This window comes from Pleurodeles waltl, chromosome 1_1, assembly GCF_031143425.1.
Source record: "Pleurodeles waltl isolate 20211129_DDA chromosome 1_1, aPleWal1.hap1.20221129, whole genome shotgun sequence".
Taxonomy (NCBI): Eukaryota; Metazoa; Chordata; class Amphibia; order Caudata; family Salamandridae; genus Pleurodeles; species Pleurodeles waltl.
In genome coordinates this window covers 5,346,694-5,490,872 of record NC_090436.1, presented here as the reverse complement: position 1 = coordinate 5,490,872, position 144,179 = coordinate 5,346,694, and the positions used below count along the sequence as shown (strand labels likewise).

The window sequence follows — 144,179 nt, the reverse complement described above, 5'->3', positions numbered from 1 at the left end:
GGAGAGGTCAGATCCGAGTCCACTAGGTATTGGTGCAACAAGTCAGACACACAGTTATTCAGAATTTTCTCTCTCAGAATAAGATTATACAGGCTTTCATAGTCAGAAACTTCACTGCCATGTAACCACCCCTCCAAGGCCTTCACTGAACAGTCCAAAGTCTGTCCAGTCTTGAGAGGACTCTTTTCTGGTTTCTCTGAACTTAATCCTGTATTGTTCAGTGGGTAAGCCAAATCCATCCAAGAGTGCATCCTTCAAAACTGTAAAATTGTTAGCTTCACTTTCTCTAACAGTAAACAGCCTATCCCTACCCTTTCCAGTGAAAGATAGCCACAAAATAGCAGCCCACTGCTTTGAGGGACCCCCTGTACCATACAGGCCCTCTTAAGTGCAGCAAACCACTTGTTGATGTCATCCCCCTCCTTGTAAGAGGAGACTATCTTGTGCAGATTCCTGGAATCATGCTCTCTGACAGGATTACTGTCAGGAATACTGCTGCTGCCACCATGGGGTCCTAACCCCATCCTCTGTCTTTCCTTCTCAATGTCTAGGGATTCCCTATCTAAGGCCAGCTGTTCCTTTTTAAGCTTTAGTCTGGTCTCTTTAACCCTCAACTTTTTGAGTTCCCTTTCTAACAAGTTATCCTCAGGGTGGGTGGGTTGGGAATGCTTTGACACAGAAGACAAGTTGGAAACTACAGAGGGGGATCTGTCCCTATTTGTCTGGACCCTGGTAACTTGGCCTCTAGGAATGAAGGATGCCCTACTGTGATGGGAACCTCCATTACTACCAACATTTCTGGGTTTCCTGCTAGGGGGCAGACCCTGTTCAGAACCCTCCCCACCTTCCTCAAGGTGTTCCTCTGAGTCGGACTGGGAAGCCTCTATTAACCTCTCATCTGATGGGCCTGCTTGGGACTCATCATTTACAATAAGCATGTTAAACAGAAACTCTTTTGTAGGGTTCTTGCCTATAACTAAACCTCTCTCTAAGCAGAGACTCCTTAGGCTTTTGTAATTCAAATTGTCATAAGTTGTATTGACAGGTTTAAGAGCTGAATCTACCACAGACATGATAGCAAAAGGTTTAGAGATAGTGAGAAGGAAGAACAAGTTTCAGAACTTTAGAAAGCACAGAGAAAAAAAACTTTTTCTAACTTTTTGAAAACTTTTAGAAGTTTTAAGAAACTTTTCAGAACTTTGTGAAAAGCTTTAGAGAAGAAAAGCAAAATGTTTTGGTTAAGTGTACATACACTGAACTGTTTTGTATATGATTCTCTTATGAAAAGTACACAATGACAAAGTGGTAAGTAGTTACAAGTACTTATCCCACCGCTGCACAACCAATCTAGGAGGCTGGCCTGGATTGTAGTGGGTACCAGAGGTACTTACATCTTGTGCCAGGTACAGTTATCCCTTATTAGTGTAGAAGAGGTGTTTCTAGCAGCATAGGCTGATAGAAGGTAGCTATGGAAAAGCAGCTTAGGCTGAACTAGGAGACATGCAAAGCTCCTACTATACCACTTATATCATATGCCCAAAATCATAAGAAAACACAATACACAGAGTTACTAAAAATAAAGGTACTTTATTTTTATGAAAATATGCCAAAAGTATCTCAGTGAGTATCCTCAGTAAGAAGATAAGTTATATACACAAGTTATATGTACACAAACCAAAATTAGGTAAGTAATAGCAAGAAAAGTAATGCAAACAGTGTAGAATTACAATAGGTTGCAATAGGAGCACATAGGTATAGGGGCAACACAAACCATATACTCCAAAAGTGGAATGCGAACCACAAATGGACCCCAGACCTATGTGAGCTTGTAGAGGGTCGCTGGGACTGTAAGAAAACAGTGAGTGTTAGAAAAATACCCCACCTCAAGACCCTGAAAAGTAGGAGTAAAGTACACCTACTACCCCCAGAGAGCACAGAAGTCGTGATAGGGAGATTCTGCAAGAAGAACAAACACCAGCAATGCAATGACAACGGATTTCCGGACCTGAGTACCTGTAAGACAAGGGGACCAAGTCCAATAGTCGCGACAGTGTTGAGAGTGGGCAGAAGCCCAGGAAATGCCAGCTGAAGGTGCAAGGAAGCTGCCACCGGTTGGAAGAAGCTTGGAGTTCTGCAAGAAAGAAGAGGACTAGGGACTTCTCCTTTGGAAGACGGATGTCCCACGTTGCGTTGAAGCTTGCAGAGGTGTTCCCACGCAGAAAGACCGCAAACAAGCCTTGCTAGCTGCAAGGGTCACAGTAGAGGTTTTTGGGTGCTGCTGTGTCCCAGGAGGGACCAGGATGTCGCCACTTGGAGGAGGAGACAGAGGGGGCGCTCAGCAACTCAGAGAGCCCTCACAGAAGCAGGCAGCACCCACAGAAGTACCCCAACAGGCACTTAGAAGAAAAGTGAACTGGAGTCCACGCAAAGTCACAAAACGGAGTCCCACGACGCCGGAGGACAACTCAGAAGGTTGTGCACTGCAGGGTGGAGTGCCGGGGACCCAGGCTTGGCTGTGCACGAAGGAAATCCTGGAAGAGTGCACAGGAGCCGGAGCAGCTGCAAATCATGCGGTACACAGCTGTGCAGTCTAGCGTGGGGAGGCAAGGACTTACCTCCACCAAACTTGGACTGAAGAGTCACTGGACTGTGGGAGTTACTTGGACAGAGTTGCTGCATTCCAGGGACCACGCTTGTCAGGATGAGAGGGGACCCAGAGGACCAGTGTTGCAGCCTTTTGATGCCTGCGTTAGCAGGGGGAAGATTCCGTCGACCCACAGGAGATTTCTTTAGAACTTCTGGTGCAGGGTGAAGGCAGGCTACCCCCAGAGCATGCACCACCTAGAAACAGTCGAGAAAGCCAGCAGGATTAGGCACTACAATGTTGCTGGTAGTCGTCTTGCTACTTTGTTGTGCTTTTGCAGGCATCCTGGAGCAGTCGGCAGTCGATTCTTTGGTAGAAGGTGAAGAGGGAGATGCAGAGGAACTCTGGTGAGCTCTTGCATTCATTATCTGAAGAATTCCCCAAAGCAGAGACCCTAAATAGACAGAAAAGGAGGTTTGGCTACCAGGTTAGGAGGATTGGCTACCAAGAGAGGTAAGAGCCTATCAGAAGGAGCCTCTGACGTCACCTGCTGGCACTGGCCACTCAGAGCAGTCCAGTGTGCCCCCAACACCTCTGTTTCCAAGATGGCAGAGGTTTGGGACACACTGGAGGAGCTCTGGGCACCTCCCCTGGGATGTACTGGTCAGGGGAGTGGTCATTCCCTTTTTCTTTGTCCAGTTTCGTGCCAGAGCAGGGCTGGGGGATCCCTGAACCGCTGTAGACTGGCTTATGCAGAGATGGGCACCATCTGTGCCCATCAAAGCATTTCCAGAGGCTGGGGGAGGCTACTCCTCCCCAGCCCTTCACACCTATTTCCAAAGGGAAAGGGTGTAACACCCTCTCTCAGAGGAAATCCTTTGTTCTGCCTTCCTGGGCCAGGGCTGCCTGGACCCAGGAGGGCAGAAACCTGTCTGAGGGGTTGGCAGCAGCAGCAGCTGCAGTGGAGACCCCGGAAAGGCGGTTTTGCAGTACCCAGGTTCTGTGCTAGAGACCCGGGGGATCATGGAGTTGTCCCCCCGATGGCATTGGGGTGACAATTCCATGATCTTAGACATGTTACATGGCCATGTTCGGATTTATCATTGGGACGCTATACATAGGTAGTGACCTATGTATAGTGCACGCGTGTAATGGTGTCCCCGCACTCACAAAGTCCGGGTAATTTGCCCTGGACGATGTGGGGGCACCTTGGCTAGTGCCAGGGTGCCCACACACTAAGTAACTTTGCACCCAACCTTCACCAGGTGAAGGTTAGACATATAGGTGACTTATAAGTTACTTATGTGCAGTAGTAAATGGCTGTGAAATAACGTGGACGTTATTTCACACAGGCTGCAGTGGCAGGCCTGTGTAAGAATTGTCAGAGCTCCCTCTGGGTGGCAAAAGAAATGCTGCAGCCCATAGGGATCTCCTGGAACCCCAATACCCTGGGTACGTCAGTACCATATACAAGGGAATTATATGGGTGTACCAGTATGCCAATGTGGATTGGTAAATTTAGTCACTAGCCTGTTAGTGACAAATTTGGAAAGCAGAGAGAGCATAACCACTGAGGTTCTGGTTAGCAGAGCCTCAGTGAGACAGTTAGGCATCACACAGGGAACACATACAGGGCACATACTCAAGAGCACTGGGGCCCTGCCTGGCAGGGTCCCAGTGACACATAGACTAAAACAACATATATACAGTGAAATATGGGGGTAACATGCCAGGCAAGATGGTACTTTCCTACACTGGCTCACCTCCTTCTCGCTGAAAGAACCCAAAGAATTTGCCTCCCTCCTTCCTCCCTCCAGATCATCTGTGGGGTCCCCCAAGGATCCTCCCTCAGCCCCACCCTCTTCAACATCTACATGGCTCCTCTCACCAACATCCTCCACCCCCATGGCATCACCATCATCTCATACGCAGATGACACCCAGCTCATCATCTCCCTCGCCAGGAACCCAGCCACCGCCAAGATTAACCTGCACGCGGACTCCTCGACATCGCCAAATGGATGACAGCAAGCCACCACAAATTAAACTCAAACAAAACAGAGATCATCATCTTCGGCCCCAACAAGACAGCATGGAACAACTCCTGGTGGCCCACCACCTTCGGACCACCCACAATACCCACCACCCATGCACGCAACCTTGGCATCGTTCTAGACTCATATCTCTCCATGACTGAGCAAATCAGCGCCATATCATCCTTCTGCTTCAACACCCTTCGCATGCTACGCAAGACTTTCAAATGGATTCCTTTAGAAACAAGAAGAACAGTAACTGCGCCTTTATCAGCAGCAGACTGGACTACGGCAACACCCTCTACGCAGGGACCAAAGCCAAGCTTCAAAGAAAACTCCAGCAAATCCAGAATGCAGCCGCACGCCTCATCCTCAACCTCCTTCGCCACAAACACATCTCCACCCACCTCAGATCCCTACACTGGCTGCCCATCAACAAAAGGATCACCTTCAAAATCCTAATCCACGCTCACAAAGCCTTCCACGACACCGGACCGGCCTACCTCAACGAACGAGTAAACTTCCACATACCAACTTGACAGCTCCGCTCCGCCGACCTCGCCCTGGCTACAGTCTCCCGCATCCAGCACAGCACCTCCGGCGGCAGGTCCTTCTCCCACCTCGCCACCAAGACCTGGAACTCCCTCCCCACCAACCTATGCAAGACCCAGGACCTCCTAACCTTCAGAAAGCACCTTAAAACATTACTTTTTGAGCAGTAACCGGCAATCCCCCCACCCCCCGCACCTTGAGACCCTAACGGGTGAGTAGTGCACTTAAGAAATTATTTGATTTGATATTGGCCTGTATGCTATACTACATCTTCAGTATGTAGCCTGACAACATGTATCTCATGGGAACAACTTCTGACACTGAATGCCTCCTGAGTTTAAGATCAATGGTCAAATTACTAAGCCTATAAGCTGTTCGCACATTAGATGCCCATCACGGCAATAATGGTGCCCCCTCTCCATGTCCTTCCTCTGCAACTTCAGGCACCGGCTCAGTTATCCTTTCATGATGCTCTGTATTGTAGACTACGCTTTGCCACTGAGACTTCTGCTGACGAGGAGTAACTGGAGGAGGCATGGTCTGTGGTGATCTGGGTGCCTGGCACTGAGACTTCTGCTGACAAGGAGTAACTGTAGGAGTCATGGTCTCTGGTGATCTGGGTGCCTGGCACTGAGACTTCTGCCGACAAGGAGTACCTGGAGGAGTCATGGTCTGTGGTGATCTGGGTGCCTGGCGCTGAGACTTCTGCTGACGAGGAGTAACTGGAGGAGTCATGGTCTGTGGTGATCTGGGTGCCTGGAGCTTCTGCCTCAGAGCTTCTTGTCTATGGCAGCCATGTGGGCCCCATCATGCTTGAAAGCAAAGCACAGTGGTCATTCTGTACCATCTGTCTGAGCTCTCTCAGTGGGTTTTCCCCCACATTTAATTCTATACTTCATGACATAGCAGGACAATCAATTTGTGTGCGGTCCAGCTACGATTAGCCACATTTAGGGCAGACTCTCAGTATGCTTGACTATAAGCAGTTTTTCATGTCGTGGCCCTGCTCGTGCATTTCCAAATACACCTTCAGAAATTGTGCATACAAAAACATGTGTCAGTACTCACATCTCAGAGGTGCACAACAGTGACAAAACTACTTGCATATCTACATAATTAAATCATTTCTAATCAGGAACAGACAACAAAAAGATTCCCTTGGAATGGCTTACAAACCCGAGAACCACTAACATAAACCAAGAAACATAGGCCCATATTTATACTTTTATAGTGCTGCATTTGCGTCATTTTTTGACGCAAAATCGGTGCAAACTTACAAAATACAATTGTAAGTTTGTGCTGCTTTGGAGTCAAAAAATGACGCAAATGCGGCACTACAAAGGTATAAATGTGGGCCATAGAGCGGTAACTCAGCTCGGATGTGTCCTCACTACAAATTTCTGCAACAGTCAAACCTACAACTACGAAACCAGAGTTTTCCATTCTGAGAAAAACACTCCAATTACTGAAAACCAATCACAAATTAATGCCTGAGGATACTCATCCAGAAAGCCAGATGAGGCCACACTGGATACCCCCTATATCAGACTCAAACTAGCCTGTGTTACACAGCACAGCAGGAGTGCTCACCTTTTTCCCACCACTTTGTGGTGCCTGTCAGGCAGCATTTGGCACCAAATAAAATTCCCAAATAAAGTGAATACGTGATATGAAAGGGTTACTTACCTTCAGTATCCATCTTTCCCAGTGGATCCTCTATCTACTTGCAGATTCCTCATTTCTTCAATATCTCAAGTCCTAGACTAGATCCGGAAACTTAGCGTTCCTACATCCTGGATCCATCGCTACGCCGTAAGCAGCGTAATGGTGATGTCATTAGAGCCGTATTGTGCAACACAAGCACTGTGATGTCATTTCTTCTCTGTTTTCAACCAAGCCTTTTGAGGCGGAGAGAAAGAGACATCAGCAGTCATACCACTGCAGTACGGCAGTCTACTCTGGAACCTTATTAAAGGCCTATAGCCTTGCCTCTGGTAGGGATGAGGGTTGGATTGCTGGAGAATCTGCAGTACAGTACTTACCGGAGCAATTGATACCGAAGGTAAAACATGTGTTCTGCTGATAGATGTGTCTATCTGCAGATTCCTCACCTTGTGAATAGATTCCAAAGCATCACCCACACCCAGTGACGGGTCTGAAGGGCAGATGAGGAAATCATGGAGGACTAACCATCCCTTCTCACCTCTGAGGGCAGAAAAAGTATGAAGGGAAGACCATGTTGCTGCTCTTATGATCTAAACCAAAGGAACACTTCTGTCCAGTGCTCCAGCGGAAGATTTATCTCTGGTGGAAAGTGCTTGAACCGCTCCCTCTTCGCAAGGGCATAGCTCATCCTAATACGTAACAGTGTCCCTTAGGATGGCGCTCTCTTCTGGATCAACATGCCCTTCCTCCTGCAAGTGTGCCTGACGAAGAGACGGCCATCAGACGTGATCTCCTTGGTGTGTTCCAGTTAATAACTGCTAGACCTGACAGCCTTAGAGTGGTCACCCCAAACTTTCTGCCTGCCTCCCTCCACTTTTTTGATTCAGTTTTTGCTGGTTTTTAGACTCTGCGCACTTTAGCACTGCTAACCTGTGCTAAAGTGCATATGCTCTCTCCCTTTAAACATGATGACATTGGATCATACCCAATTGGATTATTTAATTTACTTATAAGTCCATAGTAAAGTGCACTATATGTGCCCAGGGCCTGTAGATTAAATGGTACTAGTGGGCCTGCAGCACTGATTGTGCCACCCACTTAAGTAGCCCCTTAACCATGTCTCGGGCCTGCCATTGCAAGGCCTGTGTGTGCAGTTTCACTACTGTATGGAAATGCCTCCTTGGCATGGTTACCCCCAAACGTTTTGCCTTTTGTTGATGCTAGTTATGATTGAAAGTGTGCTGGCATCCTGCTAACCAGGCCCCAGCACCAGTGTTCTTTCCCTAAACTGTACATTTGTTCCCACAATTGGCACAGCCCTGGCACACAGATAAGTCCCTTGTAACTGGTACCCCTGGTACCAAGGGCCCTGTGGCCAGGGAAAGTCTCTAAGGGCTGCAGCATGTATTATGCCACCTTGGGGACCCCTCACTCAGCACATGCACACTGCCTCACAGCTTGTGTATACTGGTGGGGAGAAAATAACTAAGTCGACATGGCACTCCCCTCAGAGTGCCATGCCCTCAACCCACTGCCTGTGGCATAGGTGAGTCACCCTTCTAGCAGGCCTTACAGCCCTAAGGTAGAGTGCACTATACCACAGGTCAGGGCATAGTTGCATGAGCACTATGGCCCTACAGTGTCTAAGCCAAACCTTAGACATTGTAAGTGCAGGGTAGTCATAAGAGTATATGGTCTGGGAGTTTGTCAAACACGAACTCCACAGTTCCATAATGGCTACACTGAAATCTGGGAAGTTTGCTATCAAACTTTCTCAGCCCAATAAATGCACACTGATGCCAGTGTGGGATTTATTGAAAAATGCACCCAGAGGACATCTTAGAGATGCACCCTGTATACCAGTCCAATTCCTAGTTTTAGGCTGACCAGTTCCTGCCAGCCTGCCACAACCAGATGAGTTTCTGGCCACATGGGGAGAGTGCCTTTGTCACTGTGGCCAGGAAAAAATCCTGCAATGGGTGGAGGGGCTTCTCATCTCCCCCTGCAAGAAGTGTAACACCTGGCGGTGAGACTCAAAGGCTCATGCCTGCTTTTACAGCTCCCCAGGGCATTCCAGCTAGTGGAGATGCCTGCCCCTCCAGACACAGTCCCCACTTTTGGCAGCACGTCCGGAGAGGATAATGAGAAAAACTAGGAGGAGTCACCCACCAGTCAGACCAGTCCCTAAGGTGTCCTGAGCTGAGGTGGCCCCTGTCTTAAGAAATCCTCCATCTTGGTTTTGGAGGATTCCCCCAATAGGAATAGGGATGTGCCCCTCCCGCCTCAGGGAGGAGGCACAAAGAGGGAGTAGCCACCCTCCAGGACAGTAGCCATTGACTACTGCCCCCCAGACCTAAACACCCCCCTAAATTGAGTGTTTAGGTGCGACCCTGAACCCAGGAAATCAGATTCCTGCAACCTACAACAAGAAGGACTGCTGACCTGAAAGCCCCAAAGAGACGACGGAGACGACAACTGACTTGGCCCCAGCCCTACCGGACTGTCTCCAGACTCAAAGAACCTGCACAGCAACGCATCCAGCGGGACCAGCGACCTCTGAGGACTCAGAGGACTGACCTGCACCTAAAGGACCAAGAACCTCCTGAGGACAGCAGCTCTGTACAGAAACAACTACAAAACAAGCAGCTTTAAAGAGACTCCAACTTCCCGCCAGAAGCGTGAGTCTTCACACTCTGCACCCGACGCCCCCAGCTCTAGTATGGAGAAACCAACTCTGCAGAGAGGACTCCCAGGCGACTCCAACGACGTGGATACCCTGAGTCGACCTCCCTGCACCCCCACAGCGACGCCTACAGAGAGGATCCAGAGGCTCCCCTGACCGCAACTACCTGGTAACAAAGGAACCCGACGCCTGGACCAAGCACTGCACCCGCAGCCCCCAGGACCGAGAGGAACCACCTACCAGTGCAGGAGTGACCAGCAGGCAGCCCTCATCCTAGCCCAATCGGTGGCTGGCTCGAGAAGCCCCCCTGTGCCCTGCCTGCATCTCCAGAGTAACCCCCGGTGTAGGAAAGTACTATCTTTCTTGGCATGTTACTCCCAATTTTACCTGTATGTCAGTATGTTTTTGCCTGTCTCACTGGGATCCTGCTGGCCAGGACCCCAGTGCTCATAGTTTATGGCCTAATGTGTGTGTCTGTATAGTGCTTGATGTGTCACTGAGGCTCTGCTAATCAGAATCTCAGTGCTTATGCTCTCTCTGCTTTTCAATTTATCACTGTAGGCTTGTGACTTCATTTACCAATTTCAATTGGCCCACTGGACCCCCTTATAAGTCCCTAGTATATGTACCAAGGTACCAAGGGCATTGGGGGTCCAGGAGATCCTTATGGGCTGCAGCATTTCTTTTGCCACCCATAAGGAGCTCAGATAAACCTTTTCACAGGACTGCCACTGCAGCCTTCGTGAAATAGTGCACACACTATTTCACAGCCATTTTACACTGCACATAAGTAACTTATAAGTCACCTATATGTCTAACCCTCACTTGGTGAAGGTTAGGTGCAAAGTTACTTAGTGTGTGGGCACCCTGGCACTAGTCAAGGTGCCCCCACATTGTTCAGGGCAAATTCCCAGGACTTTGTGAGTGCGGGGACACCATTACATGTGTGCACTACATATAGGTCAATACCTATATGTGGCGTCCTAATGGTAACTCCGAACATGGCCATGTAACATGTCTAGGATCATGGAACTGTCACCCCAATACCATTCTGGTATTGGGGGGACAATTCCATGCATCCCCTGGTCTCCAGCACAGAGCCCGGGTTCTGCCAAACTAACTTTCCGGGGTCTCCACTGAAGCTACTGCTGCTGCCAACCCCTCAGACAGGTTTCTGCCCCCCTGGGGCCTGGGCAGCCTGATCCCAGGAAGGCAGAACAAAGGATTTCCTCTGAGAGAGGGCGTTACACCCTCTCCCTTTGGAAATAGGTGTGAAGGGCCTGGAAGGACTAGCCTCTCCTGGCCTCTGGAAATGCTTTGAAGGCCACAGATGGTGCCCTCCTTCCATAAGCCATTCTACACCGGTTCAGGGATCCCCCCCAGCCCTGCTCTGGCGCAAAACTGGACAAAGGAAAGGGGAGTGACCACTCCCCTGACTGGCACCTCCCAGGGGAGGTGCCCAGAGCTCCTCCAGTGTGTCCCAGACCTCTGCCATCTTGGATACAGAGATGTGAGGGCACAATGGACAGCTCTAAGTAGCCAGTGCCAGCAGGTGATGTCAGAGACCCCTCCTGATAGGTGCTTACCTTTCTCAGTAGCCAATCCTCCTCTGTGGGCTATTTAGGGTCTCTCCTGTGGGTATCTCACCAGATAACGAATGCAAGAGCTCACCAGAGTTCCTCTGCACTTCCCTCTTCGACTTCTGCCAAGGATCGACCGCTGGCTGCATAACCGCAACAGTGTAGCAAGAAGACTACCAGCAACATTGTAGCGCCTCATCCTGCCGGCTTTCTAGTCTGTTTCCTGGTGATGCATGCTCTGAGGGCTGTCTGCCTTCACCCTGCACTGGAAGCCAAGAAGAAATCTCCCGTGGGTCGACGGAATCTTCCCCCTGCTAACGCAGGCACCAAACTTCTGCATCACCGGTCCTCTGGGTCCCCTCTCATTCCTGACGAGCGTGGTCCCTGGAACACAGGAGCTGGGTCAAAGTGTTTTCGACAGTCCAGTGGCCCGTCTAATCAAATTTGGTGGAGGTAAGTCTTTGCCTCCCCACGCCAGACAGTTATCCTGTGTACTGCGTGAACTGCAGCTGCTCGGGCCTCTGTGCACTTTTGCAAGGCTTCCTTTGTGCACAGCCTAGCCCAGGTCCCCAGCACTCCATCCTGCATTGCCCAACTCACTGAGTTGGACTCCGACGTCGTGGGACCCTCTTTTGTGACTCTGAGTCGACCGCTGTCCTCAGATCTTTTAAGTGCCTGCGGGTGCTGCCTGCTTCTGCATGGGCTCTCTGTGTTGCTGAGCGCCCCCTCTGTCTCCTCCTCCAAGGGGCGACCTCCTGGTCCTTCCTGGGCCCTAGCAGCACCCAAAATCCTCAACCGCAACTCTTGCAGCTAGCAAGGCTTGTTTGCGGTCTTTCTGCATGGAAACAACTCTGCATCCTCCAGTACATCGTGGGACATCTGCTGACCAAAGGAGAAGTTCCTGGCACCTTCCACTGTTGCAGAATCTTCGGCTTCTTCCACCCGGTGTAGCCCTTTTGCACCTTCATCCGGGGTTTAGTGGGCTCCTTCCCCCCCTGGACACTTGTGTGACTCTTGGACTTGGTCCCCTTCCTTTACAGGTCCTCAGGTCCAGGAATCCGTCTTCAGTGTTTTGCAGTCAGTTGTTGTCCTTGCAGAACCCCCATCTTGACTTTACTGTCTTTCTGGGGTAGTAGGGTAACTTTACTCCTACTTCTCAGAGTCTTGGGGTGGGGTATCTTGGACACCCTTAGTGTTTTCTTACACTCCCAGTGACCCTCTACACACTACTCTAGGCCTGGGGTCCATTCGCGGTTCGCATTCCACTTTTGGAGTATATGGTTTGAGTTGCCCCTAGGCCTATTTCTCCCTATTGCATTCTATTGTGATTCTACATTGTTTGCACTACTTTTCTAACTGTTACTTACCTGATTTTGGTTTGTGTGTATATATTTTGTGTATATTACTTACCTCCTAAGGGAGTATATCATCTGAGATACTTTTGGCATATTGTCACTAAAATAAAGTACCTTTATTTTTTAGTAACTCTGAGTATTGTGTTTTCTTATGATATAGTACAATATGATATAAATGGTATAGTAGGAGCTTTGCATGTCTCCTAGACCAGCCTAAGCTGCTCTGCTATAGCTACCTCTATCAGCCTAAGCTGCTAGAACACCTCTAATCTACTAATAAGGGATAACTGGACCTGGCACAAGGTGTAAGTACCCCAAGATACCCACTATAAGCCAGGCCAGTCTTCTACATATATATATGTATATATAGTTATTTATGGTTTCATTAGTTGAGGTAACGCTTTCCTCTTGACTGTCTTTTAATTACTGTTGTTATCAAAAAAATAACTTGTGTGCCTTGTTAATAAACAATACGTGTTGAATTTCCAGTTGTAGTTTTCTTAAGTTAGTTATTGTATATTGGTGACTAGATTATTCGTTTGTTGTTAAAATACCTTTATATTCTTTGAATGTTCTTAATAGTCCATTCCAGCCGAAAACTCTCTAGAGAACTCAAACAACTTTCTGTATCTGTAAATGCTTTTTCTCCATCAATTATTATCTGCAGTTAACTCGTTATCTGAAAAAATACATGCAACGTCTAGTTTTCCTCACAAAAACGTATACCTCAAAAGGTGCACTCTCTCTGCACATCTGGATTCCTGTCATATCACAGTTGAAGTGCAAACCTTCTTCCAACTAGGACGTCGCTGTCTCCAGTGTGGATACTTCTTTGCCTGCATTCTTATTGCTTTTCTTAGACTTTTCACCGTTTCTGCATGGCAGGATTGAGGGGTCGTGACAGTACTTCCCCTCAAGGAACAGTTCTCCAATTTAGGTTTGTTTGGATAGGTTCTGAGAAAATTATTCATTAATTTTGAGGCATGTACGTAATCATGAGGTTCCCAAGATCGTTCTTCTGGACCATAACCTTTCCAATCAATTAGATAGTATAACTTGCCTTTTCATATTTTGGAATCTACAATTTGATTTTATATACAAAATATACTCTTCTGCAGAGCTAATCTGAATAGGACTCCGAGGAGTGTTTAGACGCAAATTTGGAGGACTGGTCTTTAGCAAGGAAACATAAAAAAAATGATTTTTATATGTGATGGGAACTGTAATTTAACTGCCACTGGATTGATCATCTTGTCTACTTTAAATGGACCTATGAATCGTGGCTGAAATGTTTGGTTTCCTTTGAGATGTAAATGACGAGTAGATAACCAAACTTTGTCTCCTCTTGCAAAAATTGGACTTTCTCTTCTTTTCTTATCTGCCTGAGCCTTATATGAGTTTTTTGCTTAGGCGATGTTTCTTTCTGGTGCTAACTAATGTGGTGTGCAATCTATTTGTCATTTCTTCTACTGCAGGCACTGAGTCATCTTCTGTACCTAAAATTACATTAGGATGCCTACCTTGATTTAGATAAAAGGGGTGGAATGAACAGCATTATTATAAGCAAATTCAGCTGCCCAAACCAACTCTGGCCATTCCTTCTCTTGATCAAACAGATAGAGTCTTAAATATTGTTTTAATTCTTGATTCACTCTCTCTGTTTGCCCATCTGTTTCGGGGTGATAACTGGTAGTAAAATGTGACTCAATTCCCAATCGCTTAGTAAAAGCCTTCCAAAAGCGAGACACTAATTGGGACCCACTGTCAGAAACAAGAATTTTTGAAATCCCATGTATGCGTACTATATGTTGTGTAAACAAGTAGGCAACTTGTGGGGCTTGAGGAATTTCTTTTAAAGGAATGAAATGTGCCATTTTAGTGAAAGTGTCCACAAAAACTAAGATAGTGTTAAAACCTTGACTACTAGGGAGATCTACAATGAGATCCATAGTAACAGTATGCCAGGGATGGGGTGCTGTGGGTAATGGTCTTAAAAGACCTTGTGGAGCTGTTCTGTTGGATTTCCCTCTTTGACATTTTTCACAAGTTGTCACATATTGTCTTATCTGAGTTTTCATTTGTGGCCACCAAAGATTTTGCTGTATCAAATTCTGAGTCTTTTGAATTCATTTATGTCCAGCCAACTGGTCATCACGACAGGCCTGAAGAACCTTTTCTTGTAATTCCAAAGTCGGAATATACAATGCACCTTTATATTTTGGCAAGCCGTCCTTGAAAGGTGATGACAAAATCAAAGTCTGCAAAATAAAGGGACCAACACAGTTGTCTTGCTGTTAATGTACGAGCTGATTTTAAAAACTGTAGATTTTGGTGGTCTGTGTAAACAGTCACTTTATGCTTAGCTCCCAAAATGTAATGTCTCCATTCACGAAAGGTTTCCTTGGCTGCCAAAAGCTCCTTATCAGCAATTGAATAGTTTATCTCTGGAGGAGTTAATTTTTGAGAGAAAAAGGCAACAGGATGCAATTGACCTGTATCTTTATGACGCTGGGAAAGATTATCTGCTATACCGACGTTTGAAGCATCTGCTTCCACATAATAAGGCTCACCTGGATTGGGGTGGAGCAATATTGGAGCTGTAGTGAAGGAGTTTTTCAAAAAATTAAAAGCATCATCTGCTTCTTTTGTCCACTCAAACTCCACTCCTTTTTTTAACAAACGAGTGATGGGAGTGACTGTTCGAGAAAAGTTGGATATGACTCTTCGATAAAAATTGGCAAATTCCAAGAAACTCTGGATTCCTTTAACATTACAAGGAGAAGGGCGATTTTGAACTGTCTTTATCTTAGCTGGGTCCATGCTAACTCCTTCCGGTGATAAAATGAATCCTAGGAACTCTACTCGTTCTACATGGAATGCACACTTCTCCAATTTCACATAAAGATTGTGCTCTTGCAGTCTCGTGCGGATGGATCGAACATGTGAAACATGTTCTTGCAGATTGTCGGCAAAAATCTAAATATCATCTATATATACCACAGCAAATCTGTTGAGAAATTCTTGTAATGTGTCATTGATAAAATGCTGAAAAGCTGCAGGAACGTTGCATAATCCATATGGCATCACTGGATATTCAAATAATCCATATAGAGTTTAAAAGACTGTTTTCTATTCATCTGCAGGTGGCACTCGTATCAAATGATATGCCCCTCGCAGATCTAATTTGGTGTAAAGTTTTGCATTTTTTACTAGATCTAGAAGAACTGACACCAAAGGCAGCAGGTATCGATTCTTGATGGTAACCTGATTGAGGGCTCGGTAATCAATTCAAGCAGGAAGTCCCCCATCCTTCTTGCGTATGAAAAACAGTGGGGAGGAAACCAGAGATTGAGAGGGGCGAATAAACCCATTAGCGAGATATTGGTCTAAATACTCCTTCAAATGTTGGTTCTCCACTTCGGTCAATGCAAATATTCGACTACATGGTAATGTTGCTCCCGGCTCCAATTCAATCTTGCAGTCATATGGTCGATGTGGCGGCAATTTCTCAGCCTCCTTCTTGTCAAAGACTGTAACTAAATCTTCATATTCCTTCAGGATTTCTGTTGTTTCAAGTGCACAAATCATTGGAGAATGTGATGCTAAACAGGCCGCTTGGGACTTTGTGAACATTCCTACTTCACCATGAAAGCAATTCTCCCTACAATCGGAGGAACACATTTCTATTGTTCTCTTACTCCACTCAATTTGAGGATTATGCTCAGTAAGCAAGGCAGACCCAGAATTAATTGAAATTGTGGAGCATCGATTAAATTAAAAATGATCTGTTCCTGATGTCCACCAAAGCCTTACAACTGAATGGGTTGGTCTCATGAGTAATTGGACCTGAAGAGAGACTGGTACCATCTACTGCTCTTACTACTTCCAGAGTTGATTTCTTGACAAATCGAATTCTCATCTTATAAGTGTATTTGTTGTCACAAAAATTGCCTGTAGCTCCAGAATCAATCATAACTGATATTCCCTGAATTTCCTTCTCAGGAGTCTTGACTGACATGGTTTGTACCAAATGTGGCGCTGCTGTCTATAAAGTATTTGCCACTTGCTGCTCTGAGGGAGTTGTCTTGGGTTCAGCTTTCATCAGGGCAACTCCCCCCACTGATGAAGCTGGCCTTTTGCCGACTGAACAGTCTTTGGTTTCTTGGGGCAGTTTTTAACAAAATGTCTAGATGCACCACAGTGTAAACACAGTTAATTAATTCTTCGTTTTTCCTTCTCTTCCTTAGATAACAGCCCTCAAATGGAACTAATTAGCATTGGTTCTTCCACTGTTATCCCTTCTCCTACTCTCGTATGATCATTTTTTTACTCGATCAAATCTCGGTGGGAGGGGCCGATAATCTCTCCTTTTTTTCTGCTCTTCATTCAGTTAACCGATGGTCAATTTGCAATACAAGATCAATTAATTCTGAAATTTCAGTGGGTCTATTTGGAACTTGCGCCAAAGCATCTTTTAATTAATCCTTCAACACACAATAAAATATGGCGGCTCTCTTTGACTCTGGCCAATCGGTTTCTACTATGAGTTTATTGAAATGAGCCAGATCAGCTACTAGATCTTCTTTACCTTGCTTAATTTCCAACAGCTCGTTGTCAGTGGCTTGAGCCGCAGTTTGGCGATCAAATATTCTAAGAACTCGTCTTTGAAATTTTTAAAATTATATAAAACTGGATCATTTCTGGAAACAATAGGCATGGACCTTGCAGCTGCATCACCTGTCAGACAAGACAATGTAAATGCCACCTTGGATTGGTCTTTGGAAAAAATGATGGGTCTACATAGAAAATGCAATGAGCATTGAGTTAGAAAAATGTGCGCCTTATTTGGATCTCCACCAAAACGCTCAGGTTGGACCTGGGGAGTAATAGGGGAAAAAGTATGAATACTTGAGTGGAAATACCTGTGGACTGTGAAGTACTAGGGGTCTGTGAAACGCTGAGTCACTAGACTTGGAAGTGTTTCCTAGCTCATTTGGTCGTTGTTTTATTTAGACGGTTTCTTCTATGGTATTATTTAATTGCTTCTGTACTCCTTCTAAAATAGTGGCTAATGCCTTTACATCAATTCCTTCTGTCATTCTGCTCTGGAGGAAATCTGACTTCCCCGTAAATTAGGAGTGGCACTTCAATCTGTCAGAGTACCTTGATTTGATTCCCTCAGGAGCGGAAGATAAATCCTCAGCCCAGCCCAGACTACTTGCAACAAGTTAGAATCTCCGTATTGAGCACCTAGGAACGGGTGAAGGGGAACGGGATTTAGAGAGACTGCCTCAGAGATGATGTTTCGTCAGATACTCAGTCTGCCACCTCACGTCTTGTTTGACTGGATAACGGCACCTGAAAAATCAAATTTGCAATTACTAGGGACACACTATTATCTGTTACTATACTTTCTTATTAATTAACAATTAATTCTCTCTGACATTCAATGTTATACTCACTCACCCTTAGCTCCCTGAGGTTTTGCTTCTCTCTTGCTGTGTAAATGTTTATTATGGATATGATAATGAACTACGTAGAATACTTCTCAAATTAACACGAAGAGTTGTCTGCTTCTTGACTCATGTGATGAGATTTTCAGTTCTGAATACGCTTCTTTACACGTTCTTAATTATTCCGTTGGGTTGATAAATATATGTATATATATATATATATATATATATATATATAGGTAATAGTTATTTATGGTTGCATTAGTTGAGGTAACGATTTCCTCTTGACTGTCTTTTAATTACTGTTGTTATCAGAAAAATAACTTGTGTGCCTCGTTAATAAGCAATGTGTGTTGAACTTCCAGTTGTAGTTTTCTTAAGTTCGTTATTGTATATTGGTGACTAGATTATTTGGTTTGTTGTTAAAATATCTTTATATTATTTGAATGTTCTTGATAGTTCATTCCAGCCGAAAACTCTTTAGAGCACTCAAAAAACTTTCTGTAAATGCTTTTTATCCATGAATTATTATTATCTGCAGTTAACTCGTTATCTGGAAAAATACATGCAATGTCTAGATCTCCTCACAAAAACGTTTACCTCAAAAGGCGCACTCTCTCTGCACATCTGGATTTCTGTCAGGTCACAGTTGAAGTGCAAAGCACTCAAGCGGTGCGCGCGTATCCGAGCAACTAAACTGAATGCAACACTAGAACTACAACTTAACCTTCCGTCTTCTCGTTGGCCATCTTGGATTCCTTTCTTTGGCCTTTTCTTTGTAACAAACGCAACACGACATGGCAAACCTTCTTCCACTGTGGATACTTCTTTGTCTGCATTCTTATTGCTTTTCTTGGACTTTACTGTTACAGCATGGCAGGTTTAAGGGGTCGTGACACTGGTGTACCCATGATGTGGACACAAGTTACAGCTTGTCAAGAACAATATTTATAGACATTTAGACCATGTCAGAGAGAGTATGGAGGAAGAAGTTAAAAATATGCTGGATTTGGGTGTCATAGAACCCTCTGAGAGTCCCTCGGCTACTTTTCTAATTTGCACACTGCCAAGTGATACTCATCAATGTTCTCAACCTCCTCAATGGGTTCGTAAGGTGCTAAGTGTTCAGAAATAGACTGACCCTCAAATCCGAAATTATGCTCAATAAGATATCTTTCCTTTTCGGGCAGTACCTGTGACCTCCAATTGCCTTGAGATATTTTATGAATGCCCTAAACCAATTTTTCCAGGAAATAAGGGGTTCACCTGGAGTTTGGAGAAAAGGTGGTGGTGCATTTACACTTTGCATACTGACTGAGACAACTATTACATAATCACCAAAATCTAAAACAAACTATACAGAAACATTGGCAAGCAATTGATAGAGCAACATGGTAAATGTCCCTAAATGTCTGCAACATGTGGTTAATCCTGAGAGGGAAAACAAACGTTTGTTACCCAAAAGTACAAACCATTACTAAATTGTTGTTCCGCAGGATCAGTTTTAAGAGCAAGGTAATTATTGTCACAATAAATCTTGTAGCAAGAATATAAGTACATTTGTATGGTGAAGTATGTGTATCACAGTGTCTTTAATCAGTTGTGAAATGAAACACACTGAAACTGAAATGTGTGTGCATTACAGTCCTCTCTATACACTTGTTGCTCAACAAATGTATCCTTATATGGTTGAAAATGTCTGCGTATCACTGATGTGTCTAGATGATGGCACATGTCCACTGGATTGAAACTTCCACATGCCTGAGTTGGCTTTGCTCACAAATACTCCAGATTGAGATGCAAGTTTGAGCATACAGGTTTATTGGCCACAGTAGGTGCAGCTCCTGGTCAGCAGCTGGCTCATTCAGACCCTTTGCAATGCAGATCCCCGAGGCTGCATTCTACATGCCATCTTCTAATGGAAAGGAATGCAGAGTACACAATACATCAGCACATATGCGACCCGAACCACCAGTCCCCAGTACTCCCCCTCCCTCCCACCCACTCAGGTCACCGGCTAAATTACTCTAAACATCGCTCATCCATCCTTTTCAAACCTTGCCAATTTTTTTGGGGCATCTCCTTAATCCTTCATTAATCACCTTTTCCTGTGCACAGCTAATGTTAATTTCTGTTTCCTATCTCTGACCTTAGGAGCCACTAGGGATCCCCACTTACATGCTACTTCTCTCCTGGATAAGGGAAAACCCAGGTTCCATCAAATGCACTGACAGGAAGATGCAGCAGATCCACTCCATATCCCCAGCATCATCCATGGGGCTTCCCGAGTTATCTGAGCATCAGTCGCGCCTTCCAATCTATGAGACACCCTTTCCCAAAAGTCACGCAAGATCGGGCAATCAGAGAGTGTATGTAGGAACGCACTCCTCTGTTCACACCCTTGCAAACAATTCTCATCCGACACTTTCCCAAATTTATGGAGGAGGACCCTGGAGAGGATCTTGAGCTGTATTAATCCATAATAGACCTTAATCGCTCCTTGCCTGGGGAATTGCAACGCCTCTTCCCAGTTCTCATCCTCTAAGTCTCTGCCTTCCTTCTGCCATCTCGCCCTCACGGGGTCTAGATCTCCTTGGATATTTCTCATCAGGGGCTGGTAGGGGAGTGTGATCGCTTTGGTAAGCATTGGTTCACCTAGCAATCTCTTCTCCAGAGGCAAGTCCCCCAAAATGTCCTCATCTGGTGCGATCCTTGTCCGCAAGGCAAGTCTGAATTGGAGGTAAATAAATACTTAGAGTATCACCCCATTACCATCCCACAGATCCGCCAGTCTACCAAGCCCTATCATATCCCACTGACTGAAGCCTTGAAGGCCAGATACTTCTCTCATTCATGTGCCTATTCACAATGGGGTCCTCGGCATGAGGCGCCCACGCCATCCCATCTCGCTATGAAGTTAATACCATATAGTCATGACTGAGTTCGTCAGACATCTTCCCACTGTAAAGAGTGTCCAAGTAGCCTTTGTCTCCAACATTTCTCCGTCTCATCAACACACCGGGTCTCTGTCCCTGCATACGACCAACCATTGACCACACTTAGCTGTGCCTCCTTGTAGTATCGCTTAACATTAGGTAGCGCTATACCTCCCTCATAGGTGGAGCACTGCTATTCTGGGCGCCTCCCCCACCATAACATATTTCTCAGTAAAGTATGAAGGTCTTTAAAAAATCTTTTGGAACTCAGTGGGGGCTATTCTGTAGTATAGAGGTAAATGAGGGGAGAGCCACCTTTTCGAACAGCGCTACTCTACCCATTAAAGAGAGAGGCAGCGCACCCCAGTGCCCAACACCTGCCTCCAGATTACCCACTGGAAATCCACATCCCTAAATTTAAAGTGCTCTCTTACAATCCGGAGTGGCATATGGAAGCTAAATCTTGCCTTCCACCTACCCACCAGGAAATTCAGGGATTTTCCCCAGTCGATGTGAAACCTAGAATATTTCCCATAAAGTGCAGATATTTCACCCACCCTTTCAAGTTCCTACTGGAGGTTAGCCAGGTATAATAGCACATCATTTGTTTAGAGTGAGATGATCTTCCCAAGGGGGACCCCCATCTCCAACCCTCAATCTGCGCATCCACTCTCATCCACTGAGCTAGTGGTTCCAGCTCCAATGCAAATAGAATCTAAGATAGGAGCCAACCCTGCTGCGAACCCTCCCAAGCGGGAAGTCCATGAGAGGACCCCGTTTATCTTCAGACGTGCTTTAGGCTTTGTGTAGAGCAAAGAGACACAGGCCAAAAATTTCGGCCCAAACCCCATTTTCTTTAAGACTGAGACATATAAGGTCACTCCACGGAGTTGAACGCTTTGTGGGCGTCAAGAGAGGCTACTGTGAGTGGTACAGCTGCCCCTCTAGCAGTGGCCTGATTACTCTGTAGTCCCCTAAGATTAAGGTGGTCGTTACAACCCTGGCGGTTGGAGTTAAAGTGGAGGTAAGACTGCCAACAGGCCGGCGGAAAAACAAATGGAATTACGACTGTGGCGGATACCGCCAGCATAGTCAGCCACTTTAACACTCCGACCACCACGGCGGTACAAACAAACACAGCGGCAGTCACCGCCAACAGACAGGCAGAGGACAATGTACCGCCCACAGAATTACAACTCACCAATCCACTACCTTTTCCGGGGCGGATTCACTGCGAACAAAAACACGGCGGAAATAGGACTTTGAAGGGAAAACGCTCACCTCTACACACTCCACAAGGAATCAGGATGCCTTGGAATCCGAGCTCCAGATTCTGCCAGCCTTTATCTTCCTGCTCCTCTACCAGGAGCACGAACGCGGCGAAGACCACAGTGAGTACTGCACCTACGACACAGGGGAGGGAAAAAACAGTGACATGCAACACACAACACCCCTGCCCCCACCCTCACCCACTACAACACACACGCTAATACATCATGATACATCACAGTTACACCCCCTAACCCCCCCTGGAAGAATGCAAGGACAAAAGGAAATGAGTCGAAAAATTGTGATATATTCAATTACATACATCCAAAATATTTACAAATATATACATGTATACTATATACAATTAAATACACCAAGAACACAAGTCCAAGGGAGTCCACCATCATAGTCCATGGATCACTGGGCCCAAAAGACATGGGCGAGGCCCACACAAGATACCTGAACAAGACAGAGAGAACACTGCAGGGGCATAAGATAGAAATAAAACAGGCACCTCAGGGGGAAGGGAAAGGGTGGGCATCTCAGCCGGTTGAGTGCACGACGCCAAATCCACGAGGGGGCCCCATGCCCACTGTTCAATCCTGGGGAGTTCAAAGCCACAGTCACTCAAGCCTCTACAGTGGGTGGTTTGCCCACTGCTATATCCTGGGGAGTGCAAAGCCACAGTCTCTCAAGTCTCTACAGTGGGTGGTTTGCCCACTGCTATATCCTGGGGAGTGCAAAGCCACAGTCTCTCAAGTGGATGTCAATCTCCACAGGTTCTGGAGGGAGCCTTGTGCCCAGAGTGCTTCATCCTGCCAAGGACTGAGTGGATGTCAATCTCCACTGGTTCTGGAGGGGGCTTTGTGACCAGAGTGCTTCATCCTGCCAAGGACTGAGGTAGTGGATGTGAATCTCCACTGGTTCTGGAGGGGCCTGGTGCCCAGAGTGCTTCATCCTGCCAAGGACTGAGGTAGTGGATGTCAATCTCCACTGGTTCTGGAGGGGGCTTTGTGCCCAGAGTGCTTCATCCTGCCAAGGACTTAGCTAGTGGATGTGAATCTCCACTGGTTCTGGAGGGGGCTTTGTGCCCAGAGTGCTTCATCCTGCCAAGGACTTAGCTAGTGGATGTGAATCTCCACTGGTTCTGGAGGTGGCTTTGTGCCCAGAGTACTTCATCCTGCCAAGGACTGAGGTAGTGGATGTCTTTCTCCACTGGTTCTGGAGGGGGCTTGGTGCCCAGAGTGCTTCATCCTGCCAAGGACTGAGGTAGTGGATAACAGTCTCCACTGGTTCTGGAGGGGGTTTGGTGCCCAGAGTGCTTCATCCTGCCAAGGACTGAGGTAGTGGATGTGAATCTCCACTGGTTCTGGAGGGGCCTGGTGCCCAGAGTGCTTCATCCTGCCAAGGACTGAGGTAGTGGATGTCAATCTCCACTGGTTCTGGAGGGGGCTTTGTGCCCAGAGTGCTTTATCCTGCCAAGGACTTAGCTAGTGGATGTGAATCTCCACTGGTTCTGGAGGGGGCTTTGTGCCCAGAGTGCTTCATCCTGCCAAGGACTGAGGTAGTGGATGTCTTTCTCCACTGGTTCTGGAGGGGGCTTGGTGCCCAGAGTGCTTCATCCTGCCAAGGACTGAGGTAGTGGATAACAGTCTCCACTGGTTCTGGAGGGGGTTTGGTGCCCAGAGTGCTTCATCCTGCCAAGGACTGAGGTAGTGGATGTCAATCTCCACAGGTTCTGCAGGGGGCTTTGTGCCCAGAGTGCTTCATCCTGCTTGTGGCGGCCTCAGTAGCGTCAGAGCTTTTGGCGCTCATGGGCCTGCGGTGCTTGTGGCGGCGGTGTCTTTGGCAGCGGTGCTTGTGGCGGCGGTGTCCTTGGCAGCGGTTCAGCTGCTGGCGGTCCTGTCTGGGGCAGTGTGGCTGCTGGTGGTCGCCTCCTGGGCAGCGGAGCTGCTGCTGACGGTCCAGTCTGGGGCAGTGGGGCTGCTGGCGGTCGCCTCCTGGGCAGCGGAGCTGCTGCTGGCGGTCCTGTCTGGGCAGTGTGGCTGCTGGTGGTCACCTCCTGGGCAGCGGGGCTGATGGTGGTCTTCTCCGCCGTGCTGATCTTCCCAGACTTGCCGGTTTTCTTGTGCCCCTTCCGCACCTTGGAAGGTGTCGCAGCTGACTCCACAATTCCAACTGTACCCCTGGGCAGTCCCCCTCTCTCGCCAGGCATTGGCCAACTTTTGATGCTTGACAGGTGGGGGACTGTCCGTGCTCTGGCTCCTTGTCACACTGGCTGTCCTGCTGCCTGGTGCACTCCAGAATCCGGTGACTACTGGCACCACTGGTCCCGCAGATGTTGTGGCTGAGGTGCTGGGTTGGGACCTGGAGAGTCGGGCCCTAGGAGACTGAAGGGGTGGGGGAGGTGAGGGAAAGAGGTCAAGGTTGGACAGGAAAAGTTTCTTAGGAACACTGGGACGGGTAGATGGAGGGGTTTGGGAGTGGAGGAAGAGGTGGTGTCAGTAGGAGGTGTACGTTTGGTGAATTTGGGTGAAGGTGCACACGCTGGAGGCTGTTGTGAGGTGGATGGCTTTTGGGTGGGTGTGTGGCTGCGTTTGTGTATCTTGGGAGGTGGCGTCACAGACACACTGGGAGAGGACACAGGGGATGTGTGAATGGTAGTGGGGGTGGTGACTGCACGTGAGCGGGGTGTGGTGGTAGGTGTGCTGGTGACTGACATAGTGGCTGAAGATGTAGTGCATGCAGGTATGAGTGGAGATGAGACAGGGAGGGATGAGGGAGACGAGGAGGAGGGGGACACAGTGGAGGCAGTGGATGTTGGTATGTCTGCATGTGTCTGATGCTTGCGTGAGTGCCTGCGGGATGTGTGGTGCTTATGTTTGCCTGAGCTTCCTTTGTGTGTTGAGGTGTGTGCATGCTGGTCTGATGGTGTGTCTGGGATAGGCAGAGGTACAGGTGATAGGGTCTGGGTGGAGGAAGTTGGAGGGGGGAGGCTAGACACAGGGACAATGGCTGCCATCAGTGCTGAGGCCAGAGTCTGAAAAGCTCGCTGAAGGGCTGCCTGACCAGAATGAATGCCCTCCAGGAATGCATTGTTTTGTTGCAACTGCCTCTCTACACCCTGGATGGCATTCAAAATGGCAGACTGCCCAACAGTGAGGGACCTGAGGAGGTCAATGGCCTCCTCACTGAGGGCAGCAGGAGTTACAGGGGCAAGGGCTGAGGTGCCTGGGGCAAAGGTGATGCCAACCCTCCTGGGTGAGCGGGCACGGGGCAAAGGCTGAGGGGCTGCTGGGAGGGCGGTGCTGGTAGAGGGGGTGGCGGCTGTACCTGTAGATGCGGTGGGCACAGAGGGGGCCACCACCGCAAGGAAGCTCCCATCAGAGGAGGAGTCCGTATCGTTGGTGTAAGCTCCTGTCCCCGCCGTGGAGCTCCCCTCGCCACTGGTGAATTTGGAGTCCGTAGTCTTGCCCTCCAGGGCCATGTGGGATGCAGCTCCCTCCTACTCCGGTGCCACTGCTCCTCCGCCTGAGGATGCTAATGCACACAAGTAAAGGGAGACCACAAAAGGGGGGGGAGACAGAAGAGAGACATGTTGAGTGCATGGATTACCGCTACCGATGGCGGATACGACAAACACAGAAGCCCCCTGCACTACGCTGCGCACTTGTGGTCCACTATTCAATCCCTGGGACATGGCTTACAAGGCTATGGCTGATTTCTGCACACATGGATGTCACAGGAGCCAGACTAGGTGTAGTTGGCACTGTACCCAGGTGGGGTGGGGTGGGGTGCCACAGGGTCTGCCTGAAAAAGGGGACTTAACTAGCAAACTCGCCCTGGCCTAGGGGAACCCACATCCCACCTCCCCCACCCAGACACCTCCAATGCGCGCTGAATCAGCTGAATGAGAGTGTACTCACCCCCTTGTTGCTGCTGTGATGCCCTCAAGCACCTATCCAACTCCGGGTACGCCACCGCCAGGATCCGGAAGATCAGGGGGGTCATGGTGCGACGGGCACCCCTCCCATGTTGGGAGGCCATCCCCAGCTGGGCCTCCGCCATCTTCTTGCTCCAGCGGCGAATGTCCTCCCATCTTTTCCGGCAGTGGGAGCTCCGTCTGTGGTAGACCCCCAGGGTCCGGACATCCTTGGCGATGGCACGCCAAATATCTTTCTTCTGGTGGGCGCTGACCTGCAGGAATTGTACAGGGGAAAAAGAGAAGTTATTAACAACTGCACCGTCACAGTCATTGGCCCGCATCCCTACCCTTGCCATGTGGCACTTGCACTCACCGTCGTTTCATGCACGCCTCATTCTCCCCCCCTATTTTTCATCCACACCACTCCACACAGGCATTGCCCACACAGCATGCTCCGAGTGTACTTACCTTTTTGTCTGGAGGACCGTAGAGTAGCGTGTACTGGGGGAGGACCTTATCCACGAGTTTCTCCAACTCCTCTGTGCTGAAGGCAGGGGCCCTTTCCCCAGACACACGAGCCATTGTCTCTTCCAGACTGAGGTCACAGCAGCACTTGCAGTATAGGTCCTCTCCTGTCAAAGATCAGGTATTGAGTCATTGAACAGATAGAAAATGGCAGGGGGGTGCGTACCGTCACCACCGGCGTACATCGTCATTGGCTCCTGGGACCCATAGGGTCCAATGTTAACCAATGCAGAATTGCGGCGCGGTCTTCGACCGCCTACCGCGACAGTGTACAACGCCAGCGCAGTTACCTCATATCCCACTGTACCACTTTACAGGTCAGGCAGCCGCCATTTCAGGGGCCCACATGGCTTTATTTTTAACTGCGTCACACATACCTAGGCCTTGGCTCAACACTCATACAGGCAAATTTCGGTTTATGAATAGTTTTCTGAGTAAGCTGTGTTTACGTACCTCAGAGTTGGTTAACTCTGTGCTCGCTGTTCTCCTCCATAGGCACCATCCGCTGGGGCATGTGAGGAGATGGCGGCATCCTCCGGTGTACAGACCGCTGGTGGACCTGTCGGAAATGGAGGAAAGACATGTGATCATCACCTACAAGGCTTGATCGTGCCACAATCCTGGAACTGTGTGCCCAGTTGGACCCAGACCTTATGTCAGCTATCCGCCATCCCACAGGAATCCCCCCTCAAGTGCAGGTGCTGTCAGTACTCCATTTCCTTACATGTGGGTCATTTCAAACAACAGTGGCCATAGCATAAGGGATGTCCTAGCCTATGTTTTCCAACATGTTGTCCAGAGTGTTGTCTGCCCTGCTGAAACACATGCAGAGCTACATCGTTTTCCCTCAGGTGGAGGATTTGCTTACAGTGAAAGGTGACTTCTATGCCCTGGGACATATCCCCAACATCTAGGTGCCACTGATGGGACACATGTGGCCTTGGTCCCCCCACAGGAGTGAACAGGTGTACAGAAACCGGAAGAGTTACCATTCGATGAATGTGAAGATGGTGTGTTTGGCAGACCAGTACATCTCCCATGTTAATGCCAAATTCCCTGGCTCTTGACGCTTACATCCTGCGGAATAGCAGCATCCCTTATGTGATGGGGCAACTCCAGAGGCACAGTGTGTGGCTATTAGGTAAGCACCTGGAACCAAATCAGTGGTAATAGTTGTCTGGGTATGTCCCTAAGACTTAGGCCCTGATTCTGATGTTGGCGGGCGGCAGGAGCCGCCCGCCAAGCGGGAACCGCCAGAAGACCGTACCGCGGTCGTAAGACCGCGGCGGTCATTCTGGGTTTCCCACTGGGCTGGCGGGCGACCGCCAAAAGGCCGCCCGCCAGCCCAGTGGGAAACAGCCTTCCCACGAGGACGCCGGCTCTGAATGGAGCCGGCGGAGTGGGAAGGTGCGACGGGTGCAGTGGCACCCGTCGCGTATTTCAGTGTCTGCATAGCAGACACTGAAATACATAGTGGGGCCCTCTTACGGGGGCCCCTGCAGTGCCCATGCCATTGGCATGGGCACTGCAGGGGCCCTCAGGGGCCCCGCGGCACCCCCTACCGCCATCCTGTTCCTGGCGGGAGACCCGCCAGGAACAGGATGGCGGTAGGGGGTGTCAGAATCCCGCCGCCATGGGGGATTCTGCAGGGCAGCGGGAAACCGGCGGGAGACCGCCGGTTTCCCGCATCTGACCGCGGCCGAACCGCCGCAGTCAGAATGCCCAGCGGTGCACCGCCAGCCTGTTGGCGGTGCTACCGCGGTCATTCGCCCTGGCGGTTTTTACCGCCAGGGTTAGAATGACCACCTTAGTGTGTGTCTAACAGTTGTCCCTCGCCATTTGCAGGTGACTCTGGTTACCCCAACCTGTTATGGCTACTGACCCCAGTGAGGAATCCCAGGACAAGGGCAGAGGAATGCTACAATGAGGCCCATGGGCGAACTAGGAGGATTATAGAGCGGACCTTCGACCTTCTGAAGGCCAGGTTCCGGTGCCTACATATGACAGGTGGTTCCCTATTCTACTCACCAAAGAAGGTGTGCCAGATCATCGTGGCCTGCTGTATGCTTCACAACTTGGCTTTGCAACGACAGGTGCCTTTTCTGCAGGAGGATGGTCCAGATGGAGTTGTTGTGGCAGCTGTGGAGCCTGTGGACAGTGAAGACGAGGAAGCAGAAGAAGAGGACATCGACAACAGTAGCTCGGTGATCCTGCAATACTTCCAGTGAGACACAGGTAAGAAGACAAACCTGCCTGCTACATGTACTTTAACACTACTCTCTACTGTCTGTCCTTTTCACCCAGTGTATGGTCACTGAGTTTTCACTTTCTCTTACGATTTCACAGATGTGGGTCCCACTGTGTGACATCTGCTTTGTTTCCTCATGGACTAGAGCTGTGTGACTTAGGTATGCTGACATTACATTTGAAAGAGCATTTTGTCACTGTAATTGCTAATACACTAATTCGAAATCACAGACACACTCTAGATTGTTTTGTGCATTAAGGGTCAATACCTGGAGTGTTTCCATTAGGAGACCTGGTGGGATGTATACATTAATCAGTGTTCTACCCTCCCAGTCCCCTAGGATCACTATACAGCAGCCAATGGTATCCGTCCATACCCTAGTCACCTCAAAGGGAGGGTTTTTTGATCAATGTTGCCACCCTCTAGATCCTGTGGTGAGGCCTTCATGTCCCACCACCTTGTATTTTCCCCAGTGGTGGTGCGTGCCCCCCTCCCTCATAATTCCTCCGATTTACCACATCAGCGGAATATCCTATGAGCACTTTTGCAACTAACCCATGTTTAATTTCATTGCCCAATCCATTACTATTTCTTGTCAGTAAGGTAGGGTAATTCTCCCCCATATTGGTGTGTAGTGTCCAGGTGTCCTGTCCCCCCAGATCTTCTCTCCATAAGCTTGGTGACCTCCCCAGCAAATCCCCTTCCCTCCTAAAACATAACTTCAAAACAAACCCCCAACCCCCACCCCCACCAAATCAAATCAAATCAAATCATTAACATTTATAAAGCGCGCTACTCACCCGTGCGGGTCTCAAGGCGCTAGGGGGAGGGGTTACTGCTGCTCGAAGAGCCAGGTCTTGAGGAGTCTCCGGAATGCGGAGTGGTCCTGGGTGGTCCTGAGGATGGTGGGGAGGGTGTTCCAAGTCTTGGCCGCCAGGTAGGAGAAGGACCTCCCACCCGCCGTGGAGCGGCGGATGCGAGGGACGGCGGCGAGAGCGAGGCTGGTGGAGCGGAGAAGACGGGTGGGAGCGTAGAAGCTGAGGCGGCGGTTGAGGTATTCTGGTCCCTTGTTGTGGACGGCTTTGGGAGCGTGGGTGAGGAGTCGGAAGGTGATCCTTTTGCTGACAGGAAGCCAGTGCAGGTGTCTCAGGTGGGCGGAGATGTGGCTGTTGCGGGGTATGTCGAGGATGAGGCGGGCGGAGGCGTTTTGAATTCGTTGCAGACGTTTCTGGAGTTTTGCGGTGGTCCCAGTGTAAAGGGTGTTGCCGTAGTCCAGGCGGCTCGTGACGAGGGCGTGGGTCACGGTCTTTCTGGTGTCGGCGGGGATCCAGCGGAAGATCTTCCGGAGCATGTGGAGGGTGAGGAAGCAGGAGGAGGATACGGCGTTGACTTGTTTGGTCATGGTGAGAAGTGGGTCCAAGATGAAGCCGAGGTTGCGTGCGTGGTCTGAGGGGGTCGGTGCAGTGCCAAGGGCCGTGGGCCACCAGGAGTCGTCCCAGGCGGTCGGGGTGTTACCGAGGATGAGGACCTCCGTTTTGTCTGAGTTCAGTTTCAGACGGCTGAGTCTCATCCAATCTGCGACGTCCTTCATTCCATCTTGCAGGTTGGTCTTGGCGCTGGTGGGGTCCTTGGTGAGGGAGAGTATCAGTTGAGTGTCGTCGGCGTAGGAGGTGATGATGATGCTGTGTTTGCGTACGATGTCGGCGAGGGGGCTCATGTAGACATTGAAGAGTGTCGGGCTGAGCGAGGAGCCTTGTGGGACGCCGCAGATGATCTTGGTGGGGTCTGAGCGAAAAGGTGGGAGGTAGACTCTTTGAGAGCGGTTGGAGAGGAAGGAGGCGATCCAGTCCAGGGCCTGGCCTTGGATCCCGGTGGAGCGGAGGCGGGTTATTAGGGTGCGGTGACAGACGGTGTTGATGGCAGCCGAGAGGTCGAGGAGGATGAGGGCGACTGTTTCACCATTGTCCATCAGTGTTTCGATGTCGTCTGTGACTAAGATGAGGGCGGTTTCAGTGCTGTGGTTGGCTCGGAATTCGGATTGAGAGGGGTCGAGAAGGTTGTTGTCTTCAAGGAAGTTGGTAAGCTGCTTGTTGACGGTCTTTTCTATGACTTTGGCAGGGAAGGGGAGGAGCAAGATGGGGCGGAAGTTCTTCAGGTCGCTTGGGTCAGCCGTAGGTTCCTTCAGTAAGGCGTTGACTTCAGCGTGTTTCCAGCTTTCGGGGAAGGTAGCAGACGAAAACGAGGAGTTGATGATGGTCTGGAGGTGCGGGGCGATGATGTCGTCGGCTTTATTGAAGATGAAGTGTGGGCAGGGGTCCGAGGGGGCACCGGAGTGGATTGAGTTCATGGTTGTTTTGGTCTCTTCTGTGTTGATGTGGGTCCAGGCGTTGAGGGTGATGGCTGGGGGTGTGGGTTCAGTGGTGGTCGGCTGGGTCTGGTGTCCGAAGCTGTCGTGTAGGTCGGTAATCTTACGATGGAAGAAGGTGGCGAGGGAGTTGCACAGGTCTTGTGAGGGGCGTGATGGCGTTGGCGTTGGGGTTGGAGAGCTCTTTTACGATGTTGAAGAGTTCTCTGCTGTTGTGGCTGTTTTTGTCCAGTCTGTCTGTGAAGAAATTCCTTTTGGCTGCGCGGATCAGGTGGTGGTGTTCGCGGGTAGCGTTCTTGAGGGCAGTCATGTTGTCTGCGGTGTGGTCCTTACGCCAGGCTTTCTCGAGGACGCAACAGGTTTTCTTTGATTCCTTAAGGGTGTCAGAGAACCAGAGAGGTTTTTTGGTGTTGGACTGTCTTGGAAGGCGTCTGAGGGGAGCGAGGTTGTCTGCGCAGTTGGTGATCCAGTTCGTGAGGCTGAGGGCTGCGTCGTTGGGGTCGGCAGAGAAGGTGGGTTGGCTGTCGATGAGCGTGGAGAAAAGCTGTTCTTTGGGGATTTTGTTCCACTGTCGACGAGGGATGGGTTGAGTGCGGAGGTGGCGAGTCCACCACCACCCCATCATGCCTCAGCCATATAACTACCCCTCCAATACACAGTACGTCATTCACCCTCCCAACCCAAAACCTGTATTAATCCTCATTGTCTGCGGAAGGTCTACAGTCTGCAGCATCGTCTGTGAGGCACATTAACATTGCCCCTGATTCCGGTCAGTTTCCCACTTACTGGTGTCCGAGCCAGACAGGGAAAAGGCACTTCCCTATGCCATATAATTCTTCAGTGGGTGTTATGTTATTTCCCCCACAGTCATTGGTGCCACCACTGGTGGCAGTGTCTCTTGACCTGAGCCCCCGGTCTCGGACTTTCCCTCCCCAGAGCCTTCTCTACTGCTCCGGAGGACATCACATCTCATGCCCAAGTGTGTGGTTTGCTGCCAGTGCAGTGCCTCCAACACTTTTGCTCTCTTAGTCTGTGCCTGGTTTCTGGGCCACCTATGGATCAATCCCTTCTTTGGTTTGCATTGTCTCCTTCCTTCACTGTAGGAAAGTACCATCTTGCCTGGCATGTTACCCCCATTTTTCACTGTATATATGTTGTTTTAGTTGTATGTGTCACTGGGACCCTGCCAGCCAGGGCGTCAGTGCTCATAAGTGTGCCTGAAAGTGTTACCTGTGTTATGACTAACTGTCTCACTGAGGCTCTGCTATCCAGAACCTCAGTGGTTATGCTCTCTCATTTCTTTCCAAATTGTCACTAACAGGCGAGTGACCAATTTTACCAATTCACATTGGCATACTGGAACACCCTTATAATTCCCTAGTATATGGTACTGAGGTACCCAGGGTATTGGGGTTCCAGGAGATCCCTATGGGCTGCAGCATTTCTTTTGCCACCCATAGGGAGCTCTGACAAATCTTACACAGGCCTGCCACTGCAGCCTGAGTGAAATAACGTCCACGTTATTTCACAGCCATTTTACACTGCACTTAAGTAACTTATAAGTCACCTATATGTCTAACCTTTACCTGGTAAAGGTTAGGTGCAAAGTTACTTAGTGTGTGGGCACCCTGGCACTAGCCAAGGTGCCCCCACATTGTTCAGGGCAAATTCCCCGGACTTTGTGAGTGCGGGGACACCATTACACGCGTGCACTACACATAGGTCACTACCTATGTGTAGCTTCACAATGGTAACTCCGAATATGGTCATGTAACATGTCTAAGATCATGGAATTGCCCCCTCTATGCCATCCTGGCATTGTTGGCACAATCCCATGATCCCACGGGTCTGTAGCACAGACCCTGGTACTGCCAAACTGCCTTTTCAGGGGTTTCACTGCAGCTGCTGCTGCTGCCAACCCCTCAGACAGGTTTCTGCCCTCCTGGGGTCCAGCCAGGCTTGGCCCAGGATGGCAGAACAAAGGACTTCCTCAGAGAGAGGGTGTTACACCCTCTCCATTTGGAAAAAGGTGTTAAGGCAGGGGAGGAGTAGCCTCCCCCAGCCTCTGGAAATGCTTTCATGGGCACAGATGGTGCCCATTTCTGCATAAGCCAGTCTACAACGGTTCAGGGACCCCTCAGCCCTGCTCTGGCGCGAAACTGGACAAAGGAAAGGGGAGTGACCACTCCCCTGACCTGCACCTCCCCTGGGAGGTGCCCAGAGCTCCTCCAGTGTGCTCCAGACCTCTGCCATCTTGGAAACAGAGGTGCTGCTGGCACACTGGACTGCTCTGAGTGGCCAGGGCCAGCAGGTGACGTCAGAGACTCCTTCTGATAGGCTCCTTCAGGTGTTGCTAGCCTATCCTCTCTCCTAAGTAGCCAAACCCTCTTTTCTGGCTATTTAGGGTCTCTGCTTTGGGGAATTCCTTAGATAACGAATGCAAGAGCTCATCAGAGTTCCTCTGCATCTCTCTCTTCACCTTCTGCCAAGGAATCGACTGCTGACCGCGCTGGAAGCCTGCAAAACTGCAACAAAGTAGCAAAGACGACTACTGCAACTCTGTAACGCTGATCCTGCAGCCTTCTCGACTGTTTTCCTGGTGGTGCATGCTGTGGAGGTAGTCTGCCTCCTCTCTGCACTAGAAGCTCCGAAGAAATCTCCTGTGGGTCAACGGAATCTTCCCCCTGCTACCGCAGGCACCAAAGAACTGCATCACCGGTCCCCTGGGTCTCCTCTCAGCACGACGAGCGAGGTCCCTTGAATCCAGCAACTCTGTCCAAGTGACTCCCACAGTCCAGTGACTCTTCAGTCCAAGTTGGGTGGAGGTAAGTCCTTGCCTCCCCACGCCAGACTCCATTGCTGGGAACCGCGTCTTTTGCAGCTATTCGGCCTCTGTGCACTTCCGGCGGAAATCATTTGTGCACAGCCAAGCCTGGGTCCACGGCACTCTAACCTGCATTGCACGACTTTCTAAGTTGTCCTCCGGCGGCGTGGGACTCCTTTGTGCAACTTCAGGTGAGCACTGATTCACTCCTCTTCGTAGTGCCTGTTCCGGCACTTCTGCGGGTGCTGCCTGCTTCTGAGAGGGCTCCTTGTCTTGCTCGACGCCCCCTCTGTCCCCAGATGCAATTGGCAACATCCTGGTCCCTCCTGGGCCACAGCAGCATCCAAAAACCCTAACCGCACGATTTGCAGCTAGCAAGGCTTGTTGGCGGTCTTTCTTCAGGAAAACACTTCTGCACGACTCTCCACGGCGTGGGGCACCCATCCTCCAAAGGGGAAGTTTCTAGCCCTTGTCGTTCCTGCAGAATCCTCAGCTTCTACTGTCCAGTAGCAGCTTCTTTGCACCCACAGCTGGCATTTCCTGGGCATCTGCCCATCTCAGACTTGCTTGTGACTTTTGGACTTGGTCCCCTTGTTTCACAGGTACCCTCGACTGGAAATCCATTGTTGTTGCATTGCTGGTTTGTGTCTTTCCTGCAGAATTCCCCTATCACGACTTCTATGTCCTTTGGGGAACTTTAGTGCACTTTGCACTCACTTTTCAGGGTCTTGGGGTGGGCTATTTTTCTAACCCTCACTGTTTTCTTACAGTCCCAGCGACCCTCTACAGGGTCACATAGGTTTGGGGTCCATTCGTGGTTCGCATTCCACTTTTCGAGTATATGGTTTGTGTAGCCCCTATCCCTATGTGTCCCCATTGCATCCTATTGTAACTATACATTGTTTGCACTGTTTTCTAAGACTATACTGCATATTTTTGGTATTGTGTACATATATCTTGTGTATATTTGCTATCCTCATACTGAGGGTACTCACTGAGATACTTTGGCATATTGTCATAAAAATAAAGTACCTTTATTGTTAGTATATCTTTGTATTGTGTTTTCTTATGATATTGTGCAAGTAGCACTAGTGGTACTGTAGGAGCTTCACTCGTCTCCTAGTTCAGCCTAAGCTGCTCTGCTAAGCTACCATTATCTATCAGCCTAAGCTGCTAGACACCCTATACACTAATAAGGGATGCCTGGTGCAAGGTGTAAGTACCCCTTGGTACTCACTACAAGCCAGTCCAGCCTCCTACATTCACTCCATTCTGATGTGGAGCGGTCTACCTGGTCATCTGGAGGGGTAGGTATCCTCTGAGTTTCTGCTACTCCCAGACATCCACTGGGGTAGGAAAAAAAAGTATATTTCACCGTCTACAATGACGCCTGGAAGGGCGAAACAAGGTGAATTGTATCTCCAAGGTCCATAGGATTCTGTAACAGCTAGAAACATCTCTCTCTGTATTTGCCCCACTGTGTTATATTCCAGATGTAGGATAACCTTGGCCCCCAAGGCCTGTATGATAAGGGCCTGCTGCAGGATTGCATCTCTGACCTGCATTTCTGACCAGTCTTTCCACCACTGCCTTAGGAGGGGCTCCCAGCTTTGATGGCTTGCCTAGCATACGGAGGGTCCTCTCCACTGTGACCATTTAGAGGGTTTCCCCTCAAGGACCACCATGGCAAACCAGTCCTCTAAGAACAGCTCCACTGATAGGCCTTCTGCTCTTTCCGGGAGACTTACCACTCAGGTGTTATATCTCCGTGAACTGCCATCCGCATCATTAACCTTCCCCCACAGCAACGACAACTCTTTTTCAAGCCGTCGAGAATTGACGGTCAAGTTTGCACCAAAGTTGATTCAGTTGCAGCCACCCTGTCGACCAGTTTCCTATGATCTTCCCTACAGCGGTCCACATTGTTAGCTACTGTCTCAATCTTCCTCTTTAGTGTCATTAGTAGCTGCTAAGATAATCGCCATGTGAGCTTCCAGACCTTTTTTTGCTGCTTGCAGTGGGTGCTGAGCTGGCACCCCCAAAACATCTATTATGCAGCATTCTCTTTCCCATTTCCAGGGTATGAAGATCCCTGTCCCCCTCTGAGCCGTTGGGGCCATCAGCAGGGTATTGGAGTGCCCTATTGGCCTTGTCAGTGTGAGGTATGTGTAATCAGGATCGCCATCGCAGACAGGGCAGTGGTTTTTGTAGAGGGTGATGACCCTCTTATTACTGCAACCACTGCTGCCGGGCATGAACACCCCTCGTGGGTCCACACCATTTTTAAGGCCAATGTCTGAAGCATCAACGTACCCCAGTCTCCAACCCGATTGGTTCACCTCTCACCCTAAAACAGACAATCAATCAAACAGTACTTCTATAGCATGGCTAATCACCGGTAGGGTCTCAAGGTGCTGTATGTGGGCGTGCTGCACAGTCAAAGAGCCAGGTCTTGAGGTCCTTCCTGAACTGCTTCAGTGATGCGTCTGTCTGAGCTTGAGAGGTAGCATGCTCCATGTCTGGGCTGCGAGGAAGGAGATGGATCTTCCTCCTGCTGTACTTTTCAGGATCTTGGGGACGGCTGCAAGGGCGAGCTGGGAAGAACGGAGACATCTGTTGGGTATGTAGAAGGCGAGGCGTTGGTTAAGGTATGCCAGTCCTATGTTGTGCAGAGCCTTGTGGGTGTGAATCAGATGTTTGTATGTGATGCGCTGGTGACTGGGATCCAGTGTAGTTCTCTGTGATGGGAGGAGATGCGGCTGTGTCGGGGGATTTCCAGGATGAGTCTGGCTACTGCATTCTGGATTTTGTGTAGTCTTGATTGCAGTTTCTTGGTGATGCCGGCATAGAGTGCGTTGCCGTAGTCTAGTTTGCAACTGACAGGTGCGTGGATGACTGTCCTCGTGTCAGTGGGGATCCACTTGAAGATCTTTTGAAAGAGTCGAAGGGTGAGGAAGCATGACGACAAGACAGCATTGACTTGGGGGGTCATGGAAAGAGAGGAGTCCAGGAGATGCCCAGATTACGTGCGTGGTCAGTGGTAGCGGGGGTGTTTCCCAGTGCAGTAGGCCACCAGGAGTTGTTCCAGGTGGAGGGGGTGGGGCTGATTACGAGGATCTCCGTCTTGTCCGAGTTGAGTTTGAGGCAGCTGGCTTTCATCCAGGCGGCAACTGCTGTCATCCCATTGTGGAAATGTGTCTTGTCCTTTACAGGGTCATCGGACAGGGAGAGGATCAGTTGGGTATCATAGGCGTATGAGACAATGTTTAGGACGTGTTATTTGATGATCTTGGAGAGCGGGCCATTTAGATGCTGAAGAGCGTTGGGCTGAGTGATGATCCTTGGGGCACTCCGCAGCATGTTTCTTTGGTTCTGATGTGAACGGCAGTAGTCTGACATTCTGTGTTTTTCTAGTGAGGAAGGATCTGATCCATTCCAGTGCTTCATTGCGGATGTCTGCATTGTGGAGTCTGGCACCGAGGGTGGAGTGGGAGACGGTGTGGAATGCGGGGGAGAAGTCGAGGAGGATGAGGGTAGCCGTGCCTCCATGTCGTCAGTGGCTGCTAGGAGTGCTGTATCGGTGCTGTGGTTGCTCCTGAATCCGGATTAGGATGGGTCTAGGATCTGGTGTGTCTTGAGGAATTTCATGAGTTTCTGGTTGACGGCCTTTTCCGTTACTTTGGCTGAGAAAGGGAGAAGAGAGATGGGTCTGTAGTTTTTCAGCTCACTTGGGTTGGTGGTGGGTTTCTTCAGGATTTGGTGTGGTGCGGGGTCCGTGGTGGTGTTTGTGGGTGGTGCTGGTGGGTTTTGGTTCTTGAAACCTTTGTGTACGTTCTGGATTTTCCGGTGGAAGAAGGTGGTGAGGTCATTGCAGAGGTCTTGAGAGGGAGTGATGATGGTTGAGCTGTCCGTCCCGGCGTTCATGAAGTCTTTGACGATGGTGAAGAGCTCCTTGCTGTTGTGAGCACTGGTGCTGAGGCATTCTTGAATGGCGGCTTTTTTGGCGGCTGTGATGTTCTAGTGGAGCGTGGTGACTGCATTCTTGTAGGCTGTGCGGTCTTCTGTTGATTTGCTGATCCTCCGTTTCCCTTCCAGTTGTCTGCAGGAGCGCTTGGACTCTTGTAGGTTTGTCATGAACCAGCTAGGTGTTCTGCTTTGTCGGTTTCCTGCGGGTTTCCTGAAGGGGGCTAAGCTGTTAGCGCATTCAGATATCCAGCGGTGCAGATTCAGTGCACATTCATTTGCATTTCTTGCGTCCAGTAGGGGGGGAGTGGATGAGTGCGTTGATGAGTTGCGCTTCTGTGACTTTTCCCCAGCGTCCGCCGGGGGGTAGAGGGCATAGTGGCGTGCAGTGTCCTTCGTGAAGGTGAAGTGGACGCACTTCTGGTTGGTCCAATGATGTTCGGAGGTGTGAGAGATGATGTTGTTACCTGCTGAGAAGACAGGGTCGAGGGTGTGTTCGGCTGTGTGGGTGGGGACGTTGACAAGGTGTTTGGGGCAGAGTGTTGCAAGGTTGTCCAAGAGGTTTGTGGTGTTGAGGTCATCATGGAAATCAAGGTGGAAGTTGAGGTCGCTGAGTGGGATGTAGTTGTGGAGGCGAGTGCTTGGGGTGGCAACAAGGTTGGCGATGGCTTTGCTGAATTGATGTTGGGGTCCTTGAGGCCTGTAGACGAGTGTGGAAGGGAGGAGTTGGGGTTGATCTGGATCTGGAAGTGTAGGTGTTCATGGGTTGGCTGAATCTGTGACTTGTCAGGCAGAGGGTGTTCTTGTAGACTATGGCAATGCCTCCTCCTGGACAGCTGGCTCTGACCTCATGGATGATTTTGTAGTTGTGTGGGATGGCCGTGGCCATGTCTGGGGCTGAGGTGGGGGTGATGCACGTCTCAGTGAGGAAGGCAACATCCGGGGCGGTCAAGTCGAGGAGGTCCCAGACTTCTACTGCATGTTTGACGAGGGAGCATGTCTTGAGGACTTTGCACTAGAGTGGTCGTCTTTGCTTCGTTTGGGATCGTGTGGTGGTCGGTGGAGGGTGCAGGAGCATGTCGTCACAAGAAAGGTCCATGAGAGTTACTCATGTCAGCTAGGTGGCTTCCTGAAGATCTTCCAGGCAAACCATACACCATGTATGACTCAGATAATCTTCCCAGGCATAGTCCGTTACTAAGAAGGGTGTGAGAATCAGTCCCTGGTGTCAATCTGATTTTGTGTTGGTGCCTTCTCCTATTTACTACCCGGTGTAGGAGGCTGGACTGGCTTGTAGTGAGGACCAAGGGGTACTTACACCTTGCACCAGGCCCAGGTATCCCTTATTAATGTATAGGGTGTCTAGCAGCTTAGGCTGATAGATAATGGTAGCTTAGCAGAGCAGCTTAGGCTGAACTAGGAGACGAGTGAAGCTCCTACAGTACCACTAGGGTCACTTGCACAATATCATAAGAAAACACAATACACAGATATACTAAAAATAAAGGTACTTTATTTTTATGACAATATGCCAAAGTATCTCAGTGAGTACCCTCAGTATGAGGATAGCAAATATACACAAGATATATGTACACAATACCAAAAATATGCAGTATAGTATTAGAAAACAGTGCAAACAATGTATAGTTATAATAGGATGCAATGGGGACACATAGGGATAGGGGCAACACAAACCATATACTCTAAAAGTGGAATGCGAACCACGAATGGACCCCAAACCTATGTGACCTTGTAGAGGGTCGCTGGGACTGTAAGAAAACAGTGAGGGTTAGAAAAATAGCCCACCCCAAGACCCTGAAAAGTGAGTGCAAAGTGCACTAAAGTTCCCCAAAGAGCACAGAAGTCGTGATAGGGGAATTCTGCAGGAAAGACACAAACCAGCAATGCAACAACGATGGATTTCCAGACTAGAGTATCTGTGGAACAAGGGGACCAAGTCCAAAAGTCACGATCAAGTCGAGAGTGGGCAGATGCCCAGGAAATGCCAGCTGTGGGTGCAAAGAAGCTGCTACTGGACAGTAGAAGCTGAGGATTCTGCAAGAACGACAAGGGCTAGAAACTTCCCCTTTGGAGGATGGATGTCCCACGTCGTGAAGAGTCGTGCAGAAGTGTTTTCCTGCGGAAAGACCGTAAACAAGCCTTGCTAGCTGCAAGCTCGCGGTTTAGGGTTTTTGGATGCTGCTGTGGCCCAGGAGGGACCAGGATGTCGCCAATTGCGTCAGGGGACAAAGGGGGCGCCCAGCAGGACAAGGAGCCCTCTCAGAAGCAAGCAGCACCCGGAGAAGTGCCGGAACAGGCACTACGAAGTGGAGTGAAACGGTGCTCACCCGAAGTTGCACAAGAGAGTCCCACGCCGCCGGAGGACAACTCAGGAGGTCGTGCAATGCAGGTTAGAGTGCCGTGGACCCAGGCTTGGCTGTGCACAAAGGAAATCCTGGAAAAGTGCACAGGAGCCGGAGTAGCTGCAAAAGACGCGGTTCCCAGCAATGCAGTCTGGCGTGGGGAGGCAAGGACTTACCTCCACCAAACTTGGACTGAAGAGTCACTGGACTGTGGGAGTCACTTGGACAGAGTTGCTGGATTCAAGGGACCTCGCTTGTCGTGGTGAGAGGAGACCCAGGGGACTGGTGATGCAGTTCTTTGGTGCCTGCAGTTGCAGGGGGACGATTCCGTCGACCCTCTGGAGATTTCCTTCGGAGCTTCTAGTGCAGAGAGGAGGCAGACTACCCCCACAGCATGCACCACCAGGAAAACAGTCGAGAAGGCGGCAGGATCAGCGTTACAGTGTCGCAGTAGTCGTCTTTGCTACTTTGTTGCAGTTTTGCAGGCTTCCAGCGCGGTCAGCAGTCGATTCCTTGGCAGAAGGTGAAGAGAGAGATGCAGAGGAACTCGGATGAGCTCTTGCATTCGTTATCTAAAGAATTCCCCAAAGCAGAGACCCTAAATAGCCAGAAAAGAGGGTTTGGCTACTTAGGAGAGAGGATAGGCTAGCAACACCTGAAGGAGCCTATCAGAAGGAGTCTCTGACGTCACCTGCTGGTCCTGGCCATTCAGAGCAGTCCAGTGTGCCAGCAGCACCTCTGTTTCCAAGATGGCAGAGGTCTGGAGCACACTGGAGGAGCTCTGGGAAACTCCCAGGGGAGGTGCAGGTCAGGGGAGTGGTCACTCCCCTTTCCTTTGTCCAGTTTCGCGCCAGAGCAGGGCTGAGGGGTCCCTGAACCGGTGTAGACTGGCTTATGCAGAAATGGGCACCATCTGTGCCCATGAAAGCATTTCCAGAGGCTGGAGGAGGCTACTCCTCCCCTGCCTTAACACCTTTTTCCAAAGGGAGAGGGTGTAACACCCTCTCTCTGAGGAAGTCCTTTGTTCTGCCTTCCTGGGCCAAGCCTGGCTGGACCCCAGGAGGGCAGAAACCTGTCTGAGGGGTTGGCAGCAGCAGCAGCTGCAGTGAAACCCCTGAAAAGGCAGTTTGGCAGTACCCGGGTCTGTGCTAGAGACCCGTGGGATCATGGGATTGTGCCAACAATGCCAGGATGGCATAGAGGGGGCAATTCCATTATCTTAGACATGTTACATGGCCATATTCGGAGTTACCATTGTGAAGCTACACATAGGTAGTGACCTATGTGTAGTGCACACGTGTAATGGTGTCCCCGCACTCACAAAGTCCGGGGAATTTGCCCTGAACTATGTGGGGGCACCTTGGCTAGTGCCAGGGTGCCCACACACTAAGTAATTTTGCACCTAACCTTTACCAGGTAAAGGTTAGACATATAGGTGACTTATAAGTTACTTAAGTGCAGTGGTAAATGGCTGTGAAATAACGTGGACGTTATTTCACTCAGGCTGCAGTGGCAGGCCTGTGTAAGAATTGTCAGAGCTCCCTATGGGTGGCAAAAGAAATGCTGCAGCCCATAGGGATCTCCTGGAACCCCAATACCCTGGGTACCTCAGTACCATATACTAGGGCATTATAAGGGTGTTCCAGTATGCCAATGTAAATTGGTAAAATTGGTCACTAGCCTGTTAGTGACAATTTGGAAAGAAATGAGAGAGCATAACCACTGAGGTTCTGGTTAGCAGAGCTTCAGTGAGACAGTTAGTCATAACACAGGTAACACAGTCAGGCACACTTATGAGCACTGGGGCCCTGGCTGGCAGGGTCCCAGTGACACATACAACTAAAACAACATATATACAGTGAAATATGGGGGTAACATGCCACGCAAGATGGTACTTTCCCACACCCGGTGTGTCACTACATTACTTGACAGGTTCACCCATTCTGTGCTGAGGGTGGGGGGAGAACATGGGGGTGCCTCCTTTCCACTGCCATCCCTAAGTATACAGTAGCACAACTGTGCAGAGACTCTCCATCCGAGACCCACTTTTCGGTGGTGGGGCCTTCAGAGCCATTTCCCTGGTGTTATTCTTGCCAGACAGGACAAGCCTTACTCTATATTCACACCACCAACAGAAGGTGGTGGAGGGGGAATGCTCCAGTAATCTCTTGCTGGCCAGTTCTCAAAGTTTCAAAGGGGAAAGGGCCAGATGCTCTTTCCACTAGAGGGGGCACTCGGTCCAACACAATATTTATGGCTTCCGAATTGCACCCCTCGGGGCCCTCAGGCCTTACTGCATCACTGTGTCAGTCAGGAAGCCAGCTCTTGGATGGGGCTTCCTTGCACTCGCTCTGGCACAAGTATCGTGGCTTTTAGGACTGGATCCCTCAGAGCCCCCAGGCCTTACCACATTGCCGTCTCCGTTGAAAAGACGGTATTCAGGTGGGGCTCAGTTCCCGATGCTCAGCGTTCTTTGAGGCTGCCCTCGCTCCCTTTCGACCACTCTGGGCCCAACTCAGTCTCTGTGCGGCCTGCCCCTCAGGTCTCTTTTAACGGTGAACAGCTCTGAGTCAGCTCTGAGTCTCACAGTGACAACAGGGCCAAGATCGCCTTCTCCATGCCAAGGGTCCCATCCCATCTTAAAGTGACAGTTATCCCTGTCACATTACATTGGGAACACCACTTCCCATCCCCCGGCAGTACCACCAGCACTGAGCTTCACATCTCCTAACACTATCAGCACCGAGCTTCACATCTCCTAACACTATCAGTGCTGAGCTTCCCATCCCCTGGCAGTAGCACCAGCACTGAGCTTCACATCTCTGAATACTATCAGTGCTGAGCTTCCCATCCCCTGGCAGTACCATAAGCACCGAGCTTCACATCCCCTGGGACTACCATCAGCACTGAGCTTCACATGTCCGAATACTATCAGTGCTGAGCTTCCCATCCCCTGGCAGTAGCACCAGCACTGAGCTTCACATCTCCTAACACTATCAGTGCTGAGCTTCCCATCCCCTGGCAGTAGCACCAGCACTGAGCTTCACATCCCCTGGGACTACCACCAGCACTGAGCTTCACATCTCCTAACACTATCAGCGCTGAGCTTCCCATCCCCTGGCAGTAGCACCAGCACTGAGCTTCACATCTCTGAATACTATCAGTGCTGAGCTGCCCATCCCCTGGCAGTAGCATCAGCACCGAGCTTCACATCCCCTGGGACTACCATGAGCACCGAGCTTCACATCCCCTGGGACTACCATGAGCACCGAGCTTCACATCTCCTAATACTATCAGTGCTGAGCTTCCCATCCCCTGACAGTAGCACCAGCACTGAGCTTCACATCTCCTAACACTATCAGTGCTGAGCTTCCCATCCACTGGCAGTAGCACCAGCACTGAGCTTCACATCCCCTGGGACTACCATGAGCACCGAGCTTCACATCTCCTAATACTATCAGTGCTGAGCTTCCCATCCCCTGGCAGTAGCACCAGCACTGAGTTTCACATCTCTGAATACTATCAGTGCTGAGCTTCCCATCCCCTGGCAGTACCATAAGCACCGAGCTTCACATCCCCGGGGACTACCATCAGCACTGAGCTTCACATGTCCGAATACTATCAGTGCTGAGCTTCCCATCCCCTGGCAGTAGCATCAGCACCGAGCATCCCATCTCCTAACACTATCAGTGCTGAGCTTCCCATCCCCTGGCAGTAGCACCAGCACTGAGCTTCACATCTCCTAATACTATCAGTGCTGAGCTTCCCATCCCCTGGCAGTAGCATCAGCTGGAATTTAAACTTCTCCGGAATATTTCTGAGAGAGATCAGCAACCTGACCTATTTGATCCCAAAAGTAAAAGTCCCTCTTGTTTCTCAGAATGGGAACCTAACTCTGAGGTGGCCTACTACCTGAAGCAGCGTCTTAGACAACCGCTGGATAAGGAGGTCAGGAACAGGCTGCAGGCTGAATGCCCCAGACCATCTATTGGGGGGAAAGAGGCTGTGATGAGCTACACACCACAATGGTCTCCTTTCTAGGTAAATTAATCAAAGACCACAAAGGAGGCACTGACCGTTCCTGGCCTGCTTGTCACGGTAAGCTGGAGAGGACCCGACAAAGGAAAATGGAGCTGGCTGAGGCAGCTAAGGGTGTCAGGGGATCCTACTGAGATTTTGTTGGACTAGTGCACAGAGCAGTTTGCATTTCAGGGAATGCAAAATAAATTTTTTCTATAGAAAGCAGATGCTCTATTCTCCTCAGACTCGACCCCAAACTGGGGGAGCTGGCAGCTACAGAGGCGGCCCCAAAGCTAAGTGTTCTTTGTTCGCGGTGGTGTTTGTCAAGGACCTGTCAAAATTTGAACACAATTTCATGGCTTTGGACAAGGACCAATCCTCGCTCAAGAGTGTTCACACCTAAGCTTTTTAGGCAGGATCAGGTGTGGAAGGAGGGGGGCAGCTCGTCCGGCTGTTTTCCCTTCTACATTCCCTGAGGCGTTCAGGACCCAAAGAGACCCGACTGGTCAGGCCAGAAGGGCTACTTCCCCATCTTCCCTTCCAGACACAAGTACCATTGAGACATCCAAGAAGAGGTTTAGGCCAGGGCACCAGGAATACAGCAGGTAAGGATTCACTATTCTTCCCTAACAAACTTAGGGGGCAGGACCAGAGAATCCCTGCACATGTGGAGAGAAATCTCGTTCGATGCTTGGGTTCTCTAGCTGGTACAGGGGTTTCACATTGAGTTTTGGGTATTTCCCAGCAACCCATTCACCCAACACCGATATCCGTTTCACAAGAAATCTTGGATCCGATAGATCAGGAGATTCAGCTTCTGAAAGCCAAAGGTGCCATCCTACACCCAAGAGGTTTCCTAAGCAATCTCTTTCTAGTGAAGAAAAAAGACAAAGGAGTGAGACCAGTTACCAACTTAAGAGAATGTAAAGGGTGGCCGATCTACAGGCATTTCAAGATAGAGGCAATCCACCTTCTAAGGGACATTCTCAGCCAGGGTGACTTTATGGTTCACTTGGATCTGAGGGACGCATATCTGATGATTCCGATTTTTCCCCCTCACAAGTGTTTTTTCCAGTTCATTTGGAAACATCAGGTATGGGAATTCAAGTTTCTTCCTTTCACCCTAATGTCCGCCCCACTGTGTTTTTCGGAGCTTTGAAAACTGGTTATCGTGTGGCTCTGATCTAAGAGCTGCAGACTCAATCTGTCTGTACAACATCATTCTGATGGCAGACACCCAGCAGGTACTACTTCAGCAGACCCAGATAGCAGTGTGCCTGTTGGAGAACTCAGGCTTCCTCATAAACATGGAGAAATCGGACCGCAGTCTCAAACAACACATGGAATTTCAAGGGTTTACCATAGATTCCAACACAGCATCCTTGGAGTGACCGCCTCCAGAAGATCTCATCCATCAAGAAGGAGTTAATGAGCACGATAAGGGCACCAACAGTGTCAGTGCGCTCGACTGCCAGGACTGTGGGACTCCTCTACTCCTCCATTCAATTGATACTCCTGGAGCCCCTACATTTCAAGGCCCTTCAATGGTTAAAGATCCAGCACCTACTGAAAGGATTGTCACACACACACCGGCGATACCTTTGTCTCAGAGGGCCAGGACCGGATTGATATGCTGGCTGAACCACATAGAGGGGTGGACCAGCAGAGCAATCTTCAGATCCACGCCGGATGTAGTAATAAAATCAGATGCTAGCCACTGGGGAGCGCACTGTGGAGACAATTCCACCAGCAGGTGATGATGTCAAGAATAGTTAGTCCTGCACATCATTTGCTTGGAGCTCCTGGCAGGTTCCTTCACCATCAAAAGCCTGGCGAACGGCAGAGTCAAGAAGCTCAAGAGCATCACGTTGAAGATGCTGACAGAGATCGTCAAAGACTGGAACTACTGCCTGCCGATGGGAATCAGTGTCACAGCTGTTCATCTGCCAGGGCAGTCCAATGTGATGGCAGACTGAATTCCCAGTTCCTAAAGGATTCCAGTGACTTGCACCTTTACCCAGAGATATCTGAGCAACTGTGCTTCAGATGGGGATGCTGATCTGGGACTTGTATGCATCCAAGCTGACCCCTCGTATTCCACAATACTTAAGCTGGATACTGGAAGCAGGGGTGGCTCAAGTAGATGCCTTTCTACAAGACTGCAGCAGAGGTCTCAACCACACTTCTCACCCTTCGTGGTGATAACTAGAGTAGCGAACCGAGGCAGGGAGCAACAGGTGGAGATAATTCTGGTGACTCCACTATGGAAGTCTCAAAGTTGGTTCCCACTACTTCTAAAAATGTTATGTGACCTGGTCATGATTCAATAACACCCATAGAGCCTTCAGGTACCCAGAGGGAAACCTCATCCGATAGTAATGGACAACCTTCTGTCTCTCATGGCACGGCACATATTCTTCAACGCTGGAATGTGCAGAGACTTTCACAAAAAGCTTCCTTATTCATACAACAGTCCTGGGCAACAAACACTCACAAGAGATACAAGTCAGTGTGGGCAGCATGCTCTAGTTTGTGTGTGGGGAGACAAGTGGATCTCGATGGGGTAGATGTTGTTTTGATTTTTGAATTTTTTAGCCCAACTGGCAGAGGGGTGGGAAGGTTTACTCTACCATTAATTTCTTCAGGTCTGCAAAGTCTGCAGGGCACACTCCTATAGAAAACACCCTCGTTGGTTCAAACCCCGTCATGCACAAGCTAATGAGAGGTATCAGGTTGTCTCACCAACCGACTCCGAAGTATTCCAAAATATGGGATATTAATTAGTGTTGACACTTTTCACCTCTTGGCCTGACAATTCAGACAGATCTCCTATGCAGTTGTTTGCCTTTTTGCTAAATTATCCGCGCTCTGTCTCATCTCTTGCAAAATAGTTTCAGACATTCAAGCATTCTACGTACTGGGGGAACCTCTTACCCTGACACGGTTGTCTTCATGATCGTCTAACATACAAAGTCTAACACTTGCAAGTTCAGTAACCTTCATTTCCAGACAACCCCAAACTGTGTGATGAGGTGTTTTCAAGAATAGAAAGTGCTTCCAGAGAGCTCAAACATCGAGAAGTTACTTAATTGTTCATTTCTTTAACAAAGCCGCACGAAGCAGTATCATTCCCCACGTTAGCGAGATGCGTGATGCGTGATGCAGGAGGCCGGGGTAGATAGTTCCTGCTTTGGAACCCACTCGACTAGAAGCGCAATGTTAGCTAAAGCCATAATCCTTGGGCTAGACTGGGAGATATCCTGGGGGCAGCCGACTGAGCCTCAGATTTTACTTTCAAACATTTCTGTTTCAAGCCTATTAATGAAATGGCTACATTGGTGTCAAGTAAGCTGCAAACTAGCATAATCTGAGCCTCCCGTCCTGAGATACAATGAAACATTTCCTAGCAATCGTAACCGTATTTCTCCTGGAAAGGGAGTGCATTTCGAAACCCACCTGAGGATTTGTAGCTACAAGTTTAACTGAATGTTTGGGTGTAATACTGTCAGGGGTGTGGAATTTATTAAAATATCTACTTGTCCAGGGGACAGGTTGCTTCTCAAATCTACTTGTCCTGTAAAAAGATCTACTTGTCCCTTTGGTGCCATGTAGTGTGGCGACAAATTATGGCAGAAATTAATAGCCTCTCTGATTATGCCAGGGCTACTACTATAGTAGGGCTTGAATACTTGGAGTTTCAATCCCTACTGTAGAAATTTCCTTATTTTGCCACCTTTCTGCAGATCTGCATACTGGGGCTGGAGGAAGCAGTAAGCAATAGTTCCAGGGCTGGAATGCCTTTGAGTCTGCAAACCTACTAACCTGCATGTTTTAAAGATTTTTACCAGCTTCTCTCTAATATTTTCCCATAATAAGAAAGGTTGGACATTTACTCCTGACAATGGCAGAATTAGAACTTCTTCCAGGGTTGGGAAGAAAGTGGCTGGAGGGAAAATGAACTTGCAAATGCTCAATAGATTTTCACATGAGCAAATCTACACATCGTATTTACCCACGCTAAAATACAGTTCACAAATATTTTATAGGGGTACGACATATACCATGGGTGCACTTTTGTGACTTTCTTTAAGAATTTGGGGCCACAAGTAGGTAGGTTCAGATTTGTGACCTGCAAATTGCGAGTCGCAAATCCGAATGTAGGATGGTGTCCTTGACACCATCTGTGATTCGCAAGGGCTTCGCAAATGCCCACATCATGAATAATCATGAGGTGGGTCGCAATTTGCGACCCCCTCACGAATGGTGGCCTGCTGGAGACAGCAGACCACCATGTCTGTGACTGCTTTTCAATAAAGCAGTTTTTTTTGTAATGCAGCCCGTTTTCCTTAAAGGAAAAAGAGATGCATAACAAAAACGAAAAATGAAACGTTTTCGTTTCATTTTTTCAGAGCAGGCAGTGGTCCACAGGACCACTGCTTGCTCTGAAAAAATGTTTACAGTGACATTCACAATGGGGAAGGGGTTCCATGGGGATCCCTTCCCTTTTGCGAAAGTGTTAGCACCCATTTGAAATGGGTGCAAACTGCGATTGGTTTGCGCCTGCGTTCGCGGTCACAAAACAATCCTACATTGCACTGCGAGTCGCAATTAGGAAGGGAACACCCCTTACTAATTGCGAGTCGCAAACCCGTTTTGTGATTCGGTAACCAGGTTACTGAATCGCAAAACTGGGTTTGTGCATCGCAATGTGCTTTTTGCACGTCGCAAACAGCGAAAGTCGCTGTTTGCGACATGCAAAAAGCTACCTACGTGTGGGTCTTGGTCCCTAATTAGGTCTGGTGTTAACGAAGACATTTTGTTCTTATTAAACTTCTATTTCTCTCTCTTTCGGCTGGCTTTACTGTGAGTGATCGCATTCTGCTCTTCCACAAGGAGCATATTGCCACACAAAGTAGTTTTGTTCAGTGTCAGGAACTACAGTGGCAATCAGTGACGTAACGAAACTGGAGGGTGCCCCTTTGCAAAGAACATGGAGGAGCCCCCTCTCCAGACTCACTCAGGGCAGGTGCTGTGCTGACGGGGCCCCCTGGAGGGCGGCTGCAGGGCCTTTGTTATGCTGCTGGTGGCAACGTGTGCTTGAGGAGTTCAAAAACGTTTTGGGGTGGTTTTGCCAATGTTTGTTACAATGTTGAGGGCCTGGTAGCTCCCACAACAATAAAGTGTTACAAAAGCCATGTCAAAACAAGACACGCATTGATGAAACTAAAAGACTTATAAAAATATGTCAGATCAGTTGGCTTTGTCAGTGTTTGTTTATTTTCATGCTTCCCATAATCGTGTTGAAAATGGTTACACTGATTTTCCATTCGAAATATTTTTGGGAAATACTAGCATGCATCAACACATTTTACTAAATTACACTTCATTTGCATATAATCAGAGAGCATTCTGGGAGCATTATACTTAGCCTCTTAGCCTAAACTTTTCAAACATGTGTGAACACGTTTTTTTTTTTTTGTACTGGAACCAACGTCAGTAGTGAAGTGTGACCTTAAAACATTTATTTACAGCACGCACCCTAATAATGAAGGCTTTCAAATAATGAACCTTAAATACAAGTTCGAACAGCATTATCCTTTGGAAACACATGACCTCAACTGCAGAGTTCAACTCTCTGTAAACAGGCAGCCAAAGGGTTTGTGGTGCAGGGGGTTGGGCCTACTTGTCCCAAGGACAAAGTAAACATAAAAACTTGTTGCCCTTGACCCCAAACAAGATGTCCTGGGCGTCGGTCTTCACAGAAGAATCTTCAATCTGCTACTTCTTCTTTCAGTTTTAGAGGAGAGATCTTGAAACCCCGCTGCGAAGGCCTCAGGAAGAGCTCCATTTGAGCACAGATTTCTCAAGCAAAGAAAGAGGAGGAAGGACTATATTCAGGCTGTTTTCTATAGTCACTAGGGTTATGATTGGACTGTTTGTGTCATGTGGTTATAGTTCTTGACACATGCCTTCTGGGTAATGTAGTTGAATGGCTGCTGTGAGACAACAGCATAGAAAGTTAAAACATAATCCTCACCTTCGAGTCCTTGATAGAATTGAAACTTTCTGTTACAACTTCTAGGATTTTTTCAATATCTCTGGCAGCAAGGTCCCGGCTCAGCAACAATGTATCTCGAAAGCCTAGCAATGACACTTTGGATCTTGGTAGCTTGGAAATGGTCGCCATGAGTCACAACCCTCAAAATCACCATGGCTTCATAAGACATGTAGCTTACTACACTGTTCTCTGGTGTGTTTCAGTGCATCTGGCAGAGACCGAAAACCACAAAACAGCTTTAAGACTCGGCATGCACTGCCGGCCTTTCCTTCTGCAATCACCAGCTCAGAATTTGGAGAAGTCTGCTCACCAGCTCAATCGTTTAAGTATAGGCTACAGATACAGAAACCTTTTCTAAGGAAAGTTCCTTTTTGTGATGAAGTGTTTCCTGTAAAAGTTCAAAAGAAACATCAAAGCCAGGCTGCTCACAGAGTGTTTCCATGGATGTAGTAGGTAAGAGATCTTCCTAGCGGAACCCTGTGCCTAATCAGTACTCCTAATAATCACCAAATGTCAGTGACAAAGTCGTGACCTCAATCAGCAACTGCTTCCCGAAAGGCTTCAGGCTTGTGAGGCAAAGCTCCTCTGTTAGAAAGCCTATCTGTGCAGTCTTCTATCTATAAGAGGCTTGACCTGCATGTGCTTGCTATGATGCTCTGGTGTACGGCTGCAAGAGCAGGCTGAAGAATGCCGACGACGAGGGAATACTGGAATGAGAGTTCAATGTTCTACAGGAAGCCATGAAATATGTATTTTCTCTTTCTCCTAAGGCTTCTGGCATCAACTCTCACAACTGACATATTGTAATATCAGGCTGATTGTTCAGATAGCACATACAGTCAGGATGTGGCTCTGTGATGGATGTGGGTTCTTCAAAGAAGCACAAGGCTTGAAGCTAGATGATTTTATGGAAGACCATCCTCCAAAATAGTAATTTCTGTGATAATACCCAAAACAAGGATTACGCTTCAAAGCAGTCACTGAGGACATGGAAAGGAAACAGCTGACAGCGCTCACAGTAGTCTAGCTCTCGCAGCCTGCAGTGGCCGTACGATGGAGGTACGGATGCAGCACTGACGCCAAGGAGTACCATCAGCACTGCCGAAGGATTCATAGCTGAATACTTCAGGATATAATCTGCCCCAAGAAGTAACAGCAAAACACACCTAAACAAAGAAGGATGAATACTAGTTTGCTTGTTGTGAAGACTTCACACAAAACTAGCGGCCAAAGGCTCCATATCAGACAAGGACCCTGCGGGATCCCAGGAAGATCTGAAGTTGCCACTGGAGGAAGCTGCTTCAACCCCTGAAGCCCTCCCTGAAAATCTGTGAGGTGGTGGAGCACTCTTGTGGGAAGCCCTAGCTAGCACCCCAAGAGTTGAAAAGTCCCACCATATCTCTTCACTAGTTTTCCATACTGCGGGGGTCCCACACATTGGTGTAACTATTCAGTGTTTTTGAATCTCAATGAGGACTGCGTGATAGAGAACTGTGTGGCTATACCTGCGTGATGCTGATCTACGGGTTAAACAAACGGGGGTTTAGGGTACCTCTGAAAAGACTCTAGGGAGAACAGGTGCTGGTGGAACTTAGTGCGAAATCAGACTGAGGGGCAAGTGAATGCAGTAAACAAAGGCACCCTGTATAAGTGGGTTCACCACAAATGTATGTAGAAAAGCAGCAAAAACAAGACAAAACATGTTCAGAATCAGAAAATGTTTATTAAGTAAATATTAAAAAACATTCACTTGGTTTATTTCTTTTATTTTTTTACTAATAAGGAAAACCAGACAACTACAGAAATAAGATCCAATGGTGAGGACGTGTAGCTGGTTTGGGGGAGCCCATTCGGCTTCACTAGAGACCATGTAAGCTCGAGCACCCCTTTGAAATGCCCACAAGGCTGGCTGAAGACAGGGCCACAACACTAGGGGACAGACACGATCGGAGAGGTTAAGTGCTGGACAGCTACCTCAGGAAGAGATACAGAGAGCTGTGCATACAGACAGGGAAGGGTAGTAAAAACGTGGACACAGGATGGGGTGGGAAGGCTGAAACAAAGTGACCAATAGGGAAGGGATATAACAGAGGCAGAAAGATAGAGCCACAAAAGAGAAAGCACAAAAAAGGACAGACACAAAAAGGTGATCACCACAGATAAAAAGCAATCTTCGGGATATACTGGCACACCCCGGTGGGAGAAGAGCCAAAGAAAGTGAGAAAAGCTAATTCCAGGTTATGAAAAGTGTCTCCTTTGAGAACAGCATTTACAAAAGCCAAGTGCAGAGAGCTCAACGGAAGGGGGCATGCGGCACAGAAGTGAAACTAACAACAAAAGCCACTAAACAGGGAGCACCTGGGAGAGCCAGATGGCATATAAGCGATGGGCAACAAGCCTACCCATGGGACAAAGCAGGAAAAAGGATTGGAAGGCACATGGATGTGGGGATACGGGTGAAAAGTGGGGATACGGGTGAGAAGTGGGGATACGGGTGAGAAGTGGGGATATGGGTGAGATGTGGGGATACGGGTGAGAAGTAGAGATACGGGTGAGAAGTAGAGATACGGGTGAGAAGTGGAGATACGGGTGAGAAGTGGAGATACGGGTGAGAAGTGGAGATACGGGTGAGAAGTAGGACGGGGCTGATAACAGTAGAGCATAAAAGATGGAAGAACTTGGATACAAGAGTAACCTAACATGAAAGCACTAACAGAAAAGGATGACACCAACTAAGTGGGAAGGAAAAAACAATTAAAGCAGAAAAGGGCAAAGCACTGGTTGGAAGAAGGGGGTGGAGTTCAAAAACACCAGGCAGAAACAGAGATGCAAAGGGCCACGCATGAAGGGCAAGAAGGGGCGATACAGGAAGAAAGGGAAAGAAAAATATCCATCAGGGATGAGGAGTTTGGAGTTCCGAAGAGTTTCTTAAATAAAAAAGAACTTCTGCAGATTGCTCACACAAGAAAGAGTGCCAGCCACGATCCTTACATGCATTAAGAAAAGAACAACAAACATAATTGGGTGTTCCAAAACAAACATCTTTTATCACTCTGTAGTATCAAAAACATTCTAAAAATATTGCCATTAGAGTTTTCATTTTCATTTTTAACAAAACTATGTGGATTTATATGCACCATATAATCACTGTAAATATGCCTTTCAAATTGACCTGGATTAAAAGTTAGGCGCTCTCTAAGTGAACGGAATCTGTGGCCCAACAGGATCAACAATTTGGATCCAGGGTGGGGACAAGACGGGTCCAAACGTAATACAATAACGTCCACACCTCAGGGATGAAACCATTATTACAAGAGCTGTGAAATCCTACATAACTACGACACCATATTCAACCATAATTCACGTTCTCAAATCTACGCTGAAGAAATATCTTCTGAATTTGCTCCACGCCTGCATTTTCAACTCAATCATACGCTCACTAAATAGTATTCAATAACATTCGCACCAAATACAGAGGCGGGCACAAACAAACATTAGAAACTCAGAAGAGGGCAGTTTGAGTTTAGAACAGAGTGCACTCAGGACAGCTAAATTTCCTTCGCCTCTATATATGTTGAGGTGGTTAGGGCAATACATCAAATGCAGCTGTTCAGTTATTACAGAATCTTTTGGTAGCACGGTAAAGCTACAACAAGTTGTATTCATTTTTATCTCTCAGGTACCTTGTTAAGGGAATCATTGGCCTATGTACCCAAAACCGGACATTATTACATTCAACGTGCAAATGGATTGAGATGTTTTCATGAGTTTCTGAATGGAGGACTTCAACAGTGTTTGTGGTCAAAGCATTTTTATGGGATACACACATTTCCGTTGCCTTTTACAGGTCTGCTGTGGGACATCCTTATTAATAATTAAGAAACCAAATTTAAAGTTTGAACAAAACCAAAGTATGTGGGGGCAGTAGAACCCTTGCAGAGTTCAGTAAAAGACACTGATCATGGTGGCTTGTAGGACTGAAGTGAATCCAAGGTACGGTCACTGTGAGATAAGTGTGGGTTTGAGAGTTTCCCTCTGCCTTGGGGTCACTTGAAAATAAATGGTGAATATGTAAGCTCTGGTTAGAAAGACCAATATCTCTAGGGAGTTTAAGAGATCAATTTCCATTTTGCTCCATTTTTGTCCACTCAGCAGTTGCATGTTTGAAAGAAATTGAGGTCAGTTGAATTATACGGTAACAAAAAGGCTCTGAATAAGTCTGAATACGTTTCACAGCACATGGGGCCTCTCAGTATCAGTTGTGGGATGATCTAGTATTCCTTCCTAGTTCTGTTTCCTCATAGTTTTAAAGTTGACTTCTGATGCCCTCGCGGTTACTCCTTGCTGACTTTCACAGAACTACTGAGGAGCAGCTTTCTGTCTCAGTGTCTTCCCTGTTAGCATCATGGATTCTTTGGTGTTTCTCAAACCCAACTTCTGCTGACATTCAGGGTGAGGTAAGGACCCCTTTTTCATACTGTTCTCAGCACATATGTATGGTGTGTACTTGAGTAAGCTTTCCGATAAAACCGACAAACATTACTGGCAAGTAAAGCTTATCCCACAAGCGCTGCATTCAAAGTGTTGGTCTTCTTCATGCGGGTCTTGGGGTTCAGGAAGCTCTACCTGAAAGATAAAGCTCCGCAAAAGCAATGCCCCCCTTTTCTCTACTTTGTTCAGTTCAACTCTAAAGCCATCTCCTGAGATACGTATTCTGTTGCTCTAAATAACACGTTCCTGAGAAGTAAACTCTCCCACACACCACATGTATATTGTTGGTTTTCCTTACAATTTTCCTGAAGTTGGTCAAGGTCTGTAAAGCTCTAGTCACATTCAATGTTAGTCAAAGGTCAACTTTCCTTTAGTAAGATTTCTGATAGTTTAGAACATTTTTCAGATAAGTAAACTTTCTCCCATCCCCCCTGCATGTACAATTTTGTCCTTCAGCTTGTACTCCTGGAGTTTTTCAACAACTGTGTCTCTAATCACACTCATCAATTAAAGGTTAATTTTCGGTTGTGTCCTTAGTACACAAATGAAGGCCCTCTCTGAAATAAAACTTCTGATGTTTGAGATAACTTTTCTGATAAGTAAACTTTCTCCCACACCCCCCACATGTACAATTTTGTCCGTCTTGCTTTTCCTGTTGTTTTTCAAGATTTGTAACACTCTGGCCAAGGTCAGAGTCAGTCAAAGGTTCGTTTTCTGCCCTGTTCTTAGTACACAAATAAACACCCTTCCTCAAATAAGACTCCTGATGTTTAAGAAAGCTTTTGTGATAAGTGAACTTTCTCCCACACCCCACGCATGTACAGTTTTGTCCGTCTTCTTGCTTTTCTTGAGGATTTTCAAGGTCTGTAAATCTCTGATCATATTCACTCTTATTTAAAGGTCCATGTTCCACGCTGTTCTTAGCACACAAATAAAGGCCCTCTCTGGAGTACGCTTCCTGATGCTTTAGGAAGCTTTCCCGATTAGTAAACGTTTGCCCACATCCCCTGCACGTACAATGCTGTTCCTGCTCTTGCTTTTCAGGATTCTGCCCAATATCCATCTTATTGGTAAAGCTCTGGTCACCTTCAGTAGCAGCAAAGGATTCAGCTACGGTTTTGTACTCACCACACATATATAGCCCCTTCCTCAGGTAAGCTTTCAGATGCTTTTGAAAGCTTTTCTGATAAGTGAACTTTCTCCCACACCCCACGCATGTACAGTTTTGTCCGTCTTCTTGCTTTTCTTGAGGATTTTCAAGGTCTGTAAATCTCTGATCACATTCACTCTCATTCAAAGGTCCATGTTCCACGCTGTTCTTGGCACACAAATAAAGGCCCTCTCTGGAGTAAGCCTCTTGATGCTTAAGGAAGCTTTCCGGGCTAGTAAACATTTGCCCACACCCCCTGCACGTACAATGCTGTTCCTTCTCTTGCTTTTTATGATTCTGCCCAATATCCATCTTATCAGTAAAGCTCTGGTCACCTTCAGTAGCAGCGAAGGATTCAGCTTCGGTTTTGTGCTGACCACACATATAAAGCCCCTTCCTTAGGTAAGCTTTCAGATGCTTTAAATAACTTTTCTGATAAGTGAACTTTCTCCCACACCCACGGCATGTATAGGGCCCTTCCTTAAGAGTTTCTTGGACTTGTTCAATATCGATGGAGCCCTGTTCACAAACGCAAGCTTTCTGATGGTTCAGAAAACTTTTCCGATACATGAATTTTCTCCCACACCCACTGCATGTAAAATGTTCTTCTTCCTCATTCTTTTGTTGGCATATTTGAAGATCCACCACACCAGTACCTTTCTGGTCGCAGTCAGTAGAATTAAAGGGGGTCTTTTCCTTCCCTTGTTCAGTACCCAAATAATGCCCGTGTCTCAAATGCTTTTCCTGGTGTTTTTTAAGACATACTTTTTTACAAAAGCTCTTGCCACACTCCAAGCAGGTATGGCGTTTCCTTTGGATTTTCTCACCACAGTGAATTTTCTGGTGGCACAATAAATATCCCTTTTGAATAAATACCTTTCCACACTCTTCACATGTAAAGGGTTTGGCACTGCTATGAATTTTCTGGTGAGTGAGAAGATGTTGCTTGGTCCTGAAGATCTTGTTGCAGCGACTGCAAGAGAAGGTACATGATTCCTCTTGACACTTCAGACCTGCGTGAAGACTCTGCTCATTTACTAAAGGCTGTGTCTGGATAAAACTCCCTCCAGACTCCTGCAGTCTCTCTTGGCACCTCTCGCCCTTCGGAATACTTTGGTGTGTCGCCACATGCTCTGTTTGACTAAAGTTACTTTCACATTTCTGTGTTTCTTGATGGGCTTGTAACTCTTCCTTTTGCACAAAGACTTCTCCACACCAAGTACATGAAAGCAACGGATTTCTCATTTGGGTTTCTGAATTTATTAAATGTTGTACCCCAAGTGTACCACTTTCATCAGTCTCGAGATCTCTGACCAGCTTCAAAGCGGTGTTGATTTTCTGGTGCTTTAGAACTCTTTTATAAGAAGTGAAACATTCCCCACATTCTGTGCATATAAAGGATATTTTGGTTTTGTTTTCTTTGAACTGAATTTGCAAGCTTGTTTCTGTAGCATTAACAGCACTTGGTGTTGAACTGGTCTTGCCTTTGTGTACTTTGAGGTGGTACTCGAGGCGTCCGAATCGCTCAAATGTTTTCTCACACTCTGTACAAGAGAAGCGTCCACCTTTCTTGTGTACTTTACAATGTTTTAGAAGATCTGGGTAACTTTCAAACTCATGGTCACATAACACACAAGCAAAGACCGTTGCCTTTGCGCAGTTCTCGCTCTCCTCACAAGTGTCTTGGCGGTAAGCTGTAAAACGAAACGAAAAACATTAGTAATCTTCACATAATATTAAATAAAAGGGACTTGGCAGAAGGGGACAGAAGTACAGGAAGACGGACAGGTGAACATCTGCCACAAACAAGGAACTTCATCAGTTTGTGCTCATCAGTCTTCATTAATAGCTACACTTCACCTTCTTCTTTTCTTGTTGAGGTCTCGGAGTGTGTCTTGGATGATAAGCCAATTTCCGTCCAAGTGTTTCACTTACTAAGAACCTAATCTGACCTGGCAGCAGCAGTTGGGTCTCAGTTCCACGCACGAGTCCTTGGGACACAAGTGGGCACACAGGAAACACCACCAAACCGTGGGAGGGGGGAAGTTGTAGCATACATTATTTTGTAAATGAAAGGCTAATTATAATTGAGGCTGATCATTCACCTGTGGCATGAGGAAGAGAGAGACATCTATTACTTTCCTTTCCAGGTGAGTTGCTTTGCATACAGAGCCTTCCGGCTTACAATCTGCAACAGAATCGCGAAACCTGGACTTTTGTGAAAAGTCCACTTTTTTGTTTTTTAAAAGACCCCGTGAATTTTACTAAACTGTTGCTGCGCTCCTGCTTTTATGGTCTCTGCACTGCTGGTGCAGTAGAGAGAGGTCTGCAGCAGGGAGGAGAGGTGCTGCAAGTCTGTAGCCTGACAGAGGTGAAAGCTGGGTCTCGAAGGGTGGGGTGTCTGTCTCCCTCGCACCTCCAACAAGACAAGAGCCACAGTACACATGCTGACTGGGTCTTCTTACAAACAGAGCACATCGGCCTGCAAACAACACTGCAGATGTTCCTGTTCCCCTCAGGTAAAATGAATTTATTACTTTGTAAACTTACCCACTAACTAGCAGCCCCACTAGTAATTTTAAGCACCTTTCTGTAAGAATGTCATCTCAGGAGGCATCAGAAAGTATCTATTTAACCCTGCTTGATAAGCATTCTGATGTGTGGTTCTGGCATGCAAGGAGAACACAAGTTTACTATTTCATGCAAAGCCACACCAGGGAAAAGCAGGCCCCATGAGATGCAGCACTTTGGCCCACATCTATGCTGAATTTACCCTAGTTTTCTGTTGCGCAATCCTACACGGTAAAAGACTGGCAGTTGTCCCTTGGAGAAACTTCTAGCTCATTGCTGTACTTTTCTGCTCAAATATAAGGAACAAGAAAGTACTTTAATATGATATGAAATTTGTAGAGAAGGGATGTTAACTGAAAACTGGCATCATGGTCCTGGATGGAGTGCAGCTGAAGCCAAATAACCAGTATAGAAAACCTACTTTTTAGGTTTTCTCTTGAATTGAATATGGACTAGCCCCCCTCTGGCTGACATCACCCAAATGCGTATCTAAGAAAGCAAGCTGGTTCACCACCGAACTCCAAGAATCAAAGTGTACCTGCAGATGTTTAGAAAGAAAATGGAGGAACACCAAAACCAGTGAAGACCTTGCCTCCTTCAGAGCCGAAACTACCACCCACCACTGAAAAATCAAGAACGCAAGGAAGGACGCACTCCGGGAGCGCATCAACTCCTTCGCACACAACTCTAAGGAACTCTTCTCAGTCATCAGCGAGTTCATAGATCCCCTCCTCCGAAGCCACCAACATCCCCGTCACAGGACCTCTGCGACAAACTTGCCACCTTTTTCCACTACAAGATCCAGGACATCCACAACAGCTTCCTTCCAGAAAATCCTGGCACCGGAACCTGTGACCGACCCACCCACAACATCCACAGCTGGTCCACACTCACCATGGAGAAAACAGTCAGCATTATGAACAGCACCCACTCTGGAGCCCCTACGGACCCCTGCCACACCACATATACATCAGAGCCAGTGCATCCATCGCCCGAGCTCTGGAACACAATGACCTGCTCCATCAACACTGGCACCTTCCACGAGGACTGGAAACACACCGAAATACGCCCTATCCTGAAGAAACGTTCGGCCGACCCATCAGAACTAAAGAATTTCCGGCCCATCTCGCTGCTACCCTACGAAGCCAAAGTACTGGAGAAAGCAATCAACGCACAATTACAGGATATCATAGACGCCAACAACTCCCTGAACAGCTCCCAGTCCAGCTTCCGCAGCAACCACAGAAGGGAGACAGCCCTCCTGGCAGCCACTGACGACATCCGATTACTCCTAGAGCGCATCCACACCACAGCACTCATACTCCTCGACCTCTCAGCAGTATTCAACACGGGCCCCCCACAGCACTCTGTGCACCAGACTCAACGACATAGGAATCCGCGGAAGAGCCCTGGAACGGATCCACTCCTTCCTCTCCGGGAGGACAGAGGGTCAGACTCCCGCCCAACACTTCCAGACCCATAGGAGTCAACCGCAGAGTTCCCCAAGGATACTCACTGAGTCCCACACTGTTCAGTGAATACATGGCCACTCTTGCAGCCATAGTCAGAAGCCACAGGATGAACATTGTGTCATATGCCGATGACACACAACTCATCATTTCCCTCATTGAAGACCCGGACACAGCCAAAAGGAACTTCCACTCAGGAATGGAAGCTGTCGCCACCTGGATGAGAGAAAGCTGCCTCATGCTCAGCTCCGACAAGACTGAGCTCATCATCTTCGGACACACCACCTCAGCTTGGGACGACTCCTGGTGGCCCACAACCCTCAGCGCCCCCCCCTGCACCGACTGAGCACGCCCGCAACCTAGGTATCATCCTCAACTCCTCCCTATCCATGACCCACCAGTTAAACTCAGTCGCCTCCTCCTGCTGGCATACACTCCCCAAACTTCAGAAGATCGTTAGATGGATTCCGTAAGACTGATGCAGGACAGTCACCCATGCCTTAGTCACTAGCAAGCTCGATTATGGCAACACCCTCTACGCTGGCACCTCGACTAAAAACATCAAAAAACTACAACTCATGCAGAACGCCACCATCAGGCTCAACCTGGACCTCCCACGCTGAGAACACATCTCCCAACACCTGAGGACCCTCCACTGGCTCCCGGTCGAGAAACGAATCACCTTCAAGCTACTCACCCACACGTACAAGGCCATACACAACGCAGGACCAGCCTACCTGAACCACTGCATCTCCTTCCACACCCCGCCAAATCCCTCTGCTTTGCCCAGATGGCCCTGGCCACCATCCCCCGCATTCGTAAAACCACCACCGGAGGATGATCCTTCAGCTACATCGCAGCAAAGAGCTGGAACAACGTCCCCCTGCACCTCAGACAAAGCCCACTGCTCACCATCTTCAGGAAGAACATAAAGACGTGGCTCTTCGAATGAGGCCCCTTCCCCCAGCATCTTGAGATCCTCAGGGGGGAGTAGCCATGCGTTACAAAAACTGACTGATTGACCGTCTGTCCTACTAGCAACGGAAAGTGTATTCCTGAGCTTAGCTACAAGATGAGGAAAGAGGCAACTCTATGAGTGATAGCGCTGAAAGCTCAGGAACAAGGAAAATCAGCATTCCACAATACAGGGAATTGCCATAATTGAGTCAGGAAGCATGGGTTATTGTTCTGGGAGGATCTAATGGAGGAAATTGAAAGAGTTTCCTCCGCATTCTCACCGAGGAGACAATCACAACTTGATGAGCTTGTCTAAGACTGTTGTTGACGATGAAACCTAGATTTCAGAAGACGCACCCAGTTCACCGTAAATTGGAACACTACACAGGTAGAACAACTACAAGTTTAAAGATCTCACCCAAGAGTTCTAAGTTAAACTCTACACCCTCTAGGATGCACTCACCCCATGTGGCCAGAAACCCATCTGGATGTGGTAGGCTGGCAGGAATTGGTCAGCCTAACACTAGGAATTGGACTGGTATACAGGGGGCATCTCTAAGATGCCCTCTGTGTGTATTTTTCAATAACCCCCACACTGCCATCAGTGTAGATTTATTGTACTGAAAAGTTTGATACCAAACTTCCCAGATTTCAGTGTAACCACTATGGAACTGTGGAGTTTGTGCTTGACAAACTCCCAGACCATATACTCTTTATGGCTACCCTGCACTTACAATGTCTAAGATTTGGCTTAGACACTGTAGGGGCATAGTGCTCATGCAACTATGCCCTCACCTGTGGTATAGTGCACCCTGCCTTAGGGCTGTAAGGCCTGCTAGAGGGGTGACTTACCTATGCCACAGGCAGTAGGTTGTGCAGGGGTGTGGAATTTATTAAAATGTCTACTTGTCCAGTGGACAGGTTGCTTCTCAAATCTACTTGTCCTGTAAAAAGATCTACTGGTCCCTTTGGTGCCATGTAGTGTGGCGACAAATTATGGCAGCAATCTCATTATGTAAGTGCTCTGATAATAGCCTCTCTGATTATGCCAGGGCTACTACCATAGTAGGGCTTGAACACTTGCAGTTTCAATCCCTACTGTAGCAATTTCCTTATTTTGCCACCTTTCTGCAGATCTGCATACTGGGGCTGGAGGAAGCAGTAAGCAATAGTTCCAGGGCTGGAACGCCTTTGAGTCTGCAAACCTACTAACCTGAATGTTTTAAAGATTTTTACCAGCTTCTCTCTAATATTTTCCCATAATAAGAAAGGTTGGACATTTACTCCTGACAATGGCAGAATTAGAACTTCTTCCAGGGTTGAGAAGAAAGTGGCTGGAGGGAAATTGAACTTGCAAATGCTCAATAGATTTTAACATGAGCAAATCTACACATCGTATTTACCCATGCTAAAATACAGTTCACAAATATTTTATAGGGGTACGACATATACCATGGGTGCACTTTTGTGACTTTCTTTAAGAATTTGGGGCCACATGTAGGTAGGTTCAGATTTGCGACCTGCAAATTGCGAGTCGCATATCCGAATGTAGGATGGTGTCCGTGACATCATCTGTGATTCGCAAGGGCTTCGCAAATGCCCACCTCATGAATAATCATGAGGTGGGTCGCAATTTGCGACCCCCTCGCGAATGGCGGCCCTCACAGGGATGGTGGCCTGCTGGAGACAGCAGACCACCATGTCTGTGACTGCTTTTCAATAAAGCAGTTTTTTTTTTTTTGTAATGCAGCCCGTTTTCCTTAAAGCAAAACGAGATGCATAACAAAAACGAAAAATTAAACGTTTTCGTTTCATTTTTTCAGAGCAGGCAGTGGTCCACAGGACCACTGCCTGCTCTGAAAAAATGTTTACTGTGACATTCACAATGGGGAAGGGGTTCCATGGGGATCCCTTCCCTTTTGCGAAAGTGTTAGCACCCATTTGAAATGGGTGCAAACTGCGATTGGTTTGCGCCTGCGTTCGCGGTCACAAAACAATCCTACATTGCACTGCGAGTCGCAATTAGGAAGGGAACACCCCTTACTAATTGCGAGTCGCAAACCCGTTTTGCGATTCGGTAACCAGGTTACCGAATCGCAAAACTGGGTTTGTGCATTGCAATGTGCTTTTTGCATGTCGCAAACAGCGAAAGTCGCTGTTTGCGACATGCAAAAAGCTACCTACATGTGGGTCTTGGTCCCTAATTAGGTCTGGTGTTAAAGACATTTTGTTTTTATTAAACTTCTATTTCTCTCTCTTTCGTCCGGCTTCACTGTGAGTGATCGCATTCTGCTCTTCCACAAGGAGCATATTGCCACACAAAGTAGTTTTATTCAGTGTCAGGAACTACAGTGGCAATCAGTGACGTAACGAAACTGGAGGGTGCCCTTTGTTAAGAACATGGAGGAGCCCCCTCTCCAGACTCACTCAGTGCAGGTGCTGTGCTGAAGGGGCCCCCTGGAGGGGGGCTGCGGGGCCTTTGCTATGCCGCTGGTGGCAACGTGTGCTTTTAGAGTTCAAAAGCTTTTTTGGGGGGGGGGTTTGCCAGTGTTTGTTACAATGTTGAGGGCCTGGTAGCTCCACCAACAATAAAGTGTTACAAAAGCCATGTCAAAACAAGACACGCATTGATGAAACTAAAAGACTTATACAAATATGTCAGATCAGTTGGCTTTGTCAGTGTTTGTTTATTTTCATGCTTCCCATAATCGTGTTGAAAATGGTTACACTGATTTTCCATTAGAAATATTTTTGGGAAATACTAGCATGCATCAACACATTTTACTAAATGACACTTCATTTGCATATAATCAGAGAGCATTCTGGGAGCATTATACTTAGCCTCATAGCCTAAACTTTTCAAACATGTGTATACACGTTTTTTTTTTTTGTACTGGAACCAACGTCAGTAGTGAAGTGTGACCTTAAAACATTTATTTACAGCACTCACCCTAATAATGAAGGCTTTCAAATAGTGAACCATAAATACAAGTTCGAACAGCATTTTCTTTTGGAAACACATTACCTCAACTGCAGAGAGTTCCATGCTCTGTAAACAGGCAGCCAAAGGGTTTGTGCTGCAGGGGGTTGGGCCTACTTGTCCCAAGGACAAAGTAAACATAAAAACTTGTTGCCCTTGACCCCAAACAAGGGGGCGTCGGGCGATAGGAATTCCACATCCCTGGTTGTGGGCATGGCACTCTGAGGTCCACTAAGTAAGTGACCTGGCTCTTTTTCTCTAGCACTGGGTAAGGGCCACTCCGTCTGTCTTGAAGTGCCCCGGGAGCCACAGGCTCCAGAACCCAGACATTCTGCCCTGGCTGAAACTCAACCATAGCAGCCTTTTGGTTATATCACAACTTCTGGAGTCGTTGGCTAGTCCTAAGGTTTTTGCTTGCCTTTTCCATGTACTCTGCCATCCTTGAGTGGAGGCCTAGTACATAGCCCACTACATCTTGCTTGGGCTCATGGATAGGTCTCTTCCAGCTTTCTTTCACAAGTGCCAGTGGTCTCCTTACCGGATGGCCAAACAGAAGCTCAAAGGGGGAAAACCCTACTCCCTTCTGTGGCACCTCTCTGTAGGTGAAAAGCAGACATGGCAAGAGGACATCCCATCTCCTTTTGAGTTTTGCAGGGAGGCCCATGATCATGCCCTTAAATGCCTTTCTGCAAGACCACTGGTTTGTGGATGGTATGGTGTGGTGAACTTGTAAGTCACCCCACACTCATTCCACATGTGTTTCAGGTAAGCTGACATGAAGTTGGTACCTCTGTCAGAAACCGCCCCTTTAGGAAATCCCACTCTGGTAAAAATACCTATGAGTGCTTTAGCTACTGTAGGGGCAGTAGTGGACCTAAGGGGAATTGCCTCAGGGTACCTGGTAGCATGATCCACTACTACCAGAATATATGCTGATGCTGTGGGAGGTTCAAGTGGACCCACTATGTCCACTCCCACTTTCCCAAAGGGGACCCCCACCACTGAAAGTGGAATGAGGGGTGGCCTTTGGATGGTCACCTGTCTTACCACTGGCTTGACAGGTGACACAGGAGGTGCAAAACTCCTTAACCTTCTGGGACATATTGGGCCTGTAGAAATGGTTTACTAGTCCCTCCCAAGTCTTGGTTAGTCCCAAATGCCCAGCAAGGGGAATGTCATGGGCTAAGGTTAGAATGAACTCCCTAAACTCCTGAGGCACTACCACTCTCCTAGTGGCACCACGTTTGGGATCTCTTGCCTCAGAGTAAAGGAGTCCATCTTCCCAACAGACCCTGTGGGTTGCACTGACATTACCTTTTTCTTGCTCAGCTGTTTTCTGTCTTACGCCTTCAAGAATGGAACAACACTTTTTTGTCCCTTACACTGTCGTAGTTTGGACTCTTGCTCTAGGCAAGACAGCTGGTTAAAGGATGACAGTATTTCTGCTTGTAGCCGACTATGCCTATCCTACAACAAGTCGCAACTGTTATCCCAACCTTACCGGCTCACTAGCAGCAGCTCACCAGAAACACAATAGTAAAAGGTGATTTGTGGCAGCCTTCACGCATGGACTCGAGAATAATACATCTCAGGGAGTGTTGTGGTTAAACGGAAACTACCCCTTTCTCACAGATATATCATGTATCATACAAACACAGGCAATGACAAAGATGCAGTAAAGTTTCAATAGTTTTTATTTAACTTAACTTCAATTTGCGATAAGTTGCATGGGCTGCAATGATTAGGATAATGAATAATGCAAGAAACAGAATTGTGAAGACGAGAGTCATTATTACAAAGACCCCCACCATCTTGCAATGCATAAAAAAGACATTCGGGATGTAATATGCCCCAATACCCTAATGTGAGAGGCCTAACCTCCTACCTAAAGGAGAGCTGGGTTTGCTAAACCTAATCTGCCAATGCCATGTCCATGAGAGGAGCCCCCAACCCTTGTTACCTTGGAATGAGGTGTCTATCTCAGACTCCACAGGGACATGAAGACTGGGTCAGCGTCAAGACGACGTGCAGCATCGATATCAGCGATGCCCTCTGGTCAGAATCCCTCTGATTATCTGTCTAAAGTGCGATGTATTTATACAGATCTACAAGGACCCCTGACGTATGTGTGTTCCCAAACAATAGACAACAGACATGCTTGGGACAGCAATTAATCATTCCAGACTCCAACACTTCCTTTTCACCCTGTACTCTGCATTGTGCTCTAGTGTTGACACACACCAGTTCAGGGACGCCCAGCATGGCTGTATGGGTCTTGAGCTCTATTTCAGCCCATGACGAGGACACCAGATCATTCCCTAGCAGACATTCTACTGGAATTGCAGAGGAGACTACCCCCTGTTTCAGGCCAGTGGCCCCCTCCCCATTCTAAAGTTACCATTGCCATGGGATGGACTTTAGTTTGATTGTAAGCATTTGTGATTGGATATGTCTGTCCAGCCAGGTACTGTTCTGGGGAAACCAGTTTGTCTGTCACCATGGTGACACTGGCACCTGTATCCCTCAGGGCTTCTACTCTATTCCCATTTATGAAGAGCTGCTGTCTGTATTTTTGCATGTTAGGCGGCCAGGCAGCAAGTGTGGCTAAATCTACCCCACCCTCTGAGACTAAAGTAGCTTCAGTGTGTACCCTGATTTGCTCTGGGCACACTGCTGATCCCACTTGGAGACTGGCTATGCCAGTGCTATATGGAGTAGTAGTTGTTGTGGGACTTTTCTTTGGACAGGCCTTGTCTCCAGTTTGGTGCCCATGCTGTCTACAGTTGTGACATCAGGCTTTCTTGGGATCAACGTTTTTACCCTTATACCCATTTGTGGACTGAGAAGAGGCTCGGGCCCACCCTCCTGAGCAGGTTTTTGGGGTCCTGTAGAAGACTCTTTGTTTTTGTCCTTGGGTGTCTCACCACCCTTCCCCGGGGAGGCTTTGTGACCCCTTTCTTTTGGTCACCCCCTATGGAAGTCTTGGTCACTGTTGTCTTGACCCAGTGGTCTGCCTTCTTTCCCAATTCTTGGGGAGAAATTGGACCAAGGTCTACCAGATGTTGATGCAGTTTGTCATTGAAGCAATTACTTAACAGATGTTCTTTCATAAATAAATTATACAGCCCATCATAATCAATTACACCACTGCCAGTTATCCAACCATCTAATGTTTTGACCGAGAAGTCAACAAAATCAACCCAGGTCTGGCTCGATGATTTGTGAGCCCCCTGAACCTAATCCTGTACTCCTCAGTTGAGAATCCAAAGCACTCAATCAGGGTAGCCTTCATGAGGTCATAAGATTCTGCATCTTTACTAGAGAGTGTGAGGAATCTACCCCTACACTTTCTAGTAAACATTTCCTAAAGGGGAGCTCCCCAGTGAGATCTGCTTACTTTTCTGGTTGCACAAGCCCTCTCAAAAGCTGTAAACCATTTGGTGATGTCATCACATTCATATTTAGTTACAATCCCTTTGGGGATTTTTAGGATGCCAATATTCTCTCTGACCCTATTTAAGTTGCTGCCACCATTTATGAGAGTTAAACCCATTTATTTTCTTTCCCTTTCTATGGCTCGGAGCTGCTTCTCCAAAGTCAATCTCGTGGCCATCCTGGCTAACAGGATGTCATCTTCATTGAGGCTGTCCTCAATGCTTACAGAGGCACTGGTCTCACCTGTGGAAGAACCAGGTTCTCTAACTACGATTTGTGGATCAGGGTTCTGGGAACCCTGTTCTCCCTAAATAGGGCAGGAAGGGTGAGTTCTTCCTCCTGTTCACTAATTTCTCCATCTAAAGGAGGATCCTCCATATCAGAGGGGTGGTCCCTTGTAAGCTCTGCCGAGAGCTCCTGGAGCTTTGCCTTGGTAGGGTTGGACCCAGTTTTTATCTTTTTTGTTTTACAGAGAGACCTCAACTCTGACAACCCTAGATGCAGGTAAGGTGTGAGGTTGAGGTCCACCACTGTCTCATCTGTTTGACTCATTATCTATAACTTAAATTCTAACTTTTACAAACTTTTAAACTTGAAAAGAAATGCTAACAGGGACTTACACAAGGCCCTACAGGACTTTTAAAAATTTAGAAAAATAGTCAAATTGCAAAAATCAATTTCCAATGACAATGTTTTGAATTTAGTCGTGTGATCAGGTATTGGCTGAGTAGTCCAGCAAATGCAAAGTCTTAGATCCCATCGCTGCTGCCAATGTAGGAAGTTGGCTCTGTATAAACTATCTCAGAGTGAGAGATAGTGTGCACAGAGTCCAAGGGTTCTTCCCCTTAGAGGTTGATAGTGACAAAATTAGATAATACTAATGCTCTATTTTGTGGTAGTGTGGTCGAGCAGTAGGCTTATCAGAGGGTAGTGTTAAGCATTTGGTGTACACACACAGGCAATAAATGAGGAACACACACTCAAAGACTTACTCCAGGCCAATAGGTTTTTATAGAGAAAAATATTATTTTATGGTTTTCAAGCTGCTTTGGGGAATAAGCCTTCCCAATCCCCCACTCCCCAAATAGTCATTTTTAATGGGACATGAACTTGGTTCTCAACCTTTTCTTGTCCTACCTTCAAATGAGTTCCTCTCTAGTAAGTAACTTTCAATGAATGCAATGCAATGCAGCTTGTTGGGACGGGAAGTCTTATGCATGTCTCTGGAGATCGCTTCCCCTGTCCTACGCTGATCCTCACGCATGTCCACTGAGGATCCCCATGTTTACAAGGACTGAGACCCTACAGCTTAGCTCTGAGGTTGAGGTGGGCATGCGTAGTGCACCCCTATTTCAGAGACACTGGCTACTGCCCTCTCTACCCAGGCGATGGTAGACTGACAATGGTGGCAGCAATAAATCTGTAGTCAGGGATTCCTATATCCCTGTACACTAGGAGGGGGTGTGCTACTAGGCACCCTCCCGATGAAGTCTGCGCAGTCTTCTTTGCCTCTGGTCCTGTTGCCTTTGTCTACCTGGGATGTGTGTTTGAGAGCCAGTACGTTCCCTAGGGGAAAACGGTGAGGTGAGCCATTGTGTTTAGTGTGAGCTGAGCTGTTCTGCTTGACATTCCAGCTCTCTAGTGCCCCTCCCTATTCATTGGAGAAGCCTGGTGGGCTGGTGGTAGACACTTGATCTTATCTGTGTTTAGCTGCACTAACTCTGCTAGGAGGACCCCCCCTCTTTCTGTTGGGTGATGGTCAGTGCCTCCTGATCTGGAGTTAATTAAGAGTCCTCTCTGGAGAATAGGCAGGGCTGATACCAAAAGCCTGTCCTGATGACAGTAACTCATCCTTTGCATGCCGTGGACACGCAGTCAGCATAACACACATGTGCCTCACGATTGGAGGGGCCCCCAGGATTCAAAAGCAGCGACCCTCTGACTGGAACAGCCTATCAATCAGAGGTGATGAAAGTCTGGCCTGAGTAGTCGGTTGTTGTTCAAGGCTGGTCTTCTGTTCTAACAAGCATCTACAGAAGCCAGCTAAGACCTGCGGTGAAGGCAAGGGAAGCTCGCCAACCGCATCAGAACTTGAGAGAGTTTTCTCTGTGATGGATGGATTCTGCTGTGAAGGAATTTGCCAGCTTGACAAGGAGCAACGGCATCTGTCAGCAACCTGAATGCAGAGAACCATCTGTGGTGCGAGGGTTGCAGAGCATTTGCTTGGAACACAAGGAAATTGCAGAGCGGTGCTCAAGATAAGAAACCTTGCAGCACATCAACAGAGACGGAGGACGACGGGAAGCTTGATCCCAGTCCTTGAAGGTGAGATCACTTTGTCTAGACCCCTCCGCTGTGCTGTGGGAGCCTGGGTGATGCTTCCAGTTACAATCTCCTACAGCTAGCCAGTGGCTACTGGACTAGTGGGACTTCAGTAAGCTGTGCCAAGACATCAGGCACCTGTGATCAGATCCCTGATGCCATTAGAGCAGTGTCCTGGCTACGGATGGGAAGACACTTCTGCTCTGTGGGCGGTGGGTTCTGGGGCCTTCACATCATATGCTGAAACTACATCATTGCAAAATAAAGATTGGTATCACTGCTCTAGCGAATGAGAGCAACCCTGTGCAACATGGTATGTAATATGTGATGCTTTTCGTGTGTCTACATTTTAACTGTGTTTTTATAGTGCTTAGCGTCTAGGCACTATCATACTGTTTGGGGTCAGAACTCTTGCCCAGAGGGTTGTCGAGATGAGTGGTGTTCACTGTTTATGCGAGTTTTATGTGTAGTATACTTCTCTTAGGTGTATTAAAGTGCTTTTCCTTTTAGAAGTAAAGCACTGCCTGGACATTGACCTCATAAGCCGTAGTTCAGTATGCACAGTATTCTGAATGTCTAAAACCACCTCACCTCCTTGAGTAAGCCTTAGACTGCTCTGTCCCGCTACCCTGAGAGAGTCGAGTGCTGGAAAGGAGTACTTGGTTATCCAGTTTTGGGTCCACTAGTACTGGGGCCCCAGGACACCAGGGGGAAACACTCCAGTTGATGCGACCTGAGCGTAGTAACTCCTGAGTGCCCTGTTGTCCAGGAATCTGGGTCTACCACTGCTCTATTTGGTTTCTTACAGATGGGGCTCAGATATGAGGGACCTTGACATGTCAGGCAGAAAGTTCACCCCTTAAGGGAAAACCTTTGTCATCATAAGGACTAAATCCACAACCAGGTCAGTAACATATCTTTCTTTTTGAAATTCTTCTGTGGTTGCTGCTATTGCTGATTTCATGAAGCACCACCTAAGAAAAAGTTTAGAAAAAAGGTCTGAGCCAGGCTCAAGTCAGAATGCCCTATGCCGGATTTACAGCACAAACTGCTGTCACTCCTGACACAGATGCCAGGATGTCGACTTTTCTCACGAAGTTCAACAAGGATCTTAAGAAAGAAGTTGTAAGGAAATGCCTCCTTGGCATGGTTGCCCCCTGACTTTTTGCCTTTGCTGATGCTATGTTTTGATTTGAAAGTGTGCTGAGGCCTGCTAACCAGGCCCCATCACCAGTGTTCTTTCCCTAACCTGTACTTTTGTTACACAATTGGCACACCCTGGCATCCAGATAAGTCCCTTGTAACTGGTACCCCTGGTACCAAGGGCCCTGATGCCAGGGAAGGTCTCTAAGGGCTGCAGCATATCTTATGCCACCCTGGGGACCCCTCACTCAGCACAGACACACTGCTTGCCAGCTTGTGTGTGCTGGTGAGGACAAAACGAGTAAGTCGACATGGCACTCCCCTCAGGGTGCCATGCCAATCTCACACTTCCTAAGCAGTATAGATAAGTCACCCCTCTAGCAGGCCTTACAGCCCTAAGGCAGGGTGCACTATACCATAGGTGAGGGCATCAGTGCATAAACACTGTGCCCCTACAGTGTCTAAGCAAAACCTTAGACATTGTAAGTGCAGGGTAGCCATAAGAGTATATGGTCTGGGAGCCTGTCATACACAAACTCCACAGCACCATAATGGCTACACTGAAAACTGGGAAGTTTGGTATCAAACTTCTCAGCACAATAAATGCACACTGATGCCAGTGTACATTTTATTGTAAAATACACCCCAGAGGGCACCTTAGAGGTGCCCCATGAAACCTTAACCAACTACCCGTGTAGGCTGACTGGTTTTAGCAGCCTGCCACACTCGAGACATGTTGCTGGCCACATGGGGAGAGTGCCTTTGTCACTCTGTGGCTAGTAACAAAGCCTGTACTGGGTGGAGATGCTTATCACCTCCCCCTGCAGGAACTGTAACACCTGGTGGTGAGCCTCAAAGGCTCACCCCCTTTGTTACAGCACCACAGGGCATTCCAGCTAGTGGAGTTGCCCGCCCCCTCCGGCCACGGACCCACTTTTGACGGCAAGGCCGGGGGAGATAATGGGAAAAGCAAGGAGGAGTCACTGGCCAGTCAGGACAGCCCCTAAGGCAACCTGAGCTGAAGTGACTCTGACTTTTAGGAATCCTCCATCTTGCAGATGGAGGATCCCCCCAATAGGGATAGGAATGTGACCCCCTCCCCTTGGGAGGAGGCACAAAGAGGGTGAAGCCACACTCAGAGCTAGTAGCCATTGGCTACTGCCCTCCCTGACCTAAACACACCCCTAAATTCTGTATTTAGGGGCCCCCCTGAACCTAGGAACTCAGATTCCTGCAACCTAAGAAGAAGAGGACTGCTGAGATGAAAAACCCTGCAGAGAAGACGGAGACACCAACTGCTTTGGCCCCAGCTCTACCGGCCTGTTTCCCCCCTTCTAAAGACACTGCTCCAGCGACGCTTTCCCCAGGACCAGCGACCTCTGAATCCTCAGAGGACCACCCTGCTCTAGAAGGACCAAGAAACTCCTGAGAACAGCGGCCCTGTTCACCAAAGACTGCAACTTTGTTTCCAAAGGAGCAACTTAAAGACAACTGCGTTTCCTGCCAGAAGCGTGAGACTTGCAACTCTGCACCCAACGCCCCCGGCTCGACTTGTGGAGAAACAACACTTCAGGGAGGACTCCCCGGCGACTACGAGACCGTGAGTAGCCAGAGTTGCCCCCCCGGGCCCCCACAGCGACACCTGCAGAGGGAATCCAGAGGAAAAGACTCTGCACCCGCAGCCCCCAGGACCTGAAAGATCGGAACTCCAGTGCAGGAGTGACCCCCAGGAGGCCCTCTCCCCTGCCCAGGTGGTGGCTACCCCGAGGACCCCCCCCCCCCTTGCCTGCATCGCTGAAGAGACCCCTTGGTCTCCCATTGATTCCAATTGAAAACCCGACGTGTGTTTGCACACTGCACCCGGCCGCCCCGTGCTGCTGAGGGTTTACTTTCTGTGCTAACTTGTGTCCCCCCGGTGCCCTACAAAACCCCCCTGGTCTGCCCTCCGAAGACGAGGGTACTTACCTGCTGGCAGACTGGAACCGGGGCAACCCCTTCTCCATTGAAGCCTATGTGTTTTGGGCATCACTTTGAACTCTGCACCTGACCGGCCCTGAGCTGCTGGTGTGGTAACTTTGGGGTTGCTCTGAACCCCCAACGGTGGGCTACCTTGGACCCAAACTTGAACCCCATAGGTGGTTTACTTACCTACAAGAACTAACAAATACTTACCTCCCCTAGGAACTGTGAAAATTGCACTGTGTCTAGTTTTAAAATAGCTATATGTGATTTATTTCAAAAGTATATATGCTATTGTGATTATTCAAAGTTCCTAAAGTACTTACCTGCAATACCTTTCATTTGAGATATTACATGTAAAATTTGAACCTGTGGTTCTTAAAATAAACCAAGAAAAGATATTTTTCTATACAAAAACCTATTGGCCTGGATTTGTCGCTGAGTGTGTGTTCCGCATTTATTGCCTGTGTGTGTACAACAAATGCTTAACACTACTCCTTTAATAAGCCTACTGCTCGACCACACTACCACAAAATAGAGCATTAGTATTATCTCTTTTTGCCACTATCTTACCTCTAAGGGGAACCCTTGGACTCTGTGCATACTATTCCTTACTTTGAAATAGTGCATACAGAGCCAATTTCCTACATTGGTGGATCAGCGGTGGGGTACAAGACTTTGCATTTGCTGACCGCGCTGGAAGCCTGCAAACCTGCAACATAGTAGCAAAGACGACTACTGCAACTCTGTAACGCTGATCCTGCCGCCTTCTCGACTGTTTTCCTGCTTGTGCATGCTGTGGGGGTAGTCTGCCTCCTCTCTGCACCAGAAGCTCCGAAGAAATCTCCAGTGGGTCGACGGAATCTTCCCCCTGCAACCGCAGGCACCAAAAAGCTGCATTACCGGTCCCTTGGGTCTCCTCTCAGCACGACGAGCGAGGTCCCTCGAATCCAGCGACACCGTCCAAGTGACCCCCACAGTCCAGTGACTCTTCAGCCCAAGTTTGGTGGAGGTAAGTCCTTGCCTCACCTCGCTGGGCTGCATTGCTGGGAACCGCGACTTTGCAAGCTACTCCGGCCCCTGTGCACTTCCGGCGGAAATCCTTCGTGCACAGCCAAGCCTGGGTCCACGGCACTCTAACCTGCATTGCACGACTTTCTAAGTTGGTCTCCGGCGACGTGGGACTCCTTTGTGCAACTTCGGCGAGCACCGTTTCACGCATCCTTGTAGTGCCTGTTTCTGGCACTTCTTCGGGTGCTACCTGCTTCAGCGAGGGCTCTTTGTCTTGCTCGACGTCCCCTCTCTCTGCAGGTCCAATTTGCGACCTCCTGGTCCCTCCTGGGCCCCAGCAGCGTCCAAAAACGCCAAACGCACGATTTGCGTGTAGCAAGGCTTGTTGGCGTCCATCCGGCGGGAAAACACTTCTGCACGACTCTCCAAGGCGTGGGGGATCCATCCTCCAAAGGGGAGGTCTCTAGCCCTTGTCGTTCCTGCAGTATTCACAGTTCTTCAGCCTAGTAAGAGCTTCTTTGCACCAACCGCTGGCATTTCTTGGGCATCTGCCCATCTCCGAGTTGCTTGTGACTTTTGGACTTGGTCCCCTTGTTCCACAGGTACCCTCAGTCAGGAATCCATCGTTGTTGCATTGCTGATTTGTGTTTTCTTTGCATTTTCCCTCTAACACGACTATTTTGTCCTTAGGGGAACTTTGGTGCACTTTGCACTCACTTTTCAGGGTCTTGGGGAGGGTTATTTTGCTAACTCTCACTATTTTCTAATAGTCCCAGCGACCCTCTACAAGGTCACATAGGTTTGGGGTCCATTCGTGGTTCGCATTCCACTTCTGGAGTATATGGTTTGTGTTGCCCCTATCCCTATGTTTCCCCATTGCATCCTATTGTAACTATACATTGTTTGCACTGTTTTCTAAGACTATACTGCATATTTTTGCTATTGTGTATATATATCTTGTGTATATTTCCTATCCTCTCACTGAGGGTACACTCTAAGATACTTTGGCATATTGTCATAAAAATAAAGTACCTTTATTTTTAGTATAACTGTGTATTGTGTTTTCTTATGATATTGTGCATATGACACTAAGTGGTACTGTAGTAGCTTCACACGCGCCTTGAGACCCGCACGGGTGAGTAGCGCGCTTTATAAATGTTAATGATTTGATTTGATTTGACTACTCAGCCAATACCTGATCACACGACAAGTTCCAAAAATTGTCATCAGAAATTGATCTTTGCAATTTGAACTATTTTTCTAAATTTTTAAAAGTCCTGCTAGGGCCTTGTGTTAGTCCCTGTTAGCATTTCTTTTAGAGTTTAAAAGTTTTGTGAAAGTTTGAATTAGGTTCTAGAAATAGTTTTAGATTCTTAAAAAGTATTCCAACTTTTAGAAACACAATGCCTGGTGCAGATGTGAATGTGGAGGAACTCGACCTCACACCTTACCTCCATCTTAAGATGAGGGAGCTAAGGTCACTCTGCAAAATAAAGAAAATCACAATTGGCTCAAGACCCTCCAAACAACAGCTCCAGGAGCTTTTGGCAGAGTTTGAAAAAGCCACCCCCTCTGAGGATGACAACCCAGAGGATGATGATAATTCCCCTCTTCCAGTCCTAACTAGGGAACCCAGGGATCCTCAATCCCTGATTCCAACTGTGATAGTCAGAGATGCTGCTTCCCTCACAGGAGGGACCAGCACCTCTGAAGTCACTGAGGATAGCCTCAGTGAAGAGGACATCCAGCTAGTCAGGATGGCCAAAAGATTGGCTTTGGAAAGACAGATCGTAGCCATTGAAAAGGGAAAGACAAGAGATGGGCCTAGGTCCCATCAATGGTGGCAGCAACATAAATAGGGTCAGAGATTCTCCTGACATGTTGAAAATCCCTAAAGGGATTGCAACTAAATATGAAGATGGTGATGACATCACCAAATGGTTCACAGCTTTTGAGAGGGCTTGTGTAACCAGAAAAGTAAGCAGATCTCACTGGGGTGCTCTCCTTTGGGAAATGTTCACTGGAAAGTGTAGGGATAGACTCCTCACACTCTCTGGAAATGATGCAGAATCTTATGACCCCATGAAGGGAACCCTGATTGAGGGCTTTGGATTTTCCACTGAGGAGTATAGAATTAGATTCAGGGGGGCTCAAAAAACCTCAAGCCAGACCTGGGTTGATTTTGTGGACTACTCAGTGAAAACACTGGATGGTTGGATTTAAGGCAGTGGTGTTAATGATTATGATGGGCTGTACAATTTATTTGTGAAAGAACACCTGTTAAGTAATTGTTCAAATGATAAACTGCATCAGCATCTGGTAGACCTAGGACCAATTTCTCCCCAAGAATTGGGAAAGAAGGCGGACCACTGGGTCAAGACTAGGGTGACCAAGACTTCCACAGGGTGTGACCAAAAGAAAGGGGTCACAAAGCCTCCCCAGGGGAAGAGTGTTGAGACATCCAAAAACAAAAATAGTAAAGAGTCTTCTTCAGGCCCCCAAAAACCTGCACAGGAGGGTGGGCCCAGAGCCTCTTCACAAAACAATTTTGGGTACAAGGGTAAAAACTTTGATCCCAAAAAGGCCTGGTGTCGTAGCTGTAATCAGCCTGGACACCAAACTGGAGACAAGGCCTGTCCCAAGAAAAGTACCACTTCTAACTCCACTCCAGCTAACACTGGAATGGCTAGTCTCCAAGTGGGATCAACAGTGTGCCCAGAGCAAATCAGGTGTCACACTGAAGCTACATTAGTCTCTGAGGGTGGGGTGGATTTAGCCACAGTGGCTGCCTGGCCTCCTAACATGCAAAAATACAGGCAGCAGCTCTTAATTAATGGGACAAGTGTAGAAGGCCTGAGGGATACAGGTGCCAGTGTCACCATGGTGACAGAGAAACTGGTTTCCCCTGGTCAATAACTGGCTGGACAAACTTATCCAGTCACCATTGCTGACAATCAAACTAAAGTACATCCCATGGCTATGGTAACTTTAGACTGGGGAGGGGTCAATGGCCTGAAACAGGTGGTGGTCTTCTCAAATATCCCAGTAGACTGTTTGCTTGGAAATGACCTGGAGTCCTCAGCATGGGCTGAGGTAGAACTGAAAACCCATGCAGCCATGCTGGGTATTCCTGAACTGGTGTATGTCAAGACAAGGGCACAGTGAAAGGCTCAGGGTGAAAAAGTAGAGTTGGAGCCTGGAAAAAGGGCCCAGCCTACCAAGAGGAAAGGAAAGACAACTGGGAAACCAGCTGCAACACAACAACAAAAAGAGAACCTCTCTTCTCAGGAAGAAGTTCTGCCCTCTGAGGGAACTGTGCCTATGGAGTTAGAACCTTATCAGGTTGAGCTCTTAGGCCTACGGGGACCCTCAGGGAGCAGTTGTGTAAGGGGCAAGAAACCTGTACCTCTCTTGAAGGCCTTAGGCAGCAAGCTGCTGAAGAGTCCAATGGCAAGAAAACGGGAACACATAGGGTCTATTGGGAAGATGGACTCCTGTACACTGAGGCAAGAGATCCCAAACCTGGTGCCACTAGGAGAGTGGTAGTGCCTCAGGAGTTCAGAGAGTTCATACTGACCTTAGCCCATGATATTCCTCTTGCTGGGCATTTGGGACAAACCAAGACGTGGGAGAGACTAGTCAACCACTTCTACTGGCCCAACATGTCCCAGAAAGTCAAGGAGTTTTGTGTCTCCTGTACCACCTGTCAAGCCAGTGGTAAGACAGGTGGACATCCAAAGGCCCCTCTCATTCCACTTCCAGTGGTGGGGGTCCCCTTTGAAAGAGTGGGTGTGGACATAGTGGGTCCACTTGAACCTCCAACAGCCTCAGGGAATATGTACATACTAGTAGTAGTGGATCATGCTACTAGATACCCTGAAGCTATTCCCCTTAGGTCGACTACTGCCCCTGCAGTAGCCAAGACCCTCATTGGTATCTTTACCAGAGTGGGTTTCCCTAAGGAGGTGGTGTCTGACAGAGGTACCAACTTCATGTCAGCATACCTGAAACACATGTGGAATGAGTGTGGAGTGACTTATAAATTCACTACACCCTACCATCCACAAACTAATGGCCTTGTTGAGAGATTCAACAAGACATTAAAAGGCATGATCATGGGGCTCCCTGAAAAACTCAAAAGGAGATGGGATGTCCTCTTGCCATGTCTGCTTTTCGCTTACAGGGAGGTGCCTCAGAAGGGAGTAGGGTTCTCACCCTTTGAACTTCTGTTTGGCCACCCTGTAAGGGGACCACTAGCTCTTGTGAAAGAAGGCTGGGAGAGACCTCTTCATGAGCCTAAACAAGACATAGTGGACTATGTACTTGGCCTACGTTCAAGGATGGCAGAGTACATGGAAAAGGCAAGTAAAAACCTTGAGGCCAGCCAACAGCTCCAGACGTTTTGGTATGACCAAAATGCTGCAATGGTTGAATTTCAACCAGGGCAGAAAGTCTGGGTTTTGGAGCCTGTGGCTCCCAGGGCACTTCAGGACAAATGGAGTGGCCCTTACCCAGTGCTAGAAAAGAAGAGTCAGGTCACCTACCTGGTGGACCTAGGCACTAGCAGGAGCCCCAAGAGGGTGATCCATGTGAACCGCCTTAAGCTCTTCCATGATAGGGCTGATGTGAATCTGTTGATGGTAACAGATGAGGACAAGGAAGCTGAGAGTGAACCTCTCCCTGATCTCCTCTCATCAAACCCTAAAGATGGCTCAGTAGATGGAGTGATCTATTCAGACACCCTCTCTAGCCAACAGCAATCTGACTGTAGGAAGGTCCTGCAACAGTTTGCTGAGCTCTTTTCCCTAACCCCAGGTCAGACACACCTGTGTACCCATGATGTGGACACAGGAGACAGCATGCCTGTCAAAAATAAAATATTCAGACAGTCTGACCAAGTTAAGGAAAGCATCAAGGTGGAAGTCCACAAGATGCTGGAATTGGGAGTCATTGAGCACTCTGACAGCCCCTGGGCTAGCCCAGTGGTCTTAGTCCCCAAACCTCACACCAAAGATGGAAAGAGAGAGATGAGGTTTTGTGTGGACTACAGAGGACTTAATTCTGTCACCAAGACAGATGCCCATCCCATTCCAAGGGCTGATGAACTGATTGATAAATTAGGTGCTGCCAAATCCGTAAGTACCTTTGACTTAACAGCAGGGTACTGGCAAATCAAAATGGCACCTGGAGCAAATGAAAATACAGCATTCTCCACACCTGATTGGCACTATCAGTTTACTATTATGCCCTTTGGTTTAAAGAATGCCCCTGCCACCTTCCAAAGGTTGGTGAATCAAGTCCTTGCTGGCTTGAAGTCCTTTAGTGCAGCTTATCTTGATGATATTGCTGTCTTCAGCTCTAACTGGCAGGACCACCTGGTCCACCTGAAGAAGGTTTTGAAGGCTCTGCAATCAGCAGGCCTCTCTATCAAGGCATCCAAATGCCAGATAGGGCAGGGAACTGTGGTTTATTTGGGACACCTTGTAGGTGGAAGCCAAGTTCAGCCACTCCAGCCTAAGATCCAGACTATTCTGGATTGGGCAACTCCAAAAACCCAGACTCCAGTCAGGGCATTCCTTGGCTTGACTGGGTGTTACAGGAGGTTTGTGAAGGGATATGGATCCATAGTGACAGCCCTCACAGAACTTACCTCCAAGAAAATGCCCAAGAAGGTAAACTGGACTGTAGAATGCCAACAGGCCTTTGACACTCTGACACAAGCAATGTGCACAGCACCAGTTCTAAAAGCTCCAGATTACTCCAAGCAGTTCATTGTGCAGACAGATGCCTCTGAACATGGGATAGGGGCAGTTTTGTCCCAAACAAATGATGATGGCCTTGACCAGCCTGTTGCTTTCATTAGCAGGAGGTTACTCCCCAGGGAGCAGCTTTGGAGTGCCATTGAGAGGGAGGCCTTTGCTGTGGTTTGGTCCCTGAAGAAGCTGAGACCATACCTCTTTGGTACTCACTTTGTAGTTCAAACTGACCACAGACCTCTCGGATGGCTGATGCAAATGAAAGGTGAAAATCCAAAACTGTTGAGGTGGTCCATCTCCCTACAGGGAATGGACTTTATAGTGGAACACAGACCTGGGACTGCCCATGCCAATGCAGATGGCCTTTCCAGGTTCTTCCACTTAGAAAATGAACAATCTCTTGGGAAAGGTTAGTCTCATCCTCTTTCGTTTGGGGGCGGGGGGGTGGGGAAATGCCTCCTTGGGATGTTTGCCCCTTGACTTTTTGCCTTTGCTGATGCTATGTTTTGATTTGAAAGTGTGCTGAGGCCTGCTAACCAGGCCCCAGCATCAGTGTTCTTTCCTTAACCTGTACTTTTGTTACACAATTGACACACCCTGGCATCCAGGTAAGTCCCTTGTAACTGGTACCCCTGGTACCAAGGGCCCTGATGCCAGGGAAGGTCTCTAAGGGCTGCAGCATATTTTATGCCACCCTGGGGACCCCTCACTCAGCACAGACACACTGCTTGCTAGCTTGTGTGTGCTGGTGAGGACAAAACGAGTAAGTCGACATGGCACTCTCCTCAGGGTGCCATGCCAACCTCACACTGCCTATGCAGTATAGATAAGTCACCCCTCTAGCATGCCTTACAGCCCTAAGGCAGGGTGCACTATACCATAGGTGAGGGCATCAGTGCATGAGCACTGTGCCCCTACAGTGTCTAAGCAAAACCCTAGACATTGTAAGTGCAGGGTAGCCATAAGAGTATATGGTCTGGGAGTCTGTCATACACGAACTCCACAGCACCATAATGGCTACACTGAAAACTGGGAAGTTTGGTATCAAACTTCTCAGCACAATAAATGCACACTGATGCCAGTGCACATTGTATTGTAAAATACACCCAAGAGGGCACCTTAGAGGTGCCCCCTGAAACCTTAACCAACTACCCGTGTAGGCTGACTGGTTTTAGCAGCCTGCCACACTCGAGACATGTTGCTGGCCACATGGGGAGAGTGCCTTTGTCACTCTGTGGCTAGTAACAAAGCCTGTACTGGGTGGAGATGCTTATCACCTCCCCCTGCAGGAACTGTAACACCTGGTGGTGAGCCTCAAAGGGTCACCCCCTTTGTTACAGCACCACAGGGCATTCCAGCTAGTGGAGTTGCCCGCCCCCTCCGGCCACGGACCCACTTTTGGCGGCAAGGCCGGAGGAGATAATGGGAAAAGCAAGGAGGAGTCACTGGCCAGTCAGGACAGCCCCTAAGGCAACCTGAGCTGAAGTGACTCTGACTTTTGGGAATCCTCCATCTTGCAGATGGAGGATCCCCCCAATAGGGATAGGAATGTGACCCCCTCCCCTTGGGAGGAGGCACAAAGAGGGTGTAGCCACACTCAGAGCTAGTAGCCATTGGCTACTGCCCTCCCTGACCTAAACACACCCCTAAATTCTGTATTTAGGGCCCCCCCTGAACCTAGGAACTCAGATTCCTGCAACCTAAGAAGAAGAGGACTGCTGAGATGAAAAACCCTGCAGAGAAGACGGAGACACCAACTGCTTTGGCCCCAGCTCTACCGGTCTGTTTCCCCCCTTCTAAAGACACTGCTCCAGCGACGCTTTCCCCAGGACCAGCGACCTCTGAAACCTCAGAGGACCACCCTGCTCTAGAAGGACCAAGAAACTCCTGAGAACAGCGGCCCTGTTCACCAAAGACTGCAACTTTGTTTCCAAAGGAGCAACTTAAAGACAACTGCGTTTCCTGCCAGAAGCGTGAGACTTGCAACTCTGCACCCAACGCCCCCGGCTCGACTTGTGGAGAAACAACACTTCAGGGAGGACTCCCCGGCGACTACGAGACCGTGAGTAGCCAGAGTTGTCCCCCCGGGCCCCCACAGCGACACCTGCAGAGGGAATCCAGAGGAAAAGACTCTGCACCCGCAGCCCCCAGGACCTGAAAGATCGGAACTCCAGTGCAGGAGTGACCCCCAGGAGGCCCTCTCCCCTGCCCAGGTGGTGGCTACCCCGAGGACCCCGCCCCCCCTTGCCTGCATCGCTGAAGAGACCCCTTGGTCTCCCATTGATTCCAATTGAAAACCCGACGTGTGTTTGCACACTGCACCCGGCCGCCCCGTGCTGCTGAGGGTTTACTTTCTGTGCTAACTTGTGTCCCCCCCCGGTGCCCTACAAAACCCCCCTGGTCTGCCCTCCGAAGACGAGGGTACTTACCTGCTGGCAGACTGGAACCGGGGCACCCCCTTCTCCATTGAAGCCTATGTGTTTTGGGCATCACTTTGAACTCTGCACCTGACCGGCCCTGAGCTGCTGGTGTGGTAACTTTGGGGTTGCTCTGAACCCCCAACGGTGGGCTACCTTGGACCCAAACTTGAACCCCGTAGGTGGTTTACTTACCTATAAGAACTAACAAATACTTACCTCCCCTAGGAACTGTGAAAATTGCACTGTGTCTAGTTTTAAAATAGCTATATGTGATTTATTTCAAAAGTATATATGCTATTGTGATTATTCAAAGTTCCTAAAGTACTTACCTGCAATACCTTTCATTTGAGATATTACATGTAAAATGTGAACCTGTGGTTCTTAAAATAAACCAAGAAAATATATTTTTCTATACAAAAACCTATTGGCCTGGAATTGTCGCTGAGTGTGTGTTCCTCATTTATTGCCTGTGTGTGTACAACAAATGCTTAACACTACTCCTTTAATAAGCCTACTGCTCGACCACACTACCACAAAATAGAGCATTAGTATTATCTCTTTTTGCCACTATCTTACCTCTAAGGGGAACCCTTGGACTCTGTGCATACTATTCCTTACTTTGAAATAGTGCATACAGAGCCAATTTCCTACATTGGTGGATCAGCGGTGGGGTACAAGACTTTGCATTTGCTGGACTACTCAGCCAATACCTGATCACACGACAAGTTCCAAAAATTGTCATCAGAAATTGATCTTTGCAATTTGAACTATTTTTCTAAATTTTTAAAAGTCCTGCTAGGGCCTTGTGTTAGTCCCTGTTAGCATTTCTTTTAGAGTTTAAAAGTTTTGTGAAAGTTTGAATTAGGTTCTAGAAATAGTTTTAGATTCTTAAAAAGTATTCCAACTTTTAGAAACACAATGCCTGGTGCAGATGTGAATGTGGAGGAACTCGACCTCACACCTTACCTCCATCTTAAGATGAGAGAGCTAAGGTCACTCTGCAAAATAAAGAAAATCACAATTGGCTCAAGACCCTCCAAACAACAGCTCCAGGAGCTTTTGGCAGAGTTTGAAAAAGCCAACCCCTCTGAGGATGACAACCCAGAGGATGATGATAATTCCCCTCTTCCAGTCCTAACTAGGGAACCCAGGGATCCTCAATCCCTGATCCAACTGTGATAGTCAGAGATGCTGCTTCCCTCACAGGAGGGACCAGCACCTCTGAAGTCACTGAGGATAGCCTCAGTGAAGAGGACATCCAGCTAGTCAGGATGGCCAAAAGATTGGCTTTGGAAAGACAGATCGTAGCCATTGAAAAGGGAAAGACAAGAGAGGGGCCTAGGTCCCATCAATGGTGGCAGCAACATAAATAGGGTCAGAGATTCTCCTGACATGTTGAAAATCCCTAAAGGGATTGCAACTAAATATGAAGATGGTGATGACATCACCAAATGGTTCACAGCTTTTGAGAGGGCTTGTGTAACCAGAAAAGTAAGCAGATCTCACTGGGGTGCTCTCCTTTGGGAAATGTTCACTGGAAAGTGTAGGGATAGACTCCTCACACTCTCTGGAAATGATGCAGAATCTTATGACCCCATGAAGGGAACCCTGATTGAGGGCTTTGGATTTTCCACTGAGGAGTATAGAATTAGATTCAGGGGGGCTCAAAAAACCTCAAGCCAGACCTGGGTTGATTTTGTGGACTACTCAGTGAAAACACTGGATGGTTGGATTTAAGGCAGTGGTGTTAATGATTATGATGGGCTGTACAATTTATTTGTGAAAGAACACCTGTTAAGTAATTGTTCAAATGATAAACTGCATCAGCATCTGGTAGACCTAGGACCAATTTCTCCCCAAGAATTGGGAAAGAAGGCGGACCACTGGGTCAAGACTAGGGTGACCAAGACTTCCACAGGGTGTGACCAAAAGAAAGGGGTCACAAAGCCTCCCCAGGGGAAGAGTGTTGAGACATCCAAAAACAAAAATAGTAAAGAGTCTTCTTCAGGCCCCCAAAAACCTGCACAGGAGGGTGGGCCCAGAGCCTCTTCACAAAACAATTTTGGGTACAAGGGTAAAAACTTTGATCCCAAAAAGGCCTGGTGTCGTAGCTGTAATCAGCCTGGACACCAAACTGGAGACAAGGCCTGTCCCAAGAAAAGTACCACTTCTAACTCCACTCCAGCTAACACTGGAATGGCTAGTCTCCAAGTGGGATCAACAGTGTGCCCAGAGCAAATCAGGTGTCACACTGAAGCTACATTAGTCTCTGAGGGTGGGGTGGATTTAGCCACACTGGCTGCCTGGCCTCCTAACATGCAAAAATACAGGCAGCAGCTCTTAATTAATGGGACAAATGTAGAAGGCCTGAGGGATACAGGTGCCAGTGTCACCATGGTGACAGAGAAACTGGTTTCCCCTGGTCAATAACTGGCTGGACAAACTTATCCAGTCACCATTGCTGACAATCAAACTAAAGTACATCCCATGGCTATGGTAACTTTAGACTGGGGAGGGGTCAATGGCCTGAAACAGGTGGTGGTCTTCTCAAATATCCCAGTAGACTGTTTGCTTGGAAATGACCTGGAGTCCTCAGCATGGGCTGAGGTAGAACTGAAAACCCATGCAGCCATGCTGGGTATCCCTGAACTGGTGTATGTCAAGACAAGGGCACAGTGAAAGGCTCAGGGTGAAAAAGTAGAGTTGGAGCCTGGAAAAAGGGCCCAGCCTACCAAGAGGAAAGGAAAGACAACTGGGAAACCAGCTGCAACACAACAACAAAAAGAGAACCTCTCTTCTCAGGAAGAAGTTCTGCCCTCTGAGGGAACTGTGCCTATGGAGTTAGAACCTTATCAGGTTGAGCTCTTAGGCCCACGGGGACCCTCAGGGAGCAGTTGTGTAAGGGGCAAGAAACCTGTCCCTCTCTTGAAGGCCTTAGGCAGCAAGCTGCTGAAGAGTCCAATGGCAAGAAAACTGGAACACATAGGGTCTATTGGGAAGATGGACTCCTGTACACTGAGGCAAGAGATCCCAAACCTGGTGCCACTAGGAGAGTGGTAGTGCCTCAGGAGTTCAGAGAGTTCATACTGACCTTAGCCCATGATATTCCTCTTGCTGGGCATTTGGGACAAACCAAGACGTGGGAGAGACTAGTCAACCACTTCTACTGGCCCAACATGTCCCAGAAAGTCAAGGAGTTTTGTGTCTCCTGTACCACCTGTCAAGCCAGTGGTAAGACAGGTGGACATCCAAAGGCCCCTCTCATTCCACTTCCAGTGGTGGGGGTCCCCTTTGAAAGAGTGGGTGTGGACATAGTGGGTCCACTTGAACCTCCAACAGCCTCAGGGAATATGTACATACTAGTAGTAGTGGATCATGCTACTAGATACCCTGAAGCTATTCCCCTTAGGTCGACTACTGCCCCTGCAGTAGCCAAGACCCTCATTGGTATCTTTACCAGAGTGGGTTTCCCTAAGGAGGTGGTGTCTGACAGAGGTACCAACTTCATGTCAGCATACCTGAAACACATGTGGAATGAGTGTGGAGTGACTTATACATTCACTACACCCTACCATCCACAAACTAATGGCCTTGTTGAGAGATTCAACAAGACATTAAAAGGCATGATCATGGGGCTCCCTGAAAAACTCAAAAGGAGATGGGATGTCCTCTTGCCATGTCTGCTTTTCGCTTACAGGGAGATGCCTCAGAAGGGAGTAGGGTTCTCACCCTTTGAACTTCTGTTTGGCCACCCTGTAAGGGGACCACTAGCTCTTGTGAAAGAAGGCTGGGAGAGACCTCTTCATGAGCCTAAACAAGACATAGTGGACTATGTACTTGGCCTACGTTCAAGGATGGCAGAGTACATGGAAAAGGCAAGTAAAAACCTTGAGGCCAGCCAACAGCTCCAGACGTTTTGGTATGACCAAAAGGCTGCAATGGTTGAATTTCAACCAGGGCAGAAAGTCTGGGTTTTGGAGCCTGTGGCTCCCAGGGCACTTCAGGACAAATGGAGTGGCCCTTACCCAGTGCTAGAAAAGAAGAGTCAGGTCACCTACCTGGTGGACCTAGGCACTAGCAGGAGCCCCAAGAGGGTGATCCATGTGAACCGCCTTAAGCTCTTCCATGATAGGGCTGATGTGAATCTGTTGATAGTAACAGATGAGGACAAGGAAGCTGAGAGTGAACCTCTCCCTGATCTCCTCTCATCAAACCCTAAAGATGGCTCAGTAGATGGAGTGATCTATTCAGACACCCTCTCTAGCCAACAGCAATCTGACTGTAGGAAGGTCCTGCAACAGTTTTCTGAGCTCTTTTCCCTAACCCCTGGCCAGACACACCTGTGTACCCATGATGTGGACACAGGAGACAGCATGCCTGTCAAAAACAAAATATTCAGACAGTCTGACCAAGTTAAGGAAAGCATCAAGGTGGAAGTCCACAAGATGCTGGAATTGGGAGTCATTGATCACTCTGACAGCCCCTGGGCTAGCCCAGTGGTCTTAGTCCCCAAACCTCACACCAAAGATGGAAAGAGAGAGATGAGGTTTTGTGTGGACTACAGAGGACTAAATTCTGTCACCAAGACAGATGCCCATCCCATTCCAAGGGCTGATGAACTGATTGATAAATTAGGTGCTGCCAAATTCTTAAGTACCTTTGATTTAACAACAGGGTACTGGCAAATCAAAATGGCACCTGGAGCAAAAGAAAAGACAGCATTCTCCACACCTGATGGGCACTATCAGTTTACTGTTATGCCCTTTGGTTTAAAGAATGCCCCTGACACCTTCCAAAGGTTGGTGAATCAAGTCCTTGCTGGCTTGGAGTCCTTTAGTGCAGCTTATCTTGATGATATTGCTGTCTTCAGCTCCAACTGGCAGGACCACCTGGTCCACCTGAAGAAGGTTTTGAAGGCTCTGCAATCAGCAGGCCTCTCTATCAAGGCATCCAAATGCCAGATAGGGCAGGGAACTGTGGTTTACTTGGGACACCTTGTAGGTGGAGGCCAAGTTCAGCCACTCCAGCCTAAGATCCAGACTATTCTGGACTGGGCAGCTCCAAAAACCCAGACTCCAGTCAGGGCATTCCTTGGCTTGACTGGGTATTACAGGAGGTTTGTGAAGGGATATGGATCCATAGTAACAGCCCTCACAGAACTTACCTCCAAGAAAATGCCCAAGAAGGTAAACTGGACTGTAGAATGCCAACAGGCCTTTGACACCCTGAAACAAGCAATGTGCACAGCACCAGTTCTAAAAGCTCCAGATTACTCCAAGCAGTTCATTGTGCAGACAGATGCCTCTGAACATGGGATAGGGGCAGTTTTGTCCCAAACAAATGATGATGGCCTTGACCAGCCTGTTGCTTTCATTAGCAGGAGGTTACTCCCCAGGGAACAGCGTTGGAGTGCCATTGGGAGGGAGGCCTTTGCTGTGGTTTGGTCCCTGAAGAAGCTGAGACCATACCTCTTTGGTACTCACTTTGTAGTTCAAACTGACCACAGACCTCTCGGATGGCTGATGCAAATGAAAGGTGAAAATCCCAAACTGTTGAGGTGGTCCATCTCCCTACAGGGAATGGACTTTATAGTGGAACACAGACCTGGTACTGTCCATGCCAATGCAGATGGCCTTTCTAGGTTCTTCCACTTAGAAAATTAACACTCTCTTGGGAAAGGTTAGTCTCATCCTCTTTCGTTTGGGGGGGGGGGGTTGTGTAAGGAAATGCCTCCTTGGGATGGTTGCCCCCTGACTTTTTGCCTTTGCTGATGCTATGTTTTGATTTGAAAGTGTGCTGAGGCCTGCTAACCAGGCCCCAGCATCAGTGTTCTTTCCCTAACCTGTACTTTTGTTACACAATTGGCACACCCTGGCATCCAGGTAAGTCCCTTGTAACTGGTACCCCTGGTACCAAGCGCCCTGATGCCAGGGAAGGTCTCTAAGGGCTGCAGCATATCTTAGTCCACCCTGGGGACCCCTCACTCAGCACAGACACACTGCTTGCTAGCTTGTGTGTGCTGGTGAGGACAAAACGAGTAAGTCGACATGGCACTCCCCTCAGGGTGCCATGCCAACCTCACACTGCCTATGCAGTATAGATAAGTCACCCCTCTAGCAGGCCTTACAGCCCTAAGGCAGGGTGCACTATACCATAGGTGAGGGCATCAGTGCATGAGCACTGTGCCCCTACAGTGTCTAAGCAAAACCTTAGACATTGTAAGTGCAGGGTAGCCATAAGAGTATATGGTCTGGGAGTCTGTCATACACGAACTCCACAGCACCATAATGGCTACACTGAAAACTGGGAAGTTTGGTATCAAACTTCTCAGCACAATAAATGCACATTGATGCCAGTGTACATTTTATTGTAAAATACACCCAAGAGGGCACCTTAGAGGTGCCCCCTGAAACCTTAACCAACTACCCGTGTAGGCTGACTGGTTTTAGCAGCCTGCCACACTCGAGACATGTTGCTGGCCACATGGGGAGAGTGCCTTTGTCACTCTGTGGCTAGTAACAAAGCCTGCACTGGGTGGAGATGCTTATCACCTCCCCCTTGCAGGAGCTGTAACACCTGGCGGTGAGCCTCAAAGGCTCACCCCCTTTGTTACAGCACCACAGGGAATTCCAGCTAGTGGAGTTGCCCGCCCCCTCCGGCCACGGCCCCACTTTTGGCGGCAAGGCCGGAGGAGATAATGAGAAAAACAAGGAGGAGTCACTGGCCAGTCAGGACAGCCCCTAAGGCAACCTGAGCTGAAGTGACTCTGACTTTTAGGAATCCTCCATCTTGCAGATGGAGGATCCCCCCAATAGGGATAGGAATGTGACCCCCTCCCCTTGGGAGGAAGCACAAAGAGGGTGTAGCCACCCTCAGGGCTAGTAGCCATTGGCTACTGCCCTCCCTGACCTAAACACACCCCTAAATTCTGTATTTAGGGCACCCCCTGAACCTAGGAACTCAGATTCCTGCAACCTAAGAAGAAGAGGACGGCTGAGCTGAAAAACCCTGCAGAGAAGACGGAGACACCAACTGCTTTGGCCCCAGCTCTACCGGCCTGTCTCCCCCCTTCTAAAGACACTGCGCCAGCGACGCTTTCCCCAGGACCAGCGACCTCTGAATCCTCAGAGGACTGCCCTGCTCTAGAAGGACCAAGAAACTCCTGAGAACAGCGGCCCTGTTCACCAAAGACTGCAACTTTGTTTCCAAAGGAGCAACTTAAAGACAACTGCGTTTCCCGCCGGAAGCGTGAGACTTGCAACTCCCGACGCCCCCGGCTCGACTTGTGGAGAAACAACACTTCAGGGAGGACTCCCCGGCGACTACGAGACCGTGAGTAGCCAGAGTTGCCCCCCTGAGCCCTCACAGCGACGCCTGCAGAGGGAATCCCGAGGCTCCCCCTGACCGCGACTGCCTGACTCCCAGATCCCGACGCCTGGAAAAGACTCTGCACCCGCAGCCCCCAGGACCTGAAAGATCGGAACTCCAGAGGCCCTCTCCCTTGCCCAGGTGGTGGCTACCCTAGGACCCCCCCCTTGCCTGCCTGCATCGCTGAAGAGACCCCTTGGTCTCCCATTGATTCCAATTGAAAACCCGACGTGTGTTTGCACACTGCACCCGGCCGCCCCCGTGCTGCTGAGGGTGTACTTTCTGTGCTAACTTGTGTCCCCCCCGGTGCACAGAGTCCAAGGGTTCCCCTTAGAGGTAAGATAGTGGCAAAAAGAGATAATACTAATGCTCTATTTTGTGGTAGTGTGGTCGAGCAGTAGGCTTATCAGAGGGTAGTGTTAAGCATTTGTTGTACACACACAGGCAATAAATGAGGAACACACACTCAAAGACAATTCCAGGCCAATAGGTTTTTATATAGAAAAATATATTTTCTTAATTTATTTTTAGAACCACAAGTTCAAGATTTGAAGTAAATACATAAAATGCAAGGTACTCCACACAGGTAAGTTAGGAACTTTGAAATAGAGCAATAACATATACAGTTTTTGTTAAAATGGCAATAAGCTATTTTAAAAGTTGACACAGTGCAAAAATCAACAGTTCTTGGGGGGGGGGTGTACATATTAGTTAGATTGTGAGGTAAGTAAGACACTTACAAGTCTCAGTTCCTGGGCATAGGCATCCCACCTTTGGGGGTTCAAGGCAACCCCTTAAGTTACCACACCAGCAGCGCAGGGCCGGTCAGGTGCAGAGGTCAAAGTGGTGCCCAAAACAGATAGGCGCCTATGAGAAAAGGGGTGCTCCGGTTCCGGTCTGCCAGTAGGTAAGTACCCGTGTCCTCGGGGGCAGACCAGGGGGGTTTTGTAGAGCACTGGGGGGGGGGGGGACACAAGTAGGCACACAAAACACACCTTTAGCGGCACAGTAGCGGCCGGGTGCAGTGTGCAAAGCAGGCATCGGGTTTCAGGTAGGAAACAATAGAGGGACCCGGGGGTCACTCTAGCAGTGCAGGCAGGCACAGGGGGGGTTTCTTGGGCCAGCCACCACCTGGGCTAAGCAGAGGGCTGCCTGGGGGTCACTCATGCACTGAGGTTCAGTTCCTTCAGGTCCTGGGGGCTGCAGGTGCAGTGCTTGGTCCAGGCATCGGGTCCCTTGTTACAGGCAATCTCGGCCAGGGGTCTGGAATCTCTCTGCAGGCGTCGCTGTGGGGGTCCAGGGGGTCGTCTTGGGCTACTCACGGGGTCGCAGTCGCCGGGGAGTCATCCCTGTGGTGTTGGTTCTCTGGATCTCGAGCCGGGGGCGTCGGGTGCAGAGTGTGAAGTCTCACGCTTCCGGCAGGAAGAGTGACGTCTTTAAAGTTGTAGAAAAGTTGCAAGTTTGTTGCAGATTGTTGGGCAGAGCCGCTTCTCACAGGAGTTTCTTGGTCCTGGGGGTCAGGGCAGTCCTCTGAGGCTTCATAGGTCGCTGGTCCCTGTTGGATGCGTCGCTGGTTGCAGGTTTTCGAGTCAGGAGACAGGCCGGTAGGGCTGGAGCCAAAGCAGTTGTCGTCTTCCGTTGTCTCTGCAGGCTTGTAGGTCAGCAGTCCTTCTTCTTTAGTTCAGGTTGCAGGAATCTGATTTCCTGGGTTCTTGGGTGCCCCTAAATACTAAATTTAGGGGTGTGTTTAGGTCTGGGAGGGCAGTAGCCAATGGCTACTGTCCTGGAGGGTGGCTACACCCTCTTTGAGCCTCCTCCCTGTGAGGAGGGGGGCACATCCCTAATCCTATTGGGGGAATCCTCCAAAACTAAGATGGAGGATTTCTAAAGGCAGAGGTCACCTCGGCTCAGGGCACCTTAGAAGCTGTCCTGACTGGTGGGTGACTCCTCCTTGTTTTCGTAATTATCTCCTCTAGCCTTGCCGCCAGAAGTGGCTGGAGGAGCGGGCATCTCCACTAGCTGGGATGCCATGTGGCGCTGTAACAAAGGGTGTGAGCCTTTGAGGCTCACCTCCAGGTGTTACAGTTCCTGCAGGGGGAGGTGAGAAGCACTTCCACCCAGTACAGGTTTTGCTCCTGGCCACAGAGTGACAAAGGCACTCTTCCCCATGTGGTCAGTAACTCGTCTGGTTGTGGCAGGCTGGCAGAAACAGGTCATCCCCACACTAGAAGTCGGGTTGGTATTCAGGGGGCATCTCTAAGATGCCCTGTGGGTGCATGTTACAATAAATCCAACACTGGCATCAGTGTGCATTTATTGTGCTAAGACGTTTGATACCAATCTTCCCAGATTTCAGTGTAGCCATTATGGAACTGTGGAGTTTGTGTTTTACAAACTCGCAGACCATATACTCTTATGGCTACCCTGCACTTACAATGTCTAAGGTTTGGCTTAGACACTGTAGGGGCATAGTGCTCATGCACATATGCCCTCACCTGTGGTATAGTGCACCCTGCCTTAGGGCTGTAAGGCCTGCTAGAGGGATGACTTAGCTATGCCACAGGCAGTGTGAGGTTGGCATGGCACTCTGAGGGGAGGGCCATGTCGACTTATTCTTTTTCTCCCCACCAGTACACACAAGCTGTGAAGCAGTGTGCATGTGCTGAGTGAGGGGTCCCCAGGGTGGCATAAGACATGCTGCAGCCCTTAGAGACCTTCCCTGGCATTAGGGTCCTTCGTACCAGGGGTACCAGTTACAAGGGACTTATCTGAGTGCCAGGGCTGTGCCAACTGTGGAAGCAAAGGTACAGTTTAGGGAAAGAACACTGGTGCTGGGGCCTGGTTAGCAGGGTCCCAGCACATTTTCAATCAAAACTCGGCATCAGCAAAGGCAAAAGGTCAGGGGGTAACCATGCCAAGGAGGCATTTCCTTACACTAGGATACTTAACATTCTTTCCCTTTACACTAATGTGATAGTCACTTTGCACCTCCCATACAGTAAGAGATCTTCCCACCCACACCTCCACCCTCCGTGTGTGTGATTAGTAAGACCCCTGTGAGGTCTCTACTACAAGCCTGCGTGGGATGCTTGCTTCCCTTGAGAACCAATAGGTCACATTAAGGATCCAATCACGTCCTCTACACTACTACTGCCCTACCCGCAGCCAGTCATCAACCAGCAGGTGATGCTCCTTACGGCAAAGCTGTTTACTGCCTGCGAATCAATCTCCTGCTACTCAAGGATTCTGGGTGGTTACTCGCATTGGCCTAGACCAGGACCCTGGCGATCCCCACCTGCAGACCCTGTGCTGTGGGGTTACTGAAGTGATGTGGAGATTGCACTTCTTAGAGCGGGTCAGGATTTGTGGGTTTGACTCTTACGTTGCACCAGGAAGTGCTTTGCCGTGTTAATTGCCTGCAACTGAGTCTATCACATGGATTGTCAGTGGGATGTTGGTATAATGTCCATTTTACTAGTAAATGCATACTTTATTTTTACGGAATAGCAGGATGTGGGATCTTTAAACGACTTACAAACCATTTTACACAATGCTTAGCCCCCCTCAGCTATTGCTCATGCTTTGCACTTCCAATATGATTTGCCTCAAGTCTCGTGACCAAGGGAGGGGGAGTGTGTGAATCATTGCCTCACTGAAGCTTTACTTCTGACCCGATAGTTGTTGGTCTCTCTAGAGCCATGCTAAGATCTCAACGCTTGTGGCTACTGATACTACCACTGAGGGGTGTAGTCACTACCTCACTGAGCTCTTCATGCCTTTCAAAGTAGTAGTCTTGGACATGCTTCTGTTCAGTATGAATTGATGAATAAGCCATGTGCTGAGCACTGCCTTCTGACTCTCAGTCACGCCAGAGCCTTTTTTGCCAGCAGGCGGATGAAGAGTTCCTCATGGGCGGCCCTCATCCTAGCCCAGTCGGTGGCTGACCCGAGAAGCCCCCCTGTGCCCCGCCTGCATCGCCAGAGTGACCCCTGGGTCCCTCCATTGTTTTCTTTGACAAACCTGACACCTACTTTGCACACTGCACCCGGCCGCCCCTGTGCCGCTAAGGGAGTGTTTTGTGGGCTTGTGTTTGTCACCCCCAATGCTCTACAAAACCCCTGGGTCTGCTCCCCGAGGACGCAGGTACTTACCTCCTAGCAGACTGGAACCAGAGCACCCCTGTTCTCCATAGGCGCCTATGTGTTTTGGGCCCTCCTTTGACCTCTGCACCTGACCGGCCCTGTGTTGCTGGTGCTGTGGCTTTGGGGTTGCCTTGAACCCCCAACAGTGGGCTCCCTTTGCCCAGGAGTATGACTGTGTAAGTGCTTTACTTACCTGCAAAAACTAACCAAACTTGCCTCCCCCAGGAACTGTTGATGTTTGCTCTGTCCACTTTTAAAATAGCTTATTGTCATTTTAACCAAAACTGTGTGTACTACTGTTTTAAATCAAAGTTCTATACTTACCTGTGAAAAGTACCTTGCATTTTATTTTATTTTACTTACCTCAAATCTTGAATCTTGTGGTTCTAAAATAAATTAAGAAAATATATTTTTCTATATAAAAACTATTGGCCTGGCGTTAAGTCTTTGAGTGTGTGTTCCTCATTTATTGCCTGTGGATGTACAACAAATGCTTAACACTACTCCTTTGATAAGCCTACTGCTCGACCACACTACCACAAATAGAGCATTAGAATTATCGCTTTTTGCCACTATCTTACCTCTAAGGGGAAACCTTGGACTCTGTGCAGGCTGTTTCTTACTTTGAGATAGTACATACACAGCCAACTTCCTACATAATGCCCCCACGATCTCTCCTCAGAGACATATGGGGAGCCCTCTTATCCCATCTTGGCGCGGGACCCACCCTCGCCTCTCGCCAACAGAATGGTTGAAGCCGACCATTGGACTCAGGGAGAGGGAGACCGCAGATCCCCGGAAGCCCTTCAGTTACATACAGAGCTGTTACAAGAGGAACTGTGTTCGATTCCTCTTCCATGGTGGACCCTGAATATAAACATTAAGAGGTCGTTTAAAATGTTCTCTTTTCACAGTGTCTGTAGGATGTGATGTGAAGATTTATTTGTAAATATAATTATTAGGACTTCATGATGTGCTCCTTTAGGACTAAGAAAATTACGTTGGAACGAGTGTTGATTTATTTACACTAGGCTCTAGATAAACAATGGTTTAGTTTGAATATTTCTGTAGTTTAGAATGTTTATCCAGAATCAATGGATACATTACGATTTGTGATGTTTTATATTTCACAGCTGTGCTAATTTAGTTAATATCAGTGGTGAATTTTTTGTTGAGATTAATGAATTGATGGAAACATTTGACAAATTTTGGCTGTGTTGAATCAATTAATCTCAGCGGTGAATTTTGAGTTGAAATCAATGAATTGATGGAAATAATTGACACCTCTTCAGAATGTGATGAGGAACTTTTGACTTCAGATCGAAGGCTGATTGTATTGAAGTTAAAATTATGTTTCAAATCTTTGGACTCAAATTTATATGAAGAATAGGCTCGTAGAGACATGATGAGGGAACTGGCTGTAAACTGGCGCTGGACGCCGAGAACACTTTTGATTCTGTGGAATGGCTCTATCCTATGACCCTCCTGGAGAGGATGCATTTCAGGCCCTCATTCCTGGCCTGGGCGCACCTGCTCTATTGCAACCCAAGGCAAGGGTTAGAGTTAATTGCACTCTAACAGAGGAGTCTGACTCAGGTCGAGGCCCCCAACAGGGTTGCCTCCTAATTCCCTCCTATACGCGATGGTTATGGAGCCAGTGGCGAACTGGAACAAGAGTTTTTCGACAGGACGGCGGCTGCGAAGATGTTCATTCTCTCTACGCCAATGACATATTACTTTATCTGTCTGACCCAAATGCCTCCCTTCCACGAGTTCTGGAGATTCTTTGGGTCCTTTTTGGGCATTAGGATCAACTGGGAAAAATCTATTTTATATCCCAACTCGCCCTGGCGGCCACAGATCAGGTGGTCTTGCCCACTGATGTGGGAGTAGGTGGGTTTCACTTACCTGGGTATCTATGGGACGGCCGACCTTAGTATATTTCACAAGAAAATTTAGGTCGGATTCTGGCGAATTTTTAAAGGGATGAGCACACTAGCACCACCCACACCTCTTACTACTAGGCAGAGCTGTGCTATTTAAAATGATTTGCCTCCCCAAGTTCCTCTATGTTTTACAAAACACACCATTCGAGAACCCCGACCACTTCCTGTGGGCGGGGGTGGGGGGGGGTGCTGAACTTTGATGCTTACTTTGAAACAGGGGTAACACCCATATAGTACTCTCTACTCTGACTAGGGGGGAAACCGCGCTCCCTAACTTGCGCCTGAACTATTGGGCGCCCCAAATATTTGTGTTTAGTGACTGATCTTTTGCGGTCCAACTGGAACCATCCCTTTTGGCAGATCGACGGGCCATAGACCCGAGGGGCTATGAGTGGCGGCTGCATGCACTAAACAGGGTCAGGCAACTTCCAGAGCCCACTGTGGTTGTGGGACAGACTTGGCAGCAGAAGCTACGTAAGAAGGGCAGATATATTGACTCTCGAGACGTCATTATGGGAGCCCGCTGCTCGGGTGCAGGATGGAGGGACATAGGCAATGGAACTTACTAGGTATCTCAAAACTCAAGACATCTAAGAAATGAACAAGGTTAGTTGACCTTCAAGAAATTACAGGGACAGTATCACCTAGTTTGGGGCCAATTCCTGCGCTATATGCAGATAAGAGCGATCCAACATTGTTGAATCAGCGATGCCGCGAATCTAGAGCAAGAGAGCTCATTGGACCTGACACCCCTATACAGACCCACCATACCCATATACATTCCACCATTCTGGTACACAGTCAGTACCCCTTACAGACGCCGAGGGATAAAACGGGAGGCGGGCAGGGTAGAACGAAGGATGATTAATGAGGGGCCACATGGCTCTCCCAGGGGAAGATACAACACAGAACAAACACCTCAGGGAGGACTCCCCGGCGACTGCGAGCCTGTGAGTAACGAGAGACGACCCCCCTAAGCCCCCAAAGCGACGCCGGCAGAGAGAATCCAGAGGCTCCCCCTGACTGCGACTGCCTGTAACAAGGGACCCGATGCCTGGAACCAACACTGCACCCGCAGCCTCCAGGACCTGAAGGAACCGAACTTCGACGCAGGAGTGACCCCCAGGCGACCCTCTGCCTAGCCCAGTTGGTGGCTGTCCGAGAAGCCCCCCCGTGCCTGCCTGCACCGCTAGAGGGACCCCTGGGTCCCCCTATTGTTTCCTACCTGAAACCCGACGCCTGCATTGCACACTGCACCCAGCCGCCCCTGTCCCACTGAAGGTGTGTTTTGTGTGCCTACTTGTGTGTCCCCCAGTGCTCTACAAAACCCCCCTGGTCTGCCCCCGAGGACGCAGGTACTTACCTGCTGGCAGACTGGAACTGGAGCACCCCTGTTCTCCATAGGAGCCTATGTGTTTTGGGCACCTCGTTGACCTCTGCACCTGACCGGCCCTGAGCTGCTGGTGTGGTAACTTTGGGGTTGCCTTGAACCCCCAACGGTGGGCTGCCTATAACCCAGAACTGAGACTTCCCTCCTAATCTAACCTTTACTTATCTCCCCCAGGAACTTATTGCCATTTTTACAAAGACTGTACATAATATTGTTTTTATTCAAAGTTCCTAAAGTATCTAAGTGAAGTACCTTATAGTTAAAGTGTTTACTGTAGATCTTGAACCTGTGGTTCTTAAAATAAAAGATATTTTTCAATATAAAAACCTATTGGCCTGGAGTAAGTCTTTGATTGTGTGTTCCTCATTTATTGCCCCTGTGTGTACAACAAATGCTTAACACTACCCTCTGCTAAGCCTACAGCTCGACCACAATACCACAACATAGAGTATTAGAATTATCTACTTTTGCCACTATCTTACCTCTAAGGGGAACCCTTGGACTCTGTGCACACTATTTCTTACTTTGAAATAGTGCATACAGAGCCAACTTCCTACAATAGTGCACTAGTGTAGAGTGGAGTGTCCTAGACTGGACTGGTGTATAGTGCACTAGCATAGAGTACAGTGGAGTGGCATAGACTAGATTGGTTTATAGTGCACTAGCATAGAGTAGAGACGAGAGGCCTAGACTGGACCGGTGTATAGTGCACTAGCATAGAGTAGAGAGGAGTGGCCTAGACTGGACTGGTGTATAGTGCACTAGCATAGAGTAGAGTGGAGATGCCTAGACTGGACTGGTGTATAGTGCACTAGCATAGAGTAGAGTGGAGTGGCCTAGACTGGACCGGTGTATAGTGCACTAGCATAGAGTAGAGTGGAGTGGAGTGGCCTAGAGTGGACTGGTGTATAGTGCACTAGCGTAGAGTGGAGCAGAGTAGAGTGGAGTGGCCTAGGCTGGACTGGTGTATAGTGCACTAGCATAGAGTAGAGTGGTGCAAAGCGGAGTGACCTAGACTGGACCTGTGTCTGGGTGTTTATGGCACGGTGCTACTGCACGTGTCGCACATACTGAGGCGATTGCTCATTAAGTGTAGTTGTGTAGGGTACACCTTTCAGCTTGCCAATGCGTGTTGTTATTAAAAGGGTTTGGAACTCTGACTCGCTGGCTGTAAACAGAAAGATCATAAGACATTAGAGTGTCAGGTTAATCAAAAGCCAACAGTGCTTTGGTAGAAGATTCGCACCATAAATATCTGTTGCCACAGGAAGTGCATGCACCTCCTCCCTGCAGGCCTGTTCTAAGGGTTATGTTACAGCCTCGCAAACCGGACCACAGGAGGGGCCCTAGTGGGCTCCACGGGGACAGTAATCTGCATTCCTTGTGCTTTCGAACCAACACTCTCACTTTGAAGTCACAGAATAAAATGTTAACACCAAGCTCCCTTGGAAGACGGAGCCTGACATTTAACCTTTGTCTTTAAATGCACAGCAAAGTTGACAGGATTAAAACAAGATTTAAAGGCCTGTTTACAGAAAGTGAGGTCTTGGAAGGATACAGCAAACAGGGCTCAGGCAAGGGAAGGGACAAACTGAACTTGGACAGCCTAAAAAGCATAAAGCCAGCAAATTGAAAGCCAGAAAATGTGAGTTACAAACCAAAAGGCCAATGGTAAGCAACAGGCGGAAAGCATTCCCAGGGAAGTTTTCTGAACGTCCCCACCATGTCTAACAGCTGCGCTGTCTGGTAGGTTTCGATCTAAATATTGTTTAAAATGCTTCTGCTTTTTAAAGTGTATTTGAAAAACTACATTTCCCGATACAAAAGCTCTGCCAAAAATATGAACAGAAAGAGAGCCCAAAGTTCAAGGAACTTTCACACAGGAGTCAGAAAAAGAACTGAGGCGCCTGCCGTTGCAACGGACAACTGATGGAAACTTCCCTTTAAGGAGCAGTGTCCACGTTCAATTCTTACAGCTGCTGCTGACTCATATTCACGGGAAAAAAGACCAAAGAACAAACAATAAAATGACTTGCACTCTGGAGGTTGCAGAAATGGCAGAGGGGTGGGAGTCTTCAGAAAGCAGAGAAATGAACAGTGGGTAACGTGGGCAGGGCCTGGGTACAGAAAGGTACAGCAGCACGTATGGGCTTCAAGTGTCGCAATTTTTGGTACTCGCATCCGAGGAGTCTGAAGGAGTTTGGACGAAAGAGATCAGTATTACGCTTGGAGTATAAGTTCCTGGATACATTTTACGTTAAGTAAACAAACCTGTGTGGGTTGTCCGGTGCCACCGAAGAGAAGAAGCATAGCGAAAGCTCTTTGCACAAATTCTGCACGGATAGGGATTTTCCGTCAATACCTTCATAGCCTCCGGGTTGTTTTCTGTGGAAAGAAAGAAGTCACATTATTATGTAAAACTTACTCTGGGAACGAGATTTTGGTCTGTTGCTGAACACAGGACACTGCAAAAGGTCACCAGAAGTCAAAATGGAATCAATATACTGGGGGGTTGTAGGAAAATGCCTCTTCTGACATGGTCATCCCCACCCCACCCGTTTTGCCTGGTTTCTGGTGCAATTTCAACTGAATGTGCACTGGGTCCCTGCTAAAGAGGTCCCCAGTGCCAGATCTCTTCCCCCAAAACTTTTCCCCAACTGGCAAACCTTTAGATGCCACTGGGAGTCCCTAGTAAATGGCACCCCCCCTTACCTAGGGCATGGGGTATGTAGGAAAATGGCTCCCTGTTGCAATTACCCCCCACTTCGTACCTGATATTGATGCTGGCTTGACTAAGAAGTGTGCTGGGACCCTGCTAACCAGGCCCCAGCACCAGTGTTCTTTCACTAAAAATTTACCATTGTTTCCACAATTGGCACACCCCTGGCACACAGATAAGTCCCTTGTAAAAGGTACCAAGGGCCCTGTGACCAGGAAAGGTCCCTAAGGGCTGCAGCATGTGTTGTTCCACCATAAGGGAGCCCTCACCTAAAACTTGCACACTGCCATTTCCATAATGGCTACACTGAAATTTGGTATCAAACTTCCCAGAATAATAAACCCACACTGAAGCCAATTCTGAATTTATTACAAAATGCACACAGAGGGCATCTTAGAGATGCCCCCAGTGTTTTACCCAATTCTTCAGTGCAGGACGGACATGTCTGTGCCAGCCTACCACTGAGAGACGAGTTTCTGATCCCATGGGGTGATGGCCTTTGTGCTCTCTGCGGCCAGAAACAAAGCCTGCATTGGGTGAAGGTGCTTCACACCCCCGCTACAGCAACTGTAACACCTAGCAGTGAGCTTCAAAGGCTCAGGCTTTGTGTTACAATGCCCCAGGGCACTCCAGCTAGTGGAGATGCCCGCCCCCCAGACACAGCCCCCACTTTTGGCGGCAAGTCCGGAGGAGATAATGAGAAAAACAAGGAGTCACCCTCAAGCCGGGACAGCCCCTTTGGTGTCCTGAGCTGAGGTGACCCCTGCCTTAGGAAATCCTCCATCTTGCTTTGGAGGATTCCCCCCAATACGATTAGGGATGTGTCTCTCTCCCCACAGTGAGGAGGCACAAAGAGGGTGTAGCCACCCTGAAGGCCAGTAGCCATTGGCTACTGCCCCCCAGACCTAAACACACCCCTAAATTTAGTATTTAGGGGTGACCCTGAACCCAGGAAACCAGATTCCTGCAACCTGAAGAAAGGACTGCTGACCTGAAAGCCCCACAGAGATGACGGAGTGTACGAAAGTACCATCTTGCCTGGCATGTTACCCCCATTTTCACTGTATGTATGTTTGTTTTTGCCTGTGTGTCACTGGGATCCAGCCAGGCAGGACCGCAGTGCTCATAATGTATGCCCTGTATGTGTTCCCTGAGTAGTGCCTAACTGTATCACTGAGGCTCTGCTAATCAGAACCTCCGTGTTTATGCTCTCTCTGCTTTCACAATTGTTACTGCAGGCTAGTGACTATCTTCACCAATTCTCATTGGCATACTGGAACACCCTTATAATTCCCTTGTATATGGTACCTAGGTACCAAGGGTATTGGGGTTCCAAGAGATCCCTATGGGCTGCAGCATTTCTTTTGCCACCCATAGGGAGCTCAGACAATTCTTACACAGGATTGCCACTGCAGCCTGAGTGAAATAATGTCCACTTTATTTCACAGCCATTTTCACTGCACATAAGTAACTTATAAGTCACCTATATGTCTAACCCTCACTTGGTGAAGGTTAGGTGCCAAGTTACTTAGTGTGTGGGCACCCTGGCACTAGCCAAGGTGCCCCTACATTGTTCAGGGCAAATTCCCTGGACTTTGTGAGTGCGGGGACACCATTACACGCGTGCACTACATATAGGTCACTACCTATATGTAGCGTCACAATGGTAACTCCGAACATGGCCATGTAACATGTCTAGGATCATGGAATTGTCACCCCAATACCATTCTGGTATTGGGGTGACAATTCCATGCATCCCTGGGTCTCTAGCACAGAACCCGGGTACTGCCAAACTGCCTTTCCGGGGTCTCCACTGCAGCTGCTGCTGCTGCCAACCCCTCAGACAGGATTCTGCCCCCAGGGGGCCGGGGCAGCCTGGTCCCAGGAAGGCAGAACAAAGGATTTCCTCTGAGAGAGGGTGTTACACCCTCTCCCTTTGGAAATAGGTGTGAAGGGCTGGTGAGGAGTAGCCTCCCCCAGCCTCTGGAAATGCTTTGATGGGCACAGATGGTGCCCATCTCTGCATGAGCCAGTCTACACCGGTTCAGGGATCCCCCAGCCCTGCTCTGTCGCGAAACTGGACAAAGGAAAGGGGAGTGACCACTCCCCTGACCATTACCTCCCAGGGGAGGTGCCCAGAGCTCCTCCAGTGTGTTCCAGACCTCTGACATCTTGGATTCAGAGGTGTTGGGGCACAATGGACAGCTCTGAGTGGCCAGAGCCAGCAGGTGACGTCAGAGACCCTTCCTGATAGGTGTTTAACTCTTTCAGTAGCCAAGCCTCCTTTCTTAGTAGCCAAACCTCCTTTTTTAGCTATTTAGGGTCTCTCCTCTGGGCTATTCCTCAGATAACGAATGCAAGAGCTCACCAGACTTCCTCTGCACTTCCCTCCTCGACTTCTGCCAAGGATCGACCGCTGACTGCTCCAGGACGCCTGCAAAACCACAAAAAAGTAGCAAGACGACTACCACCAACAGTGTAGTGCCTCATCCTGCCGGCTTTCTCAACTGTTTCCAGGTGGTGCATGCTCTGAGGGCTGTCTGCCTTCTCCCTGCACTGGAAGCCAAGAAGAAATCTCATGTGGGTCGACGGAATCTTCCCCCTGCCAACGCAGGCACCAAATGTCTGCATTACCGGTCCTCTGGGTCCCCTCTCATCCTGACGAACGTGGTCCCTGGAACACAGGAGCTGGGTCCAAGTGTCTCCCACAGTCCAGTGGCCCTTCTGTCCAAATTTGGTGGAGGTAAGTCCTTGCCTCCCCACGCCAGACAGCAAACCTGTGTATTGTGTGATTTGCAGCTGCTCCGGCTTCTGTGCACTTTTCCAGGACTTCCTTTGTGCACAGCCTAGCCTGGGTCCCCAGCACTCCGTCCTGCATTGCCCAACTCGCTCAACTCAGATCTTCCAAGTGCCTGTTCCAGTACTTCTGCGGGTGCTGCCTGCTTCTGCGGGGGCTCTAGGAGTTGCTGAGCGCCCTCGGTCTCCTCCTCCAAGGGGCGACATCCTGGTCATTCCTGGTCCCCAGCAGCACCCAAAATCCTCAACCGCGACTCTTGCAGCTAGCAAGGCTTGTTTGCGGTATTTCTGCGTGGAAACACTTCTGCAACCTCCAGCATGCCGTGGGACATCTCCTCACCAAAGGGGAAGTTCCTGGCACCTTCCGTTGGTTCCACCCGGAGGCAGCCCTTTTGCACCTTCATCCGGGGTTTAGTGGGCTCCTGGCATCCCGGACACTTGCGTGACTCTTGGACTTGGTCCCCTTCCTTTACAGGTCCTCAGGTCCAGGAATCCATCTTCAGTGTTTTGCTGGTGCTTGTGGTTCTTGCAGAATCCCCTATCACAACTATACTGTCTTTCTGGGGTAGTAGGGTAACTTTACTCCTACTTTTCAGGGTCTTGGGGTGGGGTATTTTGGACACCCTTACTGTTTTCTCACAGTCCCAGCGACCCTCTACAATCTCCCATAGGTCTGGGATCCATTCGTGATTTGCATTCCACTTTTGGAGTATTTGGTTTGTGTTTCCCCTACGCCTGTGTCTACCTATTGCATTCTATTGTGATTCTACATTGTTTGCACTACTTTTCTTACTGTTACTTACCTGTTTTGGGTTTATGTACATACACTTTGTGTATATTACTTACCTCCTAAGTGAGTGTATCCTCTGAGATACTTTTGGCATATTGTCACTAAAATAAAGTGCCTTTATTTTTAGTAACTCAGAGTATTGTGTTTTCTTATGATATTGTGCATATGATATAAGTGGTATAGTAGGAGCTTTGCATGTCTCCTAGTTCAGCCTAAGCTGCTTTGCCATAGCTACCTTCTATCAGCCCAAGCTGCTAGAAACACCTCTATTCTACTAATAAGGGATAACTGGACCTGGCACAAGGTGTAAGTACCACAAGGTACCCACTATAAGCCAGGCCAGCCTCCTACACGGAGACAACAACTGACTTCGCCCCAGCCCTACCGGCCTGTCTCCAGACTCAAAGAGCCTGCACAGCGACGCATCTGGCAGGACCAGCAACCTCTGAGGACTCAAGAAACAACAACAAAGCAAGCAACTTTAAAGAGACTCTAACTTTCCGCCAGAAGCGTGAATTTTCCCACTCTGCACCTGATGCCCCCAGCTCGAGTTCAGTGCAACCAACACTGAAGAGAGGACTGACAGGCGACTCAAACGACGTGGACACCCGGAGTCGACCTCCCTGCACCCCCACAGCGACGCCTGCAGAGAGGATCGAGAGGCTCCCACTGACCGCGCCTGCCTGGTAACAAGGAACCCGACGCCTGGACCAAGCACTGCACCCCAAGGACCAAGAGGAACCACCTACCAGTGCAAGAGTGACCAGCAGGCGGCCTTCATCCTAGCCCAGTCAGTGGCTGGCCTGAGAAGCCCCCCTGTGCCCTGCCTGCATCGCCAGAGTGACCCCTGGGTCCCTCCATTGTTTTCTACGACAAATCTGACACCTACTTTGCACAAAGCACTTGTGTGCTTGTGTGTGTGTCCCCAAGGGCTCTACAAACACCCCCCTGGTCTGCTCCCCAAGGACGCAGGTACTTACCTGCTAGCAGACTGCAACGGGAGCACCCCTGTTCTCCATAGGTGCCTATGTTGTTTGGGCCCTCCTTTGACCTCTGCACCGGACCGGCCCTTTGTTGCTGGTGCTGTGGCTTTGGGGTTGCCTTGAACCCCCAACGGTGGGCTGCCTATGCCCAGGAGACTGAACTTGTAAGTACTTTACTTACCTTAGAAACTAACCAATACATACCTCCCCAGGAACTGTTGATTTTTGCAGTGTCCACTTTTAAAATAGCTATTTGGCATTTTTACCAAAACTGTGTGTACTACTGTTTTAAATCAAAGTTCTATACTTACCTGTGTGAAGTACCTTGCAATTTATGTACTTACCTAAAATTTGAATCTTGTGGTTCTAAAAATAAATTAAGAAAATATATTTTTCTATATAAAAACCTATTGGCCAATAGTTACGTCTGTGAGTGTGTGTTCTCATTTATTGCCTGTGTGTGTACAACAAATGCTTAACACTACCCTCTGATAAGCCTAATGCTCGACCACAGTACCACAAAATAGAGCATTAGAATTATCTAATTTTGCCACTATCAACCTCTATGGGGAACACTCAGACCCTGTGCACACTCTCTCTCACTTTGAGATAGTATATACAGAGCCAACCTCCTATAGGGTACTAAAGGAATGCCCCTGAGGACCCTTAGGCACCCGCTCACCATGTGCACACAGTGCTGCCCTTGCTGACTGGGTGTCTTGGTGCAGAACTAAAATGAAAAGACAACAACATGTGTGCCATGCTCCTAACACGGCATGTAATATATGTAAGTCACCCCTCTGGCAGGCCTTATAGCCCTAAGGCAGGGTGCATTATCTTACATGTGAGGCCTGTAAGGAAATGCCTCCTTGGCATGGTTACCCCCTGACTTTTTGCCTTTGCTGATGCCAAGTTATGATTTGAAAGTGTGCTGAGGCCTGCTAACCAGGCCCCAGCACCAGTGTTCTTTCCCTAACCTGTACCTTTGTTTCCACAATTGGCATACCCTGGCATCCAGGTAAGTCCCTTGTAACTGGTACCCCTGGTACCAAGGGCCCTGATGCCAGGGAAGGTCTCTAAGGGCTGCAGCATGTGTTATACCAACCTGGAGAACCCTCACTCAGCACAGACACACTGCTTGCCAGCTTGTGTGTGCTGGTGGGGATAAAAAGACTAAGTCGACATGGCTCTCCCCTCAGGGTACCATGCGAACCTCACACTGCCTACAGGTATAGATAAGTCACCCCTCTAGCAGGCCTTACAGCCCTAAGGCAGGGTGAACTATACCATAGGTGAGGGCATAAGTGCATGAGCACTGTGCCCCTACAGTGTCTAAGCAAAACCTTAGACATTGTAAGTGCAGAGTAGCCATAAGAGTATATGGTCTGGGAGTCTGTCATACACGAACTCCACAGCACCATAATGGCTACACTGAAAACTGGGAAGTTTGGTATCAAACTTCTCAGCACAATAAATGCACACTGATGCCAGTGTACATTTTATTGTGAAATACACCCCAGAGGGCATCTTAGAGATGCCCCTTAAAACCATACCCGACTACCAGTGTGGGCTGACTAGTTTTAGCAGCCTGCCACACACCAGGCACGCTGCTGGCCACATGGGGAGAGTGCCTTTGTCACTCTGTGGCTAGTAACAAAGCCTGTACTGGGTGGAGGTGCTTCTCACCTCCCCCTGCAGGAACTGTAACACCTCGCGGTGAGCCTCAAAGGCTCACCCCCTTTGTTACAGCACCCCAGGGCACTCTAGCTAGTGGAGTTGCCCGCCCCCTCCGGCCACGGCCCCACTTTTGGCGGCAAGGCCGGAGGAGATAATGAGAAAAACAAGGAGGAGTCACTGGCCAATCAGGACAGCCCCTAAGGTGTCCTGAGCTGAGGTGACTCTGACTTTTAGAAATCCTCCCTCTTGCAGATGGAGGATTACCCCAATAGGATTAGGGATGTGCCCCCCGCCCCTCAGGGAGGAGGCACAAAGAGGGTGTATCCACCCTCAGGGCTAGTAGCAATTGGCTACTAACCCCCCCAGACCTAAACACACCGCTAAATCGAGTATTTAGGGGCTCCCAGAACCTAGGTAACTAGATTCCTGCAACCTAAGACGAAGAAGGACTGCTGACCTGAAAACCCTGCAGAGAAGACGGAGACACCAACTGCTTTGGCCCCAACTCTACCGGCCTGTCTCCCCACTTCAAGAAAAACTGCAACAGCGACACGTTCCACAGGGTACAGCGACCTCTGAAGCCTCAGAGGACTACCCTGTATCTAAAAGGACCAAGAACTCCCGAGGACAGCGGCTCTGCTCCAAAGAAGAAACATCTTTGCAACAAAGAAGCAACTTTTAAAGAATACATGTTTCCTGCCGGAAGCGTGAGACTTTGCACTCTGCACCCGACGCCCCCGGCTCGACTTCACAGCGACGCCTGCAGAGGGAATCCAGAGGCTCCCCCTGACTGCGACTGCCTGCTTCTAAGAACCCGACGCCTGGTAAGGACACTGCACCTGCAGCCCCCAGGACCTGAAGGATCCGACCTCCAGTGCAGGAGCGACTCCCAGGTGGCATTCTCCCTTGCCCAGGTGGTGGCTACCCCGAGGAGCCCCCCCCCCCACTTGCCTGCATCGCTGAAGAGACCCCTGGGTCTCCCATTGAACTACACTGCAAACCCGACTCCTGTTTGCACTCTGCACCCGGCCGCCCCGTGCCGCTGACGGTGTACTTTTTGTGCTGACTTGTGTCCCCCCCGGTGCCCTACAAAACCCCCCTGGTCTGCCCTCTGAAGACGCGGGTACTTACCTGCTGGCAGACTGGAACCGGGGCACCCCCTTCTCCATTGCAGCCTATGTGTTTTGGGCACCACTTTGAACTCTGCACCTGACCGGCCCAGAGCTGCTGGTGTGGTAACTTTGGGGTTGCCCTGAAACCCCAACGGTGGGCTACCTTGGACCCAACTTTGAACCCTGTAGGTGGTTTACTTACCTGCAAAACTAACAAACAGTTACCTCCCCCAGGAACTGTTGACAATTGCATTGTTTCCAGTTTTAAAATAGCTTATTGCCATTAGTGTGAAAACTGTACATGCTATTTTGCTAATTCAAAGTTCCTAAGTGAAATACCTTTCATTTAAAGTATTGTTAGTTTATTTTAAGAACCACAGGTTCAAGATTTACAAAGAAAATATATTTTTCTATATAAAAACCTATTGGCCTGGAATTGTCTTTGAGTGTGTGTTCCCCATTTATTGCCTGTGTGTGTACAACAAATGCTTAACACTACCCTCTGATAAGCCTACTGCTCGACTACACTACCACAAAATAGAGAATTAGAATTATCTAATTTTGCCACTATCTTACCTTTAAGGGGAACCCTTGGACGCTGTGCATGCTATTTCTTACTTTGAAATAGTGCATACAGAGCCAACTTCCTACAAGGCCGTATCTGCATGAGCATACCTGCCCCTGCTATGTCTCTATTGATTCTCAGACATTCTTAGGGGGTCATTATGATCCTGGCGGATGGCGGTTATTTGGGGGAAAGGTACTGCCAACAGGCTGCCGGTACCTTTCCCCAAATTATGACATCGTGGTTTGGCTCAAGTCAATCCGCCAATGTACCACTCCGTCTGCCAGGGTGGTAACAGCCACCGGGCTGGAAACTTTGGTCTCCAGCCAGGTGGTCGTCACAATCCCACCCTCTGGATTATGACCCCCACCTACCGCCATGGTTTTCGTGGCAAATTTACCGCCACGAAAATCATGGCGGTAGGTACTATCAGTGCCAGAGAATTCCTTCCCTGGCACTGATAGGGGTCTCCCCAGCCCCCCTTCCCCTCATCAGGATCCTCCCCATCCTCCTCCTCCCTCTCCCGACCCACCCCGACATTCACATACCAACATGCGCATACATTCACATTCATACACACACGCATACCCACATCCACCCACGCATGCACACACATACCCACACCCCGCAACACACACCAACATACATTGTAGCACATACACATTCACAACATACACTCACATTCATACATTCATTCACGCGCATTCCACGCGACTCACACCTGCATACAAAAACAGACAGACACACACACAACACCCCCCTCCGCTGTCGGAGAACCCAACTTACCTGCTTGCAGGGGGTCCTCCGGCAGGAGACGGGACGAAGCGCTGCTGCCAGCAGCAGTGTCCACCAGCAGAACACCGACATGCCGTATCATGGAACATGATACGATAGGCGGTGTTTTGCTGGCTTGGTGCTGCTGCTGGAAGCAACGCCACCTTACTGCCATCCGCCAATATGACCGCCGACGGAATGCCACCGGCCTTCTTGCAGAATTCTGCCTACGGTCATAATGCAGTGGATGGCTGGTAGCCACAGAGACAGTATGTTGGCGGTCATCGCCGTGGCGGTACGTGGCATTTGCTGCCAATGTCATAATGAGGGCCGAAGTATCCAGGGAAGCCATTTTAAACACATGTGCTGGACACAGTTTCCCAGCTACATGATGGCTTCACTGCATCCTGGGATGTTTTGTATCAAACACTTAAGAATAATAAACTCTCACTGACCCAGTGATGGATTTATTATAAAATGCACACATAGGGCACTTTAAAGGTGCCCTCTGGAAACCTACCAACTCCTAGCGTGGACACTGACTGGTCAAAATCAGTGCAGCCACCTTAGACAGAGTTCTGGCCCCTGAGGAGAGAGCCTCAATGGCTCAGAACAAACGTCTGCTCTGGACGAAGGACCTGACACCTTGTCCAGGCAGGATGGACATTCCAGGGTGAGAAGCTTCAAAGGCCTTGCTGCATTTGTAATACAACCCAGGCCTCTCCAAATGGTATAGAAAGATGACCCCTAGTTCCTGACCCCACTATTGACAGCAGGACTGGCAGGAAAATCGGGCATGTTAGGAGGAATGCCCACTTCATGCCAGTCCCACCCCTAAGGTGTAGGAGCTGAAGTGGGCACTACCTTTCAAATTCCTCCATCTTGTGTGGAAGGAATTAGGCCAATATTGTTAGGAATATGCCCACTTCCCAAAGGAAGTGGTCATAGGAAGGGTGTAGTCACCCTAAAAGAGGCCGGCCGATTAACTAGTGCATGGCACTCCCTGTAACACCCCTAAATTCTGTATTTAGGGGCATCCTTGAAAACTAGAACTCAGATTCCGGTCACCATAAGAAGAGCCGTTCACCACAGAAGTCGCACCTGCAGAGAAGACTGAAGACACCAAGTGACTTGGCCCTAGCTCTACCGGCTTGTCTGCAGCCCTCGAAGAACCTGCACCCAAAACATGACTTGTCCTGCACCCCAGTGACCTCCAAAGCCTTGGGAGGATTGCCTGCGTTCGATAAAGACCAAAAACTCCTGTGGACAGTGGACTTGTCCAAAACAAACAACTCCAAAGAAGAAGAAGCATGTCTGAGGAACCGCGGAACTGCCTCTGGATCCACCTCTGCACTCAACGCCCATGGCCTGAGTCCAAGTGGCCAGCCGGCCTTGTGAAGGTTCCCCAGCGCTTCTGAACATGAGTCCCTGTGGGCTGACACCTGCACGACTCCACCTCGACACCTGCAGCCTGCATCCAAGGACTTTCCCTGCCTGGGACCTGCCAAGTAAGCTGTTTCTGATGCCAAAAAACACCCCTGCACCCGGAGCCCCTGGGCCTTGGTGAGCTGGACCATAAGTGTCCCTACGTCCCCTGGCACCTCTACTTACCTGGGCAGCTGTGGGTTGTCGTCACCCAGCCTCGAAACAGAGTCTGCATCCTGTTTCTGAAACTGATCTCCTCTATTGGATAACATTGGACACCCAATGCTGTGTTGGCACTCTGCACCCGGCTGCCCCAGTGCCGCTGAGGGTATAAGTTTGGTGCTGCCTTGTGCCCCACCCCCCAGTGCTTACCTCTGCCCAGGAGACCAACCTCACACTGCTTGTTCTTGTGAGCAGTGCATCTTCATTCACCTCCAAGCTCCATTGGTTAACATTGGGCACCCAACTCAGAATTCGACCTCTGCACCAAGCCGCCCCGGTGCTCCTGGGGCTGCACTCTTGGTGCTGATTTGAACCTTGCCTGGTGTTGACCTAAAACCCTGCAGACTGGATTCGTAGACCGTGTACTTACCTGCAAAACTGCATTCTTGTTTTTCTCCTATAGGTTAACACTGAAGACTATGAAAATTGCACTGTCGATTTTTGAAACTGAAAAGTATTCTTAATTTGAAAACTGCTCACTTTATAATGAAGTTATTTGTTTCAAAGCATATATATATAAGCAACTGATGTTTTTCTAAATTGGTCTCAGATTTTTTCTTTGAGTGTGTGTCTCAATTATTGCCTCTGTGAGTACAGTAAATGCTTAGACCTACCCTCTGATAAGCCGAACTGCTCTCCCACACGACCACAAATAGCGCATTAGACTTGTCTACTTTTACCTCTGCAAACCAACTGCGGATCTAAGACTGTCTGCACAGTGTGCTTCTTTTTAGTGCACTATAAAGAGAGCCAGCTTCCTACAGAGGTCCTTTTTCAATAATAGCAGGTGATGCCTTGACTGGTTCACTATCTTCAATAAGAGCAAAGGAGGATGACAAGAGTGAACATGAGGGGCCAAACGGCTTAAATTTAGTTGTGAGTTTAAGGGGACAAGAGTGATAAACCACTGTGTGCACCATGCAGAGGGATCTGAAGTCAATTCTTTTTGTGCTGGAAACCAGCAGAGGGCATTAAGATGAGTTCTGGCGGAAGCACTGTAAAACAGTCCCAAAAGGAATTAAGCTGAGGAGTTTGGATCACTTGTAAAGAATAGGTATTTAGATGACAAATACAAAGCTTGAAGAAATCCAGATGGAGCTAGGAGAAGAACTGATGAAGCTTGAAGATGTTTTAAGAGTTCAGAATTCACATCTTTCCCCAGATCTTTAGCATGGATGGGTCACAGTGTCATTGGGTGATAGAGGTTCATGGAGTGAACCAGTCAGAGGTTCAGGGCGGGAACCAGTCACAACTGGTCAGAGGTTCAGTGCGGGAACCGGTCAGAGGTTCAGGGTGGGAACAGATCACAGGTTCAAGCCAGAGCCCGTCAGAGATTCAGGGTTGGACTTGGCTAGAGACTCAGAGTGCCTATTTACTACAGGACCAGTGAATCTATAGGGGATCCAGTGAATGAGGAGGGTTGTTGGCCAATGAAATTCAGGATTGTAGTTTGCACTAAGAAGCGAAGGTGCAATTCCACTGGATGACCAATGGATCTACGGATGGCTAAACAATGACGGCCAAAGCGACCAGCAGAGGTGAGTAATAGCACTGATAGGAGATGGTTAGGGTGCCACTTTGGGGCTATCTGCAAACCCTGACAACTAAGAAGGATGGCAAAATAGAAGGGAGACAGCATGGCAGTAAGATGAGGTAGGAAACCGAGGTCAAGTATGGAAAATAATTGAGGGAGACAGGGACTAGGGAGTCATCCTGGCAGTAAGGTGACGGCAGACACCCAGGTACTAAGGGGTGAGTGATCCTAGCAGTAAGGTGACGGCAGACAGCCAGGTACTAAGGAGGAGTGAGATTTGTGTTCTGAAGCCCACAGCTGATGCTTGGCTGCTGGAGAGGGATAGATTTCATGAAGTGAGTGAACACTCATATTTCTGAAATCTTATCATAAAATGGTGAAGTAGGAAACATTCTTAGATCCTATTTTCAGCAATGTAGACCTGTCCGTGAACTAGTTACAATTATCTTCCAAACCACAGAAAACCAGGAACATACTTTTGATAGAAGCAAATGTCAGCTTACCCCATATCTCATTAAGGACTACATCCTCTTGGACCAGGTCCAGCGGGATCATGGAGAGAAAGTCGTCAAACTGTTCATCAGGCATCTCTACCGTCTGGAATTTAAAAAAAAAAGAGAAACACCTCTTAGTCCTGCTGTTTTGCTTTACTTCTGACTGAACCAAGATATACACACTGAAAAGAATTGAAAAGATTCTCTGGAATGCACTTCTTAATCTGAAGAAGACATTTATTATAGCTTTTTGCAAGGGGCGTGAAGGAAGGTTTGAATAGCAAAAAGTGTACTTTCAAAATGTGCAACAACAAAGTAAGACCATGTACAAGAATCTTCAATCTATAGATAGCTGCTTGCAGGTAGGTGGCTCCCCGCTCTGCCTTCCGCGCCACCTCCTTTCTCCCGTCCTCACTTTGCCTCTTTCCCCGCCACTACATCCCCTGCGGCCCCTCCCGCCTTCCCCCTCCTTCTCTCACCGTTTTTGTCGTTCCCTTTCCTGCCGCTGCATCACCTGCGGCCCCTCCCACCTCCCCCTCCTTCTCTCACCGTTTTTCTTGTTCCCTTTCCCGCCGCTGCGTCCCCTGCGGCCCCTCCCGCCTCCACCCTCCTTCTCTCACCGTTTTTCTCGTTCCCCTTCCCGCCGCTGCGTCCCCTGTGGCCCCAGCCCTCTCATAGGACAAGCCCTCCCAGCTGCCACTCCCACCCTCCCCTTCTGGCGGCCGCGCCGATGGCGCGCCAAAGGCAAGCCTGTCCGCGCCTGGATAGCACCCAGCGCCAGAACCTGTTGCCCTCCCAGACACACCAACTCCGCCCGCACCCTCCACTCCCTCAACCCAGGCCCCCACCCCACATGCACCACATCTAGGCCCACACACACTCATGGCCCCTTCACCTGCTACACCTGCCACTTCTCCTGCTCATCATCCCTCACACCACACACCAACCATAGCGACCCCACCCTCAACAAACACAACACCCCCAACAAAAAACTCACCCACCCTGCCTCCCCCAACCAACCCCGCAACACACCAGCCCACAACCAGAACACACCCCGCAACAACACCCTAACGCACCACACCAGCGCCACCCACCACAACCACCTTACCTGCCTGCTACTCAACATCCGCTCCCTTCACAAACATGCCATAGAACTCTGGGACCTCATCACATCACACTCACCTGACACCGCCTTCCTAACGGAAACCTGGGCCAACCTCTCGTCAGAACCAGACATAGCCATAGCCACCCCCAAGGGATACAAACTCCAACGCATAGACCGCCTAAACAAGCCAGGCGGGGGCATCGCCATCCTACACAGAGACACCATCAAAGTCACCACCAGCTCCCAAGACACTATCGGCAACACTGAACACATGCACTTCCTCATCCCCATCAACAACAACTCCACCCTCAGAGGTACACTAATCTACAGACCACCCGGACCACGCCCCGCCTTCTGCGACGCCATAGCCGACAGCATCAGCCCGTGCGCCCTCATCTCCACAGACTATGTCATCCTCTGTGATTTCAACTTTCACTTAGAAAACCCACAAGACCACAACACTACCTCCCTCATAGACAACCTCAACAACCTCGGACTCAAACAACTGGTCACCGCACCCGCCCACTCAGCAGGACACACGCTGGACGCAATCTTCACCTCAAGCCAACACATAGCCTACACCCACACCACCGAACTCCTCTGGACAGACCTCCGCTGCATCCACTTCGCCTTCACCAAACCCCCCACACACTACCATCAACACACCACACCCTACCGCATGTGGGACAAGATCCCCACAGAACGACTAAACTCCCAACTGGCCCATAACCCCCCCACACCAACGACCCCAAAGCAGGAGCACACAACCTCTCCAAATGGATCACCACCTGCGCAGACACCCTAGCACCCCTCAGAAAACACATCTCCACCTGCAACATCAAGAACGCCCCAAGGTTCACCCCTGAACTCCAAGCGCAAATGCCGCCAAGCTGAGAAAACATGGAGACTAGAACCCTCCTCAACCAACTTCTCCACACTCAAAACCAACACTCGCACCCATCACCAACTCATACGCACCGCCAAAAGAGATCACTACAAGACATGCCTTGACAACAACTCCCAAAACAGCAAAGAACTCTTCACCATCATCAACGAACTTGCCAAACCCAAAGCCAGCAACATAGACCCCACACACACACAGCCCCTATGTGACATCCTTTCCAACCACTTCTTCCACAAAATCCTGGACATCCATACAGTTTCATATCACACACACCCACCACACATACCCCTCTCCGACCCAACTCAACCCCCACCCAAGACCCCCCCACCACACTATCCACATGGTCCCCAACCCTGCACGAAGAAACCGAAAAAAACATGAACTCCATCCACTCCGGTTCCCCCTCCGACCCCTATCCACACCGCATCTACAACAAAGCTAGCCCTACCATCACCCCCATACTTTACAACATAATCAACTCCTCGTTCGACTCCGCCACCTACCCAGACCCCTGGAAGCACGCGGGAATTACCACTCTCCTAAAAAAAAAAAAAAAAAGCCGACCCGGAGAGCCTCTCCAACTACCGCCCCATCTCCCTCCTCCCGTTCCCCGCCAAGGTTGCAGAGAAATTAGTCAACACTCGCCTATCCCACTTCCTCAAAGCAACCAAAAGCCTTGACCCCTCACAATCTGGGTTCCGCAAGAACCACAGCACAGAAACCGCCCTCATCGCATGCACTGACGATATCAGGACCAAAGTCGACAAAGGTGAGACCGTCGCACTCATCCTCCTAGACCTCTCCGCAGCTTTTGACACCGTCTGCAACCACACACTCCGCACACGCCTCCACAACATAGGAATTCGCCACAAAGCCTTAGACTGGCTCTCCTCCTTCCTCACCGACCGAACCCAGAGAGTCCGCCTCCCGCCCTTCCACTCCAACACTACCAAGATCACCTGCGGAGTCCCCCAAGGGTCCTCCCTCAGCCCCACACTCTTCAACATCTACATGATCCCCCTAGCCAACATTCTCCGAGCACACGGAATCCCCATCCTCTCATATGCAGATGACACCCAACTCATCCTCTCCCTCACCCGCAACCCCACCACCGCCAAAACCAACCTACACGCTGCTCTCCTAGACACCGCCAACTGGATGACCACTAACCATCTCAAGCTCAACTCAAACAAAACTGAAGTCATCATCTTCGGCCCCAACAAAACCACATGGGACGACTCCTGGTGGCCCTATGACCTAGGCCCCGCACCCACGCCCGCAAACCACGCACGCAACCTCGGCATCATCCTCGAACCCTCCCTCTCCATGACACAGCAAATCATTGCTCTAACCTCCTCCTGCTTCCACACACTCCGCACCCTAAAAAAATACTTCAAATGGATCCCCCCAGAAACCAGAAAGACAGTCACCCACGCACTCATCAGCAGCAGACTGGACTACGGCAACGCCCTCTACACTAGCACCACACTCAAACTCAAACGCAAACTCCAAAGAATCCAGAACACAGCCGCGTGCCTCGTCCTTGGCCACCCCAGACACAAACGAATCTCACCACACCTCAAATCCCTACACTGGCTCCCCATAGACAAGAGAATCACATTCAAGATCCTCATTCATGCACACAAATCCCTGCACAACACCGGCCCAACCTACCTCAATGAAAGAGTAAACTTCCACACTCCCACACGCAACCTCCGATCAGCCGACCTTGCCCTAGCCACAGTCCCCCGCATTCAGCACACCACCACAGGAGGCAGGTCTTTCTCCTACCTCGCCCCCAAAACCTGGAACTCCCTCCCTACCGACCTTCACAAAACCAAAGACCTACTGGTCTTCAGAAAGAACCTCAAGACTTGGCTGTTCGGCCAGTGACCCTCCCTGGCCCGCTCCCCCCTACCCCCCAGATCCCCCCCCCTTCACCAGCGCCTTGAGACCCTCACGGGTGAGTAGCGCGTTCTACAAATTTCTTTGATTGATACATGCAAGGATACAAACACTTATATTGATATATAGATATATATTCATATGCAATTTAAAGCAAATAATTAATAAAAATTCATCAAAGTAGGGCCTGCCAGATGCTGCATCTTTCTCATGCCAGCAAGAAGATGACCCCGTTCAACTGCGAGAAAGGGATCCTCACCCTCACTGGAACAATGTCAGGCATTTGAAGTCCAATCCTGACCGAGGTCTCAGAATTCATCGCTACTAAGCAGGGCCACCTTTTTAGAGCTTAAACAACCACAAAAGAGCCTTCTAGAAGAACCCTCCCCTCAGATGGAAATATTCAAAAATGCTGGCTAGTTTAGGTAAACCTTGAAAGGAATGTGTCGGGAGCTGGCCATCTTCCCAAGGCACGCCTCCCAAAGTCAAAGTGTTCTCTTGCCTATGGTAAATACTAGCTCGTTACGGTCTTATCGTACTAACTGTTCACCTCCTACATGTCGTGTACCAGTCCTAGCTCTATGGTGAGAAGAAAAACACATTGCATAACATGTTTGCACGGACAAATACTTTAACGTGGCGGTGAGTCTAACCTGAACACAAAATGGAGTCTAAAACCAGTGACCACTAAAGTGACAATAGGCATCTAAGCCAGGTGTAAAGCGGTGTGACACGACATCAGTGGTCAATATTCAAATAAAACTACACCTGCCTTCAATCAAGCACCATGGCGGTGAGGAGATGAAATTATATGTTTGTTCTTACTTTTGCACTGTTATGTGGCAGCCCTGCCAAGTACCACGCATCAGGGGTCAGACTAACGTATCTCAGTGCAGGTGTTCGCATCACCACACTGAAATGTAAATACCACACATTGTCTAGCTCCTAACGCAAAATGAGGGGCTGCAGGCAGCTCTGAGCGATATGGGGGAAAATACAGAAAAGCCAGTGCACTACCAGTGCAATGCTGCCTCCGGCTATAATGTGGCGGACACTGGTCATGGTGACTGGTTGCTAAGGTGGCGGCCTGTCTGAACCCAGCTAAGTTATTACTTTGTCGCATATGCTTCTCATTGCAGAGCATCCATCCTAATAGTCACTGATTTTGCTGTTTGGTTTTATCCGACAACTACATGTTGTCAGTTTCCTAACCCTCTGGTGTCTGTTCACCACACACGTTGCTCCCTCTCTGATCCGAAGTGCATAACCAGAGTGCCATCAGCAGCCTAATGACTCGGAGAGAGGCACAGCATGGCGCCCAGTGACTAAAGCAGAGGCTGTTGGCAACTCTGAGCATATCTGCAGCACCTATCAGATGCCACTCCTTGGAAGGGAGGCATCCACTTCAGCCTGCAAATATATCAAACCCTCCCGCTGTCCCCCCGCCCAGTCTTACGGCGCCTTGGTTCAGCATGGCAGTCACTGGGAAAGCACTGCTTTCTTGGCACAAACAGGTGAGTCTACAACTGCTCCTAAACAGAACTTTCCAAATTCTACTCCTGAATCTAGCTTTAATTTTCACAAAACATGGAAAAAATAATTAACTGAACTTTGAATTTGCTACATTAGGCTGTTTGGCAGTATGCTCAATGTGAGCATTATTCTTTTATGCGCACAGGACACTGCACAAATGAAGAGTACTAATGGTGATTTTGGGTGTCACTCATGGGCCGGGGGTGACTGGCAGGAGTGGGGTATCCGTATATTTACTGGTGGCCCTGCTCTGAATTTGGGTTCAGTGTGAGAAGCTGGCTCTGATGACTACCAGATACAAAACATTATTTGTTATTTTGCTTCCATATCTAAGCCGTGTACAGAAGTTGTTTCAAATTCAGCAGATGTCTAAATGCTAGTGTGAGATCAGTGGATCCCTCAGGAGGATAGAGTCTGAGCTGCTATACAGCACCAACTCCCAATGTAGACATCTAGACACTATTGTTAGATCAGTGGATCCCCATCAGTTCTCAGGAGGACAGAGGCTGAGCTGCTATGTAGCAACAACTCCCAATGCAGACACTAGCGTGAAATCAGTTAAGCTATCACCACCTCCCAGCTTAGAGGCAAAGCTGCTCTAGAGCTCTTACTACCAATGCAGAGGACTAGACTCTAGTGTGGGACCAGCGGCGCTCTCACTACTTCCCAGCATAGAGGCAGGGCTGCTCTAGAGCTCTTACTACCAATGTAGACACCTAGACTCTTGTGTGAGATCAGTTGATCTGCCTCAACTCTCAGGAGGACAGACGCTGAGCTGCTATGTAGCACCAACTCCCAATGCAGACATCTAGACACTAGGGTGAGATCAGTTGATCTGCCTCAACTCTCAGGAGGACAGAGGCTGGGCTCCTATGTAGCACCAACTCCCAATGCAGACATCTAGACACTAGTGTGAGATCAGTGGAGCTCTCACCACCTACCAGCTTAGAGGCAGGACGGCTCTAGAGCTCTTACTACGAATGCAGACATCTAGGCACTAGTGTGCGATCAGTGACTCCCCAGCAGCTCTCAGGAGGACAAAGGCTGAGCTGCTATGTAGCACCAACTCCCAATGCAGAGGACTAGACTCTAGTCTGAGATTGGTGGAGCTCTCACCACCTACCACCTTAGAGGCAGGACGGCTATAGAGCTCTTACTACCAATGCAGACATCTAGGCACTAGTGTGAGATAAGTAAATCCCCAGCAGCTCGCAGGAGGACACAGTCTGAGCTGCAGTTAAGAAGGGCAGAAGCACAGTCCAAAGAGCTGTAGTGAACATCACAGCTTTTTTTTTCAAAGTCTCCTATATCATTCAAGGTCCACGCTAATCAGATTTGAAGCCTGACCCTTATGGTCGCAAAGCATGTTTGAAATTCAAGCCTGCTATATTCATTCATCGGTTGTGGAAGAATATGCTGAACCCCATTGTTGTGCATTGGCGTCCTGGTCAGCAGCCCCCCACCCCCTGTGCTGCACTCGGTTGCAGGGTGCAGGGACCTCCCTTTCAGAATTTGCAGCAGATCTCGCTGCCCAGAAGGGGGTGAGTTATGATTCCTTTTGCACGGACTTCACTGCTTGATTTACTTGCGAGAGTGTCACTCACGGCAGCACGCATTTTGTCGCTGAATGTGACTTGCGGCGTCACGCATTTGGCGGCTGTGTCACTCATAAGAAGAATGACACCTGGGAATATCACGCTCCGCGGACTCCCACGAGCCTGCCCTGCACCGTGGCAGCGCGCGGGCCCTCACCTCGGTCATGTCACAGGGTCACCGGGGTGATGGGCCGGTACCGGCTCCAACCGTCGGAAAACAAACAGGCGAGAAACGAGGGCATAGACAGAGAGGACGGACAAGCACACCGTAGCCACGGACAGAGAGGACGGACTACCACACCACAGCCACGGGCAGAGAGGAAGGACAAGTACACCAGAGAGGACGGACAAGCACACCGTAGCCACGGACAGAAAGGACGGACTAGCACACCGGACAAGCACACAACAGGCCCTGAAAGAGAGGACGGACTACCACTCCGCAGGAGCGGACAGAGAGGACGGACTACCACACCGCAGGCACGGACAGACGTAGACACAGAGGACGGAAAACCACACCGCAGACACAGACAGACACTGAGAGGACAGACAAACAAACAGAGAGAGGACGAACTAGCACGGAGCAGCCACAGTCAGAGAGGACGGACAAGCACACAGCAGGTATGGAAAGAGAGGACGGACTACCACACCGCAGGCTCGGACAGAGAAGACGGACTCGCTAACCGCAGCCATAGACGAAGAGGACGAAGAAGCACACAGCAGGCACAGACAGAGAGGACGGTCTAGCGCAGTTCCGGCATGGACAGAGACGGCGGACTAGCAAAGTGCAGGAATGGACAGAGAGGACGGACTAACACATATGGACAGAGAAGACGGACGACCACACAGGTTTAACCCCTTCGCTGCCAGGGCTTTCCCCCCTCAGGTGCCAGGCCTTTTTTGGCTATTTGGGGCAGTTCACGCTTAGGCCCTCATAATTCTAATTCTATCACAGGACCGGAGGCGAGGATTATGCAGATCTTTCTTCACTTTTTATTAAACAGCAAGTTCAAAGTCAAACAAAACATGAACAAAAAACTACAAGTTCCATGAGCCCGCCGCCATGGTAACGAGTATCCAATGAGGTGCACTCCTTCATGTTGGTATAAATATCCCGAAATGCGTCACACTTCCTCTTTCTTCACTGCTGCGAGTCAGATAAGTGCCTTTTTCTGCCTCCGGTTAGAAGTTTGTTTGTTGGCTCGCGTTACTGCTTCAATTGTGTTTTCCGTGTATTTAATTGTTATAGCAACGTTCGTTGCTACGAGCGGTCCGGAACAGACGTTTCCGCTCGAGCGTTTCATTTTTCTGTTTCGCCCTCGGCGTGTTTAAATACGCGTCGGACCCACCAGAGGGCGCGCGCGCTGCGTTTTTCAGCGTCAGAGAGCGTGTTACTCTCAGCTCTCGGCGCTCGCACCTCGCGTTTGTTATTTTCTTTAAGAATTGAGGGTTTTTACCTCAGTAGCACGTTTTCGTGCCTCTGGTGCAGTTTTTCCCTACCTGTGACACCCGTTTGGGTAAGGATTACCCCATTGGGAAGGCATTATTTCTTGACTTTACTTGAGTGACAGAGAGGGTAGGGATTTACCCTATATATTATATATACTTTTGTTGGGTGTATACTCTGTCCAGTCCTCATTATGCAATCCTCTCAAGTGAATGAACCTTTTACCAACATGTCCCCAGGTGAGGGTTCCTCTCACCGTACCCTTCCCCCTGGGGTGGACGCTTTATTTTCACAGGCTATTTCTCACGCTTTAGCCCCTCTTAGGGATACTGTAGCTAAACTTACTGAACAGGTGTCCAGGGGTACGGGCATGTTTGGTGTGACGGGAGCGGAGGGTGATTCCTCTACCCTTTCGGCTCCCAGGAAAATGCGCAAGCGCGACGCGGGGCACCTGGAGGATGGTGAGTTTTTATCCAACCCCAAGAGTGCGCGCGCGCATAAGCGCTTACCCTCCCGGGAGGGCCGTTTGCCCGGGGTAATGGGTGACATGCTTCACCACCTATGGAACCCTGATTTGGGATCCCCTAAAGGCTTCATGGGAGGTTCAGATGAGGACTCATCATCTTTGGATGACGACTCAGGTCGCCCTTGGCGTCCTGGTGCTACCCTACCAGATCCTTCGGATCACGGCGATTCTGACTCCGATATGTTTGAACCGGAGGGTATCTACCATCCGCGTTCCTCGGAGTGACGTCCAGACCACAAGGTAGCTGAATATGTCGCCAGCAAAATTAGGCAACCTCTGGACAAAGAGGTGCGAGCTCGTCTACGGGCGGAGTGCCCACGCCCGTCTTTATCGGATAAGGTCGCTTTTACGCCTGACATTGACCCTAAAATGTGTACGTTTTTTGCCAAGTATACCAAGGATCCCAAAAAAAGGGATTGATCGCTCCTGGAGGGCATGCCAAGATAAACTTCTTGATGTGTTAGGTCCCCTCACACAGATTATTCAATTAGCGGAGCGTGCCAAGCAAGCAAACACTCTCCTTCAGACAGACATCATAGCAGGATGGGCTCAGAGAGCTGTTTGTCTCCGGGGCAACGCGAACTGTGCCATCTCTGCAGAAAGACGCAGGTCTTTATTGATCAAAATCGACCCCAAGTTAGGGGAACTGTCTAACTCAGAGGCAGGGGCTGTTGCCCAAGGCAAATTATTTGGCGTCCCTTTTGTGAAAGAGTTAGGAAAATTTGTGGCTACTTTTTCAGCTTTGGATAACAGCACAATCTTTAATCTTCCTAGGGTTTCTAGTGGACTCCCGATCGGCGTCTCTCAGTCTCCCGACGACGAAGATTTCCAAGATAAAGAAGGAACTGAGAAAAGTCCTTCGACGAGACCAGATTTCACTACGTCAGTTAGCCAGAGTGGTCGGCCTGCTTTCCTCTTCGATTCAGGCCATTTTCCTGGTCCCCTACACTACAAAGCCCTGCAACGCTTGAAAGCGTTTCACCTTCGCCGAGGGGTGACGTACTCCGAGCTGATCTCCCTGTCTCAGGAGGCAAGGACGGAGTTGTTTTGGTGGCTGGACCACATGGAGGCATGGAATGGCAGGGCCATTTTTGGAGCAGCCCCGGATCTGGTGATCGAGTCAGACGCCAGTCGCCAGGGATGGGGGGCTCGTTGCGGGGACATCTCGTTCGGGGGTCGCTGTACCCCGCAGGAACTAACCATGCATATCAACTGCCTGGAGCTCCTGGCGGGATCATTTGCGATCAAATCTCTCACAAGAGACAAAGTCTCATGTGTAGCTCTACGGATGGACAATGTATCGGCAGTACAATACATAAATCGTCTAGGGGGGACAAGATCAAGAGCCCTAGCGGAACTAGCGAAAGATTTTTGGCATTTTTGCCTTCAACACCAAATCTCAGTGACAGCAGAGTATCTTCCGGGATCCCAGAATATCTGGGCAGACTGGAATTCTCGGTTTCTCCAGGATCCCAGCGATTGGCGACTACATCACTCGGTTTTTCAGGCGATCATGGATCGTTGGGGTCCCTGCTCAGTGGATCTCTTTGCGTCTCGTTGGAATGCTCAGCTTCCCCTATACTTCAGCTGGCGTCCGGATCCGGGAGCGGCGGCAGTAGATGCGTTTCTCCAACATTGGGGGACCCTTCAGGGTTATGCTTTTCCCCCGTTTCTTCTTATCCCGTGGGTTGCTGCTCAAGTTCGCCGCCAAGAGGCGACGGTGATTCTAATAACCCCCTGGTGGAGGTCACAGGCGTGGTTCCCGACTCTGCTGGAACTCTCGTGCGAATGTCCTCTTCGCCTCCCGGATTTTCCCTCAATACTCCTGGATCCGTCGGGTTTCTGTCACCCTCTAGTCCTTCTAGGTCATCTTTCCCTCATAGCTTGGAAGATTTCCGGCATCGTTGGCAAGACAACCGACTTTCGCAGGAAGCTAATAACTTCATCGCACAGGCCTGGGCCCCTGGTACATGCAAACGATATAGATCGGCATGGAATAGATGGTCTCGTTGGTGTGTGGGCAAACACTGCGATCCCATGGGGGCCAGTATTACCGACATCATCAATTTCCTTGCAGAATTAGCAAAATCCGGCTAGGCGTATCGCACGATCAATTCTTTTCGTTCGGCCATCTCCGCGGGCCACCCTCCCCTGAACAATCTCCCGATCGGGGAGCATCCCTGGATATGTAAACTTCTTAAGGGTATTAGACTCTCCAGACCTCCACAACCCAGATATTCGGAGCTCTGGGATGTGGACTTAGTTCTTAATCTTTTATCCTCTTGGCGGGACAACCAGTATTTGTCGACGAAAGAATTGTCGGCCAATTTAGCCATGCTTCTCTGCCTCATTTCCTGTAAGCGAGTGTCAGATATCAGAGCACTGGATGTTTCCGCTCGAGTCTTTACTCCAGAAGGAGTCACGTTTACTATTGCAAGGAGGACAAAGACTAATACCAGGTCGGTATCCTATCCCGCTTTTCCTGATTCCCCGAAACTATCTGTGTTTAGATGTCTCAAAGTCTATGAGGAAGTGACCAGTTCTTGTAGACCTCCAGGTGAGAATCAATTGTTGATTTCTATAATGAGACCGTTCAAGGCGGTTTCTTCTCCTTCCATTGCCAGATGGATTCGATGGATTCTCTCTGAGGCAGGAATAGATATTCAAGTTTTTGGCGCCCATTCTACTCGGGGAGCTATGGCTTCCAAAGCCATACAAGTGGGGGGCGGATTAGAGGACATCATGCATGCTGCTGATTGGTCTTCAGATTATACTTTTAAGAAGTTTTACTTTAAAACCAATTCATGAAGCAGCCGCACTAGTGGTGAGTAAGCTTTGAACTTGCATAATCCTCGCCTCCGGTCCTGTGATAGAATACGAAATTTCCTAGCTATCGTGAAGGAAAGTTTCAATTCTATTAAGGACACGGAGGCGAGGATTATCCCACCCACATACATTACGCTGGTATGTTCCCTCCCGATTACATCTATCTGCGTAGCAAGGTAGTATACTTGCGTTTATACCTTTATTTCTTGTTATTCTGCTCATATTCTAATTTGCATTAGGCAGCACTTGATTCAGATGTATTTACATTTTATATTTAAATGTATGTTAAGGTTCATGACTTTATTGCCTTCGGTATGTTTCTGTGTTCTATTGGATTAGCATCTAATTATACCTCTTTTGTAGGTTTCGAAACTACAACCAATTGACTCTACCAGGATTCCTTCCGCAGTGAAGTCGAGGAAGTGTGACGCATTTCGGGATATTTATACCAACATGAAGGAGTGCACCTCATTGGATACTCGTTACCATGGCGGCGGGCTCATGGAACTTGTAGTTTTTTGTTCATGTTTTGTTTGACTTTGAACTTGCTGTTTAATAAAAAGTGAAGAAAGATCTGCATAATCCTCGCCTCCGTGTCCTTAATAGAATTGAAACTTTCCTTCACGATAGCTAGGAAATTTCGTAGTCACGACCGGAGGCTCCGATTATGCTATCTCCTTCTTTACTGACCCAAAACAGCAGCCAATCAAAATACAGAAAAAACAGTAACTACACATCCCATGATGCTCAGTTCCAGTATCACATGGTCCAATATAAATTTTTCTAGTTTACGCGTCAATAATTTTCAATTCTATAGCAGGACCGGAGGCGAGGATTATGCAGTCCTTTCTTCACTTTATTGACAAAAGCAAGTTCAAAGTTCAAACACATTAAACTACAACTCCCATGATGCCCACAAAACCATGACAACAGTAACCAATCCCCGGTCCATAACAATACGTATATAAATAACCGGCGGGCGCAGTCCTTCCTTTTTCCTCACTGCTGCCCGTCAGTTAAGTCCTCGCTCCTTCTCGTTTCAGGGTATCAGGGATTGCCTTTTGTAGGAAGTTGGCTCTGTATGCACTATTTCAAAGTAAGAAATAGCATGCACAGAGTCCAAGGGTTCCCCTTAGAGGTAAGATAGTGGCAAAAAGAGATAATTCTAATGCTCTATTTTGTGGTAGTGTGGACGAGCACTAGCCTTATCCAAGGAGTAGTGTTAAGCATTTGTTGTACATACACATAGACAATAAATGAGGAACACACACTCGGAGACAAATCCAGCCAATAGGTTTTGTTATAGAAAAATATATTTTCTTAGTTTATTTTAAGAACCACAGGTTCAAGATTTACAAGTAATACTTCAAATGAAAGGTATTGCAGGTAGGTACTTTAGGAACTTTGAAATAGCAAAATAGCATGTACAATTTTCACATAAATGACATATAGCTATTTAAAAACTAGACACTGTGCAATTTTCAACAGTTCCTGGGGGGGGTAAGAGTTTGTTAGTTTTTGCAGGTAAGTAAACCACCTACGGGGTTCAAGTTTGGGTCCAAGGTAGCCCACCGTTGGGGGTTCAGAGCAACCCCAAAGTTACCACACCAGCAGCTCAGGGCCGGTCAGGTGCAGAGGTCAAAGTGGTGCCCAAAACGCATAGGCTTCAATGGAGAAGGGGGTGCCCCGGTTCCAGTCTGCCAGCAGGTAAGTACCCACGTCTTCAGAGGGCAGACCAGGGGGGTTTTGTAGGGCACCAGGGGGGACACAAGTCAGCCCAGAAAGTACACCCTCAGCGGCACGGGGGCGGCCAGGTGCAGTGTGCAAACAAGCGTCAGGTTCTCAATAGAAATCAATGGGAGACCAAGGGGTCTCTTCAACGATGCAGGCAGGCAAGGGGGGGATCCTCGGGGTAGCCACCACCTGGGCAAGAGAGAGGGCCACCTGGGGGTCGCTCCTGCACTGGAAGTCGGATCTTTCAGGTCCTGGGGGCTGCGGGTGCAGAGTCTTTACCAGGCGTCGGGTCTTTGAAGAAAGCAGTCGCGGTCAGGGGGAGCCTCGGGATTCCCTCTGCAGGCGTCGCTGTGGGGGCTCAGGGGGGTCAACTCTGGCTACTCACGGTCTCGTAGTCGTCGGGGAGTCCTCCCTGTGGTGTTTGTTCTCCACAAGTCGAGCCGGGGGCGTCGGGTGCAGAGTGTAAAGTCTCACGCTTCCAGTGGGAAACGTGTGTTGTTTCAAAGTTGCTTCTTTGTTGCAAAGTTGCAGTCTTTGGGGAACAGAGCCACTGTCCTCGGGAGTTCTTGGTCCTTCTAGATGCAGGGTAGTCCTCTGAGGCTTCAGAGGTTGCTGGACCCTGGGAACGAGTCGCTGGAGCAGTGTCTTTAGAAGTGGGGAGACAGGCCGGTAGAGCTGGGGCCAAAGCAGTTGGTGTCTTCGTCTTCTCTGCAGGTTTTTCAGTTCAGCAGTCCTCTTCTTCTTAGGTTGCAGGAATCTATCTTGCTGTGTTCTGGGAGCACCTAAATACTCAATTTAGGGGTGTGTTTAGGTCTGGGGGGTTAGTAGCCAATGGCTACTAGCCCTGAGGGTGGCTACACCCTCTTTGTGCCTACTCACTGAGGGGAGGGGGACACATCCCTAATCCTATTGGGTGAATCCTCCATCTGCAAGATGGAGGATTTCTAAAAGTCAGAGTCACCTCAGCTCAGGACACCTTAGGGGCTGTCCTGACTGGCCAGTGACTCCTCCTTGTTTTGCTCATTAACTCCTCCGGCCTTGCTGCCAAAAGTGGGGCCGTGGCCGTAGGGGGCGGGCAACTCCACTAGCTGGAGTGCCCTGGGGCGCTGTAACAAAGGGGGTGAGCCTTTGAGGCTCACCGCCAGGTGTTACAGTTCCTGCAGAGGGAGGTGAGAAGCACCTCCACCCAGTACAGGCTTTGTTACTAGCCACAGAGTGACAAAGGCACTCTCCCCATGTAGCCAGCAACATGTCTGGTATGTGGCAGGCTGCTAAAACTAGTCAGCCTACACGGGTAGTCAGTTAAGGTTTCAGGGGGCACCTCTAAGGTTCCCTCTGGGGTGTATGTTACAATAAAATGTAAACTGGCATCAGTGTGCATTTATTGTGCTGAGAACTTTGATACCAAACTTCACAGTTTTCAGTGTAGCCATTATGGTGCTGTGGAGTTCGTGCTTGACAGACTCCCAGACCATATACTCTTATGGCTACCCTGCACTTACAATGTCTAAGGTTTTGCTTAGACACTGTAGGGGCACAGTTCTCATGCACTTATGCCCTCACCTATGGTATAGTGCACCCTGCCTTAGGGCTGTAAGGCCTGCTAGAGGGGTGACTTATCTATACTGCATAGGCAGTGAGAGGTTGGCATGGCACCCTGAGGGGAGTGCCATGTCGACTTAGTCTTTTTATCCCCACAAGCACACACAAGCTGGCAGGCAGTGTGTGTGTGCCAAGTGATGGGTCCCCAGGGTGGCATAAGACATGCTGCAGCCCTTAGAGACCTTCCCTGGCATCAGGGCCCTTGGTACCAGGGGTACCAGTTACAAGGGACTTACCTGGATGCCAGGGTGTGCCAATTGTGGAAACAAAGGTACAGGTTAGGGAAAGAATACTGGTGATGGGGCCTGATTAGCAGGACTCAGCACACTTTCAAATCATAACTTGGCATCAGCAAAGGCAAAAAGTCAGGGGGTAACCATGCCAAGAAGGCATTTCCTTACACCTTTGTACTTAGCATTTTGCTGGTAGATTTTGCTAGTTTGTGAGGATCGTTTGCTGTCAGCGCTTTGTTTGTGTGCGCACCGGGTACGAGGAACGCAGCTGCATTCCTCGCATTCCCGGTTTTGACATCTTGCGCAGCAGGCTTTTGCCCGAGCGCGTGATGCGGTGACAGCATGTCTCCTGATCTAGGGAAGGCAGCGCTTCTCGCGCTGATTTCCCGATCGCTTTCTGGGCCTGGCGAGCACCCGCCCTCAGGGTTGCTTGCCGCTTTGGCCCCCAACCCTTGCCGACACCGCATAGCGGTAAGAGCAGGTCAGCCTGCATTCAGATTTCCCTTTTGGGGACCTCACTACTGTGGTTTTACGCAAGCTTTTTTTCACTTGGTGTTGTCACAAGTTTCTTGGAGCACGTCAAGGGGGCTACCCATTTTATTGAGGTTGGGTGTTATCTATTGTGCTCTCACCCCTCTTATTGATGCCCCTTGGTGGGGTAAGTGGCGATTTGCTGCTGGTTCCTCTGGGTCCTTCCCGTATTTTTTTGTGCTGAGTTGGGTTCGTTGAGTGCGATGAATTCTTCTTCTCCCTCAGTGGATTCTTTTTTGGCTTACGCCCCATCTTTGGGGTCAGAGGAGGTTTGGCCGCCTCAGAGTAGCCTTCATGAGGGGATGGACAAACTCGTTTCGCAGGCGGTGGCAAAAGCCTTAGCGCCCCTGCAGGATAGGGTGGACAAGCTCATGCAAAAGGTGTCCAACTCAGCGAGTGTTTTGGGGGATTCGGACCCTCGGGCTAGTACATCTAAAGTTCCTTCTTCCGCTAGGAAGCGTGACGCGGGGCACCTGGAGGGTTTTGCCTGGTTACGGGAGGCCTTTGCCAAGAGTGCGCAAAGGCTAGACCCTGTACCCTGACGACAGGATGGCCCACCCGGAGAGCATGGCAGCTCTGCTGCTCTGGCACTAGATCCCTTCGTGGGATCACCCCATTCGGGGGGGGGGGTGACTCCGATGATGAGGGCTCATCGGATGAGGGTCGCATTGTGTGGAGGCTTTGGCGCTCATCTGCGACCTCTAGTCTGGAGGAAGAAGGTTGGGATTCAGACATGTTTGACCCTGAGGACATTTATCACCCTCGGTCCTCTGAATGGGTTCCCAGTTCTAAAGTGGTGGCCTATGTGGCTAAAACTATCCGACACCCCTTGGAGCAAGGGGTCCGGGCCCGCTTACGAGCGGAATGTCCTCGGGTGATGCTGGGGGACAAGGTGGCTGCAACACCTGTGTTGGACCCTACATTTTGTACTTTCTTTTTGAAGTACATGCGCGATCCCAAAAAGGGGATAGATCGTTCTTGGCGGTCATGCCAAGACAAAGTCTTGGATGTGTTGGGCCCCCTAACGAAGATTATTGAGTTGGCGGATGCAGCCAAGCCTACGGGGGGGGTCCCTTGCAGGCAGATCTAGTAGCTGGATGGACGCAAAGGGCAGTTTGTCTATTAGGCAACGCCAATTGTGCCATTTCCACGGAGAGACGGCGCTCTCTCCTGATAAAAATCGATCCTAAGTTGGGGGAGCTGGCAACATCGGAGGCTGGCGCGATAGCCCAGGGCAATCTCTTCGGGGACCCCCTTTGTGATGGAGCTTGTGCGATTCGTCTCTACTTTCTCCGCTTTGGATAAGGCGAAATCCTCGATGCGCAAGTTTTTTCCCGGAAAGGTTTTCAGCGGGCCTGAAGAGGAAGAGGTCGCTCCTCCGGCAGTCAGGCCCCTCCAGGACCCAAGGCAAGCGCAACAATGGCTGGAGTGATGGCCGTCAGTGGACCTTCTTCCCCAACAGGGGTTCCGGCCGGGGACGCTCCTCGCGTTTCCAACGGGGAAATTCCAGTTCCCAAGGAGGAAGTACAGGTGAGCACCCCTCTTTCTTCCCCTCTAGAGATGGGAGGCAGGATTGCGCTCTTCGCAAACAATTGGGCCCGGCTTACGTCCGACCCTTGGGTTCTACAGACGGTCGCAGGTTTTCGCATAGAGTTCTATGGGACACTTGTTAAACCGGTTCATCCTCCTCCCATTTGATTCAGTGTACAGGATTCAATGCTGTTAGATGCGGAAGTCCGTCTTCTTCTGGGAAAGGGAGCCATTGTTCAGACCCCTCTCCATCCGAGGGGGTTTCTGAGCAACATTTTCCTGGTCGAGAAGAAAGACAAAGGGTTTCACCCAGTGATAAATCTCAGGGCGTTCAACGAATGGGTGATTTATCGTAATTTCAAGATGGAGGGTATCCATCTTCTCAGGGACCTTTTGTGTCAAGGGGATTGGTTGATATGTTTGGGTCTCAAGGACGCGTATCTTGCGGTTCCCATTTACCACCCTCACTGCAGGTTTCCACAGTTTCAATGGCGGAATCAGGTCTACGAGTTCACGTGTCTTCCCTTCGGCCTTTCGTCAGCACCTTGGTGCTTCAGGAAACTGCTGAGACCAGTGGTCGAGTTCTTGTGGATGCAGGGCGCACAACTGATTATTTACTTGGACGACTTCCTTCTGATGGACCAGTCCAAAGCGCAACTACTGTCTTACACGAACATGACTATTGCATTAATACAAGACCTGGGCTTCGTGATCAATTCGGAGAAGTCATCTCTGTGCCCGTCTCAATCCACAACGTTTCTGGGATTTGTGGTGGACACGACGTCAGCAACGCTGCATCTTCCGGGGCACAAGATCTCCAAGATAAAGAAAGAGATCACCAGGGTGCTCCGCTTGACAGGACCTCCCTCCGGCAGATTGCCAGGATTGTGGGACTCCTGTCGTCGTCGATCCAGGCTATATTTCCGGGCACTCTTCATTACAGGGCCCTACAGCGGCTGAAGGCTTCTCATCTCCGGAAAGGGCATTCTTATTCAGCCCTTGTAGAGCTCTCTTCGGAGGCTCGTCTAGAGATGCAGTGGTGGTTGAACTACATGGAGGCATGGAATGGCAAGGCCATTTGCGGCTCTCTCCCCGACCTGGTGATCAAGTCGGATGCCAGCAGGTTGGGCTGGGGAGCCAGTTGTGGTCAGATTTACATGGGAGGTCAGTGGACCTCGGAGGAGTTGAACCTCCATATCAACTGCTTGGAGCTTCTGGCGGGGTCGTTTGTGATCCGCTCTTTGACACAAGACAGGGTTTCCTGTTGTGTCCTTCTTCGGATGGACAATATTACAGCTGTTCAGTATATCAACAGACTGGGGGGCACTCGCTCCAAGGTCTTAGCGGACTTGGCGAAGGATTTCTGGAATTATTGTCTTCAGAGGCAGATTTCGACCACAGCGGAATATCTTCCGGGAACTCAAAATCAGGTGGCGGATTGGAATTCCCAGTACCTCAAGGATTCCAGCGATTGGTGTCTGGATCCGGAGATATTTCGGTCTCTGATGGACCGTTGGGGTCCTTGTTCGGTGGATTTGTTTGCATCCCGTTGGAATGCTCAACTTCCAACTTACTTCAGTTGGAAACCCGATCCGGGGGCGAGAGCAGTGGATGCCTTCTTACAGGATTGGTCGAGCGATCAGTGCTATGCTTTCCCTCCGTTCCTGTTGATCCCCAGAGTGGTGGCTCAGGTGCGTCGCCAGCGGGCGTCCCTGATACTGATATCTCCGATCTGGAAGGCTCAGCCGTGGTTCCCCACTCTTCTGGAGTTGTGTTGGATGGCTCCTATCAGACTCCCCTGTGTTCCGGGAGTCCTCCAGGACCCACAGGGTCGCCATCATCCTCTGGTGCTTCAGGGTCATCTCGATCTCATGGCATGGAGGATTTCAGGGGACGTTGGGAAAACGCCTGCCTTTCACAGGAAGCTACAGCCCTTATTAGACAGGCATGGGCCCAAGGTACCATCAAGCGATATAGATCGGCTTGGAACAGATGGGCCAGTTGGTGTATGGGGGCCCCCATTGAATTTATAGTCAATTTTTTGGCTGAACTTTTTTCATCTGGTCTGTCCTATTGTACTATTAATTCTTTTCGTTCTGCGATTTTGGCGGGACATAGTACTATCAGTGATGTTCCAGTGGGGGAACACCCCTGGGTGAGTAAACTCTTGAAGGGGGTTTGTTTGTGTTGTCCTCCCAAACCTCGTTACTCGGGGTTATGGGACGTGAACCAGGTTCTTAATATTTTATCTGCTTGGCCGGATAATTGTTTCTTATCCAGGAAGCAACTTTCCGCAAAATTGGCGATGCTCTTGTGCCTGGTCTCTTGCAAGCGTGTTTCCGACGTGCGGGCTTTGGATGTGTCCGCCAGGGTCTTCACTCCAAGCGGGGTTACTTTCACGTTTCCCGACGGAATAAAACAGGTACCAGGTTTGTATCTTATCCCAGTTTTGATTCTCATCCTAGGTTATGCATGGTGAGATGCCTTCAGACCTATGAAGTGGTCACGGAGGAGGTTAGACCTCCCGGGGAGAGGCAGCTTTTGATTGCTGTCAAGAAACTGTTTAAGGCAGTGTCTTCGCCTACCATTGCTAGGTGGGTTCGTTGGGTTATGTCAGAATCTGGCATTGACACTGGACGTTTTGGGGCTCACTCTACTAGAGGGGCCATGGCTTCCAAGGCCATTTTGGTCGGTGGGCGATTGGAGGATATTATGAGTTCGACTGATTGGTCTTCGGAGTCGGTTTTCAAGAAGTTTTATTTTAAACCACTACATGAGGCCACCTCGTTGGTGGTAAGTAAGCTTTGAACCAGCATAATCCTCGCCTCCGGTCCTGTGATAGAATGAAATATTTCCTAGCTATCGTGAAGGAAACTTCCAATTCTATTAAGGACACGGAGGCGAGGATTATCCCACCCACATACTATATTAGTATTGCCCACCCGGGATTGAGCTGCCGGTTGGTGACATCGGAGTCCTCTTGACAGGTGTATGGTATTTTTCTTGGTGTTGATTGAATATTGTACGCATTTCTTATGCTTTTTATGGCTATATTTCTGAGTTATATATACTTATGTATGTATTTTACTTACTACTTGTTCACTCTCTTTGGAGTTTTATTTTTTTGAGTCTCTTGCTGCGCCTAATTTCTTCCTTGTCTTGTAGTAGGTGATTCTAAAGGAGATTGAAGTCGCAAGTTCCTTAACTTTCTTCAGTGAAGAAGAGGAAGGACTGCGCCCGCCAGTGATTTATATATACATCGTTATGGACTTGGGATTGGTTACTCGTTGTCATGGTTTTTTGTGGGCATCATGGAAGTGGTAATTTAATGTGTTTGAACTTTGAACTTGCTGTTGTCAATAGAGTGAAGAAAGGACTGCATAATCCTCGCCTCCGTGTCCTTAATAGAATTGAAAGTTTCCTTCACGATAGCTAGGAAGTTTTTAATTCTATAGCAGGACCGGAGGCGAGGTTTATGCAGTCCTTTCTTAACTTTATTAATAACAGCAAGTTCAAAGTTCAAACACATCAAACTTCAACTCCCATGATGCCCACGAGAAAACCATGAAAACAAGTAACCAATCCCCAGTCCATAACGATGCATATATAAATAACTGGTGGGCGCAGTCCTTCCTTTTTCCTCACTGCTGCCCGTCAGTTAAGTCCTCGCTCCTTATCGTTTTCGGGGGTTCGGGGACTGCCTTTGTGCTTACCGTTATTCCTTGTAGATTTTGCTAGTGTGTAGTTTGCTTTTCTCTGTCAGCGCATTGTTTGGTGTGCGCACCGGGTGCGAGGAACGCAGCTGCATTCCTCGCATTCACAGTTTTGACAGCTCGCGCGGCAGGCTCTAGCCCAAGCGCGTGGTGCGGTGACGGCCTGTCAACACTAGGGGCGTTTATCGCGCTCCTGATCTGGGAAGGCAGCGCTAAGGGGATAGATCGTTCTTGGCGGTCGTGCCAAGACAAAGTGTTGGATGTGTTGGGTCCCCTAACGAAGATTATTGAGTTGGTGGATGCGGCCAAGGCTGCGGGGGAACCCTTGAAAGCGGATCTAGTAGCTGGATGGGCACAATGGGCAGTTTGTCTATTAGGCAACGCCAATTGTGCCATTTCCACGGAGAGACGGCGCTCTCTCCTGATAAAAATCGACCCTAAGTTGGGGGAGCTGGCAACATTTGAGGCTGGCGCGGTAGCCCAGGGCAATCTCTTCGGGGACCCCTTTGTGAAGGAGCTTGGGCGATTCGTATCTACTTTCTCCGTTTTGGATAAGGCGCAATCCTTGATGCGCAAGATTTTTCCCGGGAAGGTTTTTGTCGGGCCGGAAGTGGAAGGGGTCGCTCCTCCGGCCACTCTCAGCAGTCAGGCCCCTCCAAGACCCAAGGCAAGCGCAACAACGGCTGGAGTGATGGCCGTCAGGGGACCCTCTTCCCCAACAGGGGTTCTGGTCGGGGACGTTCCTCGCGTTTCCAACAGGGAAATTCCAATTCCCAAGGAGGAAGTACAGGTGAGCACCCCTCTTTTTTCCCCTCTAGTGCTGGGAGGCAGTATTGCTCTCTTTGCAAACAATTGGGCCCGGCTTACGTCCGACCCTTGGGTTCTAGAGACGGTCTCAGGTTTTCGCATAGAGTTCTATGCGACACCTGTTCAACCGGTTCGTCCTCCTCCCATTCGATTCAGTGTACAGGATTCACTGCTGATAGATTCGGAAGTCCAATTTCTTCTGGGCAAGGGAGCCATTGCTCAGACCTCCCTCCATCCGAAGGGGTTTCTGAGCAACATTTTCCTGGTCGAAAAGAAAGACAAAGGGTTTTGCCCAGTGATAAACCTCAAGGCGTTCAACGAATGAGTGGTTTATCATCATTTCAAGATGGAGGGTATCCATCTTCTCAGGGACCTTTTGTGTCAAGGGGATTGATTGATACGTTTGGATCTCAAGGACGTGTATCTTACGGTCCACATTTTCCACACTCACCACAGGTTTCTGCAATTTCAATGGCAGAGTCAGGTCTATGAGTTTACGTGCCTTACCTTCGGCCTTTCGTCAGAACCTTGGTGCTTCACGAAACTGCTGAGACCGGTAGTCGAGTTCTTACGGAATCAGGGCGCAAGACTGATTATTTACTTGGACGAGATCCTTCTGATGGACCAGTCCAAAGCGCAACTACTGACTTACACGAACATGACTATTGCATTACTACAGGACCTGGGCTTTGTGATCAATTCGGAGAAGTCCTCTCTGTGCCCGTCTCAATCCACAACATTTTTGGGGTTTGTGGTGGACACGACGTCAGCAACGCTGCGTCTCCCGATGCACAAGATCTCCAAGATAAAGAAGGAGATTGCCAGGGTGCTCCGCAGGGACAGGACCTCCCTCTGGCAGATTGCCAGGATTGTGGGACTCCTGTCATCATCGATCCAGGCTATATTCCCAGGCCCTCTTCATTACAGGGCCCTGCAACGCTTGAAGGCTTCTCATCTCCGGAAAGGGCATACCTATTCAGCCCTGGTAGAGCTCTCTCCGGAGGCTCGTCTGGAGATGCAGTGGTGGTTGGACCACATGGAGGCATGGAATGGCAAGGCCATTTGCGGCTCTCTTCCTGACTTGTTGATTTCCTGTTGTGTCCCCCTTCGGATGGACAATATATCAGCTGTTCAGTATATCAACAGACTGGGGGGCACTCGCTCCAAGGTCTTAGCGGACTCGGCGAAGGATTTCTGGAATTATTGTCTTCAGAGGCAGATTTCGACCTCAGCGGAATATCTTCCGGGAACTCAAAATCAGGTGGCGGATTGGAATTCCCAGTACCTCAAGGATTCCAGCGATTGGCGTCTGGATCTGGAGATATTTCGGTCTCTGATGGACCATTGGGGTCCTTGTTCTGTGGATTTGTTTGCATCCCGCTGGAATGCTCAACTTCCGACTTATTTCAGTTGGAAACCCGATCCGGGGGCGAGTGCAGTGGATGCTTTCTTACAGGATTGGTCAAACGATCAGTGCTATGCGTTCCCTCCGTTCCTATTGATCCCCAGAGTGGTGGCTCGGGTGCGTCGCCAGCGGGCGTCCCTGATACTGATTTCTCCGATATGGAAGGCTCAGCCGTGGTTCCCCACTCTTCTGGAGTTGTGTTGGATGGCTCCTATCAGACTCCCCTGTGTTCCGGGGGTCCTCCGGGACCCGCAGGGTCGCCATCATCCTCTGGTGCTTCAGGGTCATCTCGATCTCATGGCATGGTGGATTTCAGGGGACGTTGGGAAAACGTCTGCCTTTCACGGGAAGCTTTAGCCCTTATTAGACAGGCATGGGCCCCTGGTACCATCAAGCGATATAGATCGGCTTGGAACAGATGGGCCCGTTGGTGTATGGAGAAAGAGGTGGATCCCGTGGGGTCCCCCATTGAATTTATAGTCAATATTTTGGCGGAACTTTTTTCATCTGGTCTTTCTTATTGTACTATTAATTCTTTGCGTTCTGCGATTTCGGCGGGACATAGTACCATCATTGATGTTCCAGTGGGGGAACACCCCTGGGTGAGTAAACTCTTGAAAGGGGTTCGTTTGTCCCGTCCTCCCGAACATCGTTACTCGGGGGTTAAGGGATGTGAACCAGGTTCTTAATTTTTTTATCTGATTGGCCGGATAATTGTTACCTATCCAGGAAACAACTTTCCACAAAATTGGCAATACTTTTGGGCCTGGTCTCTTGTAAAAGTGTTTCCAACGTGCGGGCTTTGGATGTGTCCGCCAGGGTCTTCACCCCAGACGGGGTTACTTTCATTGTTTCCCGACGGACTAAGACAGGTACCAGGTTTGTATCTTATCCCATTTTTTATTCTCATCCTAGGTTATGCGTGGTGAGATGCCTTCGGACCTATGAAGCGGTCACGGAGGAGGTTAGACCTCCCGGGGAGAGGCAGCTTTTAATCGCTGTCAAGAAACCGTTAAAGGCAGTGTCTTCACCTACCATTGCTAGGTGGGTTTGTTGGGTTATGTCAGAATCTGGCATTGACACTGGACGTTTTGGGGCTCACTCTACTAGAGGGGCCATGGCTTCCAAGGCCATTTTGGTCGGTGGGCGATTGGAGGATATTATGAGTTCGGCTGATTGGTCTTCGGAGTCGGTTTTTAAGAAGTTTTATTTTAAACCACTCCATGAAGCCGCCTCGTTGGTGGTAAGTAAGCTTTGAACCTGCATAATCCTCGCCTCCGGTCCTGCTATAGAATGAAATATTTCCTAGCTATCGTGAACGAAACTTTCAATTCTATTAAGGACACGGAGGCGAGGATTATCCCACCCATATACTATGTTAGTACTACCCACCCGGGATTGAGCTGCCAGTTGGTGACATCGGAACCATCTTTGCAGGTGTATGGTAATTTTCTTGGGATTGTTTGAATACATACGTATTTCTTATGCTTTGTTATGGCTGTATATCTTCGTTATATACTTATGTACGTATTTTTTATTTACTATTTGTTCACTCTCTTTGGAGTTTTATTTCGAGGTTGGTCTTTTGCTGCGTCTGATCTCTTCCTTGTCTTGTAGGAGGTGATTCGAAAGGAGATTGAAGTCGCAAGTTCCTTAACTTTCTTCAGTGAAGAAGAGGAAGGACTGCGCCCGCCAGTTATTTATATACGCATCGTTATGGACTGGGGATTGGTTACTTGTTGTCATGGTTTTCTCATGGGCATCATGGGAGTTGAAGTTTGATGTGTTTGAACTTTGAACTTGCTGTTATTAATAAAGTGAAGAAAGGACTGCATAATCCTCGTCTCCGTGTCCGTAATAGAATTGAAAGTTTCCTTCACGATAGCTAGGAAATATTTCATTCTATTCTAGGACACGGAGGTGAGGACTATGCTATTTCCTTCTTTACTGACCCAAACACAGCAGCCAATTAAAACATAGAAAAACATTAACTACATTTCCCATGATGCTCAGTCTTGATATCACATGGTCCAATCACCTCCCGCGCCCTCTGTCTATAAATGCTTTGACCCCCAATGTCACTTCCTCTTTCTTTGTCCAAATCCGACAATTTTGAACTTCTGAAACAAAACTTCTTACATAGTCAAAGAGCCAAAGTTCCTCAAACTCATAAGTGCAACACGACCCGATCTCCACCGGAACCAAGTCTTTCAAACTGAACCAGACAACATATCCAAATAACAATGTCATCAAAGGAATATACTGAATACTTCAAGTATTCTTCTGATCAGAGTCTAGGAAAAATAACATTATCAAAGGTAATATCATGTAATTTAGTATAACAATAAAACTTTAAGTCCATATATATATCTCAGGGTGGGTAAATATAACTTTGATATATATGCAATATACTATGAAAACATTTTACTCCAAACAGTATTATTTTAATGGGAGGGATAACCCTGCCTCTGTGTCCTTAATAGAATTGAAAATTCTTGACGCGTAAGCTAGAATTCTTTTAATTCTATTTCAGGACCGGAGGCTCCGATTATGCTCATTTAAAGCTGACTAATAACTACAGAAGCAACATCTACCACAGGTTTATGATAAAATTTGCGAAACGTAGATTCCGAAGACCAATCAGCCGCCTTCATAATGTTCTCTAGACGGGAACCAAATGCATATGTCTTGGATACCATAGCCCCTCTAACTGAATGGGCTCCAAATTGGTTGATATTTATCCCAGCTTAATTCATTAACCATTTAATCCATTTAGATAAAGTAGCTGACAAGACTGGTTTGAAAGGTTTTTGTAAAGATATAAGCAACTGACCAGTAGCATCTTGTCGGAATTCGTCTGTAACCACTTCATACTCCTTTAAACATTGAACAACACAAAGTTTTGAATTATCTAAAAACATTGGATATGTTACTAACCTGCAATTAGTTTATTTCCGTCTGGTAATATTAAACGTAACCCCTTCAGGAGTGTAAACTCTAACAGCCAAGTCCAAGGCTTTGACATCCAATACACGCTTACAAGAAATCAGGCATAATACCATTGTCAATTTAGCTGAAATCTGTTTACGAGACAGATATCTATTGGATGGCCAGAAATCTAAAAATCTCAATAAAATGTTCACATCCCACAATACCGAATACCTGGTTTGAGGAGGATTAGATAAACGAATACCTCTAAGTAACTTACAGATAAGAGGATGTTCACCAACAGGTCTGCCCTCAATATGAACACGACCAGCTGAAATGGCAGATCTAAAATTATTGATGGTTCTATAAGCTAAGCCTGAACCTGCCAATTCTGCTAGAAAGTTAACTATCATTTCAACACTTTATTCCACAGGATTAATATCCCTTCTAACACACCAACCATTCCATCTGCGCCATGCAGATGCATATCTTTTATGAGTGCCTGATGCCCAAGCTTGCTTGATGAAATCAGCAGCCTGTTGCGAAATTCCTGGGGAATTCCATCTTGCCCTGAAAGCCTCCAAGCCATCTGAAATGATCATTGGATGTTGATGGTTCTCCGGGTTCAAGAGAAGATCTGGACGTGGAGGAATGAGCAGAGGGGGAGCGCAAGCTAACTGTAGGGCAAGCAGGAACCAAGGTGAAGCTCTCCAAAAAGTAGGGATATGGACTACCTCAACAGTTTAGGGTTTTTTCCTTTCATTTGCCTGAGCCATCTGAGAGGTCTGTGGTCAGTCTGAACTACAAAGTGAGTACCAAAGAGATATGGTCTCAACTTCTTCAGGCACCAGACCACAGCAAAGGCCTCCCTCTCAATGGCACTCCAACGCTGCTTCCTGGGGAGTAACCTCCTGCTGATGAAAGCAACAGGCTGGTCAAGGCCATCATCATTTGTCTGGGACAGGACTGCTCCTCTCCCATGTTCAGAGGCATCTGTCTGCACAATGAACTGCTTAGAGTAATCTGGAGCTTTTAGAACTGGTGCTGTGCACATAGCTTGTTTCAGGGTGTCAAAGGCCTGCTGGCACTCTACATTCCAGTTTACCTTCTTGGGCATTTTCTTAGAGGTAAGTTCTCCTATAGTAACCAGTCAAGCCAAGGAATACCCTGACTTGAGTCTGGGTTTTTGGAGCTACCTTGTCCAGAATAGTCTGGATCTTGGGTTGGAGTGGCTGAACTTGGCCTCCACCTACAAGGTGTCCCAAGTAAACCACAGTACCCTGCCCTATCTGACATTTAGATGCCTTGATAGAGAGGCCTGGTGCTTGCAGGGCCTGCATAACCTTCTTCAGGTGGACCAGGTGATCCTGCCAGCTGGAGCTAAAGACAGCAATATCATCAAGACAAACTGCACTAAAGGACTCCAAGCCAGCACAGACTTGGTTCACCAACCTTTGGAAGATGGCAGGGGCATTCTTTAAGCCAAATGGCATCACAGTAAACTGGTAGTGCTCATCAGGTGTAGAGAATGCTGTTTTCTCTTTTGCTCCTGGTGCCATTCTGATTTGCCAGTACCCTGCTGTCAAGTCAAAGGTATTCAAGTATTTGGGAGCACCCAATTTGTCAATGAACTAATCTGCCCTTGGAATGGGATGGGCATCTGTCTTGGTGACAGAATTAAGCCCTCTGTAGTCCACACAGAACCTCATCTCTCTCTTGCCATCTTTTGTGTGAGGTTTAGGGACCAGGACCACTGGGCTAGCCCAGGGACTGTCAGAGTGCTCAATGACTCCCAATTCCAGCATCTTGTGGACTTCCACTTTGATGCTTTCCTTAACTTGGTCAGACTGAAATTAGTTTTTCTGAAAATTTTGTTTTTGACAGGTATGCTGTCTCCTGTGTCCACACCATGGGTACACAGGTGTGTCTGACCAGGGGTTAGGGAAAAGAGCTCAGCAAACTGCTGGAGGACTTTCCGGCAGTCAGCTTGCTGTTGGCCAGAGAGGGTGTTTGAGTAGATCACTCCATCTACTGTGCCATCTTTAGGGTCAGTGGTGACGAGATCAGGGGGAGGTTCACTCTCTGCTTCCTGGTCCTCATCTGTACCATTAACAGGTTTACATCTGCCCTGTCATGGTAGAGTTTCAGGCAATTAACATGAATCACCCTCTTGGGGGTCCTGCTAATGCCTAGGTCCACCAGGTAGGTGACCTCACTCCTCTTTTCTAGCAATGGGTAAGGGCCACTCGATCTGTCCTGAAGTGCCCTGGGAGCCACAGGCTCCATGTAGGAGGCTGGCCTGGCTTATAGTGGGTACCTTGTGGTACTTACACCCTGTGCCAGGTCCAGTTATCCCTTATTAGTAGAATAGAGGTGTTTCTAGCAGCTTAGGCTGATAGAAGGTAGCTATGGCAAAGCAGCTTAGGCTGAACTAGGAGACATGCAAAGCTCCTACTATACCACTTATATCATATGCACAATATCATAAGACAACACAATACACAGAGTTACTAAAAATAGAGGTACTTTATTTTTATGACAATATGCCACAAGTATCTCAGTGAGTACCCTCAGTAAGAAGGTAAGTAATATACACAAGTAATATGTACACAAACCCAAAACAGGTAAGTAAGAGTCAGAAAAGTAATGCAAACAGTGTAGAATTACAATAGGTTGCAATAGGCAAACATAGGTCTAGGGGCAACACAAACCATATACTCCAAAAGTGGAATGCGAATCACAAATGGAACCCAGACCTATGGGAGCTTGTAGAGGGTCGCTGGGACTGTAAGAAAACAGTCAGGGTGTCCAAGATACCCCACCCCACGACCCTGAAAAGTAGGAGTAAAGTGCACCTACTACCCCAAAAGAGCATAATAGTCGTGAAAGGGGGATTCTGCAAGAACAACAAACACCAGCAAGGCACTGAATGTGGATTCCTGGACCTGAGGACCTGCAAGGCAAGGGGACCAAGTCCAAGAGTCGCTGTAGTGTCTTGGGGGGGCAGGAGCCCAGAAAACCCCGAATGAAGGTGCAAGGAAGCTGCCTCTGGGTGGAAGAAGCTTGGAGTTCTGCAACAACGAAGAGGACTAGGAACTTCTCCTTTGGATTGAAGATGTCCCACGTCACGATGAAGGTTGCAGAAGTGTTACCGCGCAGAAATACTGCAAACAAGCCTTGCTAGCTGCAAGGGTCGCTGTAGAGGTTTTTGGGTGCTGCTGGGGTCCAGGAAGGACCAGGATGTCGCCCCTTGGAGGAGGAGACAGAGTGGGCGCTCAGCAACTCAGAGAGCTCCCACAGAAGCAGGCAGCACCCGCAGAAGTACCTGAACAGGCACTTGGAAGATTTGTGAACCAAAGTCCACTCAGAGTTACAAAGGAGGGTCCCACGACATCGGAGGCCAACTCAGATGGTTGAGCACTGAAGGACTGAGTGCTGGGAACCCAGGCTAGGCTGTGAACGAAGAAAGTCCTGGAAGAGTGCACAGGAGCTGGAGCAGCTGCAAATCACGCAGTACACAGGTTTGCAGTCTAGCGTGGGGAGGCAAGGACTTACCTCCACCAAACTTGGACTGAAGGATCACTGGACTGTGGGAGTCACTTAGATAGAGTTCCTGTGTTCCAGGGACCACGCTTGTCAGGATGAGAGGGGACCCAGAGGACCGGTGATGCAGTCTTTTGGTGCCTGCGTTAGCAGAGGGAAGATTCCGTCGACCCACAGGAGATTTCTTCTTGGCTTCCAGTGCAGGGTGAAGGCAGATGACCCCCGAGAGGATGCACCACCAGGAAACAGTCGAGAAAGCCGGCAGGATGAGGCGCTACAATGTTGCTGGTAGTCTTCTTGCTACTTTGTTGTGGTTTTGCAGGTGTCCTGGAGAAGTTAGCGGTCGATCATTGGTAGAAGTCAAAGAGGGAGATGCAGAGGAACTCTGCTGAGCTCTTGCATTCGTTATCTGAAGAATTCCCCAGAGGAGAGACCCTAAATAGCCAGAGAAGGAGGTTTGGCTAACAAGAAAGGAGGATTGGCTACCAAGAGAGGTAAGAGCCTATCAGAGGGGGTCTCTGACGTCACCTGCTGGCACTGGCCACTCAGAGCAGTCCAGTGTGCCCCCAACACCTCTGTTTCCAAGATGGCAGAGGTCTGGGACACACTGGAGGAGCTCTGGGCACCTCCCCTGGGAGGTACTGGTCAGGGGAGTGGTCACTCCTGTTTCCTTTGTCCAGTTTCGAGCTAGAGGAGGGCTGGGGATCCCTGAACCAGTGTAGACTGGCTTATGCAGAAATGGGCAGCATCTATGCCCATCAAAGCATTTCCTGAGGCTGGGGGAGCATGCTTCTCTCCAGCCCCTCACACCTATTTCCAAAGGGAGAGGGTGTAACACCCTCTCTCAGAGGAAATCCTTTGTTCTGCCTTCCTGGGCCGGGCTGCCTGGACCCCAGGAGGGAAGAAACCTGTATGATAGGTTGGCAGCAGCAGCTGCAGTGGAAACCCCGGAAAGGCAGTTTGGCAGTACCCGGGTTCTGTGCTAGAGACTCGGGGGATCATGGAATTGTCCCCCCATATCAAAATGGCATTGGGGTGACAATTCCATGATTTTAGACATGTTACATGGCCATGATCGGAGTTACCATTGTGACGCTATACATATTTAGTGACCTATATATAGTGCACGCGTGTAATGGTGTCCCCGCACTCACAAAGTCCGGGAAATTTGCCCTGAACGATGTGGGGGCACCTTGCCTAGTGCCAGGGTGCCCACACACTAAGTAACTTGGCACCCAACCTTCACCAGGTGAAGGTTAGATATATAGGTGACTTATAAGTTACTTATGTGCAGTGTAAAATGGCTGTGAAATAACGTGGACGTTATTTCACTCAGGCTGCAGAACAATCACCATAAATGACTAATGCTACAATATTCATGACTTCATAAACTGTGAAAGCTCCAATATTGTGTATGCAATATGGTGCCCCTGCCATCAAGTCTATATTGGTAGCACTACTCGCTTACTTCAAATTAGGATTCAAGAACACTAACGTAACATTCAGAAATTGGATACGAGGGCACCACTTGTTGAACATTTTACTGAATTTCATCTTCATGAACGTACGTTTACTTTTTGTGGCCTTCGACGATTCACATTATCCCCCAGGGGTGGCAAAATACCATTACGATTACGCCAGGAGGAAAGTCGATTGATAATACAATATGATACAGTGAACAATGGACTAAATAAAGATCATGAATGGCACTATTGGTTGATGTAAAGTGCCATTGATGTATTTATATTATTGGTTATTACTAATGCTAGTATAGCTAACTTACTGTTCCACTTAAAGAACTCGATCCAAATTTGATGTCTAATATGTATATCAACCTATGCCTTTCTTTCAACTTAATAGGTACATCTTGTTCTCTGAATTGTATGTTCTTTTTATTTTTCTCTTTCTTTTCCTTTAGTCTTTAATCACTAGTGTTATCTTATTGGTAGGGGGGTATACAATGTTTTTGTTGTGCATATTGGAGCTCTTTAGCTGACATTTCCTTTTATTAGAGTTTCTAAGGTATATCGTTTTTCGGAATTTTTTTTGACGTTTTTCGATCGCTTTTTAATTTTACTAGTAGTATCTCTTGAGGGAGCATTATTATCAGTATTTTTCCTTATAATAACAGCTTTGCTTTACATTTTTATTTCATTGCAATCCTCGTCTTCTCCTGTGGACGATGATTGTATCCTTACAAGACGGTGCCGCCTGGTTCTTTTAGGGGTCCAAGATGGCGCCCTCCATAGCCGTTATGGTACTCAATGATGCCGGTCACAAATATAGTCCCTTTTTTGTGTCCGTACCTCATAAA

General features: G+C 48.8%; 1 protein-coding gene across 2 annotated transcripts; it reads right to left on the bottom strand.

Moving 5' to 3' along the window:
- Positions 1 to 52,105: 52,105 nt before the first annotated feature.
- Positions 52,106 to 119,792, bottom strand: LOC138249663 (zinc finger protein 585A-like). 2 transcript variants are annotated; one of them, XM_069203658.1, is made up of 4 exons: positions 119,201 to 119,792; positions 112,011 to 112,104; positions 99,182 to 99,295; positions 52,106 to 57,735 (listed from the first exon to the last, which is right to left on the bottom strand). In XM_069203658.1, exons 1-4 carry the CDS (start codon positions 119,207 to 119,209, stop codon positions 55,406 to 55,408), a joined length of 2,547 nt encoding a protein of 848 aa, XP_069059759.1. In that variant the 5' UTR covers positions 119,210 to 119,792; the 3' UTR covers positions 52,106 to 55,405. The 2 variants fall into 2 exon arrangements, with proteins under 2 accessions (XP_069059759.1, XP_069059851.1); XM_069203750.1 differs by having other exon boundaries at positions 52,128 to 57,735; positions 119,725 to 119,778.
- Between the last annotated feature and the right edge of the window lie 24,387 nt (positions 119,793 to 144,179).

Excerpts from the sequence above, each read along its gene's own strand:
- LOC138249663 (XM_069203658.1), bottom strand. Across the intron at positions 99,296-112,010 it reads AGTCCTTAATGAGATATGGG|AAAACAACCCGGAGGCTATG; the intron begins GTAAGCTGACAT and ends TTCTTTCCACAG. Across the intron at positions 57,736-99,181 it reads GCACCGGACAACCCACACAG|CTTACCGCCAAGACACTTGT; the intron begins GTTTGTTTACTT and ends TTCGTTTTACAG.